The sequence below is a fragment of the Caloenas nicobarica genome, chromosome 2, assembly GCF_036013445.1.
Source record: "Caloenas nicobarica isolate bCalNic1 chromosome 2, bCalNic1.hap1, whole genome shotgun sequence".
In the NCBI taxonomy this organism is placed as follows: Eukaryota; Metazoa; Chordata; class Aves; order Columbiformes; family Columbidae; genus Caloenas; species Caloenas nicobarica.
Genome location: NC_088246.1, coordinates 49,134,733 through 49,269,688, shown reverse-complemented (window position 1 = coordinate 49,269,688; position 134,956 = coordinate 49,134,733). Strand labels below are relative to the sequence as shown.

The 134,956-nt window shown below is 45.1% G+C and overlaps 6 protein-coding genes and 2 non-coding genes across 12 annotated transcripts; 4 read left to right on the top strand and 4 right to left on the bottom strand.

Moving 5' to 3' along the window:
- Positions 1–11,893: 11,893 nt before the first annotated feature.
- CCR4 (C-C motif chemokine receptor 4) lies at positions 11,894–12,970 on the bottom strand. The gene has a single exon (XM_065629262.1). The coding sequence runs from the start codon at positions 12,968–12,970 to the stop codon at positions 11,894–11,896; it is 1,077 nt and encodes a 358-aa protein (XP_065485334.1).
- Positions 12,971–25,631: 12,661 nt separating this feature from the next.
- Positions 25,632–37,604, bottom strand: LOC135985704 (CX3C chemokine receptor 1-like). Of its 2 annotated transcripts, none has more exons than XM_065629263.1 (2): positions 37,567–37,604; positions 25,632–27,776 (listed from the first exon to the last, which is right to left on the bottom strand). In XM_065629263.1, exon 2 carries the CDS (start codon positions 27,760–27,762, stop codon positions 26,698–26,700), a length of 1,065 nt encoding a protein of 354 aa, XP_065485335.1. In that variant the 5' UTR covers positions 27,763–27,776; positions 37,567–37,604; the 3' UTR covers positions 25,632–26,697. The 2 variants fall into 2 exon arrangements, with proteins under 2 accessions (XP_065485335.1, XP_065485336.1); XM_065629264.1 differs by lacking the exon at positions 37,567–37,604 and adding an exon at positions 36,236–36,274.
- A 14,063-nt stretch (positions 37,605–51,667) lies between these two features.
- On the bottom strand, positions 51,668–53,989 carry CCR8 (C-C motif chemokine receptor 8). The gene is made up of 2 exons (XM_065629260.1): positions 53,936–53,989; positions 51,668–52,747 (listed from the first exon to the last, which is right to left on the bottom strand). Exons 1-2 carry the CDS (start codon positions 53,987–53,989, stop codon positions 51,668–51,670), a joined length of 1,134 nt encoding a protein of 377 aa, XP_065485332.1.
- A 4,879-nt stretch (positions 53,990–58,868) lies between these two features.
- SLC25A38 (solute carrier family 25 member 38) lies at positions 58,869–69,189 on the top strand. 4 transcript variants are annotated; one of them, XM_065628791.1, is made up of 7 exons: positions 58,869–59,071; positions 61,034–61,155; positions 61,791–61,875; positions 62,396–62,575; positions 63,037–63,205; positions 63,811–63,977; positions 65,421–69,189. In XM_065628791.1, exons 1-7 carry the CDS (start codon positions 59,003–59,005, stop codon positions 65,541–65,543), a joined length of 915 nt encoding a protein of 304 aa, XP_065484863.1. In that variant the 5' UTR covers positions 58,869–59,002; the 3' UTR covers positions 65,544–69,189. The 4 variants fall into 4 exon arrangements, with proteins under 4 accessions (XP_065484863.1, XP_065484866.1, XP_065484864.1 ...); XM_065628792.1 differs by lacking the exon at positions 58,869–59,071 and adding an exon at positions 59,954–60,000; XM_065628793.1 differs by lacking the exon at positions 58,869–59,071 and adding an exon at positions 59,981–60,115.
- Positions 69,190–73,896: 4,707 nt separating this feature from the next.
- RPSA (ribosomal protein SA) lies at positions 73,897–78,189 on the top strand. Its single transcript, XM_065629277.1, has 7 exons — positions 73,897–73,973; positions 74,244–74,411; positions 74,941–75,059; positions 76,330–76,575; positions 77,446–77,574; positions 77,786–77,954; positions 78,046–78,189. Exons 2-7 carry the CDS (start codon positions 74,279–74,281, stop codon positions 78,138–78,140), a joined length of 891 nt encoding a protein of 296 aa, XP_065485349.1. The 5' UTR covers positions 73,897–73,973; positions 74,244–74,278; the 3' UTR covers positions 78,141–78,189.
- LOC135986356 (small nucleolar RNA SNORA62/SNORA6 family) lies at positions 75,678–75,837 on the top strand. Its single transcript, XR_010605877.1, has one exon. It is a non-coding gene; the product is annotated as a small nucleolar RNA SNORA62/SNORA6 family (small nucleolar RNA).
- LOC135986357 (small nucleolar RNA SNORA62/SNORA6 family) lies at positions 76,727–76,885 on the top strand. The gene has a single exon (XR_010605878.1). It is a non-coding gene; the product is annotated as a small nucleolar RNA SNORA62/SNORA6 family (small nucleolar RNA).
- Positions 78,190–91,001: 12,812 nt separating the features above from the next.
- On the bottom strand, positions 91,002–123,716 carry TMC2 (transmembrane channel like 2). The gene is made up of 20 exons (XM_065629586.1): positions 123,671–123,716; positions 123,310–123,357; positions 121,002–121,323; positions 120,102–120,254; positions 117,550–117,640; positions 116,565–116,646; positions 116,126–116,232; positions 114,159–114,257; positions 110,197–110,339; positions 108,615–108,762; positions 107,981–108,169; positions 106,335–106,514; positions 105,333–105,485; positions 103,818–103,946; positions 101,040–101,107; positions 99,936–100,175; positions 98,192–98,317; positions 93,283–93,361; positions 92,397–92,517; positions 91,002–91,255 (listed from the first exon to the last, which is right to left on the bottom strand). Exons 1-20 carry the CDS (start codon positions 123,714–123,716, stop codon positions 91,002–91,004), a joined length of 2,778 nt encoding a protein of 925 aa, XP_065485658.1.
- Between the last annotated feature and the right edge of the window lie 11,240 nt (positions 123,717–134,956).

The following is a 134,956-nucleotide window of genomic DNA, read 5'->3' as shown; positions in this document are numbered from 1 at the left end:
TAAGATTGTTATCTTGCACTTTGGTAATGTTTACAACTGCATGACCGTAATTTAGCCTTTTTAAACTTTTTTTTTTTTGTAGACGAGGAAAAAAAAGACCCTAGTGGAATTGGGAATTGAGTTTGAAACTCAACAGAAGTGACCTTTGTTAAGTACAGTGGATCTGCTTAATACAGTGCAAATCTAGTAGGAAAATGCAGGCAGTATCCGTGGTTTGAAAAGATTTTTCTGCTAAGTTTCTTTAGTCCTTATAAGTGTATACACTTTTTTAAACACTTTTTTTTTTTTAAACTTTGTGCTTCTATACTAATATTAACTGAGCATTTTCAGTGGTTGTGGGCCAGAGCACAGATATGAGCACAATGTGAGGAAATGCCGAGCAATTGTGGGTCATCCCTCTAATGCTATAGCTAAAATTTTTTTCTGCTCTGTTTCTTGTTTCATTCTTCCTTGAGTCTTACTGGTTCTTCCTCTTATGCTAGGGAAGTCTTATGTGTCAAGAAACTAAAAAGATTTCCTTCAATGTGCTTTTGGTTGTCCGAAGGGGAGTTGATGGAAGTGGGTGAGTCACCATACCTGGAGGTGTTTAAAAGACATATAGACGAGGTTCTTAGGGACATGGTTTAGTGCTAGAGTTAGGTTATGGTTGGACTTGATGATCCTGAGAGCCTCTTCCAACTGAAACAATTCTATCTACACCCCTTCCACCTATTGTTAGTTTGCAAGCTGGACAAAGATGCCTTTGTTTGCAGCTTGCTTATGCCTTTGCTTCCAGCTTGCTTATGCCTTTGCTTCCAGCTTGCTTATGCCTTTGCTTCCAGCTTGCTTATGCCTTTGCTTCCAGCTTGCTTATGCCTTTGCTTCCAGCTTGCTTATGCCTTTCTCCTTTCTTCCAAATCCCATTGAGAAGTTCCTTTTCTCAGGTCCCGCAAATCTTGGCCAGGTGCACAGAGTGAATGCTCTTTATGGACCTCCAGTCTAAATTTAGCCAGAAGTCTCCCCTGCTTGTGGACTTGTGCAATAGCACTCTCCAAAGCGTTTGCCTTGGCAGAAGGTGAATGGCTGTGTTGTGTGTGGTGGCTGCAGGATCTGGACGTGTTCCTGTGCTACAGGTGAAGGGGCCTTTTGAAGTACAGTAGCATTGTTGAGGAGGAGGAAAAGAAACTGATGGCTGACTCTTAACCTTCTTCATGCCCTGTCTTGTTGCTGAGCTTTAGACTGTAGCCTTTCTCCTGTTTACTGAAAATGTTAGTTGCTGTTTTCACAGCAGGCGTATGGGATGAGAAAGAAGCTACGCAGGAGGAAAATTTGCACTCCTTTCTTGCCTCCTCCATGCTAAAGTTTATTTCTGGATGTTGAAATATTCCACTGTACTGGTGAGGCTTCCCAGAAGACCTTAGGCTCTGAGAGATGGGTCTGGATCCTGCACACACTCTACATATCTCCTCTCAAGCTTTCTGACTTCTTTTTTCCTCTCAGTTTTAGGATGTGGTTTGCACTAATCATGAATAGGTAGATCTGGTCTGCTGAAGAACCTGAGAACCTAGTACTGAACTCGTGAGGGGTTAGCATGATTTCCTGCAAAATTTTGTTAAAGCAGTGACTTCTGCTGCCGTGCGTTCCTGTCTTGCTCTTTTGGTTCTTTGATCCAGAGCTATGTCTACTTCAAAAGCTGAAGTTAAAACAACATGAGTCTTTTGACTACAGCCAAACACAGACACCTGCAGACATGACTTTATTTGAAATGCTGAGTCCATCTAGCTCACCTAGCTCCTGTTGAAATAGAAGAAAATTGCTGTCGCTTGGTATCTGCGGAAACAGCTCTTTTTTGTTTTTTTTCTTTCTTTTTTTTACCTTTTCAAGTCTAACCTCTCAGGTCTGGTTGGTTTCACTCAAAGGTGTCAGAGGGTGTTGAAGAAAACCTAGAGCTTCTACAGATCCTTTCTAATTTTAACTGTCTGATGCCAAGACAGTTGGTGTTGTAGTATTCGCCAAATTTTGGACTCTTCTTCATGTCTTTAAAAAGGGACACATCACCCCCCCCCCTCCCACCCCATAATTAAGCTTGATCACCCATCCTAGGAAATAAAGAGAACTTGGACAGAAGGTGTCAGGAGTTCAGATGCAAGAGTAGAAGCTAACTGTGCTGAAATTGCCCAAAAGGTGCTTTTTTATTTTTTCTTTCCCCTCTCTCTTTCCCCTCTCTCTCTCTCCTCTCTCCTCTCTCCTCTCTCTCTCCTCGCTTCTTTTTTTTTCCTTCTTTTTCCTTTTTCACTCTGAAAGTCCCAGTCTGTTCAAAGATGGTGAAATGAGAGTACAGTAGTAGCAAACTTGACTTGCATTAAGTTTGTTTCTCCTTTTTACTGTACCTGCAGGAACAGTGCTGAAACAGGGGATGTTTGAGCGATATGGCGATACAAGCAAACAAGAATATTTAGTGTTGCAAAACATGATCTGAATGAGAAGCCTTGTGAAGACAGAGGGGAAAGCACGATAATGTGTCATGTAAAAATAGGGGGTTGTTTGGTGTGTGGTGGTGGTTATTGTTGTTGTTTGGGGGTTTTGTTTTGTTTTCCAACCCAAGCAGGTTGGCAGTGAAGAGGGCAAGGAAAATAATTTCTCTTTTGGTGCCTCCAGCCACCACCAGTCAGCTACTGGCTGTGGCCTCACATCTCACTGCACTGGCAAAGGTGAATAACACTGAGCTCTATAGTTTTCAGATTTTTCATAGCTACAAGTGGAAAATTTTACACAAAAGAAAGGAGGTGAACTGAGGTGAAGATTCAGCCTCCGTGGCTGGATTTGTAGAGTGGGGAAAATACATCGAAATCCTAACAAAAATCCACTGAACCGCGAGGTTGTGAATACCTGTAGCTCTGCTGGTACTTGCTCCCCAACTGCTTGTCACCATCTTGTTTTCCATTTTATCCTTGCAATTCAAGGTAGGAACTGTGCTTTTTCTGGCAGTCCTTGATATGCATCACGTATTTTCAGTTTTTCACGAAATAATAAGGCTAGACTATGCCTGGTTTGGTTTCACTACAGTTCTGGTGAGCAAGTACCTTCTTCAGAAATACAACCACGCTGTTGTACTAGTCCTACAAGGTGAGAGAACATCCAGGGATTCCCACTGTTATTTCTCTGTGTAATGAGTTTGTCAAGGGTCTGCCCCATTGGTGCGCAGCACATAAGAATGCTTTTGTCTTAGAAACTGGGGGCTTCAAAAAATACACAGAGCTCAGCTCATATTATTTGTTGTCTTTTTTTCTGCTTCGCATTTAACAAAAGTGTATCTTTTCGTATAAGAATAATAGTACTGAATTTGACTAAGGTCTGTCTAGCCCTGTACCCTCTTTTGAAGGTAGAGCATATCTGATCATCTCTTTCTGAGTTTCAGCACCTGAAACTTTCAGGTGAAGTCTTTTTTTCTTACTAAGTTGAGCTGGAACTTTAGTGCTTTTAAAGTCTTTTCAGTAGAAGAGACTCAGCTTTGACTGCTGATTCAGCCGCTCGCTGCTTATTCACCATGACTCAGTTTGCAACAAACAACTCCTGAATTCTAAAGCTACTACTCTGCCATGCAAACTAGTGTACAGCAATTTAGATTATTTAAAAGCATCAGCTCTCTTTCAAAAACCTTGGTCTGTGCTCCATAGTGTATTTTAATTTGGGGGTTACTCACTTATTGTCAGGCTGGATGCCTTTTGATGTGAAAATGTGATGCTGGTTTGACTTGGAAAGAATGTTCCTGTTCTTATGAAATACTTAGTTTTTTCTTGCTACCTGTTTTAGCATGTTCATGCAAATTGGTGAAACCCCCTGCTGATTACAAATGTCAAAATGTGAAGTAAAACAGGCAAGCAATTCTAAAAGGGGTAGGGGTCTTGTTTGCAAACCTTCATGATTCAGGACAACAATCACCCATTGACTGAGAAATGTTAGGAAGAAATTGCTCAAAAACAAGGGCTTTTTTTTTTTTTTTTTTTTGAACAATGCATTATGAAGTTGTTTTTATCTTCTGTGGAAGGAGGTGAAACTTTTGGGGCTATGAGTAAGAGTGTGCATAGTTCTTGATGTCTCGAGATAAGGCAAGAAATCTAGAAATGAATACACAGATTTTTGTGTCTATAATAATAAAGACTCAGTTTCGTTTTAGTACTTTTCATCTGCAAAACGTCTTGTTTTACAAAGGACAGCAGAGTCTTGATTTCTGTGTAGGAGATGCAAGAGTTTAATTGACGGAGATCCCTGGAAAGGCTGAAAGCAGAACCTTAAAAACTGCTTTTTTTTTTTTTTTTTCCCTCAGGGAGAAGTAAAGGATAAGGGTATTACTGTCTCTTTTGGGCATATCAGCTCTGGTCCATAGGTAGTGATGGACATGCTTGGGCTACTTCTGCCTGGTTTAAGTTTGCAGCCTAATGTGATAAGGAAGCCAGTGTAGATAGTGGAAGCCATCTAGTAAGCTGCAGGTAATAAAACTTTTTTCTTTTTTTCTAAACACGACCATTGTCTGCACGAACATGACCAGGGCCAGTTGCGTTCTGCCCCCGTGTCCCTTGGTCTGTCTGCCTGGGACTCTCTGCATTTGCCGTCACAAAGGAGAAACACCCTTTTGTTCGAAGGGCAGGTCTGGCTGGTGGGTCCGCGCAACATGTCACGTACCAGGTCCTCAGCTGCTGCTCTTGATGGAGCGCGCTCATCCAGCTTGTGCTGTTCACTGACCAGGCAGATGTGGCTTTTGATGTGAAGGATCTCACTCATTCTTTTTTTGGTTGTTTTTAAACTGTGCTTTGTTTTGCTTTCCTTTTACCAAAGCAGTAACTTTGTGGGATCTTGTGGCCTCAGCTCTAGAAAACACAGCAGATTTTGTTAGGTGGCACTAAAACGAACATTGATATTTGCTCCATTGTTAGCCAGTATCGGCTTTTCCACCGCTATTTCTGCACAAGTGGTTGACATTTCTAAAGCTCTTTTTACAATTTTTTCCAGGAACCTGGAAGCCTATACATACCCAGTGGTTTATGTTGGCATGAGTTCATGAATTGGGCATGTGCCCTCCTGAAAATCCAGACCACATTCAGTCATATCACATTATGACTGAGGTATTTATTGTGAATTATCTTACAGAAAAGGTGGGCTTTTTTTCTCCTGTTTATGAGACAAGTAGTAGTTGCCCTGCATCTATACAAACCCATCCCTGGAATTAAAAATAAAACAAAAAAAAGGCACGCAAAGAAAAATTCTGCAGAATCCTGGATATCTAGGGCTGACCTTGCTTTCGCAGTCTCTGACACAAATTGTTAAATAATTATTACTTAAGAGCTGACATTTCATAAATGCTAATTTGATGTCTGATCATTTAAATTTCATTCAGGTAGTCCCTTTTTTATAGTCTATAAAATGCTGTAGTTTTTAACACTATAGAAGCAACATAAATTCTGATGAACAACGTCCATAGGTTAAACAACAACAGTAAAAAGACAAAAGAAACCCAAAACAAAACCACAATAAAACACCTTTTTCTGTCTGGTAGTCTTCTACAGTAATATTCATCACTTTACTGAAATTTTGCTTCTAATGCTAGCTCTTTTCTAAATTCTGGGACATTCCTATAGGTATGTAGAATAAGCTACTGATTGAGCAATGCAGTGGATTATTTCTGTTAAAGTTGTTAACAAGAAATAGTGTGTTAAATGAGACAAATCCATTAGTTCTTTCTACAGTTTTTGGTTACATGAAGGCTTTTGAAATTATTTCCCCATCAGAATCAAATTTTAATGAGAATTCAGAATAGAAAAAATGAAATGTTTTACTTCAATAATGTCGAAAAATAGCTTGTGTTTACTGTAAAATAGTTTTCATCTGAAGCCGAAACAAAATGCAAAAAACAGCGTCAGGTTACAAGGTGTTGATTGTTAGCCAGTGCAGCTGCTGCCAAAAAAATCTGTTCTTTCCAATGTCTAGATTTTCATGAAACTGCCTTTTGACAGATGCAAAATGTTCTGCTGGTGCGGTCACAAGACGGACATCCTACTTGCGTGACCGCTGCGTGCGGAGAACATGAGCTTCGGCTGGCGAGGAAATGAATGGATTTACTGCATGTGACTGTGGGACAGGAGGTTGCGACAGACACATTCATGCAAAAAGCCAGAGCAGGAGCAGATGTGAGCCAGCCTCCCCATGGCGGATTTTAGGGGTTCCCTAATGTTTCTGAGGAAAGGAAGCGAGTACTGACCTGCATTATGCAAGGATGGCTTGGTGAAGCAGAACTGAGGAGAGAACAACCTAAATCCAAACTTCCTTTTTCTTTCCTTTTGTCAACTCTTCAGCCCCTTCTCTGTAGCATCGCAGGGTTTTTTGTGTGACACCTCATGCTGTGGGTTTCACTCTTCTAGAAAGCGTAAACAAGATTTTTGATAGCAAGGGCAGACCTGTGCTCTGCAGCTTCTTAGCACTCTTTGTCTGCAGGGCCTGCAGACAATGTTGTTGTTCCTTGCCACCAACGAGCCTTATTTTCTTTCCATTCCTGGTGCTTGTGAATGAGCAACAAGGACATAAGCATCAAGAAAAGCCATCCTTCTGTTTTCTTCTCTCTGTGCTTTTTACATCTTCCCCACATACTTTGGTAGCAGAAAAGGCAAGTCAGTCAGTCTGCGGTCATGGTCTTACGTGTGGTCAAATTTCAGTTTGCCAGTTATGAGCAAGTTCACAGATCTGTTGTGGTCTGTCTTCACTTTGATTAAGATACTTGCGTGTTACTACTAGCTGGTACAACTCTTTCTATTTGGCGACAGGTTAAAAGTCAGGGAGGGACCCTCTCTTTGATCAACTTGCCCAAACCACAGTACTTCTGTGGAGATGTTTTAAGGAGTGCAAAGTCCCTGGGCAAAAGCAACGAATAGGCTTTTCATGCAGGGGTGTCCACCTGTGGTTCCAATCACTGTCCCACGTACAAAAGTCTCTTTATGAACTCACCTGCATGAAGCTTCTCTAAAAATGCTGTTCAAATGCCACTGGCCTCTTTTGAGCGGAAAGTAGATCTGGTAGCATCAATCTTCGTTCAGTCTGTGTTGTCTTACAGGCTGCTAGCAGCACCGAGAGTACATTTTATGAGGGTTTCATATCTGTGGAAACAGATCAGATTCTTGCAGATCAGATTCTTGATTACTTGCTACAGTTGTTAAAAGCAAAAGCAAGGAAACAAACATCTTCCTGGAATTTTAAAAAATTCTTATTGCCTTAGTAGTTTTTATTTTGCAACACCTGAAATCACAAAAAGCTTGCAGTGTATAGTTGCTGAGCTATTTATACTGAATGCACGCTGTTACTCTGAAACAAGACACTAAAACCCAGGGGCACTTTAACCCTTCCAAGATGACTTGAAATGAATTCAAAACAAAAGAAAAAAATCAACAAAGCAGCACAAAAAGTAAAGGAGTATGATACATTGATCAATCATGTATTTGGGCTGGGTTGATGCAGAGGATGAATTATTTTCTTTCTCGGTCACCTGCAAACAGGAATCCTTGCTTTCTGATGTTTTCAGACAAACAAATCCCTCTGCACCAGCAAATATTATCTTTTATTGGAAGATGACATTAGCTGTTATCTTCATCCAGTTACCTCCAGATAGGCTTTGTGTTAACCTGTGGTTCTCCTTGCAGAACCTGGATCCAGATAGGGACTTTCCTGGCTGAGCCGTCTCAGATTTGGCTACCAGAAGGGGCACAGTGTGGGTGGTTCTTATTTGGAGTCCCCCTCACCAAGCTGAAATGTGAATCCTCCCCGGGAAGAGCTATGAGGGCCCTGAGATTCTGCCAAAAATGTGCATTGTGCTCAAAATGTCTGGGCTCTCGCTCTGTGCCTCGTCTCCCTAGCTATAAGACAGCAGCTTTTTACAAATAAGGTCAAGTGGCCAGTGATGCTGGAGAGAAGACATTAATTACTTTTTTTCAGTAGAGGTATCATATGCATGCTACCATTTCTGAAAGCTCAAAGGAGGATCAGAAATAAATTAAGGCAAAAGTCTGAGCATGACCTGTGAGTAGTCTTCTTTTGAGTCGAGCATGTGAGGGATTTGTGGAGGGACATGCTCTGCCGAGGGAAAGAGAACAGCGGCATTGGTCAGTCATGCCACTGCTCCATCAAGGAGTTGCCAGAGGACTTGAATTTTGCTGGTCTGGAGCAGATAAATCGTGTTTTGACTTTTAAGCCTAATTTCTGTGAGAAGTGTCTTTGACTCGATGGCTGCCCCATAAGATGGGACTTTGTTGATTTTTCTGGTGGATGTTGGTGCTGAATGACACTGAAAAAGAAAATAATCCTGGAAGCATCTAAGTTAGTGTCTCCTCGTTGATAGTGCCAGCTCCCCGAGGAGCAATTTCTCCATGACTGCTAGTGGCACCTGCACATCATTGCTATGTTACAGTAAGATGACTGCAGATATGACCAGTGCTACATCACTTTTGAATGGCCTTATCAGTTACACAAATCATAGAAATCTCACCACAGTTGTATTGACTATTCATTTCCAGTCTCTTACTTAAAGCTGCTTTCATGCCTGGACTAGAAAAGTCCTGTTGAGCTCTGTAGGCATTGGCTTAAGCACCATTTTAATGATCATTTTGATTTACATTATTAAATGGCTCTTGATTTGATAAAGTGAAATGCAGACACTTGCATAAGAGATGGGAGTTGATGAAGTTGGTCTCTCGCTGTGTTTAGAGAGATGTTGGATAAAACTGGAAACCACTAAGATCTCCTGGAGGAAACTGTGTGAGTGTAGCTCCCTGCTGGCAGTTTTAGACTGGAAGTGTCCTGCTAACAGGGGAGCACTGTAGTACCTGTTGAATTGCACTCTCGTTCAGACCAGGCGTGCAGAGCTGGTGCTGGGATGGTGACAAGCAGTAATAGTGTAGGAAGGAGAACAGCAATTCCTTACTTTCTTTCCAGGACTGGCTCTCAGACTGAGAGGAGAAGACTGGGAGGAGGCTGCTGAACATGATGCTGCTTCTGCACAGTCAAAAGGGATTAAAGCATCTTCCAGAGTAAAAGATAAGTGTGTAATTCAGCTTTTTCTTTAGGGAGTGACTGTGGTGGCCTAAGTGCTGTATGAAAATGAACCAACCAACCAACTTGTTTCTACCTTTTTGTCGTTATTTCTACTTAATATAATTAAGCTGATTTTTCCCCTTGTCTACCTTTCTATGGTGGCTTAGCACAACTGAAGAGAGGATGCAGGCTGGCCTTCCGAGGAACCCTGATGTAAAAATGTGGGTTTACGAATGAATCAGCTTTACTTCACGCAGATGTCTATCCATTCTCTTTCATGGTTCAGTAGGTCTGTATATGCCATCATTCATTGCTTGGAAACTATTGTTCAGCTAAAATGACACCTTTGGTCAACTGACATTTTGAAAATCCCTGCTTTATTTTTGTCTGTATTAATATTATTATCTTGTTCTTTCTCATCAGCAGATTTCAAAGCTCTCTTTCAGAAGAGGAGTGACATTATCCGCTCTAGGTCGGTACATGATGAGGAAGGTTTGTTCCAGGTGACAGAGAGGATGAAACCACTCATGTGATGGTGAGCTCCAGTCGTAGGACCCGGATTCCTGAGCCCATCACTTAAAGGTGAGCTCCCCCTGCACCCAATTCAGCAAACCTGCTCAGAGCACAACTTTCAGCTCAGTTACTCATCCAGCACACACGTTGAGTAGCTGTAAGTATTACTGGGAGGACTGGAAGAGGTTATTTGGGCAGAGAAACAAGGACAATGTTCACCCTGGGCAGAGCTCTGGCTCCATCAGGCACCCCCTGCACCAAGTGCACGTGGACACAGGCTGCAGGGCACAAAGCGAGCAGCGATGTGAAGCACCTTTGAGATTTGTGTGGAAAAGGGGCTTTACACTAGCTCCGTTTATGTCAACGCTGCACGGCCGCTGGGTGCGGCCCGTTAATTCCACACATGAGCAGATTCGGCGTCCTCCCCCACCACAGGGTGTGTGTCCAGAGCTGGACCAGCCTGTGAGCTGCTGGCTGTCTTGGTGCCAGTCCTCAACACCGCTCTTAGCACTGAACTTCTCTTATCTTGCAGTCATCAAGAGCCTATGGCTTGCTTTTTTGCTTGCTGGCCATCGGTTTGGCCAGGCCAGCACAGGCAGCCCTTCCTTGGGTCTGGAAAGCAAGTTTTCTTGAAAGAACCCATTTATTCTTACTGACTAGAAGGATCACAGAGTTGGACCAAGAAAAAAATAACTGCAGTGTGCTGTCTGGCTCCCAGGTTAATCTGTGCGCTTGGCTGATGAACAGCTCAGCAGTTCACGCTGCCTGTGCTATCAGTGCCACGTCTGTGAGGACAATGTTGGGTGTTATTGGGTTCAGTGACATCTGTGAGGCTTTGCAGCACCTGGCACTTGCAATTTGTCTTCCTCTTCCTTTTCAAAATAGATAATGGATGGTTTAACCCACCCCTTACAGCAGTTTTTTTCCCAACTGATTTACTCAGTGACTCGTAAGGTTTTGAGTAGTAAAAATTTAGTCTTTTTCTTGGGAAGGAAGACACTTTCTCACTGCAAGTAATGTCTTCCACAGCTATTCTCATCATCTGTATTAATGCAGATTGTTGCTTGTCAGTCTCATAGTAATGCTAATAGTAATGCATTCCCAAAATTAATTATGATGGATATGTGTGCACATGAGTATTTAAGTGTGCTGCTTTTTATTTTACGTCTTGTATCACAAGAGAGGTCACACAGAGGTGAGCTTCCAGTTAAGTTTCTTATTTAGTGTGATGAGAACAATTGCACAACGATATTTTTACATTTCTTCTTCTTTCCTTCATGTTCCAGATCTCTGATTAATATCATATAGATCTGTGAGTGGCTACTGGAGCATCAGTCATTGCATTTTGCTCTGTTATCAAATGCTAGGATATTTTGTGTGGTTTCTAAGTTATGACAGACTGTTTCTACTCAGTCTCTGGTTTTATATTATTTTGTTTTGCCAGATACATCTCCAATGAATGAAATTTGAGTCTTGGGGTTAAGTACGTTTGGAACAAAGAACATCCACTGTAAAAGCTACACTTTTAATCAAGATAATTCAAATTTATTCACACATGCTGGAAAAGAAATTTTAAAAAACATTTCTATTCAAAAATATTTTAAACATTGTCTATGTTAATTAAAATACATAATTGCTATCCTGAATTACAGTGATAAAGTAATTCAAAATCACTATATATACACCTACACATGGGTAGATATGACAACTTGGATACCTAAGAGAAAACATGTCTATAAGACAAGGTAATGCAGTTGCTTTGCGTCTTTGTGCACATAAAGAATATATTTTTTGTCCTTTTTCTTAATGACAGAGAGAGTATCCTCTCCCTGAGATGAAACATCGAATGGTAGCAGGCACTGTTAAAAGCTTGCTAAGAGTCAGAGCAAACAAGTCCTACACAGATCAACTGTATAATAGAAAAATACTATAATAGCCATCCTTCTTGAATGAATGAAGGTGTTTTCCAAATGGACGTGCTGATGACAGGCAGCTGTCTCTTTTCTGGCCCTCCATTCAAGCCAGCCGCTGTCTTGATGTTGGTGAAAAAGAAGCAGGACGGCACAGGGCTTTGCGGAGAGCTGAGGCTGCTGTTACATCTGATGGTGACTCGTAATCGCAGCCGATAAAACCTGCCTGTGCATCTCCCACCTTTCACATCTAGGACACCTTCTGTCGCAATATTCTGAAAATCTGGAGGTGGAAATCAAAGCTGAAGTAATTATTCGGCGCTGGCTTATGGTTAAACATGTGCATTTGCTTAGCTTTTCAAAGTTCCCGCTTTTGTCAGTTTGCTGTCTGGCAAGTTCAGTGGTTGGTCTGAAATGCATCACAGAGCATCTTGATCCCCTGTGGATTGTGTGTGGAAAGAACTGGTAGATTCGGTGTGGTAAGTGGTGTGAACCCCACACCACTTGCAAATATCTCCAGGTAACCACCAGTTCTTAAAGAGCATCTTCAGGTACTTCTTAAATTTTTCCCCCATGAAGAAGTAGATGACTGGATTGAGGCAACAGTGGAAAAGGCCGAGGATTTCCGTCGCCTGGAAAGCATAGTCCAGATTCCTGCTCACTTGACAGTCCCTAATGACTCCTGTAGTTTCCAACAGTTGTAAGAAAATAACAATGTTGTAAGGGGTCCAAAAGAAGAAAAACACAATCATGACAACAAAGATCATCTTCACAGCCTTATTCTTTTTCTCGTTTCTACAGTGAACTAATGTTTTAATGATCATGGAGTAGCAAAATGTCATAACTATTAAAGGGAGTAGGAGCCCTAAAACGTTGATTTCCAAAGTGGAAAAAAGTTTCCATGTTGTGAAGTTGCTTGGATATCTCAGCTTGCAGGTAGTAAAATTACGTTCATTAAAAGATTCTCTAAATACAAGTTCTGGAACTGAGGCTGAAAGAGCTATTAGCCATACAACAAGGCTAGTAGTCAGGCCATGGAAGGCAGTCCTTGCTTTCAGGGAAAACACTGCACGAACAATTGCCAGATATCTGTCTATGCTCATAAGCATAATAAAAAATATCCCACTGTAAAACCCAACCAAGTAGATCCACGAAATGATTTTACACCAGGGAGTTCCAAAAACCCATTGGTCTACTGTGAAATAAGACCAGAACGGCAAGGATAAAACAAAGAGCAAATCTGAGATGGCAAGGTTTAGCAGGTAGACGTCAGTCATGCTCTTCAGCCTCTTGTATTTGAAGAGGACTACAATGACGAGAATGTTTCCCATCAGCCCGACCAGGAACACCAGGGTGTACAGAACAGGTAGGAAGGAAGCGGCAAACTTCTTGACGCTTTCCTTACTGCATGGTTTTGGAGCATCGTTATAACTTTCGTAATAGTCATATAAGGTTGAGCTTTCAACTTCAAAGGACTCTGTACTTGAAGAACTCATGGTTTTTCCCTAGTTCCTGAGAAAGAAAAGAGTACAAAAACGTCAATGACTTTCAGTGCATGAAGACCAACTGTGTGGTTACTCTGCAGGCCTGAATCACTAGCAGTGACTGACTTGCATTTTCAGCAGACTGTTCATTACAGGTTCTCAAACACTATTTAAACAGTATGGGACACATGCACACTTGCAAAATGTACTGTCCTTCACATGCATGTCTTTAGTCCTTGCAACACTGTGCAGCTGGGATGTCAAGCACAAAGAACACTGCTCAAATGGCAGAGAGGAAAGCAAATAGGAATGAAAGATATGGACCACAGATAATAAATCAGAGAGGGATAAATCCTATGTGCAAGAAAGTAAAAAGCAATGCCACTATTCATAGCAGTTCAGGATTTCAGCCACCTTTCCAATCAGGCAAGCATCACCATAAGAAGATAGTAACAAAAATGCATCTGACTCTTCCTTCTAATGAAACTACACTTACTGAAAGCTGACGTGAGTTTTCAGTAAGTGCTGTCTTCAGTGGCTAAATGAATAACAGGAATTTGCCATTTTCGTATGTATGTTCTTTTCTAACAGGCAGAGACAGAGTTTTAAGCAATGTTACTTCAAGGTAAGTAATCTTGGACACAGTGCAAATATATTGTTGATGTATTACTCTGTGTGTTATTCACATCACAGCAAGCATCATTTTTTAGCCTAAAATACCAGACATTTTCTAAGCCTGAGTTATGTCCTTCCCCTTTGTTTGTTTGTTTTTGTTTGGCTGTGGGGTTTTTTGTTTTGTTTTGTTTTTTGTGAATGGAAAGCAGAAGAAAAGGGAGGATCATTGCTTTATTTGTCTTTGCATTGTACGTTGCTGCTAAATAGTGACAAACATTGACTATCATTAACCTGACCCCTACTGTGTGTAGTCCCAGGCATGATACCTCTCCAGCCTACAGTTCTGTTCTGTTATACGCAGAGAGGAGTTTAATCTGAATTACAAGTCACAGGGACAAAAGTGTTTGATGCCAATGGTCTAGGGACCAACTGCACATACCCGACTCACACCTAGACACACCTGAATCCAATCTAGGTTCAGCATAATAGACTTAAATATTTAAAGCTAAAAACATACGCTCATGTAACACACATACACCCACTTCTGATGATGCAGGAGTTCTTAAAACTGCTTTAAAAATTACCTGAGCACCAACAAAAAGTAAATTAAAAAAGCATTACAGTCATACACATGATGAGGGTATATGATATACAATTGTTTCAGCAACTGCATTTTGTGAGTTTTACCTTTTCTCCTCCTTTCTTTTCAGCTAATGTGAAGAAGCTTCTTCGCTCTCAGGGTGCAGAATCACTTGCTTTTCACCAGGTAGCTGTCGGGGACGTGCTGCCCACACAGCAATATCCAACAGCTGCAAAAAAAGCAGATGTCACTAGGTAGCTGTGTCTCTTAACGGAAACTTCGTACTTCCTTACAGATTTTATCACAAGTGCTTCTCTCCTCAATGCTCATCAGAGATATGGTCCCTTAAACTCAGAAGCAGAATTATACACATCTTATAATGTGGTAAGGAAATGCAAAGTTTCCACTGAGAGCCTGATCACTGAGTTAAAGTGGCTTCATCTCACCCAATAATCATTAAAAGTAGATGTCACTAAGCAGCTCTCATTCAACAGAAACCTTGTCCTTTCTTATGGCTTGTAAAATGTATCTTAATCTCAGAAATAAATCATCACAGGATCATCTATAGTGAGCGTAGAGGAGGAAGGCACTTGGTGGGTGTGTAGGAGGTGTGTTTCTAGTCCCTCTCTGCCAGATAACTAATTTTGCAAGTTACACTATGTAATCGTAGAAGAAAAGAGTTACATAGATTTAGTATAGGGAAGGCTCCTTTTATTCATTGTTCTTCGATCTTCCTAACTCTTAACTTACCTTGCTAAGAAAATAAATTAAGGCACATTAATTCACTCTACATTTTTTGCTTGATGTCTCCCGTAATGGGGTTTAAAATATGGCAAATCTACCTCATACCACTGACCTGGCGCAATTGGTAATAGTGGTCAAAATATAAAATAAGAAGTAGGATGTGCGCATGAGTGTGTGGTGTAAGGGCAGAGGGTGCGGAGGTTTACCATGGTTCTTGTCACAGCAGGAAGCTCAGCAGCTTCTACGAGTTTCTCCTGAGAGTGTGGTGGGCCCTATCTGTCTTTTGGGGGATCCTGGGAAGGGGAAAGAAAGCACAGAGGACATGTGCTAGTCAAATGGGATGGTTTTGAGTCCTGCCAGCAGAGCAGCTGTGCCAGCAGCTGGCAAGTGCTGCTCTCCTCCCTGTCCCAAAAAGGTCACCCAAGCAGAAGTAGAAGCCATTTCTCAACAGGAGAGGCTGCTTGCTTGTTAAAGAGTCACGGTGAGAAGCAGAAACAAGAAAGCCACAGGAGGTGGTTGGGAGGGTATGAAGAATAACAATTCCCAGTCCAAGAGAAGTGATAGGTCTTCTAGGTCGACCTCTTGCATTATTCCAGACACAGGTATAGCTTTTTTTTTTTTTTTCAGTTATCCTATTTGCTGCTCTCCTATATGCCTCTAACATTGTTACTTTGCCCGATAACTTACATTTGGCTGAACTTTTTCTTCCAGAAAAGCTTGATGTGAGGACAGTATGAGATGTGGGATCTGCTGGTTTCATGTTTTGCCAAAATAAAGTACTCATATGGGAAGTAGCTCCTTGGTCGTCTTTCATGAGCTGCATCTGTGGAGATTTTTAAATCTGTCACTGGGAGATGTTCCTCTGGTGCAGGTTATTGCTCTGCAGATCATGTATACCTTCTCTTCAGTTTACTAGCAGTCCTTTGAAGATGTGAACACCAGATGAGCAGGCAACACTGTGGTACCAGTTTCATCAGCTCTGCTCACAGAAACTAGAAGCTGTTCCTCTTGCTGCTCTTTTTTTCCATATAAGAGTCTCATTAATCTGTTCTCTGACATGTTGTTGCACTAGCGGCGTAAGTTCAGGTCTTCACCCACAATAACAACATAAAATCTTTCTTTAAGCACCTGCTTTTCAGGAAAAGAAAAAAAAAAAGCACCTCTTGCTCTGTAGACATTGTTCTTTCTTACTTTTGGCTGTGGTGCTCGTGCCTCAATAAACCACCATGCATCTGCATGCCTGTCTTGTCCCACTCATTATTTTCTATTCCATCAGACTAGGTGTCTCCTTTGAATTTAATCAGTGGTGATTTTTCTTGATTTCCAGATGAAGTAGTGAATAGAATTGAATCCAGATACAATCTATCTTCTGGCATGTAAGAACCTTTCTTGTTTAAGGGATGATTTCCCACCACCAGGAACCTTTTGAGGTTCGCCAACCTGTCCTTAGCACAGATGCGACGCTTCAAATATGCTTCTGATCTTTCCATCATAATGTTACCAGGGACCAAGTCTGCAGCCTTACGAATACCAGTTTAGCCTGATTCATATGGTACTGACCTGAAGAAAGGACCTAGCTGGCCTATTGTCTTTTGCCCAGTCCTTCTTTGGAAGAAAGACCTTCAAGTAGCAACTGCTTCCTAAGCAGCTTTCTGTACCTGCTCCCTGCCTCGGATGGAAGGCTGGGCTGCTACCACCACAGGAGTAGTGCAGCAGAGGCTTCTTCTCAGGGCAGGCGTGTGTGGCTGTGGTGAGGTGAGGGAAAACGGCTGGACCACAGCATCTTGCAAAGCTGTGTTGCTGAAGCCTGCCACACCAATGCATTTCATGCTACGTCAGCACATGGGGTGTTTGTAAGGAGACTTTGAGCAAGAGCGTGTCTGCAGAAAGAGGAATGCTCAGCCACACAAAAAAGAGAAGAATAGTTGTGGCTACGGATGATGAAGACTTAGCATGCGTGCACTCCAGAAAATGAAGCTAAAAAGATATATGCCAGTTCATGAAAAGCAAGAGGATAAAAATGAACCCTGAAACACTTTCTGATGGCCAACAAATGGAAAGAGTCCCTGGGAGAGCCTGTGAGGAAAACTGCAGGGAAGACCAAAAAAAGAGAAATCTCTGAGCAAGTGAGATGCTGCAGAAAATGAATGAAAGGTGGTGTGAGTGAAGGTCCTGCAATGGCTTGAAGAGAAAAAAGAGTGAAAGGGACTTAGTATAACTTTAGTCCACAGTGGAAGAACTCTGAAGTTCCCTTGTAACACGACAGTGTGTTTTCTCTCAGCTCCTCCTCAGAGAAGAACCTGGCAGAGAATATCAAAAGGGGGATGGCAGGAGACAGCAAGGTTGAGAGGAAAGGGGGAAAGGATCTCAATGAGATGTAGAGGATGTTGCTGTAAAACTCACAGGCTGGCAAAGGAAGGGGAGAAGAAAGAACTCTTACCTCTTTACTAGATGGAATCAGGTATATGACACTGACCAAATAAATCACAAGAGTGCAGAGAAGTGGACCAATCCTGATTAGTCTGACTGGGAGGAGATTAACCTTTTATATGGGATGGGGAAGGGGGGGCACATTAAAACCCACAGAAAGGAACTTAATAGAAGTAAAAACCAGAACAACCCAAACCATTAAAACCTTGCTTCTTGCCAAAAGATGATTTCAGCCACTCCTACCTTTTACAGAAAGTCTTATCATCAACTTGCCATTTTACAGGATGCATAAGAGTCTTGCCCAAGGAAGCACTGGAGATACACATTTATCTAACTCGCTGGCTGGGGTGTGAGATACTTACCACTGATATACCACTGTATCACCCATTCCCTCTGAAACCAGTGTTGGCCATGGATAGATAATTCTGATGGGGTTATTAGAGAAACCCCCATCCGGAAGAGACTGCCTCAGGGGAGAGGCAGATGATGGTAACTAAAGATAGCCAACTATTGCAAAAATCAGTATTTTGACTGATTGCGTGGATCAGTGCAGGATCCAGGCCACCAAAGTCACAGCTGGACCAGTGACTACCTTTCTCAACAAGCTGTCCTCTCCATCAGGCCTCCAACCCCTTCTTGTGTGGTCAGGCTTCGTGCAGTTCTTCTTTTGCAATTCAAGTGAACTTGAATCACAGTTTATACATCTGTAGTTCCAATCTTTGCTCATTAGCAAAGTGGTCGTGCCACCTATTCATTGTGCAGTTCTCTTCCTCATAATTTTTAATTTATTGCAAATTCCCTGTGCCTGAGTAAAACTTCAGTAATCTGACAGAGAAACAAAAAAAGGAAAGTGGATTAATTTCCTAGTTTTAGAGACAACCACTCTCTACACTGTTGTCTCAGGTGATTCGCTCATAATTTACCTCAGCCTTTTTGAACATACAAATTCCCTTTGACTAAGACAACTGCTTGTGCTGACAAGCAAAAGATTTAAGCCCCAAACATGTTTTCCTTGCTCAACAATGTTAAGTTGCAGTTCTCCACAATTTTTTTTTTTATTGTAGTGGTCCAGTCCTGTGCATTCTGCTCTTTGTGTCCTCTGGCAATTCTGTGAATGGTATCTGCCTTCATTTTCCTCAGCTTAATTTGCTTTCTTTCCATTCTCTGTGCTTGCAAAGCTGCTATATTCAGAACTCCTCATGAAGAAGAACTGAAACTTCAAACCTCAAACATGTCAGACGCAGTCATTTTGTATGCTAAATTTTACTTAAAATAAAAACCACTGATGAAAAAAACCTGCATTCTTCTTAATGTGAAATGACATCATGAGGAGATTTCTTTGTCTTGTTCAGTGATCTATCAAATGTTCCCAAGTTGTTTCTACAGAAAGATGACAAATTTGGGTTGTTTCCACTCTGAGGAGCAGTTGAGACCTGAGATATAATTTTTCTTTTTTAAGTTCCCAGCCATCACTTAACCATCACTATGATGTCCCTGTTAAAGGCTGGTCTCTCTGAAGAAAAACAAAGACAAGGCAGTGGTGAATAGCAGAGGTCCCCTCATGCCAGTTTGTTTCATGTTTATTACAAGTGTAGATACAGCGGAATTATGGGATTCTGGCATAAAGTCTTTGGTTTCTGTTTGGTTTGTGGTAGCACCTCCAAGTCTCAAACACTGTAGTTGTTGGTAGTTTTCAAAAGCTTATTAAATGACTGGTGGCCTTATTCTAAAAATCTACACAACAAATATCTTCACAGTCTCTCCTGCCACGTTCTTCAGATGGCAGTTTTAACGAAAAGGAAGCTAGTTAGAAAAACCAAAGTATTTGCAGAGGATCAAGACTGAGAGGGAACCTAGACTTGCTCTTATCAATTACTAATCTTTCTATGTTTGCTAAGACCCAGGGACTCTGTCATCACAAGGTAAAAGCTATTTCACTGCAAGTCCTTTCCAAGACAAGCTGTACAGACAACTTACATAATATTCAGTTTTCTTTTAGTAGCAGGGGAAACCACTCAGGGCACTGAAATAAAACTGCAAGAGCAACAATAAAAGGTTTTCATGGGAGAATTTCTCTGTTGTTTGCAATTCCCAAGATATTTTGGTGTGTTTTGTGAATTGTTGGTGAAACCACTTGTAGTTAATTTAATGTCTACACTCTCTCATTTGCTCAATAACAAGTAAATTTTAAACAAAAAAGAAAAAAGAAGAAATTGATGTTTCTTACAGCAGCAGAATGCAGTGACTATGTTTTTCTTACATTTTATAAATATATTTTTCCCACCCTGTACTTGTTCATTAGTGACTCCAGTGTCCTACTTTCCCATGTATGACTTTAGTCTGAGTTTAATAATACCACCCTCTGGTGGAAATGTGAAGAAAGCATTGTCACTAAAGATGGGCAGAAGAAATGATGGAGCGAGCTTAGGGCAGAGGGTCCTGCATGAGCAAGGATGGTTACAGGGACAGTGAGAGGTTATGGTGACTCTGGAAATACTTGGCTCCAGATGCTGTTATCCTTGTGTAAAAAGTTGTGTGCCACTGCCTACATTTGCCTTTTCTGAATCTGACCTGATCTGTAAATTCTGGCCTGTGCGTTGAGTGTTGTCTTCATGGTAGCTTGTGTTTTGTCCTTCTTTGCATTGTAGCCTCCTGAAAACTGAGCTACCAGGAGGACAGATCCGAGAAGAAGGAATTGAACAAGAGACCAAGGGACGGTAAGCCTTAATTATTCCAATGAGAGCTCCCTCAGAAAAATCAGCTATTGGCAGTGCAAAGATACCTGTATCCTAAGATAGGACCCCAAGGGGAAGAGGGACTACAATAAAGCAAAGTGTTGCTGGAGAGGGGCTCTGAAGCTACTTGGGGGTTATGACCTGGTCATATGGCCAACTGTAATACTGCCGTGTACAAAACAGACAAACCCAGCTTTTACATTCCTCAGACACCTTCCTTCCAAGGCAAAGAAAATGTGTTGGTGAAGCTCCTTCATCTATTAATACAGCAGGAGGTCTAGCAAGACATCCATAGGAAGCATTGAAAAAGTGATTCTTGTGCGTGCTTACCCAGTTCCTCATCCCTGTGTGGTTTTAGGTCATTAGGAACTGTTGCTTGAGGCCCTTCCAGTGGGAAATGCTCCCCATTTCCATGTGCTCCAAGTTGGGGTCTATGTTGTTCAGCAATTGCCTGGGGCAAAGGGAATGGCAAAGGGCTGTGGACAAAGGAGATGCAAAAACCTGCTCCAGGTGCCTCTTGGACATACTGTGTCCTTCTAATTTGCTCCTACCTGGTTGGACCCCAGAAAAATAATTGAAACTGCAGGGTTTCAAGCAGTTCTTACGCGTAAGGAACTGTGCTGGTGAAGTGCATAGGAAATTGCCATAGAAATAGCAGTGCGTGTCTGGCACTAGAGGGAACTGTCTTGACAGCAGATGCCTGGAGCCATCTTCTGTTCTGCTTCATCAGCTTCTTTGGTGTCCTCTAATGTGCCCTGCAAATTATGGCCATTGTAAACTGTGCAGCCACTCGTTTGTGCCACGGTGCTGCTGGGTTTAATTTTAATGTGGCAAATTTAGCATTCATGGGCTAAATGCAAACTTCTTGTGGGGGAAATGCAGCTTCTTTCAGTTGCCTGCATATCCTGACATGCGGGTCTATATGTAGCCGGACTGTTGGGCTGCAGCTGAATATGGAGCAGTGACAAATGCATAAAACTTATCAGAGACTTAAAATCTGTGTGGGGTGGAAAACAGACTGCTCCAGTTACAGCTGCAGTTGGCAAGTGGGTAACAACATAGTGAAAAAGCTGTGCCTATAGTTCTTGCTTGTATTCCCTATCCCATTTACTAACCTCTGCTTTCAGTGATGTAAAATTCATGTGCTGCTTCCTACTGACTGAAGGATCACAGCTGGAAATCTGGTGAATACAAACTGTTATTCACAAGCAAACCATTTTCCCTATATACACTGGGAGCTGTTTTACAGTATTTCTTTAGGGAGAGGAATATCAAATACAATATATTAACTATTGATATTTGTGTATTGAATATTAGTGCAACAAACAAAATTATACAGGAGAAGCTGGTGGATATTTTTTTCCGCTTTAGAAACAATGCATTAATACTAGCACTGCAAAATGCAAGTCTTGAGGTTTGGATGTGTGTGTGTTGAGAACGAAACTTTTACAGTAGTTACCAAGTAAATTAGGAAGTTCTTATTAACAATGGCAGCAGAATTATTACCACCTTCAACTGCATGTATGTGACAAGTGTCTGAAGCCATCCCCATCCTTTAATAGATATGAATTGTTCTTAATTTTAGCTTCAGTTACCAGATTTGAATTTCAGAATAACAACTCTGGAAGTCACAAGTTTATGTTGGAGTTCTGGGTGTCTTACAGACTTAATAAACTGAAGTGCAAACAGTGCATCTTTGAGCAGGACTGGGTAAGTCCTTAATACAGATAACATTTTGTTCACCATGAAAATGTGGCCATTTTGGAAGTGGTATGTAAATGGCTTTAGGTAAAGCACAACCCCATGCATGGGCAATAACTGCAGAAGAAAAGTGTTACCAGCTAGGAGCTGCGAATGCCAAGATGGGCAGAGATACTGCAAATGCTAGAATTGTATTTTGACAAGAATAAAGCTGGTAACTGATTTTTAAAATTTTATTTATTTATTTTTAAACTCTTCTATGTTTGGAACTTGCCTGGATGTGACTTATTGGCAACAGAGTGTCCTGCTGGGACAAGAGTTTTGTACTACCTATGAGATCTCAGTGAAGGACCTTGCAAAGGTGATAGAGACAAAAATGGAAACGGCCAACTCAACCCATAACCAGTGCATTTACAAATAGTTTATCTGTGAAATATAACCTTAAAACTTCAGACTACCCTGAGCCAGGGCTTCAGGTCCACTCCCAGCAAATTCTAAATCCAAAGGAAATCTGTGGCTAGCAACGTCTTCTGATGCCAGCGCTGAAAACTACGGCTTTCACTGCTGAGAGATTTCCTGCTCAGTGTGATGCTCTGACTGTCAGCATTTCTAAGTTTTTTGTACAAGTTAAAAACCCCAAGAAGTCAATGAAAAAAAATAAAAGCAGCCATGCATGGCTTGAAAATGAGGAAACATAACTCCTATGATTTTGGGACTGTGATGTGATATTTGAATGAGAGGGATTTGCAGTGGTGCCTAAAAAAGATGCTGATGTCCACATATCTCACTGCAAACAGTTTGGCCAAATAGGTCTTGCTCATTCTATTTATAAGTAGACCAGGAATTATATAGTTATGAACCTGCTGAGAAAAATCGGATTCAGGTTTTAGTAGTTCCTCAAACTGTAACCCAGCTGGGAAAAGATTTATGTTGTGTCAGTGCAATTCTCAAACAGGAAAAAAAGTTGAAAAAATAAGATGCAAAGATAGCTCACCATCCCTCAAAACCCCAAAGCCCGATTCCCCCACCAAACCCAGAGACTTCCTGACCTTTTGCACAACCAAATGCTATTCAATGCACAGATGTAAAAAGTGTGCATATGTGCGTGTGTTCATTTTCATGTATCAGTTGTAACTTGCTAAGTAAACGCGAGTCTATCCTTAATTTCAGGCAGATGGAAAGGTTTTATCCCATACTGAGAGCCTGGTTTACTTTCTCATGTGTAATGGGTAGGAACTGGATGTCGCTAGTCCTCTGGTATACACTGATCCATTCTAAGGATATACGCAGCATTAGTGCTGTACATAGAAAAGTGTACACTTTAAACTAGCTGGGCAGTTAGAAAGCACCAGTTTCCTGCTGCAGAGATTTTGAAAGAGAGGTAGCATCTTTAAATAAAGGCTACAATGAAGTAGAGGTGCAATGGAGGGACTTAGAGACATCACTGGGCTTTTGGTCAGGCTCGAATGGTGCAAAGGAGTGTAATGTATCAAAGTAGCAGAAACCCAGGAAACTACACAATATTAGCTGTCACAAATCACAACAGAGGCGTGATGTAGGCAGAAGCTGCAGGACTGCAGCTCCCCGTGCGTGCTGGCACGGTGCAGCACAGCGAAGAGCAGCAATGCCTGTCTCAGCTGCAGTCAGCACAGTCCTAGTAAAGCTGGTTACTGGCTTCCCTCAAAGCACTGGTATGTTTCATGGAGGCTGAACTTTTTAAAGGAACAATTACAGCAAAACTCTTCCTGCTAATGACTACAAAACAAAAACGTTGATTTTGGTTTTCAGCGGGTTTTCAAAGAAGTACCACTTCTGCTATGAGGAGGCGTCTTCATAAACCAGCTATTTGTTGCAGAGCCCCGTGCCTAGAAACCCCCCTGAAGCTTTTTATATCATACAAATGCTCAAATGTTGAGCAATAAGACCTTACACGTAAATAGCGAATTCCATATAATAACTTGCAAATACATGGCATAAAAATAGATGATGTTATGCTGACAATCCTTGGAAGTCTTCCATTGCACAGCGCGGCAAAGAAGACAGAAGTAGTGCAGGTTGTCAGGAGGGGCCCTTGAGTTGGAAAAGTGAAAGATTTTTGCAGATGCCGTTTCCCACACTGCAGCTTGCAAAGGACCCAGGCAAGAAAACACTCTCCTTTCCTAGAGAGCTGGCAGGAAGATCTGAGCTTTGTGCCTTTCATTCTGGAGACAGCACATGGATCACATTTAAAGGTGTCTTTTACTCTTCCCACTCAGTAACTCACCATTGTCTGAAAAACAAAAGGCAAGTTAAATAAAGCAAGTGAGACTGCACTGCTCAGCCTGGCAATCCACCCTCTTCAGGCTGATTTCATGCAGATGACTTCTTGTTTAGTCTCAGAGTACCTTCCTCTTTCTTTCTGCACATCTTAGCATTTCTTTGAAAAAACATTGTAAAAATACCATTTCTTAAAAATACCACTTGCATGGGGATGGGGGCAGAGGGAGTTGTCTTATCTCACTTGCTTAGGCAGACTGGATTTTGAAAAGTAATTTAATTTCAAGTGACTTTTATGCTACACTTGATCTTAGACAATAGGTCTGGAGTCTGGAAGTCTACTTATAGCTGAAATTTTTAAAGTTGAGCATATATAGTATATTTACACCTAGTACAAGACATCTTATGAAAAGGGGATATTATGCTGTAGACTGTGCTGAATGTTCAGTAGCAAAAAATGGAATATTTAATATTTATTGAATTATTGCATGTGGAAAATTGCTCAGTGGAGAGGCTCTCCTTCAGGCTTTCCAAAAACAAGGTGATACTGAGGTCCATGAAGGGCTTACTCCTTCCACTGATACTCTAGGACAACTCTTCACATTAGTCAGGAAGTGGGAGTGTTTAATCAGATTTTATATATTGCCAGTTCTATCAATGTATGGAAATAGGGTCCCACTGGCATGGACTAATTTTCTAAGATTGGTTCTTGATTTTTCCTTGTAATGTGATCTCGGCTTCATAGATAGCAACAGTACTTTTTCCAATCTCCTAACTCCAGTCCACAGTGCCAATAAAAATCTCCTTTGCTCTTGCAGCAGATGATGGTAGGAGCTTCCCAGGGAGGCCCCTGGGGAAGGACTCTCATTTGTCTTGTCTGATTGACATTTTCCACCCCCAATGAATTGTCGTTGCAAGAGTAAAAAGAATATTTGGAGGCTGTGGAGTGCATATTGTAGATGTGTCCTCCAGGACACAATAAATCCGGGTACACCTGCAGGTTTCCCTGGGGAAATCAGCTGTGGTCGGGGAGGCCACAAAGGTTGAGGAAGGTTGTGGTAAGCAGCATGGGCAAGTGGTTATTTTGTCCCAAAAAGCCATTGTCCATGGTGGTATAGACATAGCCAGTGTTTACGATGCATGGCAAGCAGAGCACGGGTGTGAAGCACATACTTACAATGCTCTGCAAGCAATTCGCAGCTTAGTTGTGCCATATTCGGGCCAAGCACAACGATCCCCAAGCCCATACCTTCAGTTCCCGTTGTCCCAGCGTGTGCTGATGTCCACTGATTAAGCCAGCAGCCCCTTGCTCAGCAGAGCATTTGAGGATGTGCTGCTGGAAGGGCTCCACCAAACTCTGTTCTTTGGCTCAGGCCACAGCCCACAGAAATCAGGAGAAGTGCCTGCTGGCTTGGATCAGCTCCCGGTCAGGTCCCAAATCCTTAAGGACGGTCCTTGCTCTGATTATTGCATGCTGTGAACACGGAGTGCATTGTTGGCACTAAATGTATATTCAGAAATAGCTTTTTTGTTGGTTTTTTTTTTAACAGTAGGATTTTATTAGGTATGAAAGCACAGTTAAAACATTTGTTACAATCAATAATGCCAAAATTATTTCCGTATGGATATACATCATCAAAACTATACCCCTTTACTACGATACCGAAAAGTCGGCAAAAAGACTCCTTAGCACTGTTTTGAAGGCGTTAAAAAGCAGGCACTTTTATTGCAGCACGCCGGGTGCTTGGAGGATTGTGCCTCTAATCGAGTGTGCGCATGATTCGCACTTCTTGGTATTTATTACAGATACCTATCGCATATTCATTTGTTTCTACCACTTAGTTAATGCATTAAACAGAAATTATTTACATAACCCCACCCTTTGCCAGAAGTCCGTCTTTGGTATTCGAGAGTCTTCATCAGGGGTCTCTAGTGGTCCCCGGGGGTCTTCGCAGCCGGGTGCCCCCGCCCCGACCCGGTGTTGGCTTCTTGACCTAATTTCTTGAGCATGCATATTGTCATTTTGTGCTAATAAGCAAAAGTCACGTATGTCTGTCTTCATTTAGTGGAACATTCTGCTTTCCCAGCTTGCAAGCCAAGGACATCCCGCTTTGCCTCGTGCCCAGTCTCTATAGAGCTATTGTTTCTCTGTTAGGTTTCAGTTAAATTATGCCTAGTCTTGCTACATTAGGCCCAGGGGTTTCTAAAAGATTTTTGTTCCTCTTATCAACTATAAAAATATTGCTCTTTACTAACAGTCAGCTATCACTCATTAAAGAGATCTCTCTTCCCTTAAAAAAGGAGTTTAGGTCTATGTACATTGGTACCACATGTGCATACACTGACACACCCGCAAGTTACGATGATGAGGCTGTTTAACAGCTTCCCTGTCCTCAAAATCTTCTCCATCTCCCACTCGAGGCACAGAGCTCTGCTTTTGCTTCTACTTTCCATCTTCGTCTCTCTTGATACAACTCCATGTTCAGCCTTGACATATTGTATTAATACTGGTTTTGTTCTTAAAATCTTTACTGTTTTAGAATACTTAATGCTTAATGACAGGCATGTCACTAATTCAGTGTGGCCATAATGCTCTTCATATGGGTAATGACAATCTCTCAGCGGTGCCTAACCCTGCAGAAGATATATTTACATATATTTCTTCTTCACAGAGCCTTTTAGACGAAGACAGAGCCATCCTGGTCACTGGTGTTCAGGGTTATGTTGCTGTTCACGATGCTTTCTCCATAGCCAGATGAAGAGGTGACCTGGTAGCGACTGCAGGGGCCACAGAAACACAGGAATGGACAGTACTTCAAGCAGACACGATAAAGGTATTTTCTGAATTTTTCCCCAGCAAAGGCATAGATAAGAGGATTGAGACAACAGTGACTGAATGCAATGGTTTCGGTCAGGTGCATTGTGTAGTCCAGTGATTTAATTTGGTTGCAACTTGTGAATACCTCATAGTGCTTTAAAGTCTCTAGAAAAATCAGTACATTGTAGGGGGACCAAAACAGAAAAAACACGACTACCACAACCAAGATGAGTTTTATAGCGCGTGCTTTTTTCTGATTTTTGCAGGACAGCAGTGTTTTGATGATCCCACAGTAGCAATAACATATGATACAGACTGGGATGAAAAAGCCAATGGCATTCAACTCCACATTGCAGAACACTGGCCAGATGTTCTCCAGCTCCTGGGGGAAGACAGGAATGCAGTCGTTTTCTACTAGCCGGGAGAACACAAAATGTGGCACTGAAACTAAAACTGCTATTGCCCATACTCCGCAGGTTATAAGTAAGCCATGTTTCACTGTTCTGGATTTCAGAGAGTATGTTGCCCGGACAATGGCCAAGTATCTGTCGGTACTGATAACAGTGATAAAGAACATGCCCCCAAAGAAACCAATGTAATACAGTGAGGAAACAGCTGTGCATGGAATAGTCCCGAGGGTCCATCCACGCACTGTGTTGGAAGCCCAGAAGGGGAGGGAGATCACGAAGAGAAGGTCTGAGATAGCCAAGTTCAGGAGATAGATGTCAGTGATGCTTTTTTTACTGCCTTCTTTCACAATGGCTAAAACCACCATTAGATTCCCTGTGAGGCCAAGAGCGAACACTGCAATGTAAAATATTGGCAAGAATATTTTCCCAAATTCTTGGATGTCAGTCTTATTGCAGGAAAAAGCATGTTCGTCGTAAATGTATTCAGCTGTCGTTTCTGTGAATGCTTCCGTCATGCTGAATATTCTGGCTAGAGGCAACATGAAAAGGGAAAAGAGAATAATGTTAGAGAGAGACATCCAGTATCTGCTACAGTAAAATACTGCGAGACCTCACCAACACGCACGCTTTGGGATTTTGTCACTATTTGAGTTAGTAAGAGTTGTATTACTGCAGAGGTGATGGTTGTTACTAAGAAAAGCCCATACTCTGCTGTTACATGTCCTTCACTGAAAATTACCTCTTTAGGGTAGCAAAAAATAAATTAGAATTTCAAGGGCTGTCGAATAAGCCCCTGCATATTGGAAGAGCAGCAGAAAAACCAGCAAACTGACATCTGACCAACTCAGCTCTGCAGGTGGCTGCATCGCAGCATGAGAAATGCAGGGGCTCTCCCAGCCCTGTTGCGCAGTGCTCAGCAGGACAGGGTACCTCACCTGTCGCTGTTGATCAATAGGTGGTGCCTGTCAACACCACCAAAGGCCCAATCTCACCCCACACGTTAACCCCAGGGTGGAAGTGTGGTAAGATGCCCAGTTTGGCCAGGTCTGAGTCGATGCTTGCTGACATGGGAGGAGCAAAGTTTTCACTGGGACATCCCTTGGGAGCAAGTATATCTTCAATGAGTGTTTTTTTTTTTTTAAATCATCCTATGATCAAAAGAAGAAGAAACTATATTGACCCTTTTCCTCAAGCCCCAAAGTGTCTCATGACTGCTCCTGCCTTGGCTGCGAGGCAGTCATGTTGGAGCCAGGGCTTGCTACCTTGGAGGCTGCACCCTAAGAGAGTATGGGGTGCAGGTGTGTGACCTCTGGGCCCACTAGTCTGCACATCCCATAACTGGGGGCACCCATCAGTTCCTCCCTTGGGATGTGGCGTTGAAGTCTCTGCAAAGATTTCTGTTTGCGGGGAACCAAAAATCCTGGAGGGGTGCAGATGTTACTTGCATTCGGTCTGCTCCCCGGGTTGGGTAAAGAGCTTGTAAGTAACCATTACTTGCTCTTGCTGTAGGAAATGAAGGAAATTGAGCGCGATATGCTGTGCAGAAGCCCAGGGAGATGACAACATGGCCAAACCAGCCTGTTAAAGCTGAGACTGAAAGGTTAGTGATGAAACTGCAACTAATAACTATCCCTTGGTCACAGTGTCGCTGTCTTCTTACAGGAACCCCTGTTGACTGTAAAGAAAGGACTCAGTTCAGTGACTATAAGCTGTCTCTAGATGTTATCTATATGTCATCTCCTGTTAGTGGGGGGGTAGTCAGTACAGCCAATGAAGAGCAGTGCATCCGTTCCAATGCAGATCAGGCCAAATCCGCTTTGAGACAAGACAGATTGCTTTCCAGGCTCTGCTGGCCGCATTGATGAAACTCCTTTTGACTATAAGGAGGGCATGGGCACATTACTCAGTGATAGATATCTGCCGATGATGTATAACTACTCCTGCTCCTGACACGTCACACAACGTGGTGGGAGTGTCAGCCTACATGTCCACGTCTCACTGAGAGCAATAGTTTTCATAGTCTCTGTTTAAAATCAGCCTTGTGAGACTAAGCATAAAATAAAGATGGCCTGAGGTATGAAACAGCCCTTGTGCAAGAAGTTTCATATAACGTAGTGGTAACTGCAACAAACTCCGCCATGGGTGGCTACTGTGACCGTATTGACGTTTTCTCCTAATGCTTCATTGCCAGAGTACCATTTGTGGTGTGGGCCATGAAGTTCTGGCCTCTTATTTTGTAGCCATTTCTCAAAGAGTTGCTTGTTTTGTTTTGTGGTGGTTGGTTTTTGGTGTATGTTTTTTTGTTGGTTGGGTTGGGTCTTTTTGTGCTTGTTGGAAATGAAGGCTCTCCATTTTGAAGTATCTTCTTATTCTGAAAGTTCAAAGCCTGGTTGTCCCCAAAACATTTAAATGAGAAGTGCCCACAGTCATTAGAAAACAATCTTTGTGGTTTTGCACAGGAAAAGTGGGCTAGAAGATGGGCCGTCTCAGCGCTGATAGTTTCGGGGCATGGGCACGGCATGGCGACAGCTGTTTGCAGCAGGCAGGCACACCCGCTGGCTGAGCAGCTCCTGCAGGGCCTTTCCACTTGGACCGGGAGCTGAGCCCACCTGTAGAGTCTGTCCACCCGCTTGCTTGCAGCCCAGTTTAATTCTCCAGCTGCTGGAGATGTGGTGTCTGACAGCGGCAGAATCAAAGGGGATGCATAGAAAATGGCCGGGTGCTGGGGCAGAAGCTGACAGCAAGTGCAAACAGGATATGGATTTTCTACTGGTGAGATAACTAATTAGAGTTGCCTACAGAGATATGTGACAGGTTCCTCATCTGTTCATCCGTCTGTCCAGTCATTACTTTATCTACCCTGTTGAGGGATACAGAAATGAACAGGAGACATCATACATAACCCCAATAGCCCAGCATCCTCTGTCTCCCATCCTGACATTTTCTTTCTCCTCTTCTGAGACTAAATGTATGCAGCGGGCACCTCTAAAATGAAAAGAAGTGTCGGGGTACACCACGTCTCTTGTGCTGAATATGAGTCACTATATTACTGCACCCATCTGCTCAGCGCCAGAGCCTCTGTCTTACTCTGTGGGCTGATGTGCTCCACAGCTGGTTCTTCACCGATGTGCTGGTGTGCAGTAGCTGAGGGCCACCAAAATAATTTGGGCTGGAGCACCTGGAGTATGAGAAGACGCTGAGAACTGGATTTGATCAGCCTCAACAAGACACATCTCAAGGGGGATCTAGTGAGAAAGTTTAAAGGTGAAGCAGACAACTTTCCTCAGAGAATGCCCAGAGAGGTGGTGGATGCCTCACACCTGGAGACATCCAAAGCCAAGCTGGATGGGGCTCAGAGCAACCTGATCTAGTTGAAGATGTCCCTGCTCATTGCAGGGCATTGGACTAGATGACCTTTGAAGGTCCCTTCCAACCCAAACTGTTCTTTCATTCTGTGATTCTATGAATAAGAGGCAATGGCCATTGGAAATTGTTATGCACTATATGGAAAAAAATAACTCACCATGAGGGTGGTCAAACACCAGCACAGAGCTTCAGGGAGGTTGTGGGATCTCCATCCCTGTAGGTACTTGAATCTAGGTTGGGCCTGCTCTGAGCATGGGTGTGGACAAGAGACCTCCAGAAGTCCTGTCCGAACTTTGTGACTCTGCAACAAAGCTAGACAGAAGCCACAATGTCTCTGCGAAGTGCCCCAGCTTCTTCTCTGCCGTGTAAGCTCCTATTTCAGACATGTCTTTCCTGGCGTGACAAGCAGAAGAGCCATCATGCACAGAGAGAAAGCTGGGCATGGGAATGGCCACCTTCTTCACAGGGGAATATTTACATGGAGGTGCAGGGTGAACTCCTGGCCTTATTAAAGAGGAACATCACTCGAGCTGGAATTTTTCCTGAAGTACCTTTTCACACAATCACAGACTGGTTGAGGTTGGAAGGGACCTCTGTAGATCATCTAGTCCAACCCACCTGCTAAGGCATCTTCACTTTGTGCAGATTGCACAGGAATGTGTCTGGGTGGGTCTTGAATGTCTCTAGAGAAGGAGACTCCACAACCTCTCTGGGCAGCCTGTTCCAGTGCTTTGGCACCCTCCAAGTAAAGAAGTTTCTCTTCATGTTTAGATGGAACTTCCTGTGCTTCATTCTGTGCCCTTTGCCCCTCATCCTATTGCTGGGCACCACTGAAAAGAGTCTGGTCCCATCCTCTTGACACCCACCCTTGAGATTTTTATAAATATTGATGAGACCCACTCTCAGCCTTCTCTTCTCCAGGTTGAAAAGACCCAGCTCTCTCAGTCTCTCCTCATAAGAAAGGTTCTCTAGGCCCCTAATCATCTTTGTAGCTCTCCGCTGGACTTCCTCTAGTAATTGCTTGTCCTTCTTAAACAAGGGAGCCCAGAACTGGACGCAGTACTCCAGATGTGGCCTCACTGGGGCAGAGTAGAGGGGGAGGACAACCTCCGTCGACCTGCTGGTCACACTCTTCTTAATGCACCCCAGGATACCATTGGCCTTCTTGGCCACAAGGGCACATTGTTGACTCATGGTCAACCTGTTGTTGACCAGAACTCCCAAGTCCTTCTCTGCAGTGCTACTTTGCAGCAGCATTTTCAGTCAGGTAATCTCCTCTAGCTCACTGATGGGGATAGTTTATTTCTACAGTAACAAATTATTTCCTTTACCTCTGGATGGGTGGTTGCAAAGCCCATGGTACCTACACCACCAGGAAGGGTGAGACGCTGCATAGCACATCCAGGAGCAAGCGAGAGCTGCACTTACCAAAATGGCATTGGCATCTGAAACTGCTGGCACAGTCTGTGGCTTGTTCACTCTCTAGCTCCAGGATTTTGTGTATCACCAGCCACACACCTGTACCCGCCCACCGCCACTCATCCTGCGTATACAATTCTGTCAGTTCTTTTTGAATTTTTAGCTCCTCTGATACCACTTTGTTCAGTTTAAGCTGATGTTACTCAACAGGTGGGCTGCAAACTCCAAAGGGCTCCCAAAACGCAGCCCGTACCAGATAGGCATAATGTGATGAAATTTTATTGCACCCTAAAGCAAGGAAACCTAGCTCTGCTGTCATCCATCCTTCCCTGCCAGGTGTTCTCTGTCAGCCTCGCAAAGCCCACTGCAGTACACACTGTAGTCTTCTCGCAGCCAGCTTCGACCCAACTTTCTCTCTTGTGCTCACGATAAATGTTCACCTATGGGACAATGTTAACTGAAGAGCGTAGAGGACACTGAAGAAGGGACTGCAGGGCTGAGAGGTCCCTCCACCAGGCGTTTTCCCTTGCTGACTGCAGGAAATAGTAGATTCACTTCTGCTTCTCATGGAACTGCTCAACCACTTTGCTCTCTCTCCAGATTTCCCCAGCAGTTTTACACCCTACTCCCCACAAACACTTCTGCTTTTAATCATGTTTATAGCTATCTAAAAGACAATATTCTGCAGGACTAAAACCCCTGTTTCTCAACCCAGCTATTCCCAACGACCATGTGTGCTATATGTAATACAAAGGGAAGTGAAATTATGAGAGCTACACAAACTCCTCTAAGCAACAGAAGTTGCATTTCAGCCTTCAAAGAGCATTGGCGCCCGGCTGGATTACACAAGAGTCAAATCCTGTTCATGCATCTGATCTTTCAAGGTGTCACGCCTGGTGCTTCAGCCAAGTGCCATGTTACAACTTTCCTGCCAAGAGGAGTCTGTGAGCACTTCGCCTCTCCGTGATGCCTCTGCTGTCACCGAATGAAAAGAATTTAAAAACCATAAGCAAACCCAGACCTCTGCCAGAGGGTCACGCTTCAGATTTGCACAATATACTGGTAAAACTGTTGAAGTGTCAGAAAGATTTTCACACCTTAGTCAGCATTTCTGGGTGAGGCCGACTTACGCGCTTTTCTCATGCAAAGAAAGCATGTTCCCAGCACAAGCTGAGCGGGCCGGAGCTGCACAATGCAGATTCGGCTGGCCCAGGGAAGCTGTAGGCTTTGTAGGAAGCCCTGTGAAACCTTGTGGGTGCATTATGCCTTTCTCACCCTTCGATGTGAGCTGCCACCACCCTACCCAAATATAAATGCCCTTGCTTTTGTGCATTTGCAACTACACCCATCTGCTTCTTGCTGGCTCAGCTGATTCTCAGCAAGAGCATAGCGGGGTCCTCAGGTACCTCCAAATGAAACGTCATGGCTGCTGGTGGCACTTCTAACACACACACACAAAAGGAGATTGAAGGGAATTAACCAGAACTGGCTGGAAACTGAGGAAAGATGTGAGTCTTAATAGCAGTCTGGGTGAAACTCTTAACCAGCCTGGCTCCGAGCAACTACCACACAATCACCAGATTGCTCTGGACACCTCTGAACATTATTTGGTTGGTACACTAACCAGAGCTGGGGCCCAGTTTCTAGTCCCACGTCCAGCTGGTTCCTGTAATTCACTTAGTTTATCTTTCGAAGCAAGGCATCTTTCAACCATCCTTAGGAGATGGCCTCTGGAGTTGCTTGGGATCGAGTTAGATAGCTGAGGTCAAAAGCAGGCCCAGCTCAGCAGATGCAGTTACTTTAAATCTTATATATGAGTCTTTTATTCAGTCCTGAAGTGGGGAGATGTTCTTGCCGTTCCACCTCTACGGGTGCTGGAAGCAGCTGACACAATGTCAGTCTTCGAAAGTGGGAAGCAAGGTAAAACACTTAGTGTAACCTAACCCTTAATCTAGGCAAAATAAAATTTTAACAGTAAAGGGAGAGAGTGCAGCTAAAGCAAATCCATTGCTTTATAGAAAAGAAACTTCAGTTTTGACGCCTGATGAGATTATGTGGTTGATAAAGGGTACTGTGCAAGAGAGTTGGAGCTTTGACTTGCACTGCCTGCATGTTCGATTGACACATCCCACCAGCTCGAAGCAACAGAGGCCCAAACAAAGCATTACAATGGGTTTCGGGTTGGTTAGCTGTTAGATTTCAAAAGCCAGCCATCTGAGGAAGAAGCCTTACCGAACTAGGAATATTGCTTGTGAGAAGTCTGCAGGAAAGACAAGTTGAAAACCAAAAACTCTTCAGTATTTTATCATTAGTCTGAGAGCATATCAGGAATCAGAGCTGGCAGGGGGAAGTGATAGATTTAGAGAACTGGACAGTGATTCAGACAGATCTGAGTAATCTGGGGCTTCTCAGATGATTCAGGTTTGCTTTAACGCAGCCAAAGTGACACGTTTGGGAGTTAAACAACACAGACCATGTCTTGAGAGTGGGGACACATCCACTAGAAAACCTGACAGCTGATACGGACAGACCCCAAAACCGAGCTGCCATCCAGATGTCCCAGTACGAACAGCTGATGCAACCCTCGGGTGTTTAAAGAGGTGCCAAATGGGAAGGAACAGAAGAGGCAAGACTTTACCATTGCAGAGCTTGATAAGTTGTAGGTATACTTTGATAACACTTGATTCACTTTTGCTTGTGTTAATAAGCGTGCAGATTTAGTGAGATTAAGCCACGCCATAAACACATGCATGAGAATTCAAAACAGAGACATGCAAACTAGGAATCTGATACACATTTTTAACGGTGAAAGGCTGATGACTGGAACAGACTTCAGGAAGGAAAAGGAGATTTTTGCGTGTCTGAGGGTCTCCACGTCCAGCAAAGATATCAGTCTGAGAAACGGGTTTAGGTTTAGGCCAGGCAGAGTGGAGGAGCTCAGCAGGGGTGGTGCCAGGTAAAACCTTACAGCCCCTGATAGGAAGGGAGGCAGAGCAAATGGGCTATTGGGCCACACTCATCTTAGCAACCGTGACTCTGTTTTGGTAACAAATGACTGAAAAAGCCAAACTGCCCTCTCCGCAGCCCTCTCCAGGTCATTCACCAGCACTAGCTAGCCCAAATCCTGGGATGAAACCCCCTGGAAGGAAGCGGGGTCCTGTGAAGGGCATGGAGCTGCTGCTGGGGTTGGGTTAGAAGGGAGGCTATATGATGGCCGTAGGAAGAAAACAGCATAGTTTGGTGACGGGGATGTTGTTATCAGCCGGTCGGTACTGCCTCTGTTAAACCCTGCCTGTTTCCCTTACTTCTAACCAGTTCTTTTATCATTCCTTCATCACGTCTGAGTGGATGTGGTATAATCCCAGATGTATCCTTGCTCCCTGCACCCCCAGTTCTTCCCTGATGACCTTAAGGTAAAGAAATTCCTTTCTTTGGTGTTTCTTCTTTCTTCTGTTATTTATTCTCAGATAAGCTGGACTATTTCTGTGGCCTAGCAGAGTCCTGCAAACTTAATAATTGCTTATTGATTTGGGTGATTTAATTTGTGGAGGCTTCCACCAAGACTTTGAGAATAAGTTTTTTAAAAGCAAGTAGTGATCTGGGCTGCTTCATTATTGGATTTTCCAACTTAAAGTGGAGTTCAAGGTGCAGAAGCATTATGCTGAGGCTTTCAGAAAATTAGGGTATTTAAGGTGTCCTAAATAAAGGACCCAGAAATGGAAGCTGATCAAACCACTGCTGATTAAGATAAATATAAGCCTGAATATTGCAGATGCCTGTGGTCCCTTTACGAAGGCATTTAGGTGAAAGAGATGAAAAAGATGCCCCTTCCCTGAACCAGTTCTACAGTTTTTACACCAACATGACAAACTAAATTAGAAGGAGACACAAGCTGGAAATGAGCAGCATCTAAATCTACAAACTTAAACCAATAGTTTTTGGGTAAAAAAATACATTAAAAAATATCAGTCTTGGATCATGGAGGACAGGAGGGGATAGTACAGACTCAGAAATCCCCAGGATCTCTCTCACCTTCACCTAAGGCTTTATAGCATTGCAAAGTACTTTCTCAAAGGTGCTCCATGCTAACCTGGAGATAACTGCAGGGCAGCAAGTAACCAGGGCACAAGTTTCAGCTTAACCCATCGCAACAAAATTAGGTGTACTCTGACTCAAAAAGAAAACACAAAAGCACGGACTTACTACTGTCTCTGCTGGCAGTGAGGGCTTCCCCACCTGTGCTTCGGAGCAACCACAGAAGTATAATTTTGTACAAGATCTTGCTCTTGCTCCATCAGTGCATCGTCCAGCTGGCCAGGCCAGTGACCTCACTTGGGCTGGTTGTGTTATCATCACAGCAAAGTGGGCACAGGGGACTGAACCCTGATGACCGGGGTGATTCCTGCCCCCAGCTACATCCCTCCACTTGCTGGTTTTGTCACCCTGCCAGGAAGACTTGCTGCGAGCCATCCGGCAGGGACAGCAGCACCACAGAGGTGTGTGGTGTGCCGGGGCCATGGCAAACCCTACCAGACCCCTGGCAGCTCGCCTCTGTGGCTACTGGTGTATTTATAGCAAAAGCTGCAAGCTTGCAGTGGTTTCAGCTGCTTCCCTCAACTCTGGGGATGACAAAACCCCTTTGATGCTGACAGGGTGGCCATGCAGGAGACTTGGTGCCCACATGCTGGGGGTCCCACCTGCTCCTTAATGGAGCAGAGAATAGGCTCAGGTTTCAGGGCATGACCAAGGCTCTTGAGCAAGTGAAGATGCAGAAAGTCACGTCAAGGCATTTTCCTGGGGTGCCAGTGCTGATTCAAATCATTCTTCTGAATGGGAGCTAAGCACTGGGGGGCTTCTGAAAAATCCCACAAGGCACTGGTCTGAACCTCTGGTGGCCAAAGTACCATTAGAAATCTGGCCCTAAGGAGGTCAGAGCCTTAGATATCCATTTCAGAAATGACTTACACATTTAGGAAATTTGACCTGACAGTATGATTGAGATTCCTGTGTCTCCCCTGGATCTTAAAATCAAGGTTCAAAAATCAGTGGAATGGTTCTGAAATTTTCATCCATGACTCTCAAGGTCATGATTTTATGCTCTTGATCATATGACCAGACTCAAGGATCCTCTGCAGAACATCTGCAATCTGAGATGGTTTCCAGGTAGTGTCCTGCCTCCAGGGACCAGCCAGGAGATGGGAAATTAGGTGGACGGTGTGAGAATCATATTGAAGAGCAATATTTATTTTTGTCCTCAAAGAGACTGGCGAGCACTTTAACTCAGTGACCAGGGGGGCAGTGGCAGAGCTGAGGAGAGACCAGACCCCTCCCAAGAGCTGCCCAGGGACACTGGGTGTTTGGAGTTGTCATCTGACTGGATGTTGGTTGCCAGGATTAGGGTTTTCTTGGAAAATTTGTTTCACAGGTATTTCCCCCAGTCCGTTAGTTCCCCGATTTGCCCCTTCTGCTTGCACAGTTGCTTGTGAAACTCTGTATTATTTTTAGGTGAGCGTTTTGACAGTGTTTTCTCTTACCTGCTCTTCCTCAGTATTTCTTTCTCCCAGGCCTTCTCTTCTTAAGTGGCATTCAAATTTCTTTTGTATTTTCTGTTGAAGAGACAGTGAAAAAAGATGATTGTTTGTAGCTATGTGCACTGTTTTTACTTGTTTATGATTACCGTTTGCTCCATCCTCCCACTCACTTTTTCATAGCACCTATTTACTTCCTCCCCGCTCCCTTTTTGTTATTAATAAGGTCATATTGCTTCAACATCCTTGAGAAATCTGAGAAGGCTCTCTAGAAATGGGAGAGCTCTTAAATAATCTTCCCCATCATTTTAGAGGGCAGAGCACTCTAAACTGTGTCTGGATGAGATTTGAGTTCTGGACTTGCCAGCCCCTCCTGGGAAGGTCACATCTACGATGTGATTTACTCTTGATTTGCTAGAGTGTTCTCTTGTCCAACGTAAGCCTTTTCCTTTCCATTTTGGACTTTTTCTGCGCTGCCCAAGCCCTTGTAATTCATTGCAGCCGTTGTCTTTTATCCTATCACCCAGTTCACTGCCTCTGGCTGCGATGTCTCCATGCAGGGTTTGCCTCAACAGACCAGATTTTGGCAACCACTGTTTCTGAATCTATGCTTATATCACACAAGCACTGAATGGGCTGCTGCCACTGTTATTACCCACATGTCTCCCCCAAACCAGCAGACATCTTTGTGCAACATCCTTCCTATGGAAAGCTGAGTCATAGATAAATTAAGTAATGTGGTCTTACAGAAAGTTGAGATTTCAGGGTTTGTTTGTTTGGGTTTTAATGATTTTTCTTTCTGTTCTTTTGCTGGTCTGTCCACATTAGACACTTTCTATCGTTTCTACCAGATTTTCTCTTTTGGACTGTCATTCAGTGTCAGTGATGTCTGAAATGTTGGTTCACTGACCAAAACTAAAAGCAAGCAATGCTGGTGAGTTGTGAGATCCCTGCAGACATCTAACAAAAACCATCTAATGAAGTAGAAGGGCTGTATCTTCTTGGTCTGCCCTTCTGGGCTAAGGCTGCACACTAGTCATCTATCAGCATTTTGCTTTAACCTTGAGCACTTCTAGCGAGGGTGAATATTTATCTTACTACAAGATGCCACGAATAATTAATCACCAAGTAAAATTCCTCTGCCCTGGTCCACTTTGATTAATAAAAGTGTTCCCCTTTCTACTTTCCCAATTTGTAAACATTACCCACATCACCTTTACCCAAATTAATATCATTTAGATTCCAAGCACTAAGCCATGAAGAGTTTTCTTAAGTTCATGAAACACCATTTCTTGTCATCCTGCTCTGTCAAATTATAGGTAAAATATGTCTCTTACCTTAATTCATAGCTGCACTGAAAACCAATGTTTCCTTCAAGCTGAGCCTGTTTGGGTTTAAATGCGTATTTCCTCTTCTCTAATGCTGATGCCTACCCTATGAAACTTGTGAAGACTGGCAGGGCAGCTTCCTGGGCTGAGCTTCGGGGCTGAGCTGAGAAAGCATTAATGTGCTCTGCCCTGGTCCAGCTGGTGCCTCGTGAAATTGTGAAGCAGGATGCGGCCACTCAGAGGGGCAGAAGAGCTCACAGAGGACAGGACCTGCACAGGAGGCAGAAATGCCTGGCGAGCTTCATGCTCAGTGTGTAAAAGCTCTCACCCCCTTGGTTCCCCTTGTCCTGTGCAGAATGAGATAGATATTTTTGACTCAGACATAATGGTACAATGTATAGAAATACAAGTCTAGCACGATAGCAGGGACCTTGAGCAGTGGGGTGGAGCATAGAGTACAGGTATGGGATGCTAAAAGATGGGGGGCGGGCTGGCACTGGGGACCCCCACAGCTACACACAACTCGCTGGTGGTCAGCAAAAATGATGCAGACCTGGAGACAGCAAAACTGGGTTGAGCGGTAACAGAACAAAACCAGTATCTAACATTCATAAGGGGCACCACACAGAGTAAACTGAGTGTTACCATGAGGTTGCAGACCAGCGAAGACAGAAGAAGGTACAGAAGCATGTTAGAAGACATATACAAATGACCCCAAGCAGATCCTAGGGGGAAGCAAAAAGATGCATTAGCATGAACATCGTATTTGTCACAGGGAAGGGCTGGAGATGCTGACAGCTCACTCTGCCACCCCACCCCCCAACCTGGGTGACACCACTGGCCTTAGGACCCATAGGAGAAGGGTGAACGTACCACCAGGAGAAGGACTAGAAATGATGATGATGTGTGTGCAAAACAATTGTAACTGCATCAGTATTCTTCCTTTTCCTGTGACCAGCAGATCTAGATTGATAATGACAGAAACCTCGCGATTGCCATTACACTAACAATAAATTCTTGTCTTTACCTATACATATGTTGCGCCTCCTCTTTGCCCGTAAACAAGATTTTGATCATAGCACGTCTCTGCAGCCCAAGGCCTTGTGCCGGTTTGACTGAAAGTGAGTTAATTTTCTTCATGCAGTTAGAAACTTTCCTCTTTTTTGTAGCTAGCATGGTTGTTGTCTGGATTTAGTTTGAGAACAAGAAGATAACACCCTGAGACAGAGTTAAAGATTTAAATGGTTGTTGTCTGGGAGCCAAGGCCTCTGAGCTCTGCCACAGGTGTGAGGCAGCTGGTAAGGGGGGCATACATGGGGCAGACCTTGATTGGCATCCAGGCTGATCAATAAGAATATTCCATGCCATTAGCATCATGCTTCATATTTAAGGAGAGTCGGGATCTTCTGGCTAGAGGGACGGGCAGGCATGGAGACCTGTTCTGGTTCTGCTCCGTTGCGGTGTAGTTCTGTTCGAGAGTTTCTTTAGTTTGGGCTTTTGCCATCCTGCTGTTTTGCAGAGGCCTCTGGGCCTTTCTGCCTTTTTTCTGTCTTCTCTTTCTGGGATCGGCTGTTCAGGACCAGGTGCTGCTGCCTGGGACTGGTTGCTCAGCATGGATGGAGTTAATGAGGAATTGCATTGAGTATCTTTTATTTTATATTTTATTTCCATTTTATATATATTATTAGTAGTATGCTAGTATTATTTTATCAAACAGTATTTATCTCAGTCCATGAGTTTCTCCCTTCCCTTTGGGTTCTCTGCCCTATTTGAGGGTAGTAGGAGGGGAGGTGAGAGAGCGCCTATTGTGGCTATATTGCTGGCTTGGGTTAAACCACGACACCTATGCATACATTGTGACTCTTTTTTGCTCATTAAACAAGATTTTAAGCGTAACATCTCTCTGCAGCCTAGGGCTTCCAGTGGACTGGAGGAGTCTGAGAGTTCAAAGCATTGCCATGTTCATTAATCAAGGAACCTTCCTGGCCCCTGACCTGAGCATCACGCTCGGGGTTGTGTTACGAGTGCACCCACAGCTGGGATGCCCTGTGGCATATTTCCAGGCATGGCTGGGGCACACAAAGCAGTTCCTCTGCATGTTGTTATGGGGATCCAAGACACCGTATCTGGTTGGAGGCTGTACCGATACGAAGGTCCTCCGGCACGTGTGGGAATACGGTCCTGGAAAGGCCTCCAGGTGCTTTCCCTGCCTCAGATGCCAAGGGAAGTTAAAATGCCTTCTCCCCAAAGGCAGGGTTGTGCTGCCTCCATACAGTCTGAGCTGGATGGGGTTTTTGAGGTGGAAAGCATCTTCCAGGTTGTCTGAGCTGTTGTTCGTTGATTGGTGTAGCGAGTTGCCAGGCAAATACTCGTGTGTAAGTTTAGTTCTGGTATTTCTGCCAATTACATGTTTTTTCATGACATTATGCTTTATCTAGCAAAGGTTACATCCCCAACAGCTACACAGCAATATATACTAAAGGTCAAACTGTGGGCCTCCAACATCAGCCAAATAACGCAAGTGATGTCAGCCACGTGGCCCAGGACAAGCGCCCATGAAAATAATCAGGGAACTGACACCTGGTTAGGTGTTGGCCATGAACAGCAAAGATACACTGCCAAAAATAAAGTTTATAAAGGTTAGGGAATAGTACAAGGCCAGAGCAGTAGATTTTCAAAACTCGTAAAGAACTCTGCACTTTTTCGGGACAACATCAAAAAGCTGACAGTTCGTTTCTCTCTGCGCACTGAAAGTAGGAGCTATGACTGCCAAAATAATGAACTTTCAACTTTCAGGAAGATAATATCTGGTATACGGTACTAAGGAAACACTCTGTGTGAGAAACCAAAGATTCAGAGAGGCGAATGAAGGCTTCCTCGATGACAGTGATAGTCTGATGTTATCCCTGCAGCGCTGCCCCGGCCGCGGGTCCTGCGGAAGGTGTGCTGTGCCTCAGAGGACACCCAAATCTAAACCTGTCTCCCACATCCTCACGGGGATGATGAAGGGCTGTGTCCTCCCCAGAGGCTGCTTCCTGCAGATAAGCTGTGTAAAAAAACATGTGTGGATAACACAATAGTGGCTTCCCCACTGGAAACCTGCTCACACCAAGCTGGTTTGCTGCTGACCTGTAAAACGTGGGTTGCCAGAGCCCAGGGAGCCACGGCTGCCCTCGTGCCGGGGGGTACCTGCTCCTGGGTCGCCAGCACTCAGCACAGTACCTCTGGCATTGCTCTTTGCAGTCAAAAATCTTGCAAATAAGGGTTAGGACTGCCCATGTAACAGCAGAACAGAGAGTCCCCAGCCACCACTTGCCTCCAGGTAGGAAGGACCTCCTTGCAGCTGGGTTTCCCTGCAGGCAGCCATCAACCCCTTCCCTCCTGTGCTGCCCAGAATTCAGCTGGAACCGAACACAGGGCAGGCTGTTACCCTCGTGAAGAAATGAGGTTTGCCAAAAGTACCCACATGATTTTCAACTGGAGGACTTCAAAGAAAGAGAAACCAAGTCAGGCTGATTCACAGATGTCCTCAACAGATCTCCCAGGGAGACAGAAAAGGCTTTCAGTTATATTCTGCTGTTAGCGATAACCTTAGATAAGAGTGCTGCTCATTGTCCTGATGTGCGCTTCTAGTGGAAGATAAGTAGGCATGAAATGAACACCATCTGAAAAACAATTGCAACACGAAGAAATATCTCTGCTCTCCATCTTTTACCTTTGCCTACCCTCTGGTATTCAGGACACAGCTCAAGGATAAGAAAGTCTGAGAAAGCTGCTGGAAAGACTGTCATTGTGGTTCATAGGTGAGAGGGGAAAGCATTTATGTTTCTCTGCGATAAAAAGAGAGACATTGCATCCCTCATAATCAGAGAAAGTTTCCTGGGAAGGATTTCCTGACTGCGATGCACAGGAGGGTTTCAGAGTAGGACATCAAGACTAAAGGATGTGGCCTCAGGGATACAGTAGGAAAAGAGGGGACAAACCCCTTCTTATTTTTATTCCATCTCCCTCTGAGTTGCCTTCCGAATTTGAGAACTTATTTCTCTCAGCATCTGGGGAGACCAGCGGTACTTCCATGCCAGCGGCATCTCCTCCTGCTCCGTGGTCAGGCTGTCAGGTCAGCTCGTGGAGAAAGGCTCCCCGATGCAGAGCTGCCCTGCACGGCTCAGCAGCACAACGTGCACCATAGCTGTGACTGCACTGAACCCTGCCGGACGTATTTTTCCCCCTTCTTTTAAGTTCTTCTCCAGAACTCTCTTCTTGTCTTTTCTCTCAGCTGGGTGGAGGCAGATCCCTGCTGCAGCAGTGTCCTGTTCCTTCCATGCTCTCCTGCAGCAGAACTGCTGCCTGCCCAGAGCCCACCCGGCAGCTTTCGGTGTGGACGTGCGCACCAGCTGGTTACATGCACACACACACACAAACCTTCACAGAAATTATTTCTTTGCCTCACTTCTGAAAGAAAACCCAGCAGAGGGAGCCTTGTCCCTTCATGTCACTGTTCTGGAAAGATGAAAGAAGACAACTCAGCTGTGTTGGCCACCACTGGGAGGCACATTTATTCCTCATTAAAAAGTCAGAGTGGCAAAAATTACCCCAGCAGAGAGAGAGAAGCAATGTCTAGGGATGAGAATGTTTTAATCCAAGCGCTGCTCAGGGGAAGAAACACAGAAAGCTGAAGGTTTGCACACTTTCTGCATGCAAAAGGAGTGCAGCCCAACTGGGTATTAAAAGTGAAGAGAAAGTCGTCCCCGTATTAGAAATAACACTGAAGGGATAAAGGCATTGAATCAGTTTAGTGCTTCAGCGCACTCGTGCCTTGGTGACCACATCTGGGTTCCTGAGCCTCCATTGCCCTCCTCTCGTTCCAGCTGCCACGTGGGGACGGTGCTCTCCTGCCCTGGAGAGGTGACAGAGGCTCAGCCAGCTCTCCTGGGGAGGTGTCCCCATCCACTGGGGTGGGTGATGCGCACGAGAGCCCCACAGATCTGCCTGTTTCAGTGTGTACCCGGGTAACATCCATCACTCAGAGCGCGTTGCCAAGGCTGTGCTGCTTGTGGGGCTGGCTCCAGTGATAACAGTAAGACACGAGAAAGCGGGCAGGAAGCCATCAGCTGAAAGACCACATCCCTTCTCTCCTGGGCTCGGCCAGGCAGGAGGAACAGCCACACAGCCACAGTCCAGCAAGCTGCCATTCGAAAAGAAATTCTGTTCCTCTCTCCCTGATTTCCACTTCTCTCCCTCCTTCCTTTTCCTCCCCTCTCCTTCCCTTGTGCTGCTCGCGAGAGCTGAAGCTGGCAGGTACATTTGCACCAGCACCACCCCTCTCTCTGCACCGCTGTGGCCAAGTGCCCCTTGGGGCAGCGCCGTGTTGGGGACGCTGGACACTGGAGTGTACGGGGATGGTGTGAGAGGCACATGGGTGAGGAGACACAGAAGAAAGTGGTGCAAGTGAGGGGAGGAGAAACGCAGTCTGCCTTGCAGTAAGCGTGAATGAAAGACACAAGGAAACCACCCGGTGTTGCTCTTTGCTCGCAGCCCAGTTGATAACCTGAGCGCTGGGGAACAAGAACCATTTACTCCGTTGCTTCTTGTGTAGGAAAGGTGCTGCTTTCTGACAAGTGGTTTGCAAATCTTGCTGATGTGTTATCTCTTTACCTCGCCAGGTGCTGCAGTCAAGGCTGGTGCTGAGCCAAACACAAGGGACAACACTTTTGTAGTAGCCTGGTAGTCTGTGTTCAGCCAGGGCCATGTCCTTTTCTGCTCATTGCTGTGCTCATCCTCACACCCTGTGCATGCATTCACACCTTGAGGTCATGTTTTCTGCTGGAGCTCTATTCAGAACAAGTCATTTATTTCTATAGCCTTGCTCCCCAGTGAAAGCCAGCGCCACTGTGCTCAGGGCAGGACGGGGCGTGAGGGGCTTGATCTGTCCTGGCAAAACTCATGAAGTGTGTGGGGAGGACAGGGAAGAAAATGGCACCTGGGCACCTGCTGCTTCCTCCTCCTCTACCACTGATGCCACTCCTCCAAATGGGGGGACAGTGGCCACCTTCCCACCAGGGCTGGTGGACAATTTGCCTTGTTCCCACTGCTCTCACTGGTGCCCATTGACATCTCACCTCCTCTGGTCAGTGCTTCCCCTGTAGGAGATGAGAGACGAGCAGAGAGCCTTTGCTGTGCTCCGTTTCTTGGCGTGCCGTCTCCCTTTGGTGGAGCTGAAGCTCAGGCCGTGCTTTACCCCTGCAGATCATTTCACTAGTGCAACACACACCTTGGCACTGTGCTCACATTTTCCGGAAAGATCACATTTCTTCCCACATGTGGGTCAGGAAATGTTTAGGGCTTTAATAAATGATTGGCTTGCTGCACTTCATTGGTTAGCAGCCTGGTTTTGTTCTTTTTTTTTCTGTAAAAGCAGAAAATCATGGACTACTGAAAGCATGATAGCCTTATTCTCAAGCCCCTCCTGAACCTGTGCTGCAGGATCCTTTACGACAGGCATGGATATCCAGGCAGGTAATGGCAGACAGATTTGACATGAAGACCTCAGCTGGTTGTGGTGCTTGAGTGCCCTTTTCTCTCAAATCTCAATTGCTTTACCTTCTCTAAACCCAAGCATGTGGGGGATCATGGAGACTGAACATCCTCAGGGAGTGCCAGACAAAGGAGATAAATGCTTTGGCGACGCGGGTGCATATGCACATGTCGCACATTCATTAATGCTAGTGGGAAGTCTGCCTGAATGCCAGACTATGGTGAGGAAAACCAGTATATAATGGGGTAACACAGCAGACATTGCTGTTTGCCCGGTAGCACTCTTCTCTTGCATATATCTCATCCTACACGGTAAGTCTGACCTGGCTGCTGACGCCAGGGTTACACTGGCTGTGCTGACTGCTGGAAAGCACACGGGACTCGCACGGGGAGTCCCGGCCAGCTGCGAGACAAGGGTGGTGTTGGGTCAGGATGAGGCCCCAGCAGACACACTCGTCAGCAGAGACTGTGGGAACCCCAATCATGCTACTGCTATTCTGAGGAGGGGATTTCTGTGACCTGGCTTTGTACATTTTGCCATTTCAGCTGAGTCAGCAGAAATACGGATTTATGCAGAACCACACGGACGTGCAGAAGCCCACGCTCAGATGCCATGTATCAAAAATGACGGCGTACAGCAGTAGCTTTGCTTTGCCCAGCTTTACTTGCTGCCTTAGAGGTACAAATATTAACAAAAAATGCGTGCCAGCCTGCATGTTACAGTTGAAATTGACATATTAGGATAGGACAAGCTTTAAAATCATAGAATTACAGAATCATAGAATCATTAGGGTTGGAAGAGACCCTTAAGATCATTGAGTCTAACCATTAAGTCCAATCATTAACCTAACACTGGCACTAAACCATGTCCCTAAGAACAGGAGCAGATGTTGACACTCTTGAGGTCAGAGAGGCCCCTGCAGAAGGATCTCGACAACTTGGAGAACTGGGCAATCACCAACCGCATGAACTTCAACAAAGGTAAGTATTGGACTTTGCACCTGGGCCGTGGCAACCCTGGCTGAATATACAGACTGGGGAACGAGATGCTGGAAAGCAGCTCCATGGAGAGGGATCTGAGGGTTCTGGTCAATGGCAAGTTGAACATGAGCCAACAGTGCCCTGGCAGCCAAGAGGGCAACAGTGTCCTGGGGTGCACCAAGCACAGCATTGCCAGTCGGGCAAAAGAGGTGATTGTCCTGCTCTGCTCTGCACTGGTGCGGCCTCACCTGGAGCACTGGGTGCAGTTCTGGGTGCCACAGGATAAAAAGGGTATAAAGCTACTGAAGAGTGTCCAGAAGAGGGCCATGAAGTTGGTAAAGGGTTTGGAGGAGAAGCTGTATGAGGAGCAGCTAAAGTCACTTGGTTTGTTCAGCCTGGAGAAGAAGAGACTGAGGGGAGACCTCATGGCATCTACAGCTGCCTCACAAGGGGAGCAGGAAGGGCAGGCAACTAACAATAGAACCTGAGGGAATGGCAGGAAGATGAGCCAGGGGAGGTTTAGGTTGGACATTAGGAAAAGGTTCTTCACCCAGAGGGTGGTGCAGCACTGGAACAGGCTCCCCAGGGAGGTGTCACGGCCCCAAGCCTGACAGTGTTCAAGAAGAGACTGGACAAGGCCCTCAGACACACGGTGTGACCTGTGGGGTTGTCCTGTGTGGGGACAGGAGTTGGACTCGATGATCCTTGTGGGTCCCTTCCAACTCAGGACATTCTGTGATTCTATGAGTCATCTATGTGTCTTTTAAACACCTCCAGGGATGGTGACTCAGATGAAAGAAGGTAGATTTAGATAAGATATTAGCAAGAAATTATTCACCATGTGGGTGGTGAGGCACTGGAACAGGTTGCTCAGAGAAGGTGTGGGTGCCCCATCCCTGGAAGTGTTCAAGGCCAGGTTGGATGGGGCTTTGAGCAACCTGGTCTAGTGGAAGGTGTCTCTTCATTGGCAGAGGGGTTGGAACTAGATGATCTTTAAGGTCCCTTCCAACCCAAACAATTTTATGATTCTGTGATATTCAGACTAAGGATTTTTTACATCCAGACAGAATACATAAAGTCATTTTTATTCTCTTTTCTTCTGTCATGATCCTTTCCGTATCCTCTCCTGGCACGGTTAGTAATTTCCATGGTGCTTCATAACTGGTGTACTAAATCAATGTTTTCAAGAGGCTGAAAATAAAACAGGATTATCCTGGGCACGATACAATTGTCAGAGGTTTTGGGAGTTTTGTGCATGCTAATGCAGGCCCATCCCTGCACAGGAGCACCTTTCAGCTGAGAGAGGTGCAGGACACAAATAACTTTCATGAACCTTTCTTTTTTTCCTTTGTAAAGCTTTTGACCAGTTCTGACCTCCAGATGTAGTTGGATGCTACCACAGCAGAAAGAGGCAGAGTTGCACTGCTGCCTGGGAGGGCTCCTCCAGAAAGGATCAAGTCAGAAGCTCCCATCCTCACCTAAACAAGTGACTTGAAAGCCAGAGATTCTGCCAAGGATTGAATGAGTGTTGTCTCCATGTTGCCTTGGGAAGGAGGCTTCAGTATAATGCCATAAAAAGCCAGATATGGACTAGTTTCATACTCTAGGATGTCATTCTGGAACAAGATGCTGAGACTGTCATTCCCTGTGCTGAAGTGTCAGTCCTGCAGCTCAGAGCTGAGAGATGTGGAAGAATCTGCCAGGTCCCACTTCACACCATTTCCTGAGGGATCTAGCAACACCGTAAGCTATTATCTCTTCATACATCCCACTTTTTGCTTGTGTAGTTCAAGAGCATGAGTGCTTAAACGCACACCCTTTTGCTCTCTACAAGTGCTGCACAGGTTTGCACAGCGCGGTGAGTGATATTTGTGCAAGACGAGGCCCACTGATGCCACTGCAACGCTTCAGCCTGTCGAGGCATTTCCAACCAAACATGTAAAGCATCATGGGTGGCATCAGACAAAGTCTCCATCTTTCTGACAGAGACCGTCTGTAGAAGGGACCCTCTGGTGCAAATAGCACAAATAAGTGAAAATAAAACAAGTATGTATTTTAGGTTTAAGCTTGAATGTGGATAGCGATTACTCTGGTTTAAGATGACATGCTGAAGACACAACATGAGAATATCTGACTCTTTAATGTGCCAACATCATCCTGAATGCTCTTTAACCTGCATCATCTTAGCAAAAAGACAAAGTAAGATCAGGATATAAAGCTAAGTAGTTCGGATTTGAGCGGATTTGAGCAGGACCAATATAACAACTGTGGTGGGTACTTTTTATGCAAGTAGGTGAACAGGCACAAGGTCTGTGCAGGATGGTCTGGCCTCAGCAGCTGGATGCTTCTTGTGCTCCCAGCTCTTGGGATGATCCTAAAATTTGGAATTACCCTCCAGCTGCCCAGCAGCTTGCACAGATGCAGGAAGATGCCTCCTGCTCTCCTGTGGTCTCTCAGTGCCCTCACAGACACTGCCAGGGCAGCAGACTGCTCCCAGGCTTGTCCTTTCAGAAAGGAGAGGAGCTCTGTGACCTGCAGAGATGCTCCTGGCCACCTGCAGCGACACAGGCAGGTCCTGCCAGTGGTGTAGCCTCTGGATGTGGGTCTCACCTTCTCCCTTTGCACAGGAAGGCAGCGATGGCAGATCAAAGCAGCTGGGCTGCGAGGAGAAGTTGAGGTCAGGTCCAGCTTGGGGCTCCTGCTGTGACAGAGGAAGGCAGCTGCCTCTGGCAGGAAATCCTTTGAGCCGCAGAAAGTGTCTCCCGCCTCCCCGCTGGAAGGCTTTGCAAGTGGCAGCAGCAGGAGGAAGATGCCATTTAGACTCTAGTGAGAACTGCAGAAGTGAAAGACTTTGCAAAGAAGGCTCTGCATCTTCATGCTACCCCCATGCTGCAGGATTACGGCTCTTGTGGGGAAGCCCTGGGCCACAGCCTTGCTCCAACAGCCACGCAGCAATCAACAAAACCTCTGAAAAGAGGGAGATAGTCCCTAGCAGAGACACTCAGTAGCACCGGGAAAAGGCCATCCTCTTGCCAGCCTGGGCAAATGGGCTCCAGCACCTGTCCCAAAGCGCTCGCACAAGGGCTGCAGGATGGGGCTGCAGAAATCATTTCCATCTCCTCTGTTTCAGCTGAGTGAGGTCTGATGCACAGTGCTCAGGCTATGAACCTGCAGGGGAGATGGCTGGTCCTGTCCTCCTGCCCACCACCCTTTGACTCTGTCCTGAATTTCTGTAAATCCCCTTCTAGAGCCCCGGAGTGTTTGCATATACAAAAAAAAAAAACCCAAAAAGCCTGGTTGCCTGAGGGCGGTAAGGCACCCCAAAGGCAGGAGCTGTACTGCTGCCCAGAGTCCTGCTGCTGGGACCTCTGCTCTTCCCCTGGTCACAGTCTTTGCTTTGCAATCTGCAGAATGTGTGTCATGGCCCACATGAAGCAGCGTGTATTCCTTACACACCTTCTGTTATTGTTGCTTGCAGATTGCAAATATGACTACACATTAAAATAGTAATTCCTGTCCAAAGATCGGTGATTGAAAAGAAATGTATTTTGTGTTTTGTTCTGCTCTACTCTAGGAAATAAGCCCACGGGTACTCAGTATGTGTGGAAACACTACAAGGGCAGACTCTTACAGGAAATTAAATTTCTATAATAAAAGATAATCTGCTCTCCACTTCTTTTTTTCAGGGGAGGAGGAAGAGGGAGAGAGAGAGAAGAGCAAGAGAAGAAACAGCTGGAGGGATTGTGAGTCTTGTAGAACTGTCCAGGACAGAAGAAAATGCACAAGCTGAAAGAATAAACAACAAAATAATTTCCTCAGGTACAAGGATTGTGCAATTACACTGCATGCAATATCTTTATTATAAAACTTCAAACATGGTGATACATTGTAGGGAGAAACAGATCAGGACTAAAATCTTCAGAACACCATTGCATTTATCAATATATATTTATATAAATTAAAAAAATATATATGCACATATATGTATGTGTATATATATACACATGTATGCAAATGTACATCTGTATGTATATTCTTGGGTAACCCTTCACATACAAATCAGTCATTCACAGTTACCAAGTCGGAACAGTAAATGGGAGGTCAACCCCAGCTGTATGCTCAAGAGCAGTGACCAGACTGGCACATCAGTTGCTTAACATGTTCAAAAAGTTCCTCCCTGGGGAAGTGTGAGTATTGTCTGGGCTTTTGGCATCTCTGGAGCCTCCGGCCACTCAAACCAGCCAGTGCTGTCCACTTTAGATACCACCTGAGTTCCAGGATGTTTGGTGTATTACCCTTGTTCGTGCCACTCTCCATCCTGTTTCAGGCACCTGCAGAGCAACCGGCGCTTCGGCCAGCGGGCCAGGGCTCTGCTGAGAGCAGCCACCGCCCCGGCCTGTGGTTTACAAGCCAGCGGGTCCACAGGAAGCTTTGACATATGACTCTTACCGCTCTTTCAGCTCACATTTAGTATTTTTTCCACTCAGCCTTTTTTTTCCTGGTATCTATTTCTCCACTTGTCCCTAAGGCACTCAATCGTTTGCACAAAGGTTTTTCTCGACACCCACAATGCCATTTCGAGGCTACAGCTTCCAAACTCTTCCAGACCAAGAGCTGCAGGCCCTGGTAGAAGATGGGAAGTCAGGATTATACCTGGATCTTCCTCCATGTTGATTTTGACAAAACACATGCATAGCATGTGCTTTGTTGCTTTTCTAATTATTTGCTCGCTAAACTCTTTCTGGGCTGGAAACCTCATTCAGATCTGTCAACTGGGAGCAAGGCCCTGGCATGATGCCTTAAACTTGGGCACTGCTTCCCTCTAAAGAGCAAATTCCTGCTCCTGCTGTGAGCTCTGTCCCTGCCTGCAATGCCAATCCATTCTGCTGAAATGAGGGAAGGAGCGGCCAAGTGTCCCAAGTTCAGAAATATAAACAGTTCCTTTCAGCACTGAATATGAGGTGGGGGAAGAAATGTCTCTAAGGCACTTCTCTGTGCTGCTCGAACAGTGTGGGAGTCTGCTAGTCATTTTGGTCTCCTTTTCACAAAGCAGGCAGGGAAGGATGTGCAAAGGGAAAGGGAGAACGATACTAAAAAAGATGCTAAAAAGTAAGAACCCCAAAGGCAACCATGATAAAAACAAGCTCAAGCAGTTGCTTCTACTTTTCCTGTCACCCAAACAGTGCATCCTTGTGGATGCCCTGCTGGGAGGATTCCTCAAATTCAGGTCACCCGCTCAGGGTGAAAGTTTTTGACCTGTAGCTCTACAGGACACTGCCAACAGAAGACAACTGTGAGGATGTCGCGTGCAGAGAGGAGTGCTTGTCCAGGCCGCGCCCATTGAAAGCACCGTAGTCTTTGCAGTTCAACAGAAAACGTGCGTATTTTCTGAAAGCTTCGCGGAGATGCTTCTTGAACTTCTCACCCACAAAGGCGTAGATGACTGGGTTGAGGCAGCAGTGGATGAAGGAGAGCGTCTCGGCCAGCTCCATGGCTAGGTCTAGCCTTTGGCTTGTCTGGCAGTCATCGATGATGTGCATTTTCCTCAGAGAGTCCAGAAAAAGCACAACATTGACAGGCGTCCAGAAGAGGAAGAACACAATGACGACAATAAAAACTAGTTTCATTGCTTTGTACTTGTTCTGAGTATGGCACTTCTGCAGGTTTTTCAAGATGCTGTGGTAGCAGAAAATGAGGACAGCAACAGGAATCAGCCACCCCAGGACATTGACTTCAAAATTACTGAAAGTCTTCCAGCCATTGTTGCTATCAGGATAGTGAGGGCTGCATTTAGTCCAGTTATTGTCATTTGTTTCCTGGAAAAAAATTAAGTCTGGTGCTGATGCTAAAATGGCAACTGCCCAAAGGACTAGGCTGGTGATAACCCCATGGGCAGCTGTCCTAGCCTTTAGAGCGTAGACAGACCGGACAATGGCCAAGTACCTGTCAACACTCATGATGGTTATGAAGAAGGCGCTGCTGTAGAAACCAATGAAGTAAGCTGAGCTGATGATTTTACACATCGCATTTCCAAAAGTCCACTGTCTCCTGATGGAGTAGTGAACCAAGAAGGGGAGGGAGAAAACAAAGAGGAGGTCAGAGATGGCAAGGTTCAGGAGATACACGTCAGTCATGGCCCTGACTTTCTTGAAGACTGTTAGGACCCAAACGACCAAAGCATTTCCCACAAGGCCGGTCACGAACAGTAGGGAGTACAGCACTGGAAAAAAAGTAGATGCAAATGCTGGGATATTTTCAAGATCACAGCTGGTGTCCAGCTCTGGGTAGAGGAAGGCATATTCATAGGCTGCAGAGAAGTTAGATGTTGGTGACGTGTAATCCACCTGTTCAAGGACAATGAAGTTCATGAGGCCCAAATCCCAAATTACCCTCTTTGTACATATACTAAGCACAAGTCAGGTCACACTAAGCTGCACAAGGACAAAACAGCTCTGCCTCAGTTGTGCTGGAGGATGCAAATGAGGAATGAATATGAGTGACCAGTTCTCCCCTGCAAGATCCAGGATGAAGTTTTGCACCAGAGGGGCAGAGGAGATCAAGGAAAATGGAGCTGTGGTGGTAAACCAGAGGTTACCAATATACCCCCACCAGCTCCATGTGGGGTGCCCAGCCCTATGCCTGCAGTCCAGGTGGACATGGTGGGGCACTGGGGCCAGACCTAGGGTGCATCCCCAAACCGGCAACCAAATGGGCATGGTCATGGAGCTGAGAACCCCTGACAAAGGTTTTAGGGTTCTATTCATGTTTCCTTCAGAAAGGAGAAAGGAAGCAGTGCTTAGGGAGGAACTGGTACCTAAATGCTCATCTCCTAAAAGGTGTGTTTCCAGTTAGCTAGTTGCCAGAAATAGCCCTTCCTGGGACAAGTTACTTTTGCAGAGGATTCCCACATGGCTCAAGCAGATTTTCAGCTGTAAAGGCACTGCCACGTACAGGTCACAAGTGGGTGCTTCACATTGCACACTCTCTCCATCCTGGGTAGAGATCAGCAGTGGCAGCTCTGGCCCGAGGGGCAAATTCCCAAAGAGCAAACGGGGGTTTACACACCTTCTTCTCCCCTCCCCAGCAGGAACTTTGCCCTCTTGGCCTGTGCCAGTACAAACCACTCCTGGCAGCAGGTCAAGCCCAACAAGACTTTGCCAGTGGGGACGGCTTGCTTTCCTTTTAAAAGCAGCAGCTCTGCTCTCCTGACAGCTGTGAGGATGTACCAGCGGCAGCGATATTCCCCTTCCCTGCTCCCTGACCCTTGCAGCCCCCGGCAGCAACCACCGCATCCCTGGGCAGCACCTGTGACAGCAGAGAGCTAAAGAAGTTGGGTGGCAGCACATCCCCTGGTCTCACCAGCCAAAGATACATTCACTCTGTTTCTTTTAGAGAACAAAAGTCACACTGATTTCTTCTAAACCCCCACTCTCCCTACCAGTACTGTGTGTCCCCTTAGGAAAAACTGGACCCCCTCAGACATGCTACTGGCCTCAGCTCATAGGGCAGCAGCCCGGCAGGGAATCACTCACCGACACGTCCTCAGAGTCCCCTCTGCCCAGCAGGTACATCAGGTTCCTCTCCATAATCCAACACTGTGTCTGAAATAGTTCAAAAATAATGCTTTTATAATACAGGTTTTTAAGAAGCAGCATACCTTCACACATGTATGCCGGCAGTATTTACCTTAGCTGATGATGCAATGACAAGGCACAGGCAAGGTCCTCACCGCAGCAGTGCGCAGTCATACAGTGCCTTTTCTTCTGTGTGATACGTGTTACTTTAAAGGCGTATAAAACCCCAAGCCAATGAGTTCACCTCTTTAGTTGACAGAGCAATGGAAACATGTCAGGTTTATCTTTTAAACGATCTGCTTTTCACTTTGAGCATTGATATGGACGTCAGTGGAAGAGATTTGCAATTTCTCCCATGCATCTGCGAAGTGCCCCTGCCCCTCACCTGCAGCCCCTGTGGCTGGGAGAAGGGAAGCAGCGCTGCCTCTCCTCTGCTCCAAGGATTTTCAGTGAAGATGTCTGTGGGGGATGGCCCAATGCTGCCAATACTCAGCAATGGCAAAGGGCACCACGTTGGACATTTTTCCTTGTCAGGTGCATTCCCCCTACACCCACCCACCCACAGACAGAAATACCCAAGGGAAATGATCATAGAATCAGAGAATCATTTAGGTTGGAAAAGACGTTTAGGTCTTTAGAGGCAGATCTGTAGCTGACAGGGGTGTTTGCAGCCAGCACCCCCGATGTCTCTGCACCACTGCAGCTGAGCACCCCTTGGGTGCTGAAAGTGCCCAATTTGTGGTTATGAGTTAAGAAAGGCATTTTCTAGCTCTTCACCCAAGCCAAAAGGATCCCAACACAAGATACATGGGAAAGAGCAGCACTACTGAGCAACGGGCAGCATTTGAAGTGTGTGGTACCTCCTTCAATACTGCTGCTCCTCACCGTAGCCCAGTGCTATTACTGCAATTCAGGCAAGTCACATCACCTTTTTTTTTGTTTGCTTTTGAGCAAACAGTACCTCACTGGGTGTCAGTCTGTAGATGTGCTGCTGGAGATGTCCATGTGGAATGGTCTATTGTCTCTCTCAAACCCTCTGAAGGCCTGTCTCATTCACCATCACTCCAAAGGCAGAGGGATAAATCTCCATGAACTGAGAAAATCTGCAACTATTCCATATGTGGAGTGGGTGGCTTTCTTTTGCTGTGGTGGGCAGTGTGACATTGGGTCAAAGTTTTATGTGTTAGTCAAGCCATAGTCTGATTGACAGCCAAGCTCTTCTGGGTATTAACTCTTGCACTAGCAGAAACCAGAAACAAACTCCTTTGTCAGGGGAGTTACTGACAGTACTGAAGTAGGATCTCCATTATCCATTTACAGGCTTAAAACAGCGCTCACATCTCTGTCAGTGTTGGTGGCAGAGAAGATAGCCAGGAATTATGCAATGTGGACAAAGAGGTGGCAACCAGACAGGAATTTGGCCCCGTAGGCAGCTCCGTACATTTTGTCTCCTAAGCAGAGATGACAGGCTGCCTGAGCAGAAGGAACAAGTAGCCCCAGCAGCACCAAGACTGCTGGGGAGCCGTGAAACGTCCAGGTATCTCCCAATGCAGCAAGGACAGAAGCTCACAAGCCACCCCACATGGTAGCTGGGACTGAGTTTGACACCTGAGATGCTCACACCACATGGCGTGCTTAGGGGAAGCCTGAACAAGAGATGAACAGGCTGCATGCGGTGTTTGCACAGAGCCTGTGGCAGCACATCCTCTGGTGCCTGTGCTGGCTGGTGCAGACACGGCAGCACAAAGCATGCTCAGAGCCACTGCTGCTCCCTGGACCCACAGCACAGGAGGCTTCACAAGTCTTCCTGGGGTCAGGCTTGGTCTCTGGCCAGACATGCCAAAGGACATCTCTGTTTGCAGCTCACCGAGATGCATCCCAGACTTTTCCTTAGGGTGAAGCACTGGCCAGAGGAAATGAGATGTCAACGGGCATCAGTGACAGCAGTGGCACAGGCTGCTGGCACCTTGTATGCAGGGGAAAGACAAGGCCAAATGCCACTGTCAAGAGACGCTGCCTGTTCCCTGCATGGCAGTGGGAAATCCTGTCTGAGGGGAGTGCAGCAACAAAGTAAATTAGCCACCAGCCCTGGTGGGAAGGTGGCCGGTGTCCCCCCGTTTGGAGGAGCAGTGCCAGTGGTAGAGAAGGCAGGTGCCCCTGAGAAGCAGAGAGGGCTGCAGCTGTCCCTGGTTAGCCACCCTGCAGGCAGGACAGTGTCCAGGTGCTGGTGCCGCTTCTGCTGGCAGCGTGCCCTGGCTCTGGACAGGATGCCCTGCTCTCGCCTGCCCACTCCTTGGCCTCGCAGCTGCACTTACGGTGTTACAGTGGACGGAAAATGTGAGTAGCAGCATGAGATAAACGTAACCTGTTTCTTCTGGACAGAGCCTTGGCAGAAATCTTCCTATAAGCACTGCAGAGCCAAACCCTCCTGGTTACAGCAGGGTCCTCTTCTGCAGCATGGCAGCACACGTCCCCCTGGGCATCCTTTTGGCTTGGGTCAGGAACTGTAAAATGCTTTTCTTAACCCATAACCACAAATTTGGCACCTTCAGTGCCTGAGGGCTGTGCAGCCGCAGTGGTGCAGAGAGAGAGGTGCTGCTGGCTGCAAACACACCCGCCAGCTACAGCTCCGCCTCTCAGAGCTCACCAGCAGCATCTTTCCTGCAGTCATGTCAAGGCCATTTGCTAAGCTGCCCGACACACATCAGGACATGGCCTTACTCATGCACTGCTGTGCACCACGAGCCACACCTGAGCCTCTGCCACGTGCAAGTGTGTGTGTGCAGCTTCCTGGTGTCTCCCTGTTTGTAATGGGGTGAGGCTGGTCCCTGGTGCTGGGTGGCCATGGTGATCTGCAGATCCCTGTAAAGCCCTGTGGAATCCTCCTGTGGAAGGTGTCCTCGTGGCACAAAGCCTGCGGGGCATGTGGTTCACCTCCCTAGTCACAACCAGATCGACTGTGTCAGCGTCACCCCTGCATGACGCCTGTCAGATCGCCAAAAAGACCCACTGTGGAGAGGTGTATGCTCCATGGCCCCAGACCCATTGGTTCTGACATGAAGGTGGGTTTGTTGACCAGCGCTGTCACTGGAAATTATCTCGGGGGAAGGGGTCTCTCCTGCACTGGCAGTGCCTCAAAGCAGCGGTTGGCTGTGCAGAGAGACTTGCATCTTTCCGCAGAGTCAGTAACACTTTGCCTTTCCATTCCTATCTCTCAGCAACTGGGAAATTTGGGACCATGAAGAAACCATAATGTGAGGCGCAGGGGCAGAAGGGACCATGGGTTCAGACAGAGTCAACCTACACCTAAAGCAAACAGTGCCTCTGCACCCCAGCTGCAGCCACCCCTGAGCAGGGACCAGTCTGGACCCAGCCCATGCAGGTAATTTTTGCCTCCCCACCGTTTCAGTGAAGAATAGATGTATGTCCCACTGGTGGCTGGAAAGCCACCAGAGCTGAGCTGTCTCCTTGCATCTGTCCAGGACAGTGACATGAAGGGATGAGGCTCCCTCTGCTGGGTTTTCATGCAGAAGTGAGGCACGGAAATCAACCCTGCAGAGATATCTCTGATCAGCAGTGCTGCTTCACCTCCTCATTCGTCATGAGGCTTATTTTAAGAGAGCAAAACTCTTCCAGGCCCACAGCAAGCCAAGAACCTGGAGAGTGATGTTACTGCCAGGGTTTCATGCTGGAAGAGCTCTTTCTTGCATCATATGGCCACTATTGTTGCAGTCCTTGCTTTGCTTTGGGAAACAACAAAAGTGTCCGTCCATTGTAGCTCCAGACTAGCATATGCAGACATGGAGGGAGAGGATCCAGCTGCAGCACCCTGAGCTCCATACAAAAGCTCAGCTCCATACAGAAGCATTTCAAACACATCACTTGGGTTTGTCAGCCTTTCTAGAGCTGTTAAGCTCACTTCTCTAAACAATCATTTAAAGGTGTTTTTACTGTGTCTTCAAAGCAGAAGTCAAACAAGATGCAAACTGCCATGGCTAAAGCCAGAGTTAGTTCCGAAAACAAAACATCCTCTGTAAGCGTTTGGGTACCTACCATGTCGCACCCAGCACCGCAGAAACATGCCAAGGAAAAACAGCCAAAGGAGCTTTTTCAAAATGTCATCCATCTCCCAGACAGCTCCCTTATATAATCAATGATGATGTATTTGGTTTACATGGTAAGGCTTTTGTAGGGGGCTGCAAGGGTGGCTTATGTAAGAAGCTGCCCCCACATTGGAAGTAGCCAGTTCCAGCCAACTCCCAGAGACCTGCCACTGGCCAAAGCTGAGCCCATCAGGGATGTTGGTAGTGCCCCTGTGATAACATGTTTAAGAAAGGATAAAAAATGCTGCACAACAACAGCTGTGAGAGAGGACTGAGAATATGAGAAACTCCGCAAACACCAAGGTCAGTGAAGAAGGAGGGGCAGGAGGTGCTCCAGGCGCTGGAGCAGAAATTCCCCTGCAGACTGCAGTGAAGACCATGATGACACAGTTTGTCCCCCATGGAGGTCCACAGCGGAGCAAGATGTGAGCTAGGGAAAAAAGCACCAGGAGGGATAGGAGTGAGCTGATCCTCTCACGAGTTAGCAGGCAGAGTCAGTTAATGAAATGTAAGACAGACACTCCCCCAAGGAGGGAACTGCATAATGAGAGGAGCTTGCTAGTCAGAGAAGTACGTTCCCTCTTTCTGAAGGGGCTGCCATGTGGCAAAGTGAGCAAACAAGCGTAACTGGTTCATCCATGTGGCTATTGCTGCACCCACGATTTTCTTTCTAGGAACAGCCGAACTTAGCTGGAGCGTGACGTATCTGAACGTTCCGCCCCTTAATCAGCCAGGGCACAGCAAGCTGGCAGGCGAGATTCTTAGAAAAGCAGCTTGTTGAAGCCACTGCGTACTCCTCCCAGCCTCATCCTGCTTCGCTAACAAGCAATGGCTGGCTCTGCAGGTGCAGCGAAGACACACAGTCCAAGGGCTGACGCGGGCCTAAAATAGAAGTACGTCAATTCGGCACCTGGCTCCTCCAATGCTCTGGAAACCCAGCCCTCCTCCGGTCCGTGCTCAGGATATGGAAGACCAAGTGGAAACAGTAGTGGTAAGAAACAAATGGGGAGAACGTAGGAAACAATTACCTTGCCAATATAATAGGCCCAGGCAGGATCTCTCAGCAAAGTATATTTTATTCTACAAGACCGGGTGTTCTACCTAAAGGTAGGCACACGGAATAGGGCAAAAGCCCCTGCTTATATCCCCCCCAAATCCCGGCCGCAAATTCCCTCCCCTGCGCCCCACTGGTTGGGCACTGCCGGGTTTACAGAGTACCCAACCCCTGCCTCATCTACTTCCAACAGCCCCCTCCCCTTATTGATTATTTAAAATATGGCTTCCTGGCTCTTTGGTTACCCTTCCCCCTAGCTTAACTTTTTAAATAATCAGTTTGCGTTCCGGGACTAGTTCAAAGAGACTTTGTTTTACAGTAAGGATTCATTGTCTGATGTCTCTCAGTCTTTTCCCCCCACTGAGGGAGGCAGGGGGCCCCAGTTTTTTAAAAACAGCATTCCTCCTTCAATGGCTCCTTACAGAGAAGCTCAGGTTTTTGAACGCCAGGGTCTCCACAACAAGGCAGCTGCGGGGGCTGAGGGATGACACCTACCCGTTACAAACCGTCCCCTTCCCGCCGCCCGTGTCTGACAGAGCCCACGGGGACTCAGTTGTTGGCTACTAAACACCCAAGAGACGTGACAAACACGCGATCCCGGGGGCGAGGCAGCTGCCGGGGCTGCCCGTTGCTCGCTCCCAGGCCCGGGCCCACCGCAAGGCCAGTGACGGGCAGCTGGAAGCGGAGCGGGAGGAGCGGCACCCGAAGGGTTAAAGGGAGGCGCATGCGCCCTGCGGGGCCGCGCTCCGCCCCCGCGTTGGGCTGCTCGGATTGGCCGGCGGGGGAGCGGCGTTGGTGACGTCACTCTCAGCCGCCGCGCTTACTGGCTGCGGGGCGGCGCGGGGATGCCGGAGCGAGAGTCAGAGGTAGCGACGCGCGGCGGGTCGGTTACGGTCCGTTACGATGCCGGTGACACCGTTGGCCCCGCGCCCTCCTCGCCCGCTCTGCTGAGGAGAGTCTGGCGGCGGCGGCGGCGCCCGGGTAGGAGGCGGCGGTGGAGGGCTCGCTGCGCCCCTTCCTCTCCTCCGCCGTGTCCCGCGGCCGCCCGGCTCTTGGGAAGCGGCCCCCGGGGCTACCCCGTAAGGCGGCGGCCAAGTGCGGACTGCTGGGGGGCGGCCGTTGCGGCCGAAGGGTCGTAACGGGTCTTCAGGGAGGTCCGAAAAGCGGTGGTGGAAGGCACCTCAGTGGCTTTGGAGCGTGGCCCTCCCTCCAAAAAGCACCGTGCTGTAAAAATTATCTGTGACGTGATTCTGCTCCGAGGGGTGTAGAAACTCGTTCTTCGTTAACAAAACACAATTATGCATTTTATTAAAAAGATGTCCACCTCGCTGTGTGGTCTGTGCCTCCTGCCTTATCACCTGAGAAGTGCTGAGAGGTGGCAGCTGGTGTAGATAGGAAAGCCAGGCCTTGGCTGAGGCAGCTCTACTGTGCTTTGGGTGCATTTGAGCTGAGTTTGGGTGGTGGGGAGTTTTAGGGGAGAGCCCCACTCGTGCCCGTGGCGTGCAATGAGAAGGAAGGGTTGGAGGTGCTGCCAGTGGGGTGCTAAGCACAGGGGGATGAGATTAGGGCTAAGGCACAGGTAGTTGGAGTGGTGGGAAGAGGGTACCCAATTCATTTAACATGGCAGATGGTTACCAAATGTCTGTTGATACATTTCGTGTCGAGAAAACTCTTTCCAACCACCAAATGACAAGGAAATTCTGCAACAATCTCCCAGGAAAGGCAGAGTAACCAAAAGCCACAAATAAAACTTGATCAGGCTCTGAAAAAGTTTCTTGTGTCCTGAGCAGCAGTCCTTAGTTAGTCATTCCCATAACAAGTGACGTATCAGTTGCTGTATTTCCTCTTGTGCCATTCTTAATTAAATGGCCTTTTAAAGTCGTCTTCTTCCTCTTTCAGATGCATCCAGTCCTAAAGGCCTTTGTGTGTGGCTCCATCAGTGGGACTTGCTCCACACTCCTCTTCCAACCCCTTGACCTGCTGAAAACCCGCCTGCAAACTCTGCAGCCTGCTGGGAGTGGGTGAGAGAGTGGGCATGTGTATTCATGGTGGGGCATAGGGGTGCTCCACCATAGGCTGGCCAAGGCTTGGAGTTCAGAGTTGTAATTCAGATACTGAGAGTCTGTCTGAAATAGGACATATATTTTTATAGCATGGAGAAGGGTTGATGTTTTGCTTCAGAAGAGAGAAAATGGCTGCTCTTGTGAACACTACTTTAATAACATATAACCTCAGCATTTGTCTGTATTCATCTGAGAGACTGGTGTTTGCTGGAGCGGCCACCAGGCAGTTTCAGAGGGTGTCCTCTGCCTGAAAAATTGCAAGTTGTTGCCACATAACCTGTCCACATGTGCAGCTGCTCCCATTTGCCCAGTGTAGTCGACTATGACTACATCTGCTGCTAACAAAGGGAGTGAGCAACTGAAGATGCTAAGGAGAGAGGCCTCTAATGTGTGTTACAAGTGATAGGAAAGCATAAAGTGATAGAGAAACCCTGGAAAGAGTGACCAAGGAAAGCAGCTGAGTCTAAAAGGAGTGCTTCTGAGGTGCTGGGGTAATGCGCTGAGATACGAGTAAGAGCGAGTGGCTGTGGAATACATCTGCCAGAGAGCATAACCAGTTTGTCTCTGCAGTTCCTGTCTTGTCTTCGTTTCAGGTCTGGTCGTGCTGGGATGGTAACACTGTTCTTTAGGGTTGTCCGTACTGAGAGTCTTCTGGGGCTCTGGAAAGGTGTCTCTCCAGTAAGTGGCTGTTTTAACCCTGACTTCTAAAAACAAGTAGATAAATAAACCTACTGTTTATTACTAATGGTGGCTGCCTGGATTTACATAGCCAGCTCTTGTACAATTATGAATGAAACCATGTGATTTAGATTATATCCTATTTTAAAGAGTTAATGTTGTGAATTCCACTGATTTGGTCATGGCAGTCACTGTGGTTTTGCAGTCCTGAGCAGCTGAACACTTGAATACTTTTGCAAATGTAGGGTGGTAACTGCACCAACTTGATTTTGTTTTGAAATACCTTGTTTCTAGAAAACTGCCCTTGAAGAATGTGTTAAATCCTAGCATCATTTGAATCAATTGTCTCTCAGTGCTGTAAATGATTTTTACCGTGTCTTTTTTGCTCAACATATTAGTTTTAGTGACCTTTGTTTCTACAAAGCTTCCTATCAAGTTTAACAGTCTCCGAAATGTTGTGTAGGAAATTTTGTCTTATGTATGCTTTTTCTTTCTTCATCTGCTTCTGTTTCTTCTGAAGTCCTTTGCAAGATGTATTCCTGGGGTTGGGATTTACTTCAGCACTTTGTATATGATGAAGCAAAACTTTCTAGTGGACCGCTCACCCACAGCCCTAGAATCTGTCCTTCTCGGTGCCACCGCACGTGCAGTTTCTGGGATTTGCATGTTGCCGGTGACTGTAGTGAAGACTCGATATGAGGTGAGTTTGACTTTCTAATTAGTTCCCTGTTAATGATGTCACACACCTTCCTTGTGATGAAAAATAAATTATTCCATCAGGAGAAGGTTGCTGCTGCTTCGATAGAGCCAGGGCTGCAGTCCTGATTTCATCCTGGTTCACACATTGTGCATGAAGTGCCACGCACTGATATTTAGGCAAGAAGTGTAAGATGAAACAGAATTCATGCTGAGATTTTTAAGTTTCAGTTGTATACAAGGTCTATGTAGCATATTTCAAATTTTACCTTCCTGAAGTGTTGTTTCGAAGGCTGAGGTAGGTGAAACCCGTGTTTTGCCTTGGGCTGTCCTCTGTGCTGCCATCTCGGGCATCACATGGAGCGCATGCTACTGTTTGTATGGACACTATGGCCTCAGAGTGTGTGTAGGGCTCCTTGGCCTGTGCCTGGCACATGGATAACTGACAGTTGTCTACCCTTGCAGAGTGGAAGATTTGGTTATGGGAGTGTATATGGAGCTCTGAAGAATATATATGAGATGGAAGGGGCTCGTGGCATGTTCAGTGGGCTCACCGCAACACTGCTGCGGGATGCACCCTTCTCTGGCATCTACCTGATGTTCTACACACAGACCAAAAAACTCACACCTCAGGGTAAGGCTGAACATCAGAGGCTGTAATGGAGACTGTTTTTCTTCTCACATCTTGCTCTGCAGTTGACTGCCTGCTTGATTGCCTTATTGCCTTCTGCCTCAGTAGTTTAATTAGTCTCTTGTAGGGCTTTAGAGTGGACATTCACATTTTGCTGTGAACTGTAGACTTATAGCACAGATTAGTGTAGAAATGGAAATTGGTCCTAAGCTGATTGATTGTCTTTATGAAGATTGATGCATAAGGTGGGTTAGTGAACAACTGAAAGAGAGCATGTCGTCAGCAGTTCTTTCTGCTGCTAGTTGTCTTGTATAATGACCAGTTGCCACTAAAGCGGGGCTTCTCTGATGTTAGAACTGTCTGGGGCAACACTTGCACAATCTTTCTAAGTTCCTGTCAAATTCAGCTCCCCATCAAGTGAGACTTTTTAATAGTGCTAACTTTTGTCTAGTAGCCACTTTTCCCCTTGAAAGGTTTCTCTACACTGCATGGGTTTTAACTTCTCTTAGACATCGATTTAATAATTCAGTAGCTTTTCGCTTTGTCACGCAGCATGAATATTCCTGGCCTGTTTTGTGTCTGAGTCCATTCCCTTTGCTGTGTTGCAGACCAGCTGGAACCAGTGCTCATGCCCTTGCTGAATTTTGGCTGTGGGATCTTTGCGGGAATCTTGGCCTCGCTGGCAACACAGCCTGCCGATGTCATCAAAACTCACATGCAGCTGTCCCCTCAAAAGTACCGCAGGACAAGCCAGGCCATTGCCTTCATCTACAAGGTGAGGTGAATCCCTTCTAATATGCTCAATCGCAGCCTCACTTCTGGTCTCCTTGCCCAAAGCACAGCTATGCTAAGAAATTTTTTGCCTTTTAAAGAGTTGAAGAAATGTGAGTGCTTGATATGCTTTTGCAGTCTGGCCAGTCAGTGCCATCATTTTCAGGAGCTGAAGTGGGTCATGCTGTGGGAGACTGAAGTGGAATCTCTTGTTACTGGTGTATGTGTAGGCCTGTTCAGTAATAACTGGAAAGTACTCTGGTTGATGGTCTGAAAGCAGTCGGAAGCGTCAGTCCATTCCTTGCTTTTTCTTGTAATTAGAGGGGCCATTGTCACTACTCATATGTGTTTGTTGCTGCTTGTAAATGGATTGCAAGCCAGTGAACTTGCTCCCTGATTATTCTTGCCATTCCTCAGTCGTCTGTCTGTTTTCCCAAAATTACGGATGGTGGCAAATTGGAGAGTAAGCTCAGAGTGCTGGAGCACAAAGATGAGCGCATTCTAGCAAGCATCTCTCCACACAGACCCGCTTCATGTTCCAGGCTGGTGAATGATTTCCATTCAGTTCTGTCTGTTACAGATCGATTCTTATACTGGTAGTGATGGAAAGCACTTAGCTTATTTTGTCTTAACTTTTTTTTCAATTTAGCTTAGTATGTAGACTTGGAGGAGCTGTGTTTACAGCTGCCGCTGCCTCTGGTCTATCAGTGTAGGCACATCTGTGATTACCACACTGGGGCAAAGGGTTTCTTTAGTCTCTAGTGTGAAATGCTGGTTTCAGATACAAACCAGCTACAAAACAATTCTTTCCCATTTGGACAGAAGAGGAGAAATAAATGCCCATATCTGTATCCCAGGAATAGGATGGAGATGTACTCAAAGCCTGCCTTTCCCTTCCTGCCCTCAGAAGGGCAGATCCTGGCAGGTTTGATTTATTTCCATAGTGAACTCTATCCCTAAACAGAATCTGTTTATTTGCGCATGGGTTTTTTGTGCATGGTACATTTTTCTCATATCAGAATGTATTGTGGTTTTTTTTTTTTTTACTTCAGTACTTAAAAATCTCAGTTTTTACAGAATAACTAAGTAGCTTTTGTAAACATGAAGCTCTAAACCAAAGACAAGTGGTTTTCCTGAAGTGTCTTGAAACTGTTACACCCTCTCCTTCTCTTTGCTGGGCTTGAGTGCGGCTTTCTCCATCCATTGTCCCCATCCTTGCATTCTCTCTCCACTCACTACTCTTCCTGCTTTCTTGGGTAGCCCTCCAATTGCATGGTGCTACAGGTTTTTCCTAAACATTAAATGCTATTTAAGCCTAGGTCTTTCAGAAACTGATCTGGGTCTGAGCTGAGGTATATCCTGTGCTGTTCTATGTAATAAATGATGAGAAATTAAAACAAAAGAGGCAGATTGTGATGGATTACTGTTCGTTTATCTCCTGTTGCAGGACTTTGGGTTGGTTGGCTTTTTCAGAGGTGGTGTGCCCCGTGCCCTCAGGCGGACTCTGATGGCAGCAATGGCGTGGACGGTGTATGAACAGATGATGGAAAAAATGGGCTTGAAATCTTGAGTGACTTGCACAAGAAATGAACAGCTTCACTCCTTGTCCTGCTTGCTGTGATCAACTGGCAATAGGAACTTCCCAGTTCCACAGAGGAATAAGCCTTGCTCAGCCAGGAGGAAGAAAGCCCTTCTGAGACAGGGGATTAGGCCTTTTGGCAAGTAGAGGAAAGAAGGATCGGATCTTTGCGTCATTTGATCAGTGCATTCCAGAAGTCCCATGGAAATGGCAGGGTTTCCACAGCCTGTGCTCTGCGCTCACCACCTTTATGCAATGAGACATTGCTGAGCAAAAGTTTTTGAGGAGAAAACAGTGATTGCAGAACCTACCAGCCTGTTCCTTGCTGTCTGGCCAATAAGGCCCCAATGTCTGGTGTAGATCCTCCCTCCTCGTATGCTTTGTTCTCACAGGGGAACATTGCAGACCTCAGTGGGAGACTTGATGTTTCTCTTAATGCTTATAATGCTGGAGTGGGTGGAAGAGAAATGAAATGCTGAAGGAAAGCTAGGAACACAGTTGCTGTCATCAATTTTGTACTGTGCTTGATAGCAGAGAAGGTAACTGGAACCTCTTTGGCGTGTCATGTATTATTATTTACTTGAGCATCTTAACACTCTTGAAATGTGCTTCTGCCTCTGCAGCAATGTTTGCTCAGGGATTAAGAAGCATAAGGCACTTTAGAATTGATTGCTGCCAAAGTTCTACTTGTTTTCTGAAAAACATTTTTTTTCTGCTGGTCTGACTATGTCAGGAACACTCAAGTACTTTCTAAATCCAGTTGTACTAGAAACTTATTTGCTTCCTATTATTCATTTGTTAATCCCTGACCAACACCCTCAGTGTGAACTGGTCCTTAGATGTAGCTTTTAGGGTCATAGCTCATAATGCATACCTTTATAATGGAAGCAGATATAGATACTGACACTTCGGATGTCTCTTAAAAGCTGCTGCTTGATTGCATGTGGAGTATCTTTGGGTTTGGAAAGAAAATGCTGCTCTTTTCTGTAAGCTTTCGCCAAAGTTTGAGACCTACGAGTGTTTGGTAAGGAACTTTAATTCTCTTTGGGCTCTACACAGACCCTTCACAGTTTCCCAGATGATCATTTTCTCTTAGCAGGTAGTCCATGTTTCAGTGTTCCTGAGTTTAGACTTAGAGATAAATACACTTTTTTGAATCCACTGTGCCTTCTTCCTCATTCCTACTTTGTTACAAAAACCCTACAGTGTGTGTTGTCCAGACTTGGGTGCAGCTTGCTCCCCTCTTCACTTGTGCCTCTGTGCTGGCTGGCTGGGTTGGGACTCTTGCAGCTTTGTTGTGGTTGCCACAAAGCTGGGCACAGAAGTGTGTGTCCTGTTCTGTAATGTGCCTTGCAGAAAACATAGCCTTGGCTTTTTGGTCTTTTGGTGTGGGGGTTTTTTTGTTTATTTTTTTGGTTTGTGGGGTTTTGTTTTGTTTTGTTTTGTTTTTGTTAAATATCTAGAGATATTAAAATTTGCTTTAGAAACAGAGCAGATGTCTCTACATATGAAGACATGACACTGTAACTGTATGAACAACGGGTGCTACCTACCTGTTGTTCTTAAAATTTAGGGTGTAATTTGCACAATCACTGCCTACCTTGGCAACCTGAGCACAAGACTAGCAGGGGTGTGTGCTGTAAAAGATGTTCTTTACCAGATTCCAACTGCAAGAACGTTTGATGACTGACATGAACGTTAAGTCTGACTAAAGTGTAAGGGACAGGCTGGAGGAGTGGAAGATGCTGCCTGTTTTTAGCCTGAGCCCATCTGCAAGGAGAGACTGGCACTGCACAGTGCAGGAGTCTCCAAGAATGGTGGTGGAGGGTCCCGTGTGCACATGTCTATATGTTAATGACAGCACACTGCATCAAACCATTCCAGATTGTGACTGACAAGCTGTCAGATTCCCTCTGCTGCTTCTCGTTGTCAGGCGTGTGGGCACATCATTTGCCAAATCCTAAATATGAAGAACTGCTCCTTTCTTCTGCTGTCCATCCTACCCTTAGTGACGTGAACTCGTGAAAGTGCGTGAAACTGCAGGAACTGCTTATCCTGTTGTTTGTTATACTGAGCACTACTGGCACAGACAGCTGGAGAATCAAGTTGAAGATTGCTGACCTGGCAGAGTAAGGTGGCAGTTACATGTGTTACCTCGTATGTCTTTTATTCACCTATGCATGGGATCAAACCAACATACTGTACTGGAAGCCTGAATTTATTTAGGGCTTCCTTAATCTGATGTGTGAGTTGGATCTGTGCTGTGGCAGCCAGGGGCTATGTATGGAGTTGCCTGGAAGATGCTTCATGAATATTTTAGCTCCTAATTTAGCAATGGCAAAGCAGTGTGCAACTTGTGCAGGCAGAAACTTAGGCTCTTAAAAATGAGGCAAGTGAGCAAAGAATGCCAAGTGATAAATCCTGAATTAAGTAACGTCCTCATCAGAAACTTAAAATGCAGGAACACTTCAGTGGCCTTTATGCCCTATACTCCTGCCTGGTCACATAACGAAGGAAGAACTTGAGATTTTATTCTGATATGCCAGTGTCTTAAAGTCTGCTGGGTTTTTTTGTGTGTTGTTTTGTTTTAATCTGGATTCAGGCCTAAAGCAGTGATAGCTTTTCCTTCATGAAAGTTCTTGCGTTCCCCTCACTTTGTGGAGAATGAGGAGGCTCTTTGTTGTTGCGGTAGAGTGAAAAAGTATATGCTTTTGACTTGTGAATTAGCCGGAGCTCCGCTGAGTTTAAAAAATAGAGAATCTAAACTGCACTGTGTTTCATCAACCCTTGGTGCTGCAAATCCAAAAACTTCTCTACATGGGAGCTGGGGAGAGTGAGTTTTGCAGTGCAAGTTTGTTGTTTGTTTTATTTTATTATTTATTTTGTCAAGCCTCATATATATGGGGGAAGGCTAAAGTTCTGTTTCATTGTCTTTTAAAAGCTGTATCACATAGGCAGACACAAGGCTGTTTCTCAGCACTGATCTTTACCAGCCTTCACCCTTTTCCTCTCTTCAAAAACATTTTTTCTAAACTTATTTATTGAAGTTACTTCTTGATATCTATAGCAAGTCAAGAAAAACAAGTGTGCAGACTTGAAGTTTAGATATATTGCCCTTGAGGTCGTATGCTTGTAATTAAAAACAAATGGTCACTGTACAACCTAAATTCAAAGCAAATCAAAAGATCCAGACACAGGTGCTTAATCACCTATGTGCATCATGCCAGCAATTCAACATTACCAATCCTATCAGATAATCATATCCAAAGCAATCTCAGCTTGGATTCTAGAGAACGTGGTGTGATCCCTTCTGCACATGGCAGGATCGTGGTCAGATCCCTCTCGGAATGACCTCTGTTGCTGGCAACACGCTATTAGAGACTGTACATGGGCTCTGCTTGCCCATGCAGCTGTGCTGTAAGAACACAGCTGGTTCACATGTTGAGGCACTCAGTGAAGTGTAAGGACACAGGAGCAATAGTCTGCTTGTTTATGTTTTAGAAACTTAGCATTTCCCTTCTTGTTGTGCCAATGATTTCTTTTTTCTTGCACTGTTTAAACAGAACTGGAGCTTTAGGACATTGCACTGGTGTGAGTATTTATGTGTCTATATAAAATATTTATGTGAGAAAGTGTATTATACGTTTTTATTAAAAACTGGTTGCCAATATGAACCGTGTCATCTCTTCGGTGTTTCTTTAAAAAGAAAACAAACCCCAAACCAACCAAACCCACAAGGGGGGGCATGGCATGGGATGCGGTGGGATGGGATGGAATAGTGGCTTAAGAAAGCAAAATAAGTTTCCCAAGATGAGAGGACTGTTGGATGGGTTCAGAGCCCATACAAGGCAATGCATATTCTCTTTTTTTGTGGGGTATAATATACACAGGTCGTACTAGTACAACCTAGATCAGCTTTACCTAAATGGAAAAACCACATAGCAATGAGGAATCTTGTCTTTTTCACAGCTTCCTCTGCCTGCCTGCCGTGTGTAAAGACTAATGGAAATTGAATTTCCATACCAGCTGGTAAAATACCCATCTTTAGGATAGTGGAGTTTTGAGCACTCTGGGGAGAGGCTGTTTTTAATCTCCTGCCAACCAGGTCTTTGCTCCTCAGGCAGTCTGATCTCGGCAGGGGACCAGAAATTGTGCCTGGGACTTGGTTCTCTGCTGCAAGGCATAGTGCAGGGTGATGCTGGATTGCTGGGATCTCCTCTTCCTGTCACAACACGGTCCTGGGATTCTGGAGGAGGCAGGTTGTGCTAAGCTAAACATCAATATTGTTGATACCGAGATGTACATCTTCCAGACGTGAAGATCTCAAACTGCTTCTCTTTTCAGATGTTGCCTAGGTGAGGCATTCTTATATGGAGCAATTTTCACAAAGAATTATCTGTGTGTAACAGACTGACCAGATAGTCCTAGCGTGCAGCTTTGTGCCAGCTGGACCCAAACTGCTTGTGCAGGTACCCGATAACCAAATTAGGCCAGCCATAGTGCCTGCTCTTAAATGCAGGGCTCCCCAGAGCTCTCCTGCTGCCTTGGGGAACCACCTCCAGTGTAGAGGGTGTTTCAGCTCACACTGCTGACAGCTGCCCCAGCTGCGAGAAGAGATAGCAGACAGGCTTCCCAACCCTCTTGGGTGGTGGAGGGTGGGAAAGATCGAAAAGGAACAGTTTAAAGGCACCATCCTTGTAATAAAATATTGAATTTCAGATCTCATTTCCACCTATAAACCAGGCGAACGCTTTGCTTGCTTTTTTAATTTTTATTTTTAGTGTATTATGTGCCATGCGCGATCACTGACACCAGTATTGAGCAGAAAATATTCCTCATGTCACACACACAGACATATACGTGTACTGTTGCAAAACCAACATGGAGCTCTTGATTATGCTTATCCCTTCTAGAATTGCTTCTGGTTTCAAAGTATCGAGCTGATTTTCCACATTGCACTGGTTCTTAATTTCCGATGTTATCATTATTAGATGCTTTGGGAGATTTTATCATAATGCATTAAGAGATTTCGATAAAAAATACGAAAAAACAGAAGTCAAAATTAGACCTCCACAATTTTTGTGACAGATGTTAGACACTTCTAGCTTTGTAGAACTAGAAATAAGAAGGGAATAGATTCACCAAAGTACGCTTCCCCAAAACATTGAAGAAATAGTAACAAACCATTGAAACACAAGCCAGGGTGGGGTTTACAAACAAGCATGGTATTGTGCAGTTTTGCTGGAGGTGGGTCGATCTCCATGGGTTCCTCTTTGTCTTCTGGAGGCTCTAGCTCCAGGAGTGCCACACCATCTCTTGGATGACACCCAGTGGCATTTTCGGTGGGATAGATACTGCCCAAACATCTTTCTGAGCCTCCTTCCAAGAGGCACCATTTGATCCATTGTCACAGGTCCCCTTTGGGCAGCAGAAACGCCTCCACTGCAGCCCAGTGGCTCTCTCATCGCTGGGGCATCCCGTTACAGCCCCCTGCTCCAGTTTGTGGGTGAATAGGCTGAATTCAAAGAGAAAGCTACCGGTAAACACTCCATGCTAAATTTGTTATGTGGCATTTCTGTGTGTGTCAATAAATATGCGGCTTAATTGCACATGTATCAGGCCCACAGATCTGGGAAATGCTTTAGTATCTGCCTTTCACATGAGTTGTTTTCTGCCTGCAGGTTTCATACTTGATGTGATTTGTCTACTCCCTCCTCCACCCCCTGTGCCCCTTCCCTTCCTCAGAAATTTCTGTATTCCCTCCAGGACTGGTGATGATCCTCTGCCAAATGCAGCTTTTCTCTGGTGACACTTAACAGTGTGTGATCTGAAAACATCTGCACCCAAGTGCTGACCCTTGCCACTCATTGCAGAGTTGCCCGAGGCTTTGGGAGCAGTTCTTTGGTGAAGCAGAGGTTTTGTTATGCTCCAGGCTGCGCACCAGAGACCCGGCTGACACATGGGGCTTGGCAGGATCTCAGGTCCTAACCATGAGCTACCAGATCTCAGCGGGACTATGGGAAGCTTTGCTGCTCTGGCAGGTAGGTGTTGGCACATACAGTATGAACCTGCTTGTGCTTCATTGGGACTGACTAGAGGAGTCAAGGTTCAAGGAAAACATTTCCCTAGCAATTGAATAAGATGAGTAAAATCCAACCAGATAAATCTGGACAATAATAGGGGCCCTTTGGGGTGCACAGCAACTCACGCTGAGGAATCGTGTCAATAAAATCACACGTGCCCATCATGTAAAGGTGACACAAATGCCAGATTTGCATACAGATGTAGCCACCAAATACCTTGCTTTTATTTTCTAGGACCTGAGTCTGGCCGAGCTGGCTTCTGCAAGCACAGTCCGGCCCATGGAGGGGGCATGCCACAGAAGCCATCCCCAGGTATGTCTGTGTGGGAGAGGATGAGGCAAGCGTCATCCCACCCCCTGTCCACACCAAACCAGAGCAGCTCAAACAGGAGCAGCCCTGGCTATGGCCTTGTCTGCCTGAGTTACTCAGTAACTTGGCCCACCCTCTGTGCTGTTCCTCACAAGTGTAGGGTCACTTGTGATGAGAGTGGCAGGGGGCATCACTCCAGGGGCTCTTCCAAGCCTGTCACTGATTGCTGTCAGTGACTGACAACAGTTTGCATAACAGAAGTAGGAACAGCTCTATCCTTCACATCCAAGCTCATTTAATATCAGCTTCAGGATCTTTGCAATCAGATATGGTGTCTAAGCTGTAAGAAGTTTCTCTCAGTTAAGGAATATTTTGAATCTCACTCGACTTTTAAAAAACAATGTCTGCCGTGCTCTGCATATAGTGGTGTAACCAAGTTCAGTGTGAATAGTGACAGGAGAGACATGGTCTAAAATACATTATAAGACAGATACGCTTCTACCTGAGGGTCGTGTTCATTAGTGACAAAGATTTATTCTAAAGTGTCTCAGCACACAGTTAAAAAATAGAACAAATTTTCAGGTTGCTTAAGAAAATATTTAGAAATACTTTATTGTCAAGTTTTACCATGACTCTTCCAAGCCCTCTCATGAGCTGTGGAACTCATGGTCTACCAGAAAGGGCTCAAAATTGTGACAATAAGAAGTACTAGAGATTCCAGAGGAGTCTTGAATGCTGACCAGTGGCACTCCTTTGAAACCATTGTATTTACTGCAATATCCATTACTGAACTTCCAATTGTTATGTTCAAATGCACTTTTAATACAGTTGTTTATTGATTATGCAGAAGAGCTCTCTAGACTAAATCCATCGCATACACTACGGTAGCACCACCACCTCCCCTCTTCCTCCCTGAGCTCATATTCACATCGTGCTCCTGTTAGGAGATATATGTTGTACGTAGCCCAGAGAAGTCAGCTCTCACTATCCACAGCCCACTTATCAAAGTGCAACACAAGTCTCTAATCTGTTGGGTACCTGTGTAATAATATTTCACGCTCTTGCTGAGAGCTCACTTCACCATTTGCTGAGTTTCGTTTTACCTACCTTTGTCACCACCATGTGGCAAATGTGTGAATTATTCTCTTAAAGAATATTCTGAAATTGATCTGGCAGTCTCGCTGGTTAAGATCATCTAACAAGCATATAGAAAAGAAGAACGGCATGCCAGCCAGCTCCTGGCTTGCAGGCTGAAGTTTTGTGGGAATGATGGAAAGTGACTGGCAGTAAATGCACAAAGTGCTGCTCACCTGAAACAGGACAAGGTCTCATTTTATAGGAAGCAGAGAACGTGCGTGAGATGATGTTGTAACCTGCTACTTAAATAACCTCCAGAGCAACTCATTGCAAAGGGGTTATCAGGAGGCTCGATGCCCAACCACACTGCTACAGTCAGGTTAAAAGAGACGAGAGAAAACTGAAGGAGCACCGTTATTAGAAAGATGGGAACATGAATTATTGCAGAAGCCACTGGCTGTAGTGTCAGCACTGTCCAGAAAGTTACCCAGATCTGGATGATAGCAAGCATAATAAAGTAAAGATCACTAGTGTTTGTTGTTGTTTGGTTTGTTGTTGGTTTTTTTTGTTTGTTTGGTTTTGTTTTGGTTTTTTTCCGGGAAACTCTGCTCTCAGGCCTCTGTCTGCTCCCTGAATATGACAGAGGGAAAGGATGATAGAGGGTGTAAAGTCTGCTCACTTCCTGCCTCCTCTTAAAAGCAAACAAACAAACAAACAAACAAAAATCCCGCAAAGCGGAAATCATCGCAGTAATGTCCACTGCAGAACGGAACGCGGAAGCTCGGTGCCCGTTTAACCGGATTCTACCGGGCACCTTCTGCCGTAGCAACCAGCGGAGCCCCGCCCTCCCCGCGGCTCCCCATTGGCCGGGGAGGCCATATATAGACCCCACGAGGCGCCGCACTTCCTTTTCGTTCCGCTCCGGCCGGGGCCTCCACACGGCGTTGCCAGCGTGAGTGCCTGCGGCCGGCGCGGGGGGCCCGCGGGCGGTGGCGGGGCGTGCGGCCGGCGGGTCCGTGCGCGCCCTTGGGTCTGTGCGCGCCCTTGCCGTGCCGGCGGCAGGACCCGGCCGAGCGGCGGGGAAGGGCGAGGCCTGCCCGGTGCGGGGCGGGGGATCCGGCGGCCGGCGCTGCCAAGATGGCGGCGGAGGCGCCCGGGCCCTCGTGGCGCGGAGGGAGGCGCGAGTCCCCGCGTGGCTGAACCCGGGTGCTTGTGCCCGCAGGTTCCCCGTCGTTGCTTCCAAAGGGAAACCCCGCAATGTCCGGAGGTCTCGATGTCCTGCAGATGAAGGAGGAGGATGTCCTCAAATTCCTCGCTGCCGGGACCCACCTGGGAGGCACCAACCTTGACTTCCAGATGGAGCAGTATATCTACAAAAGGAAAAGCGATGGTAAACCCGCAGGGTGGCTGGCCCCGGTGGGCAGCAGAGATTTTGCGGGCACAGCTGAGGAAAACGGGAAAGTGCTAATGCTCGAGCTCTCCAGCAGTTTCTCCATGGCCTGAAAGGTGCAGACATCTTTGTTGATTAAATCGTGTTACTGAGAGAAGTAGGATGAAATACGGATTTTAGAACTTGGTAAATCAATCACAGCTGTATTTGGGCCTTTCTGCTAGTTCTTGATTATAGTAACAAAATAGTTTCAGTGTCTCAATACTGGTTTCTGCTGCTCGTTTGCATTATTCTTAAATCTGAGCTGCACCCTATTAAAAGATGAAAGCTCCTACCAGGCCTTGGTTGATGTTGATACGTGCTGGAACTGTGCTACATTAAGACCAAATGGGAGCATTTTCCTTGGAATAACTTTACACTGATTAGAATTTTGGAGTAATCACAGGCACAAGTTTAAATGCAGAAGAGTGCTGTCGTGTTTTAGGGTCTTGTATTTGCTGCTTGCTCTGAAGCCTTTCGTCACCAATAGGTATTTACATCATCAATTTGAAGAGGACCTGGGAAAAACTTCTCCTGGCAGCCCGGGCCATTGTTGCCATTGAGAACCCAGCTGATGTGAGCGTCATTTCTTCCAGAAATACTGGACAGGTATGGACATTTGTTGGTCATGAGGCCTGCAGTCTTGGGAGCAGGACTCTCTTGCCACACACATCACTGACTGCCAGTGGCAACTTGATGATAAAAAGGGGTAACCCAGATTTTGGCACTAGGGAAACTTTTTGGAAGCATTTTTCTTGTATTTCACTTGCGTCTTAGAACAGATCAGTTGAGGACCCCCTCCACAATTTCTCTAGGTTTCAGGGAGGACAAGGGAAGTTAAACAACTTGTTTCATATCATTCTGTGGGTGCTTCCTTTTGGACTTACAGCATATTAGTGGTCAGTCCCCTGGTGGCCCTCCCCAGTAATTCCCACTACTTTTTGGGGACAATAAGCACGTGATAGAAAGTTTTCAAAGACATCATTTGCTCTGTTTTTGAGCCGGGTATGTAACAATTATATTTTAAATTTTATCTAGATTTTTAGCAAAAAACTTTCTGTTATAGAAGGGGACATAGCCTTTAAGTAAAATATAATTGGCCACAGAAGTTTATCTGTGAGCTTAGCTTCTCTGGACTAATGCAGGTGGTGCCACAAATATTCAGGGAGATCGTGAATGACACAGGATGGATTTACTAAGGAAAAGCCCGAGTTCCTATGGACTTGACCTGCACACTGTTAAAGCTTGGTGCCGAGGTCAGTTTCTGGCCGATGAGCTCTCAAGTGTCGGAAGTGTGCTACAGCAAACTGGCTGGCAGGGTTTTCGCTAACACCAGGAGAGGAGCCCCCTCTGTGAATGGAGTTTGATAGTAGGCCCTGCCACATGCCCAGCTGCCTGATGCCTCAGAAGTTGAAAGCTCTTGCAAGTACAAACTGCCAACTGCAATTTTAATGGACACAGCTACAGGTTGTGTATATTTACTACTGGGCTTTTTCTGTAGTTATTGAAGTTATGCTGCTGGATAATAAAAGGATGTAGAAATAATGGAAAAAAATGGCTTTTCCTTTTTCATAACCATTTCTTATCCCTTCTTCATGATTTGATTATGAGACTTTGGAGTAGAGCTTACAACTAAGTTCAGGAAATCCAAAAAAGTTTGTATCCTGACTTCTTGCTGTGCTGGTGGATATGATCCTTTAAACTCCTGGTGTTTCAAAAGCATTTCTATTTTGTCTATTTCGGAACGCAGAGCTGTTGGTGAGCCCTGATTTCACAGGAGTTGAAACAAGTAGTTCTTGTGTTTCCTGACAGTGTACCTGGGTGACTTGGTTGAAATGCAAGTTTCCCTGCCTCACCTCTGCTGTGGTCCGTTTTGCAGCGTGCTGTTCTGAAGTTTGCCGCTGCCACTGGGGCTACTCCTATTGCTGGACGTTTCACCCCGGGTACCTTCACAAACCAGATCCAAGCGGCTTTCCGTGAGCCACGGCTCCTGGTTGTCACGGACCCCCGGGCTGATCATCAGCCACTGACAGAGGCATCTTACGTCAACATCCCCACCATCGCGCTGTGCAACACCGACTCCCCGCTGCGCTACGTGGATATTGCTATTCCCTGCAACAATAAGGTAAGAGCTTCGTTGTAGCGTTCAAACCCTAAATTGCAAAGATGGATGCTTTTTGCAGACGGGAGTTGGCTTGTATGGCACGTATCTCCAGGGCTGACCAGCTAATTAAGGCCTCTCATGTGCTAGCAGGTGGGTGGGGAGAGGGAGATGAGCTGCACACAGTTGGAGCTTGGAGCTGAGGCCTCTTTCTGGCCAAGGAACTCTCAAGTGTAGGACGTGTGCTAGAGTAATTTGGCAGGACTTTTCACTGACACCATGAGGGTCTCGGTGGCCCAATGAGTGGAGTTTGGTAGTCATTCTTGCCACAGTTTATGAATATGAATGAAAGATAAAAGGAACCGATGAAGAAAGTGCTCTGAAATGTTACCCTGTCAGAAGCTGTAAGAAAGGTAAAGGCTAGGGAGATGGGAAAATATCTTTGATCTCTACCTAGATGTTGTTGTTCACCAAAACTAATATAAGCCAGATCTGAGCATGTGTGTATGACCTGCTTATTTGGTCAAGTTTTCTATTTCTTCATTCTAGCATATGTGATGAGCGTAATCCCTGTCTTTTGAACAAGATTCTTGTGGGGTAATGAGTGGTATGAAACTCCATAGTAGGACAATTGCTTCAGGCTGTGTTGTATACAGCAGATGCTGGTGATGGGAACGCGCTGTGGTTTCTGCAGAGACCTGAAAACGTCACTGGGAACTCGAAAAGTTGCCCTTTCCTGAGTCCAAGCACATAAGCGTGTGGGTGTAAGCAAGCAATGCCTTTCTCTTGCCAAGCAAGAACCTTGGACTGAGCACAAATAAGTCTTTTGCTCTTTTAAAGTGTTTTCAAAGCTTTAGCTTCCCAGGAAACCTCACATGCTTTCTTCTGTCGCAGGGAGCCCATTCAGTGGGTCTGATGTGGTGGATGCTGGCTCGGGAGGTCCTGCGCATGCGTGGCACCATCTCCCGCGAGCACCCCTGGGAGGTCATGCCCGACTTGTACTTCTACAGGGATCCCGAGGAGGTAGGAGGCTTGTGGAAGGAAATGTGGCTGTGTGAGGTGTCCTGCCTGCCTGCTGTTGAGGACAGGTTTTACCAACGTAATACTGCATTTCACCCTTAAGCTGGTGGTTACTTAGCCTTGTCTGTTGTTGGTTGGTGCATATTGTCTGCTGTGTGACAGTGAGGGTGGTGAGATGTTTTTGTGAGGCTTGGACTATGCTCTGCCGTTGCAGATCGAAAAGGAGGAGCAGGCTGCTGCTGAGAAAGCGGTTACCAAGGAGGAGTTCCAGACGGAATGGACGGCCCCAGCTCCTGAATTCACCGCTCCACCTCAGCCCGAGGTGGCAGATTGGTCTGAGGGAGTGCAGGTCCCCTCTGTGCCCATCCAGCAGTTCCCCACAGGTCAGTTTGGGGCACGTCTGAGGGAGCGGGGTGCATGTTGTATTGGGTGGGGAGAGCTGGGGTGCACTAAGCATTGTCTTTGTCATTGCAGAGGACTGGAGTGCCCAGCCGGCCACTGAGGACTGGTCAGCAGCTCCCACAGCCCAGGCTACCGAGTGGGTTGGCACTGCCACCGAGTGGTCTTAACTTCAGGCCGGCTCTGCTGTGAGAGAAATAAAGGCTGGTTTGATACACACCCGGCTTGGTACCGCTTTGTTACACTCGGCGGGTGAAACACGTGGGTGGCGTGGGGTGCAGCCCTTGGCCACGGGCGGGGGAAGCTGTAAACTGCTGTTCCACCCTGTTCCGTGGAGCTGGGGCTGTGGGCTGCTGCCCTCCCGCCCTGGCGTTCCTATTTCCCGCCTTCTCTGGCTCCACGCCCCCTGGTGACGTAGCAGCTCCCCGTTGGCCAGCGGGAGAGGTGAGGGCGGACGTCACCCAGTGGCGTTCGGGGCGGGGCTGGTTTTCCCGCCACTCCCTCCGCGCGGGTGGGGGCGATGGGCGCAGTGTCGGCTTGTCCGCGTACGTGGGGCGGAGGGACCTTGAGTGGCAGCTGCTCACGTGGGGAAATGCCAGTTCTACTGTCCGTGTTACTGATTTCTTCCGCAAAAATACTGCAATAATCCTCAAAAAAAGTGAACTCATCTGCCTTAGAGAGTTTGAGTAATATATTTCTGTGATTGATAGCAATAACAGGCAGCAGACCCTTCACCAAGAGAAACAGGGGGGTTGTAGGAGGTGGAGAAGTGTTCAAATTGGATCCCTTTTTCCATGTTGCTGTTGTCTCACTATTCTTTTTCTAACTCCAGCTGATGTCCCTGTTAAGTTTAATGGAGTTTCACAGAAGGTCAAGGCAGACTATAAAACAAAGAATATAATTCAAACAGGACAAGAATTGGTTACTTGTGAGAGCAACTTGAAGGACAAACCCGGAGGTAAAGCTTGAAGAACATGCACATAGTAACAAACCATGAAATTTGGCAAGGATATATCTGGTATATCTTGAACTTTGGTGAACTATGCTCATTATACACTCATTTTAATACAAACACACGCCTCCTCATCGAAGGCTACCCACCTTCTCGAGAAGATCTCTACTCACTGGCCATGCATAGAAGATTTTACGTTTACTGTACCTTTTAAACCAAGATGAGAAAAGTTTAGAGCAGTAGACTTTGAGTAGGCATAAATATGCATAAAATGTTAGGAGTGGTCAAAACCAAAATGTATAAATATGTAACTCAGCCTGCTTCTGGTGTGCTAGCTTTGCGAAAGATCGCCCAGCACCCTTTTCTGCACAGAACTGCCAATAAAGCAAATACCTCAACCCTATGTTTGTTTTGGTATCTGCATGCTGGGTAATGATCCCACCTTTTGGCATAACACAGCCATGGCAACCAACCTGTGAAGAATATATTAGATTGTTTTCTCTTAGCACATGTGCTTGTTTGCTTTTAGTGCAAGATGCATATTAACAGTAGAAAAACCTAAAGTAAGCTGTGCATATTCTTGTACAACATCTGTCCAAAGGAAGCTGCGTGTCATGGTGGGGTGACAGCCGGTTCGCTTTGGGACTCTGGGCGGGTGCTGTAGCTGGACCAGGGACAGCCTGTACAGCAGCTGCTGATTCCTTCCCCAGCTCTGAGATTGCCCACAATAACTTGTTGCCCTGGTCTTTTCATGCTTTCACATTAAAAGTTTCCAAACTCAGAGCACAGGGTTGCCCCTCTGTACTTTGAATCACTGGTATGGCAGTTTCACCGTTGTCGCTTTTCTTTATCTGTTTTGTAACCCCCTTCATGTGAATATGTTCCAGATGTTGAGAATATGGCAGTCATCAGGCAGTTCCTGTGTATGCAATGGGGCAGTTTTAAATCTGCAATAGCTTCATCTGTGTACTTGTTACTGAAATGTTCCTGGCATATTACTGGAATGCGATTGTTTTCATCTAAGGGTTTCACGAAGTATCACTTTGACTTTTATGGTTAGTATCTTTTTTAGGACCAAGGTCAGCCAGTGAGAGGTGGATCCACGCAGCCTGGGAGAAGAGAGTGAGGAGCTGGATCTCTGCATGTGGATTCAGAGTTACCTTTTTGGTGTAACTGAGGTGAGGCAGGTGAGCCCTGCAGGGGAGGTGAATAGCAGCCCTTTAGAAAAGGAGGCAGCCTTGGCCGGCAGTAGCAGAGGGCATGTTGCAGGAGGGCCACGTTCCTCAGCATGATGGTGGCACAGGGCAGGCAAAGTCTCAGTACGGGGTGTGCAGGTACAGCAGAGATGTGTCAGGAGATTTACAGCTGCCAGAGTTTCCCCTGTGGCAAATACCTCGTGTATGGAGGCAGTGCAGAGGGACAGGAAGAGGAGCTAGGAGTTCCTAGCGGCTTGTTTATTTTTTTTTTTCTTCTGGCAGATGTAGTGTTGGGGTTGATGTAAGTGGACAGCAGAGAAGTTGTAACCATATTTTTCGGATTGATCTGATTTGACCCAAGATAGCTTAGGCTGAACTACATGTAATGAAAACATTTTGTTTCCCTTGAGGATCTGGCAGTGTTCCCCTTCTCCATGACCTTTTTGCATTTAGTTTGGGTTGATTGGACTGGGCTGTATAGGCTTCTTAGGATAGTCTTTCTGTTCCACATTTGGTCTATACGGGAGCTAGCTGATGTTGCTGAGCATCACAGAATCCCTCTGGCGAAATGAGGTGTTGAAGAGTCCTCTGCCAATAAACTACTGTCTGATCCATGAATCTCATGTGTGAGATATGTGCTTTCTAATTCCCTCCCTAATTTATGTGCCCTCATTCACAGATGTTCCTTGTCCTCTCCAGTAATTTCTTTGCCCAAATAATCACATATTTTTATTATCAGAGTATTGTATGATTACATCAAGGCTTTTCTTTTATAGGAAGCAAAGTGCTTTATGCACAGTTGAAGGGACTCGGCTATATTTACTTAAATCCAGCCTGCAAAACTCTTCCACTCATTCCATCTGTAGGCTGTTTTGCTTTCTGAAACAGTGTAAATGGTTGTAGAATGATTGATGCTGTCTTTTAGGAGTATGGTGTACTCATTTGAAACCTGTTTACTAAAATCAGTGTGCAGCTTGTATGTGTGTATGGTTGATGAACTTGCTTCACTGCTCCTCTTAGAGGTTTCTTCCCCACCCCAGAGTGTGAGTGTGGAGCTGGAGTGGATCTTGTAATGATAAATTATTTTTTTTTCTTTCTCAGGTTAATAGCATCCTGGTACAGGGAGACTTTACATGGAGTAAAGCACGTGGTAAATCCGCAATTGTCACAAACTTAGCACTCTCCAAAGCTGGTGTATCTCAAACCTTCTCGGGACAGATGAACCCTGTTGTCTTGAATGTGTGCATCCTAGCCGAGGAATAACAGCATTTCAGATTTGCCTTGTTATTACTGTGAGACCAAGGAGCTGCTGGGTCATTTCCCCACTGCTCTGCAGCTTCCAAAGAGACAGCTTCCAAAGAAGCCAGCGCTTCAGGCAAAATTTCTTTCCTCCAGCCAATGCTGGGCACTACCAGCTCCCAACCCTTGCAGCCTAGAGTTTGTGAAAACCACAAAGCCTCTGAGTTTATGGAAACCTCATCTGCATTGAGTCTGTATGACAGGTAAAAGTAGAATGACGCATCACAGCTGTATATATTAACAGCAATGAGAATGAAGAACATCTTTGATTATCAGCTCTGCAAAGAGGCAGGCTGCAATAAATACCCTGAGCATGGTCTTGCTATGTACGATCTCATCCACAACTGTGTTTTTCTGAATTTCTTCCTTCCTGGGACACTTGATTTCTGAAGCTGTTTTTATTTGTTCTTTTAATACTCCTATTTTCAAGAACACTCACTACCATGTTTCTACTGTCCAAATTTGAAAGTGTATCATTTTTATCTATACGTATTCCTCTACATTCAGTAATCACTGATGAATAAAGCTACACAAGGAAGCTACTTTTTTTTTTTTGTTTCAGTTACCTCTGTAGTTGAAAGAACATATTTTTTTTTAGGCTTCTGCTTAAAACCTCAGTTAATAAAGTTCATAAAGCCTGCTTTTAACTAGTGTGTCTCTTCTCATCTAAGAGTCATAAATGTTTCTGTCAGTGTTTGTTTCAGTAGCTACAAGATTACTGTTTTTACTAATACTGCTCAAGCATGAATAAAATAAATCCTCTAAAGGCCATTGGATGTGTCCTTTGAAATGATGGCACTTTGGCCCTGCTTTGAAGGCCAGATAAATCTACTCTGGTACAAAATTTTTGCACTCATTTTAAATGCCATTGCACTACACCCAGAAGGGATTCTTGGGTTGAGTCATGTAGCTTATTCTCTTCATTTTGTTTACAGAGTCTCACCAGTGACTCTTGGGCAGAACAAGGGGTACCACAGCACAGCTATGCCTCTAGCACAGGCCATGTTCCAGCAGCATCGTGTACCCACCGCCCTTATTGTGGGGGCTTGAGTTTTTAACAGCAGGCAGCTCGGAAGGAGAGGGAATGGGGTATATTGTATGAGCCAGATGTGGATCCTGAGGGATGAAAAAAATTAACCTTTCAGATATTCAAAGGGAATATACACCTGCCCACCTTATATGTGGGTTAGGTTTCGATCTAGGGTTATGCAAAGCAGGGAGCTCATTGTGGGAAGAAGTGTGGCATGTTGCACAGTTCCAAGCCGGTCTGCCACGAGGACAGTCACATCAAAGATCGGTACAAACTTGTGCCATAGCTGCACACATCGACACTGCTCATTTCCGTGCCATGGCTGGAAACCCTACAGTGGGACTAAAACCTAGAAAGCTGCTGTGTGAAGCTCACAGCTCTTAAATATCACTTGTAATGCTGTGTTTGTTAGCACCGTTCAGCCGGCTGAACATGAGCCAGCAGTGTGCCCAGGTGGCCAAAAAGACCAACAGCATCCTGGCTTGTATCAGGAATAGTGTGGCCAGCAGGACTAGGGAAGTGATCGTCCCACTGTACTCGGCACTTGTGAGGCCCCACCTTGAATCCTGTGTTCGGTTTTGGGCCCCTCATCATAAGAAGGGCATTGAAATACTAGAGAGAGTTCGGAGAAGGGCAATGAAGCTGGTGAGGGGCCTGGAGCAGAAGTCTGATGAGCAGCAGCTGAGGGAGTTGGGGCTGTTTAGCCTGGAGAAAAGGAGGCTGAGGAGAGACCTTATCACTGTCTACAGCTACCTGAAAGGAGGTTGTAGCGTGGAGGGTGTTGGTCTCTTCTCCGGAGTAGCAAATGATAGGACAAGAGGAAATGGCCTCAAGTTGTGCCAGGAAGGTTTAGATTGGATATGAGGAAAAAATTCTTCACGGAAAGGGTTGTCAGGCAGTGGAACAGGCTGCCCAGGGAAGAGGTGGAGTCACCATCCCTGGAGTTATTTAAAAGGCATTTAGACGAGGTTCTTAGAGACATGGTTTGGTGCTAGAGTTAGGTGATGGTTGGACTTAAAGATCCTGAGGGTCTCTTCCAATCAAAATGATTCTATGATTGCCCAAGAAGCTGCTTCTGGTCCCAGAGGCTGTTTGCTACCTCACCTCTGGAGGGGTGAGGGGATGCTGAGAGTGACGGAGACGGTCTGGATATTTGCCTGTAGGGTCTGAACTAGGTCAGGATGACCCTACCAACCTTTCACCACTCTCAGACACAGGCATGTTAACAAAAGGGGCTTTCTGGGGGCTGGCAAGCCCCTGAGCATCGCTCCTGCCTGGCAGGTTTCAGATGGATGACAGTGATGAGTTGCACGGTTGCAAAATGCGAGGATGCGGATCGTTTCCAAGACTCCAGTAGATGGTGCTGTTATTCCTGGTTTGTTTCGGCTGCTGCTGGTGACCTGGCCGGAGAGCTGGACTGGGCTGGCAGCGAGCGAGAGAAGCATGGTCAAAAGCTCCTCGGTAAGTACACCTGGGCCTTTCGGGGTGACTCCCTGTGGTGAGAGACATCGCCCACCCCTCCTAAATATCCCAGCTGCTATTTAGTGGTGTAGGAGAGATTTAATACTATTGCAAAGCCCCTGGCTATGGCGACTAGTGAAGAAGTGTCTTCAGTGCCAGCTTCCATCTCCTGCAGTTGGAGCAGAGCTGGTCCAGCCAGTGCTTTCCCTGCCTCTCGCCTGCATTTTTGACTTCCCTGTAGCAGGATGGTGCTCTCTCACAGGGATCGTAATACACTTTTTGTAAAAGAACCCCAAACCTACTCTTTTTTCCATATGTATCTCTGTGTTAAACTTCTTGTCTCCATGCTCAGCTGCACACATTTATCTTGCTTTTAAATTTCCATAAGGGAGCAAGGTGGGATGCTGCTGGCTTCCAGTGTAGAGAAACACAGTGCTCCTAGCTGAATATGCCTTGGAAACTTTCTAGCTCATCTGTTCTGCTTGGCTTATTGCTTCCAGCATTTCTAGAGTGACTTGTCCTCTCCATGGTACTCCCAAAGCTCACAGGTATACAATTCATTGCACCTGTTGGCTTTGCTTAAGTGGGGAAAAATTAAGAAGCACATGTAGAGAGAGAATCAGACTATGTACCATTTTTCTTTACTTGTTAGTTTGCTGTTAGAGGTTCTAATTTGAGAGGCAAGATTAAAACAAACAAACAAACAAACAAACCACCACCACCACTCCCCTCTTCACAACATGTTTTCTGGAGGCTCCTTTAAGCCATGTTGCCTGCTCCCAGCTGGATAAGGTTTTACGAGCCCCAGGTGCCAGGGGCTGGAGTGTCTCCTACCCTTTTCTCAAAAGAACCGGTGTGGGGGTAGGTAGGAGTGAGCATGTTGTTGGCTTTGTGGGACAAACTCACTTTGTCTGAATGCTACAAGCAGCCAGTCATTCTCCATCAGCTCCTTCAAGAGGGCTGAGAAGTCTAGCAATTAGTTTTTCTGATTTCAAGGGTTCAACCTTTTGAAAAGTTCTGAGATTAATTCTAAGTCTTAATTTTGTTTGCCTAAGCATGGCTTGGGTTCCTCCTTGATTTCTAGGCTGTTCTTGTACCCTGTTTAGGATTTTCTTTTTTTTCCTTCTGTGAAAGCTACATGTTTTTGTTTCAAAATGAGAACTGGGATTTCTCAAATCATACCTTGAATATAGAAGCAGGAACTTCATTAAAATATCTAAACTGAGACTTGTAATATAAAATGCTGCAAGTCATCAACACTGCAAGTTACCAACACTGCTTGGTGCCCAGGTGGGATGAGCACTCTGTGGAAGTGTCCTGTTGTGGTGGCTGGTTGGTCTATGCTGGCCCTCCTCCCCTGGGGTCTTGGAAGTGGAGGTTGCTCTGTTCAGGTAAGTGTCAAGCCTTTGCATTTGTTTAGTTTTTATTTTAAATCTTAGGAGACTACTCTTCTACCATGACAAGAAGAGTGGATTGACCTTCTCTTCTAGTGTCCATTTGGTAGGCACGTGTGTCAGAGCAGTGCATCTCCCAGCAGGCTGCGCCCTGGGAAAAGCTCGGAGTGCTTGTGTGCCCCATGTGTGCCCCGGGACATGAGGGCTGCTGGAAGGCTCTGCTGTCTTCTGGGACTGTGGCTTTGTGATCAGTGACTCTTGGGACTCTTCTGCTAACAAGATAATTGCAAGACAAAATACGGAGGAGGACAGTGAGTGCCTCCTCTGGGGCAATGTAAGACAGAAGGGAGCAGCGTAGGAACTGCAGAGCAGCCTTCTCTTTCCTTGCCAAAGCTGGGGTGAGCTTAGCAGTCATGGTAGCAGCTCAGGCAATGTGTTGCTAGTACCATAGGGACCCCTGTCGTGAGCGTGTGTTTGGTGCATCTTCCTGGGTTAGGTGAGGTGCAATGGAGGCTGCCTACAATGTGTTTTGGTGCTGTGGAGCCACCGAGTCCCACCTCTCTGGAGCTGGTGGGGTGCATTTCTCATGGGGAAGGTTTGGGATAAGTGGTTACGGCAGCGTGTGGAGAGCTGTCCCACCGTGTTGGTGTTTGTGGACCTGTTTAGGGGCTTGTTGGCAATAGGGGCTCTGAGCTGGTGCCTTGACTGACCACAGAACAGAGCTGCCCCCAAAACCACCATGAGGCTCCCTTCTAGCCAATGGCCAGGTGGAACAATAGCCTTGCAAATAGTTTTAAACAGATATTGCTTTCAGAGGCTCTGCTTTGCATCCCTTATTCTTCCCTCTGAAGGTGAGGCTGGGACGTGCCAGGAAAGGGGCACTGTGCTGTCTGCAGGTGGCTTGTGGCTGCCAGCGCATCAGTGCCAGCTCCCCATCACCCAGGGAGGATAACAATCCGAAATTAACTGTGACTAGAAGAGGCTGAATCAGCACCGGGTTGGGATGTGCTCTTGGCTGGGAGGCACATGATTTGGAGGGGGGTGGGAGGGAACCAGGGCTGCCCATCCCCAGGCAGATTGCACTGAAGGGGATGGTAGATGTGGGGTAGAGTGGAAGGAGGAGGAGGATCAGATTGCGCATGTGTTTCTTGCTGTGTCTCTTGTTGGAGCGGCAATGAAGAGATGCCAGCTCTGCATGTTGTCCAGGCCAAAGTCCGACACGAAAGACCCTATTCTGGCTACATGCAACCCCCCTATATTTTTAGATGGATATCTGTTTTTTCTCCTGGACTTGGGGATGGAGAAGTGCTGTGAGCAATGTATGTCTGGCTCATCCCTGATGAAGTTATAGTTTAGGCTGTTTGGTGGATAACTGGTTCAAACACACAACTTGGCTTTGGTGGCACCATGGTAGCGTTGCATACCCAGGTGGTGACTTGTCCTGTTCCAGGACAACTAGATTAGCTCTTCAAAGCCAGCAAAAGGTTTTTAAAGCTACTTACCCTCCATGTAACTGGCATTGTGGGAGACGTAAATGGCTGAAAGGGCATGTGCCTGACATTTGGCTTTCCCTGGAGGTGGGTTACAGCAGATTTTCACTGCTTTTGCACGAGGGGACTGGCTCTGTCTGTGGGTCAGTGCTCAGGGCAGCGCAAAAGTGGAGGTTTCCCCGCTGCCAGCTCTCTGCTGCTGTGGCACAACCCCATCCCACGCGGGGACAACGGCAGATGTGCGGGAAGTTGAGCAGGAGCTGCACAGATTTTCCCAGACTGAGCTGGAGCTGCTCGTAAAGGAAAGCTTGCCAGGGGCTTGTTAGTGATGTTTGTGTGTGCAGTGTTGAAATGCTTCTGCAGCCTTCTCCTCAAAAAAGCGCTGGGCTTCCTGGGGAGCAGAAGCTTGGTTTGCTGGGGCCCTCTGCAAAACCCCTGCAGCGCTGGCCTTGGGGCCATTTCCCTGGTGGACCCGCAAGCTGCAGTGATGCTGCTGTGGTGGCAGTGAAGCTCTGCTTTGTGTTCAGGTGGTGGCTGTACCGCTGTGCCCAAGCTGCTGTAGCAGAGCATTTTTTTTTAGTGAAGGCATGTTTTTGTTACGGTTTCTTTTTGCTCTCTTACCTGGCCCTGAGTCCTCTTGGCACCTGATTTAAATAAATCTGATAATAACCTTCATATTTTGAAGATCCTAAACATCTGCTTAGGCACTGAATTATTTACTGCTGCTGCTACGCAAAAAAAAAAAAATCCCATGTGTGTGAAATGTTTCTTAATTACAGGAAGGTTTGGATCTGCAGCCTTTTGCTGAAGAAGCCTTGGTGTCCCTAAGCAGCTTTGCTTTGAGGCAGGGACAATGGAGAAAGGGGGAGGACACAGCTGCTTGGGATGTTTCTGCAGCTGCTGTTCCTCATTAAAAATTAGTTAGTAAATTCATTTTACTAACATTCCACCTACCACTAACCTGACCTGCACACTTGATCACTGTGATGATTTGTTCAGCCTTGAGCAGTCCAGGTAACAGTGCTATGCCGCTGTGGTGGTTTTTATTTTATCTTCAGTTGAGCTGAAGTTATTTTCTCTCCCTCCCGCAATGCCTGGAGAGAGATGACATTGGAAGCTTCTGCAAACATCACTCAGTTCCCACCAGAGAAGCTCCATTTGCCTCTCTTCCTGCTTTAATATCCTCCAGCTGTTTCCTTGCAAAATTTTCTCATTGCTTGTATGCAGCAGTGGTGGGTGCAGTGCACATCCCTGTGCTGACCCAGAGTTGCATGCAGGGCTGCCGAATTTTTAACTTGTCCGCTTGCTATGCCTGGGGCCAAACCATTCTGATTTCCCAGCTCTGTGAGCTGGATTAAATTATGCTAAATCCCTCTTTGGTTCCCTTGGGCATGAGCCTCTGGAGAGCCTGTCTGGGCTCAGCCTGGGGCACTCTGGTGTCCAGCTGGTGCTCTTCTGCGTGGATCTGGTCCCCAGGAGGTGGGGAGACCCTCTGTGGTCACCCCCCTCCTCTTCTTGGCTGCTCTAACATCTTCAGGTAGCTTTTGTCCACTTGACCTTTTTATGGGGACTTGATGCTGATACTCGGAAGGCTTTTGCCCGCTGGGAAATGACATCTGTCCACCACCCCTGGGCACCTGTGGGCTCTCCTCCCTCTGCCTGCACTCCGTCGTGGGAGGATGCTCAGCATATCACATGCAAACGCATCCCCTCGCTTCAGTGCTTTCTAGTTTTAATGTGAATCATGAAGGAGTGGTACAGAAAATAATATAAAGCCTGAAAGAATTAAAAATCTGCTCATCTTCATCTCAGTGCCCATGTGGATACACACATACACAGACTGTCTGCCAATGTGTGGGAGCTTAGTGGTCTCTGTTTGCTGAGTGCACGGAGGAGGTGGTTATTCCTGTGTGGCACCACATGGTACCAATTCAGGATTTAGAGACAAAGTTCACCACTGGTTTCACCTGTCTATAGATGGCTGAATTGAAGGGGACCCAGAGAGATGGGTCCTGTGATTGCAAATGAATGATTGCAGCAAAGCCAAGCCTCGCCTTGCCACAGTGTAGCATTGCATTAGTATAGTCCATTTAAAACACGATACTGTATCTGGATTCAGCAATGGTGACTGTGTTGTGTGAGAAATGGGCCAGGATCTAGAAATCGTTAGTTTCCAGAGTTGCCTTTTTCCCTAGGGGAAAAATACATCTGAGCATTTGTGAGCAATTAGGACTTGGCTGCAGATGAAACGGGGCTGCCACCTGCTAAAGGACAAGCTGCTGCTGCAGGGCTAAGCAAGCAGCAAGAATAGCATGATGGAGAGAAAAAAATCCCCATGGTTGTCAGGCCAGAGAGCTGATAATGTTGCATGCAGCATGAATCAAAATGGGGAGATCACTTTTTAAAGCCTTTTGGTGAGCACTTCATTTGTTTTGTCAGGACATCACTGCTTTGAAGAGATGCGGTTTAGAGATGCAGTGGAGTCCAGCTTCAAAGGTCCCTGTCTGACTCGCTTCGGTGGCAGCAAAAGCACCTGATATATGGTCACGGAGAGGGGTCCCAGCGTGCTGGGGTGCAGAGAGGTGTGCGACTTGCTGCACCCCTGGCCTCCTGGGGTCAAGTTAAGGGCCTGCAGGACATTAGATTGAGTCTTAGTGCATCTTCACTGGTGTGGAAGAGTGGTGAGCAATGTGCTTCGTGCAGTGGGATAAGCTGCAAAAATACTCATCTTCGTCACCAGGGAGTTTCTTTGGGCGTGAGGAATGAGCTAGGTCTCTATCTACAAATAAGCACAGCACAATATTTAAGCTTTTAATTGAGAAACAAGATGCCTAAATACTGTTTTTTGTTTGGACCTGAAAAATTGAATTCTTTTCCCAATCTGCCTCGTGTCTGACCTAGCTGGACCTCTTTGCCCAGCTCCTCAAAGGTGGACATTTCCAGACTGAAGGTCAAATGCTCTGTGCTCTGTCAAGTCATAGAGAAGAAATAATTTCCTGTCCTGAGCATATTTGTATGACAAGATTTGTGGCATTTAGTGGAAAAATTCCAGGTAAGCACCTTTGGTCCCGAGCAACTCAGCTGTAGTGGAATCGTTACTGGCTATATTTATGGATTTGTTTTTACTGAAGAACATGAGTTTATTTTTTACAGAAATTTTAATGAAGAACAACACATATGTGAACACCAGATCTAAGGTGGCTGGAATGAATTTGTGTCAACAACAGAAAGAAACTGTAGGTGTAAAAGAGCAGGTCCACCCTGAGAAGTCCTGCCACAGAGTCCTGGGATGTCCTGTAGATCTGGGAGATATGATCCTTAAATTGCACCAGAAATTTCTAACTGGTCATAATCAGAAACTAGGGCAAAGTGCTTTTAGTCTCTGGGTTGTGCTGAGTGGTGTCGCTGAATTAGGAGTTGTATCTCGGGACTGAAATAGTGGTGCAAGGTACTGTCAACACACTGTGAAAACAGGAGCAGAGTGGGAACCCAGAGAAAGCAGTGGTGGGATACACAGTGGGGTTGAAACAAAAGGGTGAAAGTTCGGAGGAGGTAGACTGGAGGAAAGCTGTCACAAAGGATGAAATGCAGCTGGCAAAACCTCCTCCTGTGCTGGTCTAGTAGGAGTCCTCTACTCCTAGTAGAAGATGCCATGCAGCTGGGCAGAGACACTCATTGTTTTTAAAGAATACTTAATTCCTCAGGTAGAGGGACAGGAAAACAAACGAACAACCAAAACAAAAAAACAAACAGAAAACAAAAGCCCAACAAACCAAACAAAAAACCACTACATGAAATGACCAAAAAAGCCCACACAGAACCCCCCCCTTCCAAAACCTCAACTTTGTTAAAATGACAGGTAAACTCATGCTACTTTTATTAACTGAAGAAGCCTATGGAGGGACCAACAAGCACTCACACCACAGAGAAAGCCACAGTTAGCGGCCACAGAGCTGAGTCCTGTATGTATAATAGTAGTCTAGCAATGCCACAGCTGCTTTTTGTGATCAAAATCAGCGCAGCCATGGCGGGTTATGACTCTGAAGTACCACTAAGCTTCTAAACAAAGCTGTTTTAGATAGTCACTGTTAGATATATATGGATCATCACAAGTGGATGACCAACATACAGTTATAATTTTGTACTAAAACTACGATAGTTCATGCAGCACCTCTATTTTAATTTCAAACAGGAGAAACATCGCTGAGCTTATCGAGCATAGCGGGGATGGAATGGCTGTCCTCTCCCCCTTCCAGGGACTGGTCCCAGCGGGTACCCCCTTGGTCTGGGCTGGCCTGGGTAAGGTGCCCGGACACCCAGAGTTGGTGGCTGTGTGACGAACATGTGTGGCGGTGGGGTGAACGCTGCTCCTCTCCCTCCAGTCATGGGGCTGCCACCCGGGGCTGCTGCTTTGCCTCGTTTGCCGACAGGGCTGCTTCTATTAGAAGACTCTGTTTTCTTGTCTAGGGCAAAGATTATGAATGTTATTTTCCTGAGAGCAAACACAGCCTTTCTTCCTCTCCACGGTGCCCAATGTTTTTTTCTATGTGCGATAACCCAAGTGTTTGGGGATTTGTATTTGAGCATCTGAATGACGAAACCATAAATATGACTGTTAGCCCCTGGCTAACTGCCAGGATGTGTCTCTGCTGCCGGAGCCCTCTTTGCAGGTTCTTACTGGTGAGTTTATAAGACATGATAGTCCTACCACCCATGCTGGTACACTCTAGCTATGTGGTGGTCATGGGTAATTGCTGATTTTAGTCTTTATTTTCAATGCACCCAAAATGCTGCTAGCACTATTTCCATTTTAAATGAGCACCCAGGGTCTGCTCTGGGGAGAAATCTGTATTGAGTTGGTCTGAATTTACCAGCTCATTTTGGGCTCTCCAAGAAATAGCCTATCTAAACGTGAGGGGGTTTTGGTGACAGTAGTCTGCTCTTCTTGTCTGCGTCAAGGTAAAAATCTTTCACGTGTGTTGTGCTGTTTCTTACAAATGGGAGCAGGAGGCTCTGGTGGTCAGGAAATGCCTGATTCAGACCAAGCCTGGATGATCTGCCTTCCTTGAGAGTGCCTGGACCTTGGTGCCAATGTTCCCTCCTGCATCTTTCTGCCCAGCCATGGACCATCTTGGCAGAGCTTACAGCATGCGTTTATTTGCCCTAAGATCAGCACAGTTCCATAAAAAGCCTCTGTCTCACTCATAATGAATTTTCCAATGAAAACCTCAATTTGGAGAAAGGTCTGTGCCTGGGTCAACTCACCAGCCAAGAAACAACGCTGGAGTTTCAGCATTATTCCCAGAATAAATGGCTGAATTTGTGACCAGCATGGTTAATATCTGGGATATGAATCATAACTTTGGATTACAATTTCCAGACTATTATAAGCCTGTATGAGACATGATCCACTCTAAAACCTTGCCCTGCCTGGGTGTCCATTGGCAGGTGGACTTCTGTAAACTGATTAAAATCTGTGCTAGTTATACTCATCCAATCGTTTGCAAACATGTATTACTCTAGTTTCTCAATCTCTCCCACTCATCGTTTGGTGGCAAAAGGAACCTTTTCAGGAGGGTTGAGGGGAGGTGGTTTGGTTTTTACCTTCTGCTTGTTTGGGCTGACTTTCACTCTTTGTACTTGGTGTAAGTAAATCCTCCAGATCTTCCAGAATGGGGTTAGTGCTAGCTTTGTTGTTTCTCTTGTTTTTCTCCTCTTCGCGTTGCTGCATCAATAAGAGACATTTGGTTTAGTTTGAAACTGCAGATGTGATTTGTGAAATGGTTGGCCTGGCTAAGCATTTGTTGGTATGAATGTCATCTCTTTGCCAAGTTCAAGGTGCTGTTTCTCATTGAAACTCATCATGTGAGCAGAGCTGTGCTTTTGCAGGTATCCTGCTGCCCAATCTAGTTCGTATGAGTTCAAGGGTCCCTGCTTTATGGTCCTCTGCATGTTGCAACCTGTTCCAGTCGTGGATATCATGAGGTCCAAATCCTACCCCGCTAATTCGAATCATTGCATCTGTCTGTATCTTGCTTTTTCTGTCTCCGTGGTGGAGACAGACACCAGCCTCCTCCGTGAAGTGCTTCAGGAATTGATGGCAAAAAGTGTTCTTGCTCTGTTGTTATTTATGGCTCTTTAGCTTGTACAAAACCTGGCTGTGGTTTTCATAGCCTTATCATTGTCCCTAGGAAGTCTCAGGCCATGAAACATTACTTGAACTTTGAGGTAACTTATTTTTGTAGGTGGAAAGCGCAATTTATGGGAAAACTCTCTGTAGTTTTGGTGTACGAAATAGCAGCCTATTATGAGATGTCACTGCTCTTTGCAGTTAGCCATTAAATGCCATCAGAGAGGACTGAACAGGCATAAAGTGCATCTTCCCCTTATGTTCATGTTCAGAAATGAAGAGCAATTTAAAAATATATGTTGCACATCAAACTTGGCGTGTGTGGTATTTCAAAGATTGCTTTGAAAAATCAATACTTACCATTTGCATTTTCTTCTTCAGCTCTGCGTTGGCGCGCTGGTACGCTTCAGACACAGCGTTTAGGTAATAGATGGCGAGGCTACAAAAACAAATGTGTTGCTGTGGTGATAGGATCAGGGCAGAGAGGAAGTTTCACAGGGAGGGAACATTTAATTTTTGCCTACCTTCTAGCATCTAGTTTTCCCCCCAGGCCCTGCAAATTGCCTTTAGATGCTCAAGGCTTAGGAATAATTCAGGCTGCCTTGTGACATAGTCAGGTAAGATGGGCCGAGCCAGTCCAGTAGCTCACTTCTGCTCAAACAGAAGAAAAATGACCATCCTACCCCTGCCTAGTCTGGCCACGGGCTCCTGCTGCTTTGCACTTGCCTTGGCCCTTGGATCTTTACTTGATGGTGAGCCCGTTCAACTCATTACTTGGACAAAAACCAACTCAGCTGATAAAATACACAAATTTCTGCCATGACTCAAGGGAAAACCAAAACAGTCACCAAGTCACACAGGGAACTTAGAGAGAGAGGTGGGGGGCGGGAAAAAAAAAGGAAACAAGGAAAATAGTGGCAGGCAGCAATCCTCAAAGTAGAGTCTGCATTGCTTCTCGGCCAGGACCAGCTGCCTGCTGCAGCCCGACAAGGGGCTGGCGGGAGCCAGCAGAGATGGGAACTGAGAGGGAGCAGCAGCCAGGTGGAAGCAAAGCCATGGGCTTTTGTTTTGATCCTTCGTTCTGCAAAAAGGGCATGCCAAAGCTGCGGGGAAAAAACGAGCCAAACTGGAGGGAATTGAAAGGCAAGTGGGATGGGAGAGGGTGTGCTGGCAGCCAGCCCTTGGCACACAGGGAGGCGCGTGTTTTAAAACGTGCCCAACAGTCTGGGACTGTCTTGCCACCGCTGCCGCTTGCCAGCCAGCCATATTTTCGTTGTCAAAAATGTCTCCTCCTGCTTTTGTAGAGTGCTTTTATTCTTCTAAACTGTAAACATCATCTGCTCAGTAACTTTGAGCCATTCACAGGAAACACACCAGCCATTTCAATTCATCTATATATATATATTTTTTTTTTTTAAAGTAGAAAATACTCTTGTAAAAGATGAAAAAAAAAAAAAAAGCAGGCTAAAAAAAAAGTTTTCCTGACAGTTCAGAACCTGCTTGGGTGGCTCCAGCACAGGTTCAGCATCCTAAAGCACCAGGCTTGAGGATTTTGTCAGCAGAGTGCTTGACTCTAAGCCCAGCAAGGCATCATGTACCAGCATATTGGTTTCCAGGTGGAAGATTGGGAAGATGTACTTCGGAGGGCCTTTCCTGAGGCTTTTTGCAGGTATCTGTCTAGAGGAAACAAATTTATGTCCTTTTGCCTAGTGTAATGTTAACCCAAAATTCAGTCTTGGTGAGTTTGAAAATTGTTATTTTTTAACTTTTCTAAGGATGCAATAGTTTTACTTCTTCTATATTGTCAAACTCATTGCCAAGGAAATATATTGCTTTGTAATACAGGGCTTTGGTGATGCTCTGCCATTTTTGTTGTGACCAGCCATGACGTAGGTACCTGGAGTACCCATGTTTTCATAAAGATAACCAGATCTTCCTATTCAAAGCCATCTGGGATGCCATGTGCCCTGTTTCTGAGCTGCCTTCTCAAGTTCCTTCAGTAACTGAGGAAATAAATTCCTGTTACTTTTTCAGTCCCTTCTCACCCTCTGCTGTAGCAGCCAGCAGCATCGCCAGCCACCACAGCTTCCTTCCAATGACTCCTGAATTCAGCAGAGCGTTGATGGGAAAGGTGTGAACTCACCAGGTGCCTCTCCCGAACGCTGTGAGATGTGAGCCTACTGTGTCTACCGGCTAAGCCTGAGTTTCCTCTGTCCTTGGTTTATTGCAGGTTTATTGTTCAAAGGAGGCTGAGTTTGTCCATGACTGAGCTGCCCTTAAGGACTCTTGTGAGGGAGAGGGGAAAGGCACAGTGTCACAGGAAGGGGATTTGAGGAGGATGCCTTTGCTGGAGTTCAAATCTGCAGGCAGTCAGGCGGATTTGGACTGGGTTGTTCAGGCCAAGACTCAGCAATGCTGAAGCAGCCTGGGTGATCCTGCAAGGCGCTGCCAGTGTCCTGGGCAGGTCTTACAGGTCTGCTGGATTTGCTACTGAATTCCTGATTCACACTGCTAGTGCTGGTTCCCAGAAAAGGCAAAATCATGTGTTGGTCTGACTGTGAGCAGCAGTGTCAGGAGCTGGGAACTTTGCTGGGAACTCAAGTAGGCATTAGCAAATGGACTTTATCCACTTTTAGTGAGGTGCTTCAGATCTACCTGCCTCTCAAATGAGCCTGGGGATGGACCCTTGTGCTTGAACTGCTTAGTGTGGATGCTCGTGGCCCTGGCACTTCAGTTCTCTGATTTACTGCTTCCCCCAGCACTGGGAAGAGAGTGCGGGCCACTGTCCTTCTCTAGCCCACACAGCAGTTTTTAATTCTTTTTTTTTTTTCTCCTTCCCCTTGATGCAGTAAGGTGTTTCCAGCTTTGGCCAGGAAGCTCTGCAAGCCATGGCTTGAAATCCTGCTCCCAGCCCCAAATGGGATTAGGTTATATGCCTGTGTGCAAAGTATCTCTGCTTCTCCTTGCTCTGTTTCCTTTTTTCCTTGTCCTCAGGCAGCTAGAAACATGACAGTAAGACTGACACCCATGTCACCTTCTGGAACCCATCGTTGTCTGGAACCAGACACCAAGAATGGGAATAAATAGAAAGGGAATTTTTTATTGCACCCGAAAAAAGATAGGAGGCTGTCATGGCTTGAGAAAATGACTTAATTCAGTCCATAGAAGCAGAAAGCACTTTTTGAGTGTTTGCCATCAAAATCAACAGACTGTCCATTTATGATCCACCTGTTCTCTTTGTAGAGTCTATTTGTTATTTAGGCTGCATTGTAGGTTGCCTTGCCTGCTTCTTTGAGAGCTGCTGGCTCTCTGCTCATCAGGACCAGACGAAGCTCCAGCAATTGCATTTTCTGGGTTTAAATCTCTTGGCAAGCTGGATGGGGATCAGTGCAAGCACTGGCTCCAGCTTGAACCTGCCTACCTGTCCACAGCAGAAGTAGCAGCAGAAGCTGAAGACTTTCAGAGACAAGGCAGGAAACTTGTGACTTGTGTATGATTTATAGTTATCTGCTTTCTGGAGAAAATGGTGAAAGAGACAAAACTAAGTTTCTCACCACCAGCAGCCAGTTACAGGACTGTAAGCAAAAGGATTGTTATCTTGCTTTTCTGGCAAAATTTTAACGGAGGTAGTTGAATTCTGTCTCCCTGTATAGTTTGGTCTGCACAGGCAGTGTATCTGGGTGGGAAACAAGGATGTTTTATGTAATGTGACATAGGGTATCTTTCAGTTTTTGGAGGGGATTAGGGCAGAGACAAAATGATGCCTCGAGGAGAGATGGACCGCTGGGAAGGCTGTGGTGTGGGAACAGCCCAGACTGGGAAGGCGTGATAAAAGGTGTTGCTTCAGGAGATAAACTGGATTTGTGCTGTTCCTCGTCCTGGCTGTCAGTGGAGGAAAGGGCAGGAGATATTCCCTAAACAGAACATTATTTTCAAAGGTCTACCACTCTTCCACCACCTTTTTGGGGGGGTTACATGGAAGCCTCAGAAACCTGACCTGCAGCCCTTCTGCAAATGTCATCTGTTTGCAGTGAATTAGTTCTGTGATCTTCATCTCGTGTTTGTTGTAGCATCTGCTAGTGCTACTGTAAAGCCCATAGGAATAGAGCTGATAACTCTGTAATATGCTTGGCTGTAGTAGGGATGTAGCATGACACTTCTTGTCTACTACGTGTATCTGATCTGATTCTTTGAATCGTAGGAGCCGTCTGCACGGATTACAGTATGTGATCAATCTTCATTTAGGCTAAAATGAGTAAGTAGTTTGAGGGATCCCATCTACCTAGAGGGATGACAGGTAATTTTTAGTTGAATTGGGATTTTTCTCAGGCTGTTTCTATAAGAAACTTCATAACATGGAAACTTTGATTTAATTCGATGGCGTTATCTTCAGTGTAAGCTATTCAGAATGAAGGATCACAGTGCCCAAGAGCAGATGTACTGGATCAGCCCACAGCCCCATCTTCGATGTGTGTGGATGCCCAAGGAAGAGTCTGAGCAGACAAGCATATGTAATACACTCCCCAGACCTCTCCCTGTCTCCTACCATTTAGTCTGGAGTCTTCAGAGCTGCCCATAACATCTGGCTGTGGCTGTCCCACTCATTTTGCTAGCTATGGAAACTTCAAGAACAATGCCAAAAATATCTTTTTAAAAAAGAGAAAAAGAGAACTGCCCTCATCCTAGTGCTGCTGAAGGTGCTAGGGATTAAGTGTGGTTTCAAAGCTGAAATGATCAGACAGCACTGAAACAAATTCCGAATGTATTAGTTGGAAAAAGAATAAACGAAACAAAAAAACCCAACATACTAACAAAACCCCCAAAGTCCCCAACAATCAAAACTAAAAACCACACCTCTTTGTATTTTTGGAAAGTGTAATTTTTGAATACCTTGTTTTGGCAGTGCTGTAAATACCACCAGCTGTGACAGAAATTGCTTCTCCAAAAGGCACCAGGCTGAGACTGTCCATTTATTTCCTGCTGGCTACTGAAAATTTTTCATATGGAAGCTGTGACAGCTTTGATATCCACAAGGTCTCTGTCAGCAATGCATTTCATCTACAAAGTTGTATTTAATTGGGTCAGGAAATCAAATTTTGGGAAACTGGGTTGTGTGAAGATGAGGAGGGGTAGGGAGCATGTGCCTGCCCTAATCCAGGCTGTTATCTCAGCAGAAGCTGTATTTAGACTGCACTAATATCCCAGCATTTTTTTTTTTTTTCAACCTCCTCTCCCCAGCCAGGCATGTAATATTGCAAGAAAAACTTACACCATGAGCAGAATTGCAGGTATGATCAGTCCTGGATTTGCCACATAGCTGAAGATCTTGGCAACAAAAAGTGGGAAATCAAGCTCGATGGTCTCTTGAATGACTTCATACATCCTTTTCTTCCCACTGGAAAGAAAAAGGCCAGTTAAGGGGTGTAGGTATTTCTGGGAGGGACAAAATAGGTCTTGATGGAATGATGCTAAGTACTATGTTTCCTCTGTCTTTCAGCAAGCATCAGTTTGCTGCTGGCCACCAAGGATTTTGACATGCCTTTATTTTAAATTATTTATTGGTCCATCCATTCCGCCCGACATTGATTAAAAGAATAATTTTTGCTAGGCCAACTTGCTCCTGGAGTTAATACCTTTATTTCCACACATGGCTCTTCTGTGAGTTCTGACTAGTTACCCCTTTGAAAAGTATGAAAACCTACAGATTGCAGTAACTGTACATTTCTGACCAATATCTTGTTAAATATGGCCTTTTCAGAGTAGAGATGACTTTCCATATGCAAATTCTGGCTTTCTAAAATAATGAGCCAAGTTGAAGAGCTGCTAAGTAATGACAAAAATAGCAAGCTGTGATTATTGCTTAATATGAAACTCAGTGAAAGAGTCATTTCAAACCGGATTGATAAAGCAGATGAGACTATTCCGTATGAAAGGAGAACAAATCTGTAAAAGCCTGGGTTACATAATTGACCTTCTCTCCCCAGCATCTGTGGGTCTGTGAATTCAACCTGACAAGTCCTATTCCACATTTTTAGGCTTATTACCTCCTGGGACCTTGCAAGACTCTGCTCAGGAAGGTGTTGGACTCTGTCCTGACGATGAGAGTCAATAAAGACAAACTTGGCTAAACCGTGTCCTAACTTCATCAGCTACCTTAAGCCCAGGAGAGCTGAGCTTTCAGTTGAATTCAGAGGGTGTGCCAAGGGTCTGAATCAGGCTGAGTGGCTTTTGAAGGGTTGATTTGGAACTGAAATAGCTCTTTCACATTGCAGATTAGTCATCTCCAAATGATAGCGTGTGCGCAACAAGTTTCTCATCAGATCTCCTGACGTTGCTTGTTGACACCTGTCCTTATTATAGAACTGAGATAATTTTGGTCTCTTGCCTTCTCCCCCGAGCCTTTTAGCTTTCTATTGTCATTCTTGACTAGCAAGTAGATAACCTAAAACAGGAACAATTTGTTCCAAGCTGGCTCCTTGCTGAGTCAGACTCAGTGGGTCCAGGAAATGGTGTTACTCAATAAAATTAGACTTTATTGGCATCTTAATCTGCTCCACTGAGTCCTCTGTGAAGTGCTGATTCTGTCCTAATTAAAAAAAAAAAAAAAGCTGCAACTCTTGAGGCTCAAACCTATTAATTTCCTACTATTTTCCGACTAAATTCAACATGTAAAACATACCCTGTGGTGTGGGAGTTCTTAGCTCTCTGGAAGGCCTTAGAAGGAGGCTTTGGACCCCTATTTTGTTCCTACAATGTTCCTGAGAGGCTTAGGGGTGCTCACATTGCTTTTTTTACTGGGGGCTGCACCCTGATGTCCCACCCCTGCTGTTGCTTTCGTCGGTGTGTGTTGCCCACAGCTGGGCACAGCCTGTTGCCTCACATTGCTAAGCATTTAACCAGATGGAGAATGGAGCCATTTCATCACCTCTGCTGGAGTCCAGGCCTTCTAACTTCATTAAAATAATCCCATGTGTCAGAGCAGAAAACTGGCGTTTTGGGCGTTTTGCTAGTACCTGAATGGTCCACAGTCAAAGGAAGGAGGCAGGGACATGATGGTGTAAGCCACAGGCAGGAGGCTGAGAAACAGGATCAACAGTAAAAGTCCCATGTAAAAGTTATTAGACTTGGATGCTTTGAAGACTCGTTCATGAGGGACATTGCTACTCATGACAGCCCAGCACTGAAAATACATGGAGGTTAATAAGCGCAGCACGTTTATACCCACAAGCCCTGGTGCGTAAAAGGATCCCATCCTGAAAAGGAAAGGAGAAGGACAGGTGCTATTTTTTGATGGAGTGGAAGGGGTTTTTTTTATTATTTTCAGAAGAAGGAAAAAAGCGTTGATGTGGTGGCGAGTTTACCCACAAATAAAGTCTGAATGGGCTGGCTTGTGCTATCATTGTGTTCCCAGAGGAGGAGCTGCCTGCATCCACATTAGGGTATGGTAACCGTACATTGAAGAGCAGCAAGGTCTCAAGCCCCTCAGTGCTTGTAAAGAAATATTATCAGTTTGTGATAAAAATCACTTGAGGATTGCTTGGAAAATATCAGGCAAGTGCAACCAGTAGGGAGAGACCTCCCTGAGCCTGCTGAGATGTTGTAGTAGGGGAATGGGCAGAAATCATCAATCTGTGGCAAAATAAATTTTGCCTCCAGAGGAGGTGAGGGTCCTTTGTGTTGTTGCCTATTGCTTCTCATGCAAGCGGCTACTGTTTGCCCTCGCTAGGGGTGATTTTGGGCCATGCCTCTCCTGCTCAACCTGCTCAGCTGGCTCTGTGTCCACCCTTGCATTGACATGTAAGCTTGTGATGTCCCCAAACCCCTTTCTGATCTCCTCCCCCAGCATGTGGACCATCTTAATACATTTTTACCATTGGAAAAAAATGACCATATAGATGTCAGAGTGGGGCAGGGTTTGCAAAACTGTTCTCTGCTGCAGTTGTGTCACTGCTGCTCCTCTCGGATGAGTAAGCTGGAGTTTTTAAATTTCCACTTTCATATTCTGATTGTTTGGCTTTCTGTGCTTGACTATTGCTAACTCCACTGGCAGATTTTCTAAGTAATACAAACCCTGCCTCTTCCCCTAAAAAAAAAAAAAAAAAAAAAAAGTATCTTACCAAATCATTCCCTGGTTGAAGACCAAACCCAAAACATTGCCGCTAATGTCAAACTCTGCATAGGATGGCTGCATGGGGGAAGAAAGGAGAGTTTGTTGTTGCTTGAGGTACCCACTACTGTTTGCTGCAGGGTATAAAGATGCTTATTTAAAGCTGGTATGAATGGATTTCTGGGAGGGCTCCCATTGCATGTGAACTGTTTGAATGACCAGCAGCAGTGCAGTGAAGGCAAAACTGGAGCTACTGCACTGTGAACTGATGCTTCTCTCTTGGCTTGCTGTAAATTGGAAAGATACATGGAGGTGTTTAGGGTTGCTTTGTGTTTATATATTCTCCCTGGTAATATAAAGCCAGCTATGAGCAAAGGAGCCATGGCATGGGACTAAGTTTTATACTCCAGCTGGTGCATCTGTCTATGGACTTACAGTTCTACCTTGGTAAAATATTGAATGTTTAAATGGTGATAATGATGAACTGGAGGGCAAATGATATGCCAGATGTATCCACGTCCTCAGGTCTTGCAGCAGCAGGCAGATGAACAACAGAAATAGAGGGCAAAGGGAGAGAAATATGAGGGAATACATGACCTGATGGGTATCTGGTGATATTTTGCTCTGTAGTAGTCAGTAGTTAAAATACTGATTCATATGGAACAACCTGTCTAGTGTGGGTATTAATGGTGGTAAGCCCAGAACAGGCTACTCTAATCTGTTGACAGTATTTGTTATTTTATAAGTTATTATTCTGATACATTTGCCTATGATTAACCTGTTGTTTCTTCTACATATGTCTGCTTTTGTGCACACAAAACTCAGATGACTTTTGGCAGCTTGAGCTATGTTCAAAGTTTTTCTTTTACACTTTATTGAAAAAAAAAAAAGTATTTTTTTCTTTACTGCAATGCAGAAAACACAGTTTCAAGCAATAATGGGTGATGCCCTTATATGTTTGAAATGTCCTGTGCAGTATGTCGGTTTTTCACCCAATTTGCATGTACTTAATACTATCAGCAGTTCGTGGAATTGAGGTTTAAGATGTTTGTCTTTTATGATGAAAACTTGAAAGGAACCTATTCGGAGTCTTGCTTATCTGACTACTCACAGCTTTGGGAAGAGATGGGTGCAAGCATTGTTTTCCTTATTGTTTTGGTTTTGTTTCTTCTTTCTGACACTACCATGGGAGCTTGGCATGAAAGGAGAGTTTTGCTTTTGCCAGAGCACAGAGTGCAAACCCTCCAGTGCTGCCCCATGATATGGGCAACTTAACACTACTACTAAACAACCATAATAAATAACAGTCCTAATAAATAAAGGCCTTGCTTTGCTCCTACTGAGCTCCTCGGGGGCTCGGTTGGACTGCTTTGCAAAAAACAACCTGCTGGAGCATGTTAATCTGGTCATCCCTTGATAGATGCTGAATGGGGTTTGCTTCTCAGTGCGACATCGCCTCACAGCCTGCCTGGGCTGATGCCGAATGCTGCAGGAAAGGAGAGAGGGAAGCGCAGCATAAGCCCTAAAGCAGCTCTCTTAAATGTCACTGAGAGAGGGAGGATGGATGTCCAGGAATTTTTTTTTAATATATATACATCAAGGAGTACCTGCAGGACAGAAGAGACTTTCAGCTGTTTGTAAAATGGACATCTTAAGAATGAAAAAAACCCCTGTATGGTATTTCTAAAGGTTGTTTTGGGGAAAGCATTAAAAAAATCTAAGGTGGCTAACAAAGTGAGAGAAGGACATGGCCAGGAGGAGAAAACTAGAGGCTTCAACAAAACTCTGATCTGTGAGCACACGCAATGGGAGCAATAACATGCTGCTTGGCTGCCAGGGGCTTCCTCTAAGCTCTGAAATCTCTTGGACACCCTGGGAAACATCCTCTGCCTCCCCCAGGAGAAATCCATAATGCTCCACAAGCAGCAAAATGCCTGCTGTGCCCTGGCTGCCCTTGCTTGCCCAGGCCCCTGTAGGCACCTGCAAACCCCATCTCTGCTCTTCTCCAGACCCCTCCTGGAAACTCTCCCAGGATGATGGTTAGGCAACCGGGGCACTGATATAATTATATCCTTGCCAGGTATTTCCATCTCTGTCTGAATCCATCTGTTTTTGTCACTTCTTATGTGAAACAACAGACTTTAAAAAAAAATTATTATTCTGTTCAGTATTTGTGCAACTCCAGTACTGGCTGCTTTGGTAATGTACCCTAATGAATACCAAAGAGTCCAGTGCTGCTGTTGTGTGTTACGCATACGAGAGAGAGGAAGGAAACTCTCCTTGCTCCACTGCAGCAGAGATTACACCAGCTTCCAGCATCGATCAGAAGACGATGCTGTGAGTAAAGCATGATACTGCCTGTGGGGTGGGCAACGAACAGGAAAGTCTGGGCCTTTGAGAAGAGGAATAGAAGGGCTCAAAGATTTGGGGTAATAATGACCGAATGAAGGTGAGATTGAGGTTTGTATTTAGTTGTGTGGTTTGGTGGGTTGTTTTGTTTGGTTTTGTTTTGTTTTTTTGGTTTGTTTGTTTGTTTGATTGATTTTTCTTTTTTGTAGTTCGACTTCATGTTTTGAAGTCCAGAGGTGGGGGAGAGAACTGCATTTTTGTAGGATTCTTTCTGGGATGAAACTGACTGAGCCAGAGAAGTGATAGACTAGCTACACCAATTAGATTATCAGACAAGACCAGAGGGCCACTGGAATCATTCAAACCCAATCTGTTTGTAGCATTTGACCAAATAGACCTAAATTAATTCTGTCTTCTCAGCTATAAGATATTGACTTACAAATCCAGCCTCTAGGTCCCAGCACCAACAGTAATTCACAAATCTGACGAAGCAAGCTCGGATGAAATCTCCCACCAGGATGGTTATAAAGGTCACCAGGATATCAGACACGGTGAGCCTTACGAACTCCTGCAATTTAAAACATGGAAAAAACATTTAGCTCCTACAATTTCAGTAGTGTATTCAGGACTGTATTTTTTATTAAGCCATTTGTCTTTATATGATGCTAACCTTCAGAAAGGCACGCCATGAGCAAACTCCTTGCCTCTTTTCAAACACTTGTCAGTGCCTAAGCTTTACCTCTATGTTTGGGGACGATGAGCTCCGTTAGAGCCATTAGCCCTGATAGTTGCTGCTGGTGTTACTGACTGCGCTATCTGTTGTGACAGCATGTAAAACATAAGCAGAATGTTAATGCTGCAGTAATGCTGGTGTAAAACATACATACACTGGGGGTAATTTTGATTGTGCATAGCTCTGTTATGGCTCAGCTCCAGAATCTTCCTGTGAACTCCTGAGAAATTGTTCAGCTGTAAACAAGAGCTGTGAGGGACTGTAGAAAGGGGAGATGCACAAGACAAGAAAGGTAAAATTGCAGGCAGAAGTGAGACTTGTCAGATGGGGATGGCTGGTATCTCAAGAATTCAAAAGAAAAACACTGACAAGTGAAGGTTTAAAAGCCTGAGGGAAAAAAACCAAGGATTTGGAGGATGACAGCTCAGTTGCACTGAGGATCAGCACCTTCCAAGGAGTGATGGTGGCTGGTCTTTCCCTACTTGACTGAAAACTGCTTGGCCAGTGAAGACTCATTGGGTGTATACTGTAACGTGTAGCCTCATTATCTTAATTAAGCCCTAGCTATCTATATCAACCAATACATAATTGCTTTTACTTTTTAAGTTTTGCATAGTCTGGCTGCAGAACTTCTTGGTTAATTAAGAAAGTTGCCCAAAGTGCAAAGGTTGCAGAGTGGGTTTGTGGGGTGAAACTCTGAGGACTTGAAGGCCACCCTGCAGGCATTTCAGGGAGGTAATTTTTGCCTAATTCTGCGCTCGTCTCATTGCCTCATGATGTGTTACTGGTTGAGACATGTCAGGAGTTCCCTTTGGGCATGTCCTCTGGTTGGGTTTTACCCGTGTGCTCCAAAGCCTCCCTGCCATGTGAACCAAAGTGCAGCAGTAGTGGAGAACACAGGTTCGTTCAAAGGCACAGTCATGATTTGAACCAAAATGTTATGCAGACATTGCTGCAGACTAACTAGCCTTTTGTGCTTTTCACAGAAAGGGCTGCAGAGCTGTGCATGCCCTGAGAAAGTCCAGATGGGGATTTCACCACCACAGCATGAGAACTGTGGCCAAAGATTTATACCGCCTTGGTGCTGCTATGCGAGACTCAGGAAATGAGAAGCCATTCGTAGGGAAAACTTCAAGCCTGGAAATGCTAAACACATCATCATCAACAACAAAACCCCACCCCAAACCAGCCCAGACACTTGCTACATAATGGATTTCTTACAATGCCGACGGTTGTCTCCCAGCAGGGTCCCCTGGGCACGTCTGCAGGATCAAGGGGAGGTGGGGTGGCGATGCTGCTGTTCTCCACAGATGAGTTGTAGTGGCCAAGCAGCGTCCAGTGCGTGATGTTCTTCACTGCATCCTCTTCAGCCAGCTGTAACGAAGAAACCCCCCCAGCCAAAAATGTCAGAAAATGGGCATGCCAGAGCATGTGTTTGGAGAGATCCAAGGCGCTGGGTTTCCTACTCCTCCCTACCAGTTACCATCCATTACATACACACTTGCTTACAGCAGAGCTGCAGTACTGGCATTGGAAAAAGAAACAGCACAGAAACTCCTTCCCTTTTGCCAGAAGCAGCAGTCCCTCCAGATGGAAAGCAGCTTGGGGCACTGTGAGTTTTGGGGAGCTAGTGGCCTGCACCCCCTATGTGGAGGAGCCAGACCTCCTGCAAGGTTAGTGTATGCAGAGGGAGCCTCCACCCAGGCCACCTTCCTCACTTTTTCATCGTTTTCAGAGCAGAGCAAACCGCCCTGATTCCTCCAGTTCTTCTCAGCTTAAAACACACTCATTTTTTTTCTGTGGATCAGTCAGACGTTTATCCTTTCCTGCAGTTATCTGCCTGCAACACGCTACCAGGATAATGTTAAAGAGGGGAGGGCAGGGGGAAAAGGATTATAAACTATGTCCTCAGGGTCTGCGTTGATAGAAATTGCAAATGGTGTCTGATGGAAGAAAAAAAATCAAATTACCCTAATATGCCATGATTATAGGAGACAATAACCACTCTCTTTTCAGGGCTGTAAAGGAAAGCTGAAGACTCTCTGGAAGCCCCTCTGGGCTGTGGGTCTCTCTGAGCAATACAGCTGGTGCTCGAGAGGATTGGGGAGGGGGGAAGCCTCTGCTGCAAAGGGGTGATTGTCCCTGCTGGCTGCAGAGATGGGGTGCACTCGTCCTCAGCTCTGGACAATGCTAGTGAACGTGGCTTTTCAGCACAGGTCTTACTTTTTCATTGACGTCATCCATCAAGGCCAGCAAAAACGTGTAGAGGTTCCCGAGGAAGAGTGCAAAGATCCGTCCCAGCTGCCATTTCAGCCCGATGCGGGGATGGTAATTTTCTAGCGCAGCGATGGTTTCAAACAGTGGAGGGCAAAACATGCCCAGCAAGGACATTACAATTTCAACCTGCCACATGAGGAAAACGAGATTACTGCTAATAGTAACAACAGTGAGTATATTACTTAGAGCAGAGCTGGGGGCTGCCAGCAACTGGTTGGAGCTTTCTGAAGGATTTATAAAGGGGAGGGAGCCAAAGCAAGCTCAGCTCCCAGTTTTGCTTAGTGTGCAGGCAGCACAGCGTCAGACTTCAGGACTGGGTTGCACTGATTGCTCTTGCAGGAGCACTTTTGCTGTTATCTCAAAGGGATGAGCTCTGAAGAATTTATTCCCTGTCAGTCCAGACTCATGAATATTTAAGTTCCTCAGGTCCCTCGTAGTACTGCTTGCATCAGCTCCGAGGTTCTTATTTTAGTTTCAGAGGGAGTGCAAGACTTGGCTTGTGTGCATAAAGATAATTATTTGATGCTATGTTTATTTTCCATGTCCAGCATCTTAGCTTTTGCAATAGGTAGTTACAGATCTGAATGGAAGCACATCAAAGACTTGGTTTTGCAGCTCAAGAAAAATATGTCCTAGTGGTATTTTTGTTCTTCCATATGGTGCAAGATGCTAAGTTGTACTGTGGTCAAGGAGGTCATTGGCAAGTGATTAGCTCAGGCATGACTTGCAGGCTCAATCTTTTTTCACAGCCCTACAGTGCCCGTTGGCCTGCAGGGTACTGTGTCTGTACAGGCCCTGACTCACAGGTCTCTTTTTTGTGCCTTACTTTCCAGGAGAGGGAACAGTACCCAGAACTCTATATATTCAGATCTCAAGTTATCAACAGGAAAGTCTCAGACTTTGAACTTTTCTTAATAGGATTATTTTTCTTTGGGAAAAGTTCACTGAAATAAATCAAAGCATTTTGTGAGAAAGTACTGTCTTGCTAATGTTTTCTGAGAGAATTATGAAAATGCATGGCTTTGAATTTAATTTGGCTTTGATATATAAATACATGAGTGCAGTATACATTGAAATTAAGCCTTTCCCTAGGTTGAAACCTTTTGTGTGTGTGTGTGAAGAGCTTTGAAGAAAAATTTTGATGACTTAATTTTTTTCTGTAGGTTGTAAAATCTTATTCCCATTATTCAAGATGGATGATAAAGATTGGAGTTTAGCTTTATGTCTGATCATGGACATTTCTAACACCCAGAGAGCTTGCTACTACAATAGAATTCGTAAACATTAATATGCAACTTGACATAGATGCTTTATAAAATGGCCAGTGATGTAAGTGTTGAAAGCCCATTGACTTTGTGATTTATTTTAAGAGTATTTTCCACTCTTTGCAGGATCTGTTAATCTGCCCCAGAAACTCTCAGTGAGACCAATTTGATTTCTGGATAAAACAAGTACAAAGGTACTGAAGGGGACCCCTGGGCCCTAGTAGGGAATTGCTCTGCCTTGGATGCTGCCCTCAAGCTGTGGCAATGATTATGCTGATGTCCAAGGCAAAATATCACAGCAGAAAACTGCAGGCAAAGTTTCCTTACCTCATTTCTTTCATACCACCCGACGTTTTGCATTTTGGAAAAAGTTTGGGAGCGTTTCACCACAAAATAAATGAGGTAGCCGCTCCCGCACAAGCAGCATATGATAAGGACGTTGGCCAAAACCCGCAGGAACCTTCTCAGGTGGATGTTCTCGTCCTTGTTGCTTTCTTGCTCATCCACAATAGACTCCTGAAAAAGTAGGGATGCTCACAGAATCGGAAACTGTACCTTGCAGCACTGAGCCTAAGGCAACTTTGGATGTTTTTCTATCCTGTGAAATGCAATCTCATGCTGGTTTGGCTATATTGAATTTGGTAGTTTGCATTATGGTAAAACAAAGCTTCATGCAAGCACCCCATTTTGAATGAAAGATATCAAGTGGCAAACAGCCTGCCATGTCCCAGGGGAATGTGGCAGGGAAATTGCGCTCTGAAGTAAGCCAGATTTTTTAAAATCCTAAAAAGGTGGTTGGGGTGACCCACGGCACGGGAGCTGGAGCTGCCGTGATTCAGCGCCATACCCCGTTCATATTGAGAGATGCTGTACAAGTCCCCAGATTTTCCCTTAAACCTCTGACATGGTAGGCACTGGGAGCATCCCCAGAAGCAGACAGAGAAATGTCAGTTAGGGTTACCTTGAAGCTTGTGGTGATGGATGCAAACTTGTTGTCTGCTGTCTCTGGGTTGCCAATGAGGTAGTCCCAGCTGGTGAACATTTTCCAGCTGAAAATGAAGTTGTCATCATCTCCGTCTGCTGTACTTTCGTTGGCATTGCGTGCCATCCTGTGCGAGGGCACATGTGGTAGCAAGGTCAGGGAGTGCTTCACAGAGCCACCTCATGTCCTTCAGCTTTGCAAAGCAGCACCGATGGCTTGGGGTTGTTGGTGGATAGGGACAGAGTGGGGATGACCTTTCTTGGGGTTTGGGTGTGACTGTCTATCATGTGCCATGGGACTTTAGGCTTAAGGAGGACTGAACTGTCAAAAGGGGTTTCCAGTGCTATGGAGGTCTCAGTGCTATGGAGGTCTTGTATTACAAACAGTAACGTAGAAACATCCTAGCCTAGGTGATTAAAGCAGGTTAAGGATTGCTTTCACCAGCTAGTGCATGAAGAAAGTCTATTTGCAGTGCTTCTGGGTCCTAGAGTACAGTATATTGTTATGGCTACATTTGGTTGAATTTAGTCAAAACTCACGGGTGCTGTCCAATACACCCACTGCAACACAAAGTTTTAGTGAGGTTTCAGTAGCTGCATGATGCTGGAGTCAAAGAGCTTGCAGAAAAACATGCAGGGAGAGAAAAAGGATTATTCTTGTTAATCAGCATAGGACCAGATATGGTTTCTGCTGTTCCCGCTCTATTATTCAATTCCTGAAATCCTTCTGTAACTCCCACTAGAGTTCCTAGCACCAGTCCCTCGAGGAAAGCGAGACAACAGATGCTGCAATTTCGTGGCAAATGTACAGCAAATCCCTATGTCCCACTCCAGCCAAACGCTCGAGAGGCTCTTTCTGCCGCACACCAATGGGGCCTGTTTGAATAGCGATACAAATCCGTGGGCTTATTCTTTCTTGCAAACGGAGGGTAACCTTTGAGTGCTCTGGCCTCTAGAGAGAGACAGAGTTTTGGTTTCAGCTTTGCAGAGACTGTCTCGGCAGTGAGAGCTGCCTCAGCTGCATCCTTGGTGCCCCGGGGAAGCCGTGGGGGCCTCACTGCTGCCCAGCAATGGTGCACCAGGGGCAGGGAGATTGGGGCCCCACTTAAAAACTCTGCTGAAGGGTTTGGGGATGGATCAAAAGCAGTCTGGTAGCATTTGGCTCTTTTCTGTACCCCTTGCACCATCTGCGTGACTTATAGGCTTTCAGGAATGATTTTTTGCAATGAAAGGATGGGAAAAGGAGCCTTTGAAGTTTACTGTAAGTAAAATCCTCCTTCATGTACAAAATCCACCTGTTTGAGGGCCCTGTAGTATTGTTGGAGGAAGGATTAAAGCAATCCAGACGGGAGGAAGAGGAGGAGGAGGAGGAAGAAGAGTGCCGGAAAAGGAGGTTGAAGGGTTCAAAATAACGCAGATGAGCACACAGCTGAGGTGGGAGAATGCCCAGGTCCACCCAGCCAAGGCTGGACCGAGCTATGAGCCATCCCCATGGAGGGGAACCCAGCTGTGAGACACATCTGGGTGGATTTTGCAGAGAGGGCAATGCCAGCCGTACTTACGATCTTATAACGACCATGAGGCTGTAGCCGAATACACTGATCCCAACCATGAAATATGCCATTGGTAGCCTGTATTTTAACCAGCCAATTGTCCGCTGGTTGTTGTAGTAGCCATAAAAGAGTGCCGAGTATTTGATGTAGCCCTGGAGGAAAAGCGAAAGCAAACCTTAGTGTAAGCTCTGCAGCTTTTCTTCTGCAGGGAGGAGGTTTCTGGCAAAAACTGAAGGTTTAAAACAAGGGAAATCAACTTGGAAAAATTGTTCATGTCTCATTCTCGGCTGTTTGCTGCCCTGTCACCTTCAAGAACCATTCTTCTAAGAGCTTATCCTCTTAAGAGAGGGATGAAGAGAGAGAGCATGGCAGAGGATACTGGCTCAAAACTAATATGTAGTTTTTATTCATCACTCTTTCATCCCTCCCAGAAAAAGCCTCCTTACTGCTCTTTGTGGCTATAGCCCACCTGCTTCTCTAAGCCAGTATCAAACACTCAGATCTTGTAGAAATGCTGTAGCAAAGGGGTTTCCCACCATGATATGAAAATTCTCCTTTCAGCTAGGAGGCAGCCGATGCTCAGTACCCTGCAGATTTAGTTCCTGTTACTGACTACCACCTGCAGAGCAAATATAACTAAAGACTAAAATCAAAGCATTGCTTTCCTGTGGAAAGCGGAGCTCATACAGAATATCAACCATGTTATTTCAAGTAGATGTATCTTTTTCTGTACACACTGTTAGGCATTCAGTGAGTGTGCAGATCTCCTAATGTGTGTTGGCAATCTCTCCCTATTTTTCTGTCATATCTCATCCAAGTTCATGTGTATCATTGCATATTGTACTTCTGTATTTTTTGCCTGTTGTCTTTCAGCTCATAAGCTAAGTGCAGTTAACCAGTATGGCCATGGTAGTTGAGCAAGCTCCTCTCTGGTGAAGCCTTTGGAAAGATCGAAATTGAACCATAACATGAAGCTCATATCAGAGGCTGTGTAATGATCGTGTATAGAGACATCGAATAATTTACATGGGAAGGGACCTCTGGAGATGATCTAGTCAAGCCCCCTGCTCAAAGTAGAGCCAATTTCAAAATTAAGTGCTGTGGCTCAGGGCCATGTCCAGTTGAGTTCTGAAAATCTCCAACGATGGAGATCCCACAGCTTTTCTGGGTCTCTCTTCCAGTGTTTGACCACTTTCATTTAACCAATTAAACTAAGGTCCCCCAAAGCACTAGGTTTTTCATTCCTAACCTAACATAAAACTTTGGTATCCCTGGGTGCCACATTAGCTGCATGTTTGCCCTGCACAAAGCACAGTGCCACAGGTACAGGACGACTTTGTACATGTTTCTGCCAGTGCTGCTGAGCCACTGAGGGAAATGCAGCAAGCCCACGGCTGGCACACCACAGCATGGCTGCTTGGGGCTCATAATGTGTTATGTACAGCATGTGCTGGGAAGTTGTAATGAAAAAAGCCTCATAAAATATAAAGATGACGTTCCTGGAAGGTGCTAGTGAAGTGTTTTTTCTCAGGTTGTAATCCCAAACCTTTGTCTTTTTGATTAATCAAATGATGAAGACTGAAAGATGAGTTTCTCTGCTCACATCATCCGGTATATTCTTTAAGCTCCATTTGTGAGACATGGTGTCTCGTGTCTGAGTGAGATTTATTCCTTTCTACTCCTCTAGAAATCCGTGATGGGACCTCCTTGCTGCCAAAGCATATTAATACATTTCCCTGGCTCCTCTCTCTTGAAATGTATTTTTCAGGATCACAGTATTGACTCTTCGTTTTATGCCTGCTCTGCAATATGTTTCCCCTTCGCGCTTCTCCCATGGAGCGCACTGGAATAAGCATCTATTCATTTTTGAAGGGCAAGCCCCTGTGAAGGGCTGAATTTGATATCTTCTGGCCGCAGGAGTGTATGGGTGTACATTGCTGTCCCATAGCTTGAGATTGCTTCTCAAGGTTGCATGGGTGCTCCTTGGTATCAAGCAGCAAGGGAGTGGGTACGGGGTGGGGACCTGTATGGCAGAGGGTTCAGAGGATCAAGCCCTTGGTGATAGCAGGAGAACGTAGATCTGTGTACCAAGCCCTAGGCAGGAGACTGGCAGGTCATGGTAGCCAGCCTTTCATGCAATGGTACAGCCTCATCCAAAAGCAGATTTCCTTAGTGATACACATATAGTTATGGTCTCCCAGACAAAATCAGCAGCCGTCATTCAGCAATGCTCCCACAGGTGTCTTTGTTTGTGTGTTTTGGCACTTTTTTTTTTTCCCCCGGATGAATGAGTTTAAATGTTTTTTGTATTTTTACAGTGTGATGCTCAAATGAGTATTCAGTGCAATGTTATTCAAAGTGTTGCTAATTCACATCTGAATTTTGGATTCTGGCAAGTGAGTGAAAGTGCTGGGAGAGCAAGAGCTAAAATGATCCTCAGCAGAAAATGCATGCCGATCAAAGGTTTGGCTCTGTCAGGCTCCTGGGCACACCAGTATTTGATACCTTATTAATAAATTCATTTAGATAATTTGGCTGATATTAAAGTAGATTTTTCTTGTTGTTTTGAGGTTTTTTTAGCTAAGGAAATTGTGATGGGGTTTATTACATAAGGTCTCACACTTTGTAATATGTGGGCCAGTGCCCACAAGCAAAAAAATACTTTCAGAAGTAGCAGCTTTGAAAGTCAGGTCCCAAGGTATTTGCCACAGCGGAATCTTTTCTCTCTCCCAGTGCACATATTTTTCTTTTTTTGGATGGTCCCCTAAAAACACTTAATACCTTTGGCCTAAATCTTAAAAGGCAAAGAGTAACTGGGTGAAAGTCCTAAACTTTGGTTCCATCTTCAGGCTTGTATAATATTTCAGGGCAACAGGAATGGCCAGGACATAGGGAGTGATCCCCTTCCCAAGGCTATGAGCAATTTCAGTGGTGTGGCAAGGTGCTCCCTGCCCGCAAAGGGGTTCTGCATCTGGAACTTGCCTTCTCACTGTCTGGTTGGGAGAAGCTCTTGCATCTCACCTATGTGCTGGCTGCCTTTCTAGTTGGAAGTAAAATGGCTCTTCTGCACAGATTTTTTTTTTTTTTTTTTTTTAGAATGAAATTCTGCATTATCATTATAAGATGATGATATAGATTTCTACAGATTGTTTTATGTAGATCTAAAATACAGCAAAAATGTATTTATTTGGTTTTTGTTTTCCTCTGAAAAATGATTTTTTGTTTTTACCTGATTTCATGAGGCAACCCTCTGAACATGGTTTAAGTGAGTTGCACCAAGCTCCTAACTGGGCAGTTTGTGTAGTCACCTGCTTCTACTAATGCTCATAGCAAAAAATCGAACTTTGGCTTCTTGTGATTCATGAATAGAAATACTGTGTAGGTAAAAAGAGGCTGAGGGTAGACCTTATTGCTGTCTACAACTACCTGAAAGGAGGTTGTAGCATGGAGGGTGTTGGTCTCTTCTCCCAAGTAACAAGTGATCAGACAAGAGGAAATGGCCTCAAGCTGCACCAAGGGAGGTTTAGATTGAGTATTAGGAAAAAATTCTTCACGGAAAGGGTTGTCAGGCATTGGAACATGCTGCCCAGGGAAGCGGTGGAGTCACCATCCCCGGAGGTGTTTAAAAGATGTGTAGATGAGGTTCTTAGGGACATGGTTTGGTGCTATGTTTAGGTTAATGGTTGGACTTGATGATCTTGATGGTGTCTTCCAACCAAAATGATTTTATGATTCTACACGGAAGTGGTTCGAATCCATATGCAAGTACCTGTATGTGCACATGCTCTTTTGGCCTGAAATCTCTGGACATCCACAAAGATTTCATGGCAGCAGGTGTCTTTATCTTCTGGAAGAAACAGATGCGTTGCTGGTTTATCTTGGAACAAATTCATCCCTGTAGCACCACTAACTTCTGAAGGGCTTTAGGAGGTATTCAACTCGTCTCTTATGATAAAAAATCCTGTACTTACCTCAAAATCCCAAAGAACTGAAAAATCCATAGCTGTTGCTTGTTCAGCCCGGGGTACAGTTTTCCTCGGCATGCTCCCGTATGGCATTCCCATCAGGACCTGGTGAACATTAATAACAGTGGAACAGTGGTGCATGTATAGTATAACACATTGTACAGTTTTTAACAGTTGTGGGGTTTTTTGGTTTGTTTTGTTTTGTTTGTTTTGTTTTGTTGTTTGTTTTTGTGGTTTTTGTTTGTTTGGTTTTTTGTTTTTTTTGTTTTTTTTGTTGTTGTTTTGGTTTTTTTCTAAATGAGTCTCTTTGGTTTACTTTTGATTGGTTTTCCTTTTGGTTGATTTTAAGATATATTTTATTTCTTAATACCAGAGCAACAGTTTAAAATATTTAGAACTAATTTCACTCAAATAATCGGAGGAGTTCCCTTTCCTTGGTAACATCTGTTGCACAGGAACTATTTTGCTAAGGAACTGTGTCCCTCAATGAATAGCTTCAGTTTAAGTGTCCTTAGTTTGGCAAGAAATTCTTTGGTTGAACTTCATGGGTCTAATGCAGTAAAGGGATTAGCTTTATCTATTTATGCAGGACTCCTCCTTTGAGACAAGTCAAGAGCACTGGGTCGAGCTTGCAGTAAATTTTGTAGTATATAGTCCTGAATTGAAAAATTATCTCAAGGTGAGGTGAAGGGAAGTTAGGTTTGGGCAAAAAGCATATGACAAAATGATGCAAAGAACAGTTTTCATGGCGTGGCCTCTCCTTATGGCACCACACAAAGCAGGTCTTGCAACAAGTCCAGCAGCTATTGAAGTCCAGAGAGAACATTAAGGGCTATGGAGATTTACTACTATATTTATTGGCAAGCAGACACTGACTTCTGCCTATACCCAAATACCCCATTAGTATTCATAGCCTAGAAAGGTCCTAGCATATCATCTATCACTTATTTTTTAGGGCTATCTAATTAATTTCAAAATCATTTATGATTAAATGTTTATTGCCCAGCTACTCTCCATATCATAACAGCTCAGTAGGCAATGAGTAACAGTATGCATACTTTGAAGATGAAAGCCGTTTAGTCTTCTATCATATGCATTATTCCTAACAAAATATATTTGTATTGTTCAGTGCTAATGGTTATGTCTCTTCATCCTCGGAGGAAAAAGAGCATTTACTTTCGATAGTGTGAGCAACCACATTAAGGAGAACAAAAGCATGGTCCTCAGGAGAGACTCTGTGCTGCATTTTTCTTCCATAAAAATCTGCATTGAACCGAACAGATGCCACTGTCTGCAGATTACACAGCATTGAAAGACTGCACTGAGTAATTTAGCCAGAACTGTAATGGCTACATTAAAAAAATCTTCAATAAATGATCATATAAAGTTGGCTGTGAGATCCTTTTCCTTCTCCAAGAACAGTGAGATATATAAAAACTGAAAATAAAATGCTTCTTTGTGAATCATCTGAATTAGAAGTACAAAAAAGGGAGATCTCCCAAACAAATGTTAGGAGGCAAAGTGCTTGGGAGATTGTTCCTTCCCTTGATGGTTCCTCCTGGGAGGCTCCGCCATGGCTATCGCCCTGGGGCTGTGAGTATTCTCAATCACTTTCAGAGCACAGCCCATTTCTTATGGCTTTTATAGACCTGAGATTGTACCTGGAAGTGTTACTAGATCATGTTTTTCACTTTAGTCAAAATATAAATACAGCCTTAAATTAGGTTTTTGAGCTCCTGTTTTAGCTGCTGGATGGGCAGGATCTTCAGTAACAATTTAGGTGTCCTGACTTCAGTCCAGCTTTTGTTCCCATGTCAGTAACAGCCTTGTAAGTTTTCTTTGCAAATAATTGTCCTTACACATTTAGTTTTTCTAAAGCACTGCCTGTTATATGACACTTGTTTGTGCCATCAGTCTCGTGTTCATGTTAAGCAATGGGCAATATATTATTGAAGGGAGAATTAAGCACTTACCTCTGGAATTATAACCAGTCCAAAAATTAACCCAAAAAGGACAAGATTCACTCCATACATCCACCGCAGAAATATGAAGTAGGAAGCTACCGAGGAGCCAAAGTGACCTTGAACGAGAAGACACTTTATGGTTAGGAGTTTAGGAGGGTTAAACTGTTCTCAACAAGATCTGGACCCCTTCATTCTCAGGTGACCCTCCTGACAGTCCCCACTGCTGGTAGGAGATGGCAAAGCACAGTACTGTTTGGGGTCCGTGTTTGGCACTGGTGCCCAGGGAGAGTGGAAAGTGGGGACCAGGGGACTGGAGCATTGGGGGTTGGACTAGATGACCTTTGAAGGGGTCCCTTCCAACCCAAACTATTCTATGGTTGTTTGGATGAAAGCAAAGCTGTCTTACAGTGTGTCTCGCTGCCACCACACAGCACCAACTTCCACTTACTCTCCACTTCTTTTATCTTCATCTCCCAGGGTATGCACTGGGTTTTAAAATTGTCAAAGTCTCTCTTAAATTTCACCCATTTCTGAAACAAGACAACATCGCTGTGAGCAGAGAGGAGCAAAGAGCGAAGCTGCTTCATCTGCAGGGCTTTCTAATGTCAGGGTTTGGTAGCATTGCTACAAGTGGGTGTAAGGTCCCAAGCAAAAAGTCTGGTCTGAGTCTGAGCTTTTGGACTATTTCAGAAACTATTGTCAATCCCAAAACTCCCCTGTCCCCAAGTGTTCGCATTAATTATCTGAATTTTAATCTTCCCAGGATATTGGAAAGCTATGGTTGTGCTATGAGTTTACCATATTATATAGGGGTGGAAATTCAGACCTAGCCCTGGAATAAATGAATTGATGCAGAACAAACTCTATTTAAAACAAAATTTAATTTGATAAAATACTGAGCTTGAATTCTTCCTCATCAGACCAGTGGCTAAACTCCCATTGATTTCATCATCTCAGGCCTGTCTCTGTTTTTCACTTCTCAATATAATCTCCATGGCAACATGCAGCTTGGTTACCAACTTCGGCCTTAAAACACAGTCATCATCCTCCTTGTTGTGTCATTAATGGGAAGATGAAGTTTTACAGGGGTCCATGGGGCAGTGCAAGAGTTTGCCTCTTTAGGGGTGCCTTGTCTCACAGATCAAGGTTTTGGAGATTGCAGCCAGAAAACCACATTTTATCCTGCTCCTCCAAACCCTCTCTTGCTTCAGAGAAGGTGGCAATGAGATTCAGCTAGGGGGAATCTTCCCCTTGTTCTTTCTGTAATTATCACAGATTTGAAGTAGGTAATATTTTTTTGAATGTGGGCAGGAAGTTTTATTCTGATTTCCTGGTGTCTCTCTTGCAAATATGGGTTAATAAACTCTACCAGAAATGGGCTGAATGCACAACCAGGTAACCAAGCTTTTCCCTGGCATCATTGCAGCACTTACCTTTGCCATCATCATCTTATAGGCGTACAACTTTTTGCCCTTCCCTTTTCCCAGAGCTCCTTCAAACTTCTCTACAAAAGCTTGTGCCTCCCTAATTGGAAAATAAACAAGAGGGTTATTGAAAGAGTAAAGGGGTCTTTAGCTTTTCACCTCTGCCTGCACCGGTGGGAAAGCAGCCCCGCTGCCCTACCCTTGCGAAGGCAGGGGTCTGGGCTCTCTGCACCCCGTGCTGTGTGTGGGGTGCCAGCTGCTATCTGCTGGTGGTGCTGCTGTGCCGTGCAGAGCTCACACGCTCACCCAGGGCTGGTTAACGGCTCCCCAAAATGCTCACGCAATGGAGATGTGCCCTCAGTCTTGCTCCATGCTTTTCCTTGGGTGTAGACTGAAAGCCTGCCTGTTCCTCTCCCTCCAGAGCTCTCCCACCCTGGTGTGCTTTCCATAATTTCTCTCTCCTGGTGCACTGGTCAAGGAAAAAAAAAACCAGAACATTTTCTAGTGAAACAAGCTCCAAGAGGGTGCAGCATTTCCCTCCATGAACACCTCCCGGAATGAATATCGGACATGTACAATTGGCCTAACAGGATAATGTCAGTGCCAGAGAAATGAATGTAAGCTGGTCAGGAGCAAAATCAAGTTACAAATTGAAATCAGTTTTAGAATGGATTTCTAAGGGAAATACAGGGAAAAGAACCTAGGTAGATGCTGTTGGAGTATGCTGAGTTTGTGAATGAGATTACATTTATATTGATGTTGCTGGTGCAACATGAGAAGATAATAAATTTAAGGAGTCCGGAGGTCCTTTGCAATCCTAAGCCTGTGGGAAAGACAGACTTCTACTTGGTAGAAATAGCTCGCTAGCTCAGCTCAAAACCTCGGGAAAGTTACCTATTACTTTATTTGAAAACCTAAAGTGAGATTTCTAAGTCTTGAACATAGTTTCACTCTCCTTGTGTTTCACATTCTTCACCTGTGCAATGGGGCTAATCCTTTCTTGGCTCAGAGTTGAGTTTGTGCAGCCAAAATAACTAGTGAATGTACAGCACTCTGAGGGGATTTGTGGAGACCTCTGCACAAGCAATACAACAATCTTGTTTGGGTTCATTAGTGGGCTGTAATGATTGCCATGGTTCAGGGATAAAATGGAAGGATGGATACCTCACGATCAAACAAGATCCTAGGCAGAATTTTAGCCAAGATCCTGCACCAGAGGGAAAATAGGTCATAAGTAATACTGCTTTGCTTTTTTTTTTTTTTTCATTGCAGAACTTTAGATTTTGAGGGTCATAAGATCTTATTTGTAATGAGCTCAGGCTTGTAGCATGCCTGCATGATAGGAAAGCTGCTTTAATACAGTTTTCCTGCATAGATCTTTACCCGTTTTTTTAGAAATAATTGGCAGTGTTCAAGGCTCCTGATTTCAATGGAAAAAGGAGCAGGTCTTGGCCTTTGAGGTATAAAAGAGAGAAGCAGAGACACACGGTGACTGCCAGCCTTCACAGCCTGGTCATTGCAGCTCTGAGGAGCCTCTTGGCAAACACAGAGCATCACCACTCCCTGTGGGGCTGTGCAAACCTTGCAACACTGTTTTGAAAGCTCTCCTGGTAGAAAGGGCTGATAGAGGATTTTTAATCAATAGACCTGGGATTTGAATCACTGCATTGACATGGGAATGGTTTGTTATGAGCCGTTATGTGAAAGGAAGTTGTAGTATGGAGGTTGTTGGTCTCTTCTCCCAAGTATCAAGTGATAGGATGAAAGGAAATGGCCTCAAGTTGCAACAGGGGAGGTTCAGATTGGATATTAGGAAAAAAATCTTCACAGGACGGGTTGTCATGCATTGGAACAGGCTGCCCAGGGAAGTGGTGGAGTCACCATCCCTGGAGGTGTTTAAAAGATGCATAGATGAGTTTCTTAGGGACATGGTTTAGTGCTAGAGTTAGGTTATGGTTGGACTTGATAATCTTAAAGGTCTCTTCCAACTAAAATGATTCTATGATTCTATAACCCTACCCCACAACCCCCACATTGGCCTGCACTAAGGGGTCTCTGCAGCTGCCTGACTCGTTACCACATTCACTGCAGACTGGGTAGCAATCTAATCTTTGCTCCATAAACCTTTGCAAATAATAGAGTGTTTTTTCCAGGTAGCACTGTCTCAGAAAGTGTGAAGTAATGTGGCACTTTGCTGCTCTGATTTCTGCCTGACAGAGGGCATGAATAAGCAAACCAGGGCACAGAGTTTGCTTTAACAAGTGGCCTGAGAGTAGTGAATCATTTGGTTTTAAATACAAGGGTAGAATGACCTGGCCATGGGTATCAGTTGAACAGATTTGCACCTTGTCCGTTCTTTGGTTACAGAGGCTGAAAATCAAATTCCACATTTTAACTTTGATCATTTAAACCCAGACAGGCTGGCCCGGCTCTGCTGGTTGCTTTTTCTGAGACTGGGGTGTTACAGTAGAAGAAGGAAATATGCAATTTCTAGGAAAGTCAAAGTGCATCTGACAGTCAGCAAAGACCCCAGGGGTGTGGGTTCCCGGTGTGACAAGTACCTGAGCACTGAGAGCTTCTTCACCATCCTCCAGGGCTTGTTCCTCATGGTGGAAATCAGTTTTTTCTTTTGCTCCACCTCTTCCATCAGCATCTCGAGTTCTTCCTCTGACAGCGACTCCTCATCGGATGAGTTGGAAGAAGCAGAAGTAGTACTGAGAGAGACACAAAACGAAGGGCACAAAATAGAAAAACTTGCAGGAGTTAGAGGGAAGGTCTTGCTTGGGATGGGCACAGTGTCGCTGCCCCCCGAGGATCTCACTCTGATGCGGGCACAGTGCCTCCCTGTTCCCCGGCTTGGTGCGATGCCAGCGCGGCCCCTTCGTGCTCACGGCAAGGCTGCTTCTAGCCAGGGTGATGGAGAGGTGTTTGTGCCCCATCATAACTCTCCTGACATTGTGCTTTGGACCATGCTTCAGCTACAGAAGCATTGCCTGGGGCTGCAGCTGGCTCTGGAGAAATGTGTTTCACACCTTCAGAAAGAAATGGAAGGGGAGAAGCAGAGGGTTGGGACAAGCAAGATTTGGGAGAGGAAGAGACTTGAAAACACGAAAGATCCATTTTAAGCTGTTACCATAGGCCAACCAAAAAACTGTGCCCAGGTCTGAGTTGTCCAAGCTGTCTTGTTTTAGTGTGCTTTTCTACCCACAGCTGTGGACACTAGGATTCCACTACATGCATAGATATGATCCTGGCTGAGAAATGGCAATGACAGAAGACCTTGGAGGCAGTTTGGTTGTGTGGCATTTTACACTACTGTTTTCCACTGATATATCTCCTTTGGGAGAGCAGTAATTTATTTGCAGCCTGTTGGTTTTGTAGTTCTGACCCGTGCGCTACTGGCACGTCGATACTTCTGCCAGTCTGACACAAGGCACCTTACTCAGGGATTGTTTCATTACCTGTTTTTCCTGTCTTGCTTCTGTTTGTTCTCTCCTTCCTTTCCTTTCTTGTTTGTTTTCCTTTCTTTGTTTTCTGACTCCTTTTGTTCTTTGGTGGGAGCCTTTTTGCCTCTCTGCTGGCCTCCTTCCTCTTCTGCCTTTTTTTCATCACTGCTTTGATAGTTTTTTTTCCCAGGAGCTCTGTTTTGTTGGCTACAAGTGTCTTCCTCTTTGCTCTCATCTTCTTCTTTGTCTTTCTCTTGCTTTTTCCTTTCGAGTCTGCTTGCTCTGCTGGTTTTCCTGAGGGGCTGTTTCTTAGGTGTCTTGTCCTTTACTTCATCTTCTGCAAGGGATAAAAACCAAATACTTTGGGAAACACTTAGCTTTGCATGCTGGCAAAATGAGGATTTATCGTAAAAGTGCAGGTAGCCAGGATATCTGATGCAAACCCTAGCAAAGTCAATGAGCCTGTTGACCTCAGTGAGCTTGGCATTATGCCCCATCCAAGACTCACATCCAGCTCTTTGGTTATGCGGCTCCCATTTAAGACAGTACGACTCATTTTAGCACACCAGTGACTGATAAGTTACCATAAGATAATTGAAAATAAGTTGCAAATGCAAAAGCCCATGCATCAGAGAGCACAGAGATATTTTCCTGACCTGTAAACACATCAGAGCAATGGAAACAGAAATTGCAGCCAGTTAGATAGTAGTGTACTTGTTGGTGCAATGTCCTTGAAAGCTGTTCGGTTTTCAAGGCTGGGGATGGAGATCTTCTGTTTCTATAGAGAATAGGTACAGCTTAGGCAGCACTAGGTCTTGTTTCTCTGAGTTTTTGACGGGAAGGTCTCTATTCAGAGAAGAAAAAAACAGTCTCTGTTGCACGTTCCATTCTTTTTGGCCTTGCAAGCTAAAAACCTCATTTGTCCAGAAGTTGGAATTGTTTCCAGTTAGAAGGGTTGAAATAGACTGTGATTTAACTGCAGAATATTATGGAAAAGGGGAAAAAAAATCAAAAAACCTGAAGGCCCTCCATCCCTTTTGCCACCTAGTAAATTAAAATATAAGTTTTCCAGATTCTTTTGGTTTCTAATTTTCCAAAATTTATTACTGTTGAAAATAAAGTGTAAAAAAAAAAAAAAAAAAGTAGTTTTTGCATTTTCCTCGAGGTTGGAGAAATTGTAATGGAAGAAGGAAATTGTGCTGGAGTGGGATCCAGAGTGAAAAATGAGCAGCCTAAAAGATGAGGAAAATAGAAGCAAGAAGAATTTGAGTATTTTAATTTTTGTTTTGGTGAAAAGCTAGAAATAAATTACAAACAAAATACTTTTTGCTTGCTAGTGGTAAAAAAATAGTAGGTGGTCGTTGTCACACTTGTCACTGGGGATAAGGAGAAGCAGCTTTCAACTTCTTTCTCAAGAGCCATTAGGTAGGTTTCAGCTACTGTATAACGGTGTGTCTCAGCTGAATTTCAGTTAGTGATCTAGGTCAAAGGACCATCTAGACTCTTTGGAAAAATGTTCTTTTTGAGCAGCCAACTATCGTGGTTTTCATTTGCAACCTGTCAAGTACTAGGTTAAATGTGGAGCGTGCATTTGTTACTTTTATCTAATTTCCTTGTTTGCCTGTATGGGAAAGGTGGATGTGATTAAAAAAATTAATTCCAGTCATTTGCTAATTACTTTCTCGTATTTTATAGATTTTACAGACACGGTTTTGAACCATTTTTGCAGTAGCATCTACATTCATATCACCTATCAAGTGCTGTTATGGTCTTACCTCTTAGCTATCTCTGTTTGTTGTTATAATCCTACCCCTTGGCTATTTCTCTTTATTTAGTATACACACAGGGTTAAGGCTGTTTTTAATCCTGTTGCTGGCTCTTCCTGATTTTCCTGACAGCCATCAGTCTGCCTCCAGTCCATTTTCATTTTTAGCTTCTCATGGTCATGATTAATCAAGATAACAGTGAGTTATGGTCTAAGCAAGCATTACAGGGAGGGAAAGCAGGACCTCGGTGCAGTGCAAAGCATCCCCAGCCCTGCATAGGCTGGTGTCTTACCATGACGCCTGATTTACTGGGGATGATTGCCAAGGGACGTGGGCGCCGACAGCCTCTGGCTCTAGGAGCATGGTTGAAAGGACACAGACTGCTTCAGAATGGTGGTTTACATATCACTATTACAAGTCAAACCTCAAGGGAAATTGCCTACAAGTAGCTCATGAAATGGTTCCTGTTTCAGAGCAACTCACAAGCCAGAGAGAAAGAGAAAAGGTATCACCTCCCGTATTTCAAACAAGACTGCATTTTTTAATCTCTACATTACCTTCACTCTGTGTGTCACTTTCGATTTGTCCATCAATCTCTATTCCAGCTGCAAGACAAAGAACAAAGAGTAATTACATTTGTTGCTGGGATTTATACATGCGATGCTTTACACAGCTAGTCCTTAAATGCCAGCTGAGCTTGGCAGGATGTCCCTTATTGATTATATCTTATATTATTTTTCTACAGCGATGCTCTTAATATTTACTTCAGTTTGGCAAATTCACTAAAGTTCCCTGCATGAGCAAACTGAAACTGCATGATCTTTGAGAGAAGCAAAATGATGTGCTTGGAAAGTCATGAGATGTTTCCTCAAGTATTTCGCAGCATCCAAACTGAAATAACCTCATAGTGATACCAACCGTCTTCCATGATGACCTGTAAAGCACATTTCTTTTTCTTCCCCATGACAGCTTCCCGTCTTCTGCACAGACACTGTAGCTGCTATGCTGCACACGCACACCCCAATCATGGACAGGTTACTCTCTCTTCCAATGCCCGTGTGCTTGTCTCCTTGTCACTGCAGACAGACGGACACGTCCAGCCGCTGGTGACCTCCTGCTTGCGAGCCATGTGGACAGGGGAGGACAGGGAGGGGTGGGAGAGGCAGGGAAGACCCAGACTCTGCCTCAGCCCACCCAAACACTTTTCCTTTGGCTCCCTTCTACCTGTGAAAAAGCACCTGTCGGCATTACATTGCATTTCATTATTTAAACATGAAGGAAAGCCCTTTGGTGGGTACTCAGTGGTATCATATGAAACACAGACACAAGTCACGTCTGGTTCTGACATAAGCATGTGGCTAGAGGTTTGAAAGGATCAATTTTCTTAATGCCATATTCTTTACTGACCTGCGTCAATCTGTGTAACTCTGTTAGTCATTCTCCTGCACCTTATTAAACCCCTCAGTGGGGTGCCCCTCGGGGCATGGCTGTGGGTCACCTTTTGTCCTCCATGTATGTCCTTTGGAGGGGACTTATGAGCTAATAGATGCAGCAAGGAGTCAGGAGTCAGGACACCAGGATCTCTCTTTCCTTTGCTCCACTATTCTGTGTGACCTTTGCATACTCATTGAACTTGCTGGTAAAATAGGATAGATTTTCCTTCTAGGTGTTCTGAGGCTTAATTAATTAATGCGAGACCCTCATTCGGAAGGTCCTTTAGTACCACAAAGTATTGTATTGCAGGCTGCAGCTTGCAGTCTTTCGAGGGGCCAAGGATCGGTTTGTCTGAGCAATCTCCGGTGTAGAACCTGCAGCATCTGCCCCAGCTGTAGCTTTCTTGGGGAGCTGGTGCACCCCCAGTGCAGGGTTTCTCCTGGGGGTATGTGGATTGTGCAGGAGTGGTTTCCGAAGAGGAAAGCTTGCCCTCACACCATCCATGAAGTCTGCTACGGTCCCCCAGCTTGTGTGGACGTCCATTGGGGGACCTGGTGTGGTGACAGTACACGAAGACTTTTTTCCAAGTGTTGGCATGGAGAGGGTTAATTCCCCCCCTTCCCTCCTTGAAGAGAGGAATGTTGTGGAGATCAACTTTACACTGCTGCCACCATGACTGCAGATGACTTCAGTTCTGGGTTGGGTGCAGCAGCTGAGTCACTGATCACTGAGTTTTGGCCCAAAGGCACCTTTCATGTATTTTAAGTCCAATTCCATGGACTGTTTGATCTGCCTTTGACTTCAGCTCAGCTCGCCTGAGCGAAATACATAATGTACTGTATATGCCCATACATTATTAACAGTTCTAACCCTACAAGTTCATTACACAGGGTATTTCCACCCCGTGTTCCCCACACCAGTGGGTCTGACTGGGGCTGAAGACAGCAGTGATGGTCTTTGAAGGTCTTCCCAGTGAACAAATTTCACCTATAACCCTATGTGTTGATGTGATAGGTTGAAAAGTTATTCCAAATGTGATCGCTAAGTCATTGCGTTAATACTGCTCCAGGCAAAATGGAGGAATTCACAGCTGCTGGAGGCTACTGGAAGAGATTTTCTGCAGGCTACTTCGGTTGCTTGAAGCCTCAGTCCTGAGCATCTCTTTTCCAAGAAAAGCATCTGGAGTTTTCATTTTCCTTGTTAAATAAAAGTCAGATTTCTGGAGAATCAGGTGGTAAGAGGCAAAAAGTGTGTGGATGCCCATCACACCCCACAACACTGTGCTCGGTGCTGGCACTGCTGCTCCCTCAGGACACCCTTGTTCTCCACCAAGGCATACTCAGATGTTGTTTGCATGCTCAGGGTATGCCCATGTGAGCATCTTATTGCCAGAGGTAAGCAAAATGCTTCAGGAAGGAGTCAGTTGAGTGTCCTGGTTTCTACCCTGCCACGTGGTCAGTAATTCACCCATCATCTGCACTGCAGCTGGGGCAGCCACAGGCTCCATACTGGCTCATGCCACTTGTCATACTCACAGGTACTGAGGACATGATTTTGAAAAGTGATGGGGACTTCAGATTCATTTTGCTGCGGTTTGCTGCATCTTGGAGACCTGTGTACCCCCTTCCTGAGAAATACTCTGCCTCCCAGAATGGCAGCTCATGAGGTGCAGACATGCCAAAATGTGTCGCCAGGTAATATCTCTGCCTCCTGATCTGAGCCAAAACTCCCATCCTTTGATTTTATCATCTGCACTCTGGTTCACGGAGGCGGTGGCAAGGTTGTGATGGTTGTTCATGCAGTCACAGGTGCCCAGGGCACAAACTTGGAGGAAATCAGTGACCCCTCGTGGCATCCCTTGCTGCATGGTTTGGAGATCACTCTGCACCATAGGAGGGGGTGATAGATGAGGGGTCCCAGTTTGTGAGACAGAGCAGGAATGGTGGCTGCACTATACAGTGCTCCTAAGCCAGCACATTGCTATGGATGTTTAGCAGCTGAAGGTATTTGTGGTAAGCTCTGTTCGGGTGTTCCTTTCCCCCCTGTCAAATGTGGTAAGGTTGACCCTGACAAAATGGCACTTCTACAGGCTGGCTGGCAGCATTTTACCCTTGCATGGGTAGGGATCATTACCTTTCACACTGCCAGATTCCTTGGACTCCATCACATGGAGAGGAGGGGGGTGCATGACCGGCAATTGTTTCCTAATGAAGCGGGTTATTAAAGTGGCTGCCCAAGTGCTTACCCTTAAGCAGAAACCCCTATATTACCTTTCAGACTTGGTCTGTGGTACAATAAACTGTTTTGTGTATGATCTGCTGCTCCCTTTGCCTTAAAGCCTCAGGATCAGCAAAACCAGAAGAACCCGCCCCAGCTGATGGCATCTTCCTCCTCCTCCGCCTGCAACTGACATGCAGCCACACAAGGATGATGAGAAACCTTTAGGTCTTTGTCCTTTGCGGTGCATGTCGTCGTGGGGAGAGGCAGAGTCGCCTGTCACTTTCGGGTTAGCCAGGCAGTGCCAGAGGGTGCGATGCAGAGGACAGGCTGGGCAGGTGAGCCTGGGGATTCAGGAGCAGGGTTCAGTGCAACAAAGTGGTGTCACGCAAGCTGAGACCAAGAAAAAGTGCAGCATGGTTGGGCCAAACCACAGACTTGCCAGCCTTGTTTGCCTATTGTGATTTCTGGTAAGCGCTTAGAGATCTGTGATTTGTCCTCCACAATCAGGCTGATGGAGATCTCGCTGTACCTCTTGGCTGCTTCTGCTTCTGTGATACTGTGTTTGTAGTGCATTTCAGGTGGGCTAGACACTGAAGACTGTTGGTCAAAAAGACAAAACCATACAGCTGTTCATATGTAACGTTGAAATACTCGTGGAAAAAAATTAAGGTGGGAGATTCTATAAAATGCTGCATTTTAAGTAAGAAAACGATGTTTCATTTCATGTCCTTTTGACACGCATCTTTCTCTGAAGATAGCAGGCGCCTAGTTAAAACAAACATGTACGAAAACTTTGCAACAACCCCCGAGGATGGTGGGCCTGGGAGAGCAATGAGACATCGCGTGTGCTGTGAGAGAGGTCGCACACGAGGACTCCCCGTGTCTGTGCGTGTGCATCAAACAGATGACAGATCCCAAAATAGCTCTGTGTAGGGCTGAGCGGAGCTTGCATGGCTGTACAACAGGGAAATGCTGTCATTCTTCATCACTGAGCATGCTGCCATCCTCAACTTATGAGTCTGATTTTCCTAAGAGGATAAAGTGTCTTGCAGGTTTTATGATTTCTTAGGATTATGGATCGGGGGAGATTAACGAATTAGTGTTTTACCTTTGAGTTATCCCCCACAAGGTATGAATAAGTAATGCATGACCACAAATCCTGCTATTACTTATGTAAATGTCAGACTTTGTATGCAGAGTGCGAGCAATCTGTGGAGCTGTAGCTCTAAATTTTTATCCTATACTACTTAACTTGTTTCTCCTCATGTTGGCGACTAACACTATATAATTTGACAGTTTTGAGTTTTAACATACGAGGGCATTGGACTTCTCACGCACCTCCAAGTGTTAAATAAAAAGCAGTTGTGTTATGGAGAGAGGGTAACTGAATCCTGGAAGCACACACAACATGCTTCTAAATGCTTAATGAGCTAGTGTTTCTCCCTTCCTTGCTTTCTGATTAACATAGGTCTTTAGCTAATTAATGGATTACATTTATTCAATATTCATCTCATCTATAAATAATCTTTACTTGAGAAGGTTTTTCAATTATAACAATAATACCTGATCTGTGTGTGGGTATGTTGATGAGGGCCTAAAACTTGCAAATTACTGGAGCCAACTCCGATGATATATCTGAGACAGACATTTAAAAGTTAGAGATCACTTCCCAACACTGACTTGGTTCTGTCTGATTGTTAAAGAAAACTACTTTTTTTTTCTTATATGAACATGATGTTTTCCAGGGTCTCTCAAGTGTGCTTCATAAAGCTGTATTCAGCTCAGCTGTGATCCAGTCTGGATTTTCACCAAAATCTGGGGTTTACTTTGCAAAAAAAAAAAAAAAATTCTGACTAAACTGTGGAAATCTAGCATGGGCTATGTGCTAACCTGAGCGTATATGTGTGCAGAGGTCAACCTTGCCATCGTGTAATCTCTGCAATGCTGTAGTGTTTCTCTGCACTTTGGTACAAAGGTCTGGAGTGACGTCTGACAGAGCAGCATGGAAACACTCTGAAAGCAAGGACTCATCAGCAGTGTTCACTGCAAACAAGAGGGTAGACAGTCTCATTAGTTTAATCTGGCAAAGAATTTTCTTAGCTTTTTGGAGTCTCTGAAAATAACCCTCTGGCTCCCATACAGAGCAGCGGGTCTTGCCTGTGGCTGGAAGCAGTAAAATGGCACCAAATACATGACCTTTGCTGTTTGTGCAGTATGGGAATTAGTTACTTGTAAGGACAATGAAGTCCCACTGGAAGAAATTGTGCGAGGTTAATCTCATATTCAGGATGCTCAACGCAGTGCCTTGCCAGCTCATACTTTGCCCATGGAAATAGCCTTTATCTGCATAATCCCAACCCAGGGTGGGGAGCACGAGGTCCTTGGAGGCAGAGCCATAGCTTTCTAAATTCCTTTCTTGTAGTTATTTTATATTATTCTCTCTTTGGCTTTCCCTCACCTCACGCCTCAAGGTGCAGCTGGGAGTTTCCTGGGAAGGAGCGCAACAAGATCTGTACATACTGTTAGTCTGTGTTTTCACTGAAGAGCAATTGTTGCCAGAGGGCTGCTAGTTCAGGTGGACTGTCAGGAAGAATTAAACCGAAAAAGGGGGAGGATGTGCACTGGCAGGTCCTGGAGCTGTGCCAGCTTGGAGAGATATCTTTGAACATCAGATCAATCATAGGATACAGTCTTCCATTACTTCTTATCATGTAGAAGCCAGTAACGTATGGCGTATGTTGCTCCTGTATCACCCCTCCCCATCACTGGCTTGGACAGGCTTTGAGGACAGGAGGCTCTTGTTAATCTGAAAAGATGTGCGCACCATGGCCCTGTGGTCCTGGCACTGCATGAGTAACTAAGTAGTGTTGGGAAAACCATTCTGATTTCTAACCAAAGACACATATTTCTACCCATCTCCCATACTCTTTGTAGGGAATGAACAAAACACAACATTGTTTTTCAGCCCATTGCTCCCTATCTGAAGAATTAATGAAGTCCAAAAATGAAGGTTGTGAAGTTTCCAAAGATAAGAAAAGAAAACAGGGAAGAATGTATGTGGGAAAACAAGAGGAGGGAAGATTTTTTCATGAATTCTGGAGTAGGAAAGAAACATTTTTGTGGGCTCCATTCCTACCTTACACACCACCTCAGCCTTGGTCTGGAGGAGAAATTCCAGCATGGTCCTCTCGGTTTTGTAGGAGGTGCTTGAAAGGCCAGCAATGAAGGGCACAGTATGTGAAGATCAGGAGAAGAATGTCCTTCGCTGGAGTTGAACCTTTTTTGCTGCCTCATGTCTAGCCCCCCCCAGACACAGAGGGAATGCTGCTGCTGGATTTCACCCTCTTTTGTTCTGGGTCTGAGAGGATTTCTATGGGAAAAATTTATTTCACTTTTGTTTAGAATCTCTTTGCCTGAAAAACAAGGTTTTGGTTTTTTTTTTTTTAAATATGGAAAGACAGAGGGGAGGCTGCCTGACAATCCAGTCATGGCAGGAGGATCTTGCATGCTTTTAACCTTTTCCAAAAATGCGCAAAGCTCTCAGAGGAGCTCTGCCTCCATCTGCACAAGCCAGACCATCCACTGATGCAAACTCTTAAAGCTTTAGTGACTGCCACGAGGCTCTGAGAGGTTAGTTACACTAGCCACGGGTTTGTGCCGAATAACCCTAAAGCTTCTGCTAGATCATGGGCTCATTGATGCACAGGACTCTGAGAAGATCCTTTCCCATGAAGCACTTGCAGAGTCAAAGGGTGTCTGTGAAGGTCCTTGTCTGTGTCTGACGACAAGAGGAGAAAGGGTGACTGGAAGTCAGAACTAGGATCTCTGTTTAAAATTATCTCAAGGCCTTAGACACTGTTGATTTCTATTGGAAAAAAAACCAAAACCAAAACATGCTCCTGTACCATTGTTAGAAATGTAAAGCCATATTAATGAAATGCTTTGCATTATTTTTTTCTTAGGCTTTCCCAGTAAGCCTTTAAAAAGAACAAAATGCAGCATGAAACCAGTATTGCAATAGTGCACGAAACTCACATAGCATGAGTTTGAGCTAAGACAGAATAGAAGCAATTTGTTTGAGGAAGAGAAATACAATGATTAGGCATCTTGAGGGATTCTTTAATAAATTTAAGTTGTGCCACAGTAACCTGCTTCCCCCTTTGCCTCAGTCTCAGTTACTCCCTGAGTGATGATCAGATACTACTCACAAGAGTTGCACCTCCCTTCTGCTCCTAAGAAATTACTTGCCTTAATAAACTCCTTGTGTTGTCCTAGCTAGCTGAGATCTGGCCCAGGTCAGGAATGACGTACGATCAAAATATGTTTTAGCCCTTGGCCATGGACAGCTTCTCCATGGGCAGGGAAGAGACGCGGTGAGGTGATAGGGGAAGGTAGGGTGTTTCAAGGGGATGGCATCTTTCGTGTGCAAGATTGGCTCTAGAAACAGGAGGGGAAGAGAAGCAGGTGGCCACCAGGTTTCCATGGCAGGGGGATGGAAGAGGTGGGTGATGCTTCATGCAGCTGAGGTGAGGGAGCCCAGCTGCTGTGCAATGGGACCTCCCTCTTGTGGCAGCCACTTCACATAGCAAATTGCATTTCAGCAAGTTTACCACCTCTCCTGGCAGAGGCAGTGCACTTGATAAAGGAATGAGGGCTTGCACTGGGTAAAATTGTTTTGTTTTGTTTTTTCCTTCACACTGTGTCTTCTTTCTCTCTGATTAGTGAATCAGCAGAGGTTTCATTAGCATCTAATTCAGAAAGAAATCTGGTGTGGCAGGCCAGACTTGGTACCGAGTTAAAACATTACTCTAAAAGTCCTTTATGTGCTTGTCATAACCCCCATGGGTGTTTCTAGGCAGCAGTCTCTGCATTTTTAAAGCACGTTTCACACCCTGGTGACTCTGGTGATGCCCTACCCGTTTTATTAGGAGAAAATGCTCACCATGCTCACCTCTGGGCTTCAAGGGTCTTTCAGGGCTGGAGCTATAATCAGGGCTGAGTGATATTAATAAATGGCTCTTTAAGGTGGTTGCCAAACTGAAAAGCTGAATGGAAAAAAAGGACACTTACGTTAAACACAATCTGTATTTTAAACCCAAAGGCTTTCTTATTGAAACATTAAAAACAAACAAACAAACAGAACATCAAAACCTCAAACCGTGGTTCAATTAAAATGATGTGTTGTTGGGAAGAGAAGGGCCAAACCGGCAGAAGTGAGGACGAAGGGGAGGCACGTCCCTTCCATCGGGTGATGCCCTCCTATCCACACAACCCCCTGGCTCCAGCCAGTAGTTTCTTTTACAAGAGCCAAGCACAGTTTTGCCTTCTGCCTGAATCTTTTCAAGGCTCCAATTCTCAGACACACCACCGCATGGCACTCTGCAAGGGGGACGCCTGTGTCAGTAGCTTCTCTTCAAGCTGGGTGACTTTCGGTAGGAGGTGGGAGTGCTTTTGGGAAAACTGGGGTAAATTCTGGTTGAGGATGGTAATTTTTCCAAAAGAATAATGGGAGAGGACTAATTGAAGCAGATTTACAGTTTCTGTGATTGCCTCTGGATTCAAACCTTTCAGATTTTCAGCACCTAGAAAATGTCACGGTGCAGCTCCTTGGTCCCAAAGCCCTCCTTTCTCGTTGCTGCCCTCTTGCCCATTTTTTTTTTTATTTTCCACCCCTCTGGATATGGTCCAGCAAACCCATGTTTTGCCCCAGGGTGGCTATAGTGGAGTCTGGCTCTCCCCCTTCTGTTGTGTTAAATCAAGAGAAAATACAGTGTGTATTAAAACCTGAAATCTTTATCTTCTGCTTTCTTAGGCAGAATTTGAGCTACTGCCTCAAAAAGCAAAACAGAAGTGAGGGTTTTGTGGATTTAAACATTCATCATATCCTAAATTACATGCATACTGACATGCTAGGCCTTTTGTAATATTACTTTCATATTGTGTAAGTCCTTAATAGAAGACTTTCTATATTATGTCTCTTTTTTTTTTTTTAAGTACCATTATTAAGCATCTTCATATTGAAGGGTATGTTTGTTTGGCTTTGTTGCTGGTTGTGGTTTGGTTTTGTTTGTTTGTTGGTTTGGTTTTTTGTTTTGTTGTTGTTTTTTGTTCGTTGTAGGGGTTTTTTGTGGTTTTTGTTGTTGTTTTGGTTGTTTGGGTTTTTTCTTTTTTTTTTTTAATTTGCATCCTCAGTCTCTAACAGAATAGAGCTGGGGTTGAAATTACCACTTGGTAACAAAAACAGATTGGAAAAATTTCTTAGGAATATTACCTTGAGGAATTTTACAGTACCTTACCACAAATATCTTTAGGAAAAGCACCGAGCTACTGGGAGAGGGGCTGGAAGGAAATGAGCTTGTTATTTCCCAGCAGGGTGAGATGAAGAGGAATTCATCACAGCTGAGCTCTGTGAGTCAGTCAGTCTGTGCAGAAGGGCTGAGACTGCAATCTGAGGTCAGTAATTCAACATAATAATTGAAAAGTATTTAGATATGGACTTGAAGTTATGCAAGTGTGTAGGGGTTTATTTTCAAGCAGCTAAGTAATCCAACTGACTTCAGCCATGCCATGTAAATGCTTTATGTTAGGCATAGTTTCAGAAGCTTGGTGAGTCTGGGTCTCTTAGGGCATCCAAGGCTCGCAATGATACTCCGTTGTTTCTGGTGCAATTCTACTGATGCTGGAAAGATCTATTTTACAGGTACCTGAAGTCCTTGTTGGTGCAATGAAAAACTGGGCTGCCTCTCTAAATTGTTTTAATTTGTTTTCATGACATTTCTTTCCTTAAATGTACCACCAATGCGCTTTGTTATCAAATTTCAAGGCAACAGGCCAGCATGTCTTGAGAAAATCTTGTTAGATTGTCATTCATAGCAAAACATTTTCGAAGATCCGTGGAAACTTTTGCCTTTTTGTCTCATGAACAAATTAAATACTTAATAAGTGTCAAAGGAAGAAAATCCCCAACAAGTTGTATGCTTTTGAAGTGTTAGTTATTTCTATGCTTATTATTAAAAATGACTCTGTATTATTAAATACTGAGGAAAATGTAATGATAGAAAAAGGCTTATCCTTTACCAGACCAGGGTGTGTTGGTGATTTAATTGGCTTTTGAAAAGTTATTGCTTTCATCTGGACTTTATTTGAAGTCCCCAAGTATCTTCCAAAGCATTTGCCCACTTTAGATGATTTGTGAGAAAGCTCCCTCTGTTTAGACATGAAAGGAGAGGGTCATTTGTTGCTATTATTAGTGTGTGTACATATGTATATCTATATATAAGTGACCATATATGTGTGTGTGTATACATATATGAGTATATACATATATCTTCTTTTGTTCACAGTACAGATTCAGTAAGTTCTGGTAGGGCTGTGTGCTCTAAAACTTCATGTCCAGCATTAAGTGTATAATGTAAAACATATCTGCATGCCTCTTCTACAACATGACCAGGACAGTGGCATGTTCATACTCTTTCATACTTACAGATATTCACATTGGTTTCATCTTCTGGACGATTCAGTTTTTGAGTTGGGTAAATTCATTGTTAAAATTAAAACTGAGCTGGTATGGTAAAAGTATTGTAAAAGAACTGGATTTTTTTGTGTGTGAAACTTTGAACCAAAAATTGAATGCAGGTGTGTCCAAACAACATTTTCCATTATCTTGGGCTGAGTTATCGCCTGGGACAAATCATGATATTCCAGTAGCTGAAGCAGGCTGGCGTTAGGCTGGCAAAATGCCTGTTTCTGGCAAATACCGAAGAAATGTTGTAATGTTCACTGGGCAGATTAGTCTTAATGTTATTGTTGAGTGCCTGCTGTTAAACTTGATGCGTTTGATAGTGTAACAAGAGCGAAATCTATCCTGATATTTTAAATTTTATCAAGTACGTAGGCACCGGCCCAGTTCTTTGGCTGCTTCTTTGGTTGGAGGTTTTTATTACAGGAACTTCATTTGTTAAATCACTGTTGAGGGAGTTTGAGATCAGGTGAATTACATTGCCGTGAAGATCCAAATGGAAAGCATAGAAAGATAGGTTATTTAAGGATGACAAAATACTGTTGATTAAAACATTAACCTTCTATGTGGAATGCAGAATGGAATTCGGTTTTTGTTCTTGCTTTTTCCTTTAGCAGCACTGGCCTCTTTCTGGGGCAATATGTTAGCACATGCTCATTTACACGGTCACTACACAGTCATATTTTTGGCTTAATAATGTGTTTTCTGGTTTGTACTTGCTTGTCATGACTGCAGGACTCTCTTCAAAGCCAATATTAACTTGCTTTAGCCATTAAAGAGGGAGAAAGAGCAATCCGTTTTTATTTATTAAGACCAAATGGATAAAGTTCTAAGCAAACTAGTCTGAACTCAGCTTGGGCTCCATTTTGAGCAGGGATTCAGACTAGAGACATCATAGGATTACTGAAGAATACCATGCACTTCTGAGCTAGTGGAAAGTGTTCTGTAGGGCACGAAGGTGGGGCTCTTTAGACCATTTAATCTAGACTATATTGTCTAAGCCTTTAGCTTGGGCTGGAGTTCTGAATCCC

What these genes read in the sequence shown, in the direction of transcription:
- CCR4 (XM_065629262.1), bottom strand. Translation starts at nt 12,970, where the DNA reads ATGAGTTCTTCAAGTACAGAGTCCTTTGAAGTTGAAAGCTCAACCTTA.
- LOC135985704 (XM_065629263.1), bottom strand. Translation starts at nt 27,762, where the DNA reads ATGACGGAAGCATTCACAGAAACGACAGCTGAATACATTTACGACGAA.
- CCR8 (XM_065629260.1), bottom strand. Translation starts at nt 53,989, where the DNA reads ATGGAGAGGAACCTGATGTACCTGCTGGGCAGAGGGGACTCTGAGGAC. An exon ending in GGGACTCTGAGGACGTGTCG is followed by an intron (nt 52,748 to 53,935) that starts GTGAGTGATTCC and finishes GTCCTTGAACAG; the next exon opens with GTGGATTACACGTCACCAAC.
- SLC25A38 (XM_065628791.1), top strand. Translation starts at nt 59,003, where the DNA reads ATGCTCTGGAAACCCAGCCCTCCTCCGGTCCGTGCTCAGGATATGGAA. An exon ending in TAGTGAAGACTCGATATGAG is followed by an intron (nt 62,576 to 63,036) that starts GTGAGTTTGACT and finishes CTACCCTTGCAG; the next exon opens with AGTGGAAGATTTGGTTATGG. An exon ending in CAAAAAACTCACACCTCAGG is followed by an intron (nt 63,206 to 63,810) that starts GTAAGGCTGAAC and finishes GCTGTGTTGCAG; the next exon opens with ACCAGCTGGAACCAGTGCTC.
- RPSA (XM_065629277.1), top strand. Translation starts at nt 74,279, where the DNA reads ATGTCCGGAGGTCTCGATGTCCTGCAGATGAAGGAGGAGGATGTCCTC. An exon ending in CTACAAAAGGAAAAGCGATG is followed by an intron (nt 74,412 to 74,940) that starts GTAAACCCGCAG and finishes CGTCACCAATAG; the next exon opens with GTATTTACATCATCAATTTG. An exon ending in CATCCAGCAGTTCCCCACAG is followed by an intron (nt 77,955 to 78,045) that starts GTCAGTTTGGGG and finishes TTGTCATTGCAG; the next exon opens with AGGACTGGAGTGCCCAGCCG.
- TMC2 (XM_065629586.1), bottom strand. Translation starts at nt 123,716, where the DNA reads ATGGGGAAGAAAAAGAAATGTGCTTTACAGGTCATCATGGAAGACG. An exon ending in GGGACCTAGAGGCTGGATTT is followed by an intron (nt 101,108 to 103,817) that starts GTAAGTCAATAT and finishes TCCCCCATGCAG; the next exon opens with CCATCCTATGCAGAGTTTGA. An exon ending in CCTGCAATTCTGCTCATGGT is followed by an intron (nt 93,362 to 98,191) that starts GTAAGTTTTTCT and finishes TTGTTTTTGTAG; the next exon opens with CCTCGCCATCTATTACCTAA.